This window comes from Gorilla gorilla, chromosome 2 (assembly GCF_029281585.2).
Source record: "Gorilla gorilla gorilla isolate KB3781 chromosome 2, NHGRI_mGorGor1-v2.1_pri, whole genome shotgun sequence".
Taxonomy (NCBI): Eukaryota; Metazoa; Chordata; class Mammalia; order Primates; family Hominidae; genus Gorilla; species Gorilla gorilla.
Window position 1 is genome coordinate 152844289 of NC_086017.1, and position 144179 is coordinate 152988467.

The window sequence follows — 144179 nt, forward strand, 5'->3', positions numbered from 1 at the left end:
CCTCCCCCGCATCTCTTCTCTGCTGAGAGCTGTTCTGTGGCTCAATAAAATTCTTCTCCACCCTCCTCACCCTTTGAATTGTCAGTGTATCCTCATTCTTCTTGGATATGGGACAAGAGCTCAGAAACCACCTAACGCAGGTACAAGCCATAACACAGGTGGGCCAAGTGGGGAGGGTGCCTCCAGCAGCAGGCTGTGGGCAAGTGAGACCTGGGAGGCAGGTGAGGCATTGTTGGCTAAGGAGGTCCCCAGTTGGCAAAGTGGCTGAGAAAAATCCTGTGTCAGTACTGATAAACTGGCAACTATCTCACCACTGCACCTGTCATTGCTGTGGCTCTGGCAGCTACCAGCTGCGGTGGCTCAGGGTGCTAGTTATCTCCCAATATCTGTCTTTCCCTTCTTCTGTAAGTAACAAAAGCTCCCATTTTCAGGTGGGCACATGGCTGCCTATAATAAAGATTACATTTCCCAGCCTCCTCTGCAGCTAGGTATGATCTTGTATGGTCATGTCCCTAATCTAGGGGGATGTAAGCCAAGTGTCATGTGCAGTTTCTGGAAGATATCCTTAAAGACAGAGAATGTGCCCTTCTTTTTCCAGCTTTCTTTCCTGAATTTGGGACAAAATGGCTGGAGTTCAACAACCATTCTGGGCCATGAGGTAGAAGTCACCCACTAAGGATGGAAGAGTAATAAAGTAAAAGTTGCTTCGGTTCTTTATAATCCTGGAGCTTCTGCAGCAGCTCTGGACTGCTCACTCCTGAACCTCATTTACATGAAAGGGAAGTGACTTTCTGTATTGTTTCAACTGTGTAACTGGGTTTCTGTCACTAGCAGCTGAACCAAATTCTAGTGACATGGTTCCTTTAAGAACTTGCCCACAGTGCATACGAAGGACCCTTCATCTCAGCTCTGATGGGCTGTCTAGCTTCTGCCCCTCACTGTCCCTGTCCTTGGGCTCTGGCCTTCCTGACCATTCCTCTGCTCCCTAAGCATCTGCCTTGAGTCCCAGAGGGTGCCCTGCAGGTGCCCTCTTGCCTACTCTGGAACTCTCCTCCCTCACTGCCCTCCTCTGCTTTTTGTCTTAGGAAGGCAGAAATAGTCATGCACAAAATAGGACCCTTTGAGAAAAGCTATAAGTTCCAGCAGAGAGAGGAAGAGAAGAGGCAAAAATAACAGAGGGGCACAGACTCCTAAGGGCACACTCACTGGAAAGTCATGTTGGACCAAATTCAGGATCCCTCCTGGCCCTTCTTGACCCTCCTCACTTCACTGTGAGCCCAGACTTCCTCCCATTAGAGCCAACTGGGTTTAAAACATACCCTTAGAAAACTACAGCCAGCCCTACAGGAATGAAGGGGTTACTTTCCATTTGCAGTTTACTGTGAATTTGTTTAATCCAACTGTTATTTTTATTCACCTTTTTCCATTAAACAAGTATGCATTAAGCACCTACTCTATATCCTAAGATAGATATAGATAACTTATGTGCCAGATTTGGAGGGCAGAAATCCCACACAACTCTCACTGGACTGAAATCAAGGAGTTGGCAGGGCTGTGTTTCCTTACGGAGGCTTTGGGGAGAATTCTTTCTCCACTTTTCCAGCTTCTAGAGGCTGCCCACCTTCCTTGGCTTAAGTCTCCTTACCTCCCGCATTAAAGGCTTCAACAGGACGCAAAATCCTGCTCATTGCATCTCTCTCTCTCTCTCTGATCTTCCTTATCTCTCTCTGACCTAACCTAAAAGGTTCTCAATGTCACGTTCTCAGACTCCTGTGATTAGACAGGGCCCACCTGGGTATTCAAGGATAACCATTCACTCCAACCTACACCCTGCTTCGAGGTCCATAACTTTAATCCTGTGGAAAGTCGCTTTTGCCATATAAGGTAACATATCCACAAGTTCCCAGGATTACAGCATGCATATCTTTGGGGGATTCTATTCTGCCTACCACATCCTCCCAATCCTTCCTTTCTACGCCCCCAGACTACTGCCTGAAGCAAGTGGCGCGATCTTGGCTCACTACAACCTCTGCCTCAGGTTCAAACGATTCTCCTACCTCATCCTTCCGAGCAGCTGGGATTACAGGTGCCCGCCACCGCGCCCAGCTAATTTTTGTATTTTTAGTAGAGACAGGGTTTCACTATGTTGGCCAGGCTAGTCTGGAACTCCTGACCTCAGGTGATCTGCCCTCCTCGGCCTCCCAAAGTGCTGGGATTACAAACGTGAGTCACCGCGCCCGGCCAGTAAAGCTTCTTAAAATCCTTTTTCCTCCCCATCCAGTCCTGAAAGCTTCAGCTGTTTTGCACCTTTCTCCTTAACATTCCCCAGAAAAACTCCTATATAGTCCCTGAGCCTCTGCCTTTATCCCTGCGCCCCTTTTCTCCTGGGATTGGGAGGTGGAAGCAGCCGCTCCATGAAGCCCTTCTAGTGGGCAGGAGAGGACTGGGCGGGACGGCGAGCGCGTCCCTGGCGCCTGCAGCTCCTGCTGGGTGATGCGGGGACGCGGCTCCCTGGGAAATCTTGTTAGCGGCTCCAGGGCTGGTCCACGGCGGCCCTGGGAGCGGCGGCAACAGGCTGGAGCGTCCACGCTTCGGAGGCCTCTGTCTCCCCAAGATTCCCCACTGAAGAACAGGGACGCCGGTCCGCCTTCCTCAACTTCCCCTGTTCCCTGCCAGGCAGCGTCCCTCGCAGCGACGTTGGCTGCGACAAGTTTGACCTGCAGCGAGGACACCAGGATTTCTCAGTTTCTCCAAATCCAAGCCCGAGCCAGAGCCCGAGCTCCGACCACTCCTGACACTGCTTCCCGCCGCCACCTGCCTCCTCCTCCAGCTCCCGCTGTCTCCCCCGCGCCGGCGCACTGGGTGGCCACAGTCCCTCCAGCCTCCGCCCCTCGCCGCCGTCTCCAGGGCGCGGGACGCCACGCGGGCAGCCGGCCCGGGACGCAGGGAGAGTGAGAGCGAGTGAGTGCGGGCGCCGGCGGGGCGGGCAGGGGCCGGAGGAGGTTGCCCCAGCTCCAGGAGAAATGCTTGATCCCAGGAGCGAGGCTCCCTGGAGACCATGGTGCCCGCAACCCCCTACTCTCTCCCCTATCCACCGGCACAGCCCCAGGGCGGGGGCGGGGAAGAGTGCACGCAGCTGGGCTTTTCCCGGCCTCAGGGTGAGCAGCTAGGATTCTCTAGGGAAGTATATTAAAAGCATGGGAGCCTTGGAGAGGGAGCGCAAAGCAGCCCCTCCTTGCAGGCCCTCTCCATGTCCCCTGGGACTCCGAGGTGGACCAGGAGCTGTCCAAGCTGGGCGGGCAAGGGACCCAGAGGGGGCCCCTCCGCATCCCCTCGGGACAGAGGGCAGGGTCCGGCCACCTCCACTCTCAGCCCCTCCTCCGGCACCCACGCTGTCCCCACACTGTCTCCAGGACACTGGGGAGGGAGAGTCACTTTCAGAAAAGACAAGTAAAACCTAGCACAGGGCGGGACACATATACCTTAGACCTTCAATAAATATTCATTAATGATTCAATCAATGCTGGCTTTGAAGTGCCTAGATATTTGCTAACCTGAGCATTTACTGTATATAAAAATGACATAAATTCTCGTGATAAAACATTAAGTGAAAAACTCAAGATTCAAAAGTGTCTTATTAGAGCATTTGCAGAATCTATGTGGGTAGTTTGTGCATCTGTAAATACTTTAAATGCTGGTGAGGAATAATCCATAATGTGAGCGGTAATACTGTATACTACCTGTCTTAGCTTGGGCTGCCATGACGAAATACCATAGACCGGGTGGTTTAAACCACAGAATTTTCTTACAGTTCTGGAGACTGGAAGTCTGAGATCAAGCTGCCGTTGAGGTGGGTTTCATTCAGAGGGCACTCCTCTTGGCCTGCAGTGGGGGAGTCACAATTTCTCTGGGTGCTTTTTTTTTTTTTTTTTTTGAGAAGGAGTCTTGCTCTGTCGCCCAGTCTGGAGTGCAGTGACGCCATCTCTGCTCACTGCAACCTCTGCCTCCCAGGTCCAAGCGATTCTCCTGCCTCAGGCTCCAGAGTAGCTGGGATTACAGGTGCGTGCCACCATGCCCAGCTAATTTTTTGTATTTTTAGTAGATACTGGGGCTACCGTGCCCGGCCATTCTCTGCGTGCTCTTATGGCCCATGTCTTTGTGCCTGAAACAGTCCTGGGAGTCAGGAGACCCAGTTCTGTTTTCAGCTGAAGTAAGTCGCTTCTTTTCCTTCCTTGAGCGCAGAAGATCAAGGTTACAGTGAGCTGTGATTGCACCACTGCACCAAAAAAAGTTGACCTTGCCCAAGAAACAGTTTTCTGTAGCTGCCAAGTCTGGTTGCTCTGTGGCAGCAGACTGAAGTACAGGCTTCTGAGACGACACCTGGGAGATGGCCGTGAGTGGAGGAGGACTGCTAGAGTTAACAGTGACCCCGGTTTGCCTAGTGCTTTTCTGTTTTTAGCATTCAACATCCTGGATTAGACAATCTGTAAAGTCCCAACCAGAACTATGATATTGTGATTTTCCCTTACCCTAGTTATCTGAATGTCTCTACATTCCACTGGGTTCATTCCCCTTTCCAGAATGCTTTTCACCCATGATGGGGTCATTTGCTATGTAAAAATAGGATACGAATACAAGTGTGATCTAATTTGAAACTGTAAAATACTTCCAGCTAATAATTCACATGACATCTAACAGATGTTGCTGGCTTTCTCTTGAAATTTTAAATTATCCTACAGTGCCCTGTAAATCTGTGGCAGTGCCCCGAAGCGCCTCAGTGTAGTATGGGAACCATGGCTTGAAAGTGCAAAGCATTACTAGAGATAAACAGGAATATTACATAATAACAAAAGAGTAGACTCCTCAGGAAGATTTATCAGTTCTAAATGTATAGACACCTAATAACATAGCTTTAAAATATATAAAACAAATGTTGGCAGAATTAATAGCAAAGATAGATGAATTCACATTCACTCTCTCAATAACCGATAGAATATGCATGTGATAAATTCAGTAAAGATAAATGTAGTGGGAAGCCATTGGAGAGATTTAAGTAGAAGAGTCATATGACCTGATTTACATTTCAAAAACATCACTCTGGCCCATAATCCATTTTACAGATGGGGAAATGAAAACTTGAAGAGGCTTCATAATTTATCTAAGGCTACCCAGTGGGTCAAGTGGTAGAGACAAGACTAAAGTCCAGACCCAGTCATCTCCAAATCCGCATTCTTAACCACTATGATATATTACTGTCTGGCAAGAATTGTGTCTGTAAAGGGAACTATGCCATTTAAAAATCAGTATGTTCTTGGTAATTTTTAGTAACCAGTATTAATGTTAATTGCATTCCTTTATAACTAAGTTCCAGTGGGCATTGCCCCTATTTTGAAGAATCTAAAAGAAGGATATGGACCCATGAATAGGGAAATTGGAAATTGAACAATTCCTTTCAATGGTCTCCATTTTGACTCCTTAGTCCCATTTTAAGATAAATGAAGCACTTCAAGATTTTCAGAGAAGGGTATGCAGCAATATTTTCCTATTATTTTTAGTGGAGGAAGTATGTTCTGCTCCTTAAAAAGACACCTGTATGTTGGGTTTCAGGGCAAGTTACTTTTTTCAGAATCCAAGTGAAATCTAACACTATAAAACAATGCCAAAAGCAAATGAAGGAAAACAAAAATCTAAAGGGGCACCCCTGCCCATCGTTTTGATTCTTCAAAAGTTTCTGAAAACATACGAGAAACACTGTGCGCAGTCTCAGACATCCGTGTGTCCAGCCATCAAAAGTGACCTGAAAAGCAGCATTGACAGTGACCAGGTGCTCAGGAAGGTGAGTGTATGGTCTTGTTTTCTTATTCTTCTCTGAAATGGACTGGCTAGGGTTTACTCCCAAGCCACATGGGTCCTCGGTCCTTGTGTAACCTCCCAAGGGGTTCTTTCTGCCCGCCGCACAAATAAAGACCACAGCATTGTAGTAAAAAAGAGTTTGATTGACACCAGGCCAGCCATGCCATGCAAAAGATGAAGTTATTACTCAAATCAAACTCTCCGAAAATTCAGGATTGAGGTTTTTAAGGGTAATTTGGTGGGTAGGGGGTCACAAGGTGGGGAATGCTGATTTGTCGGGTTGAAGATGAAATCATAGGGAGTTGAAGCTGTCCTCTTGCACTGAGTCAGTTCCTGGGTAGGGTCCACAAGACCAGATGAGCCATCTTATCCATCTGAGTGGCACCAGCTGGTGCTTTGGAACACAGGGTCTGCAAACTGTCTCAAGCACTGATCTCAGGTTTTACAACAGTGACTCCTAAACCATAATTTCTAATCTTGTGGCTAATTTGTTAGTCCTGCAAAGACAGTCTAGTCCCTAGTCAAGAAGGGGATTTGTTTTGGGAAAGGGTTGTTATTGTCTTTGTTTCAAAGTTAATCTATTAACATAAACTAAGTTCCTCCCCAAGTTAGTCTGGCCTGTGCCCAGGAATGCGCAAGGACAGTTTGAAGGTTAAGAAGGAGTTGGTTAGGTCAGATTTCTTTCACTGTCATAATTTTCTCAGTTATAATTTTTGCAAAGGTGGTTTCAGTTGCAAGCCCAGAGCTGGCTGTGTCATCCGCTCTGCATTCCTGACTGAGTGGAGTGCAAAGCCTGGCTTGCCTGCTCAGCCCTTCTCCTCCATTCCCCCTTTGACCTATATGGCTGCCCCTCCCATCCCTTCCAGAGGGCCTGTTCTCACACCACTTCCCTGGAAGGGCCACCGGCCCCTCCTCCACATCTGGAAGGCCCAGCTTGAAAGTCAGCACTTTGGTCATCACCGCAGGACGTCTGCTCCGGGCACTCCAGCCACCCCCACCGACCCCTCCAAGTGAGGGCCTCCTTCTCTTGGCTGCCAATGCATCCCTGCCGTGAGGTCAGACCTGGTCTCGCCCATGCCTCCCCTCCTGAGGCCGGCTCACTTGGAGTGAGACCAGCAATCAGAATTCTGACTCCAAAAGCACTGGGTTTCAGAAAATATTCTGATGTCCTATCTTTTCTAAGATTAAATCTAGGGCTTGGATGTGAGGGGGAAAGAGGAGAGGAGAGGTCAGCATTGAGATGAAATGGGTAACTTGGGAAGTGGGCACCTGACAGATCAGATGGGGGAGCCTGGCACCCCAAACACATCTGGGCCAGGCCCCAACTCTTCCCTTTGTACTCTGAACTTCCAGCTCCCCAACTGGGGCTCCCTCTCTCCTTTCCTTCCCCCAAGCCTCCTTCCACCCAGCACCTCTTCCACTCTGCCATCCCTCATCCGCCTTTCCCAGTCTCTAATCCTTACTTTCACAGTGCCTTTGCTGGGGTCCCTGCCATGTCTCCCTGCTCATCCCAATGGAGGACCTTCCCAGAACCAGCCCTTTTGTGGTAAAATTGTTCCTAAGTCATTTTTTTAAAACTCCAGTTCTTATAATCAGCCTCCACTACTTAATTATAAGGGCTAATTGTAACTTGTTCAAACCAGTCCCTTCAGCAATATTCAATTATTTTTTTCACTGCAATCACTGTCATAAATACAATTAACATCATGACCCCATGTGTAGGTATCAGCATGCATCAGTACCACCATAAAGGCTGTTTATATTGTGTGGGTTGCTTGGGTAGGGTCTCCATTATGATTCGGAATATCATTAAAATAAAAGTCTCATGAGATAATCATTATTATTTTTACTCCATAAGAGGCACTCAGACAATTTCCCTGCTTTTCTATTTTGTTAAAGAAGAAAAAAGAGGCTGGGTGTGGTGGCTCATGTCTATAGTCCCAGAACTTTGGGAGGCTGAGGTGGGAGGGTTGCTTGAGGCCAGGAGTTTGAGACCAGCCTGGGCAACATGGTGAGACTCGTCTCTACAAAAAATTAAAAAATTAGCCAAGTGTGGTGTCACCCACCTGTAGTTCCAGCTACTTGGGAGGCTGAGGTAGGAGCTTGAGTCTGGGAGCTGGAGGCTGCAGTGAGCTATGATCACCCCACTGTACTCCAGTCTGGGTGACAGAGTGAGACTCTGTAGGAAGAAAGGAAGGAAGGAAGGAGAGGGGAGAGGAGGGGGCAAGGAAGGAAGGAAGGAAAGAAGGAAGAAGGAAGGAAGGAAAGAAGGAAGAAGGAAGGAAGGAAAGGAGGGGAGGGAGGGAGGAAGGAAGGAAGGAAAGGAGAGGGAGGGAGGAAGGGAGGGAGGGAGGAAGAAAGGAAGGAAAGAAGGAAGAAGGAAAGAAGGAAGGAAAAGAGGGGGAGGGAAGAAGGAAGCAAGGAAGGAGGCAATGAAGGAAGGAGGCAATGAAGGAACGAGGCAAGGAAGGAAGGAAGGAAAGGAGAGGGAGGGAGGAAGGGAGGGAGGGAGGAAAGGAGGGAGGGAGGAAGGAAGGGAGGGAGGGAGGAAGGGAGGAAGGAAGGGAGGACGGAGAGTAGAAAGGAAGGAAGGGAGGGAGGGAGGAAGGAAGGAAGGAGGGAAGGAAGGGCTGGTTGCAACTAATTAGATTGATTTTCTGACCCAATAACACTGGGTAACCTGCTAGAAAAATCTCTGCCCTATAGGACTTTTCGTGGAGCTTTGTACATGGCTGGAACTTTATAAGTTTGTCTTTAATTACCACCTCAATGCACACTTGATCCAAAGTTAATACTACTTTTTTTTTTTTTTTTTTTTTGAGACAGAGTCTTGCTCTGTCACCCAGGCTGGAGTGCAGTTGCATGTCTTGGCTTACTGGAACCTCCTCCTCCCAGGTTCAAGCAATTCTCTTGCCTCAGCCTCCTGAGTAGCTGGGACTACAGGTGTACGCCACCATGCCAGGCTAATTTTTCATCATGTTGGTCAGGCTGGTCTCGAACTCCTGACCTCAGGTGATCCGCCCACCTGGGCCACCCAAAGTGCTGGGATTACAGGCATGAGCCACTGCGCCCAGCCCAAAGTTAATACTATTTTAAATATTCTTCTAATGTTGTTGTCTAATAAGAGTATTCCTTTTCCACATAGACTTCTCTTTATGATATCCACTGTGATGCTGTTTTTTTCTTACACTCCAGTTTATGCTTGTAAGACCCAATGACTCCCCACCAATAATCCTACCAGTTTCCTTGGAACCTTTGCTCATGACCATTCAAGATGAGCATTACACACTGGCGAAAGAGATCTGCATCTGGGGCCTTCAACTGAGCAACCCAGCGATTGCCAGACTTGTGAGTTATGGTTTTAAAAATATTTCTTCAAACCTTAAAATTGAATATAAGCATATTATATCATGTGTTCCAGCTGTAGTTCATGTGGTTACTGACTGATATGCTACAAGGTTTTCTCTAAAACAAAACAAAAACCAACACTATATTTTAAGTTAAATATTTCAAACATAAAAATGGAGAAAATATTAGAACTGACATCCATGGACCCATGACCCAAATGTAATATATTTTTTTAAAGGCACAAAATTTGCAGATATTGACAAATATATTATTACATATGCATGCATGTGTTTATTTGCAAAAATGGACACATTTGCAAAATGTGTGTATGATTTTGTGACTCACTCTTTTACTCTCATTATGTTGTCAAGATTTCTCCATGTTTATGAATTTCGACTGCTACCATATAATACATAACCTTCATTCTTGAAAGATAGTTTGGCTGGATATATAATTATAGATTAACTTTTTTTTTTTTTTTGAGACAGAGTCTCACTCTGTTGCCCAGGCCGAAGTGCAGTGGCATGATCTCAGCTCACTGCAACCTCCGCCTCCCAGGTTCAAGCAATTCTCCTGCCTCAGCCTCCCCAGTACCTGGGATTACAGGCACCTACCACCACACTTGGCTAATTTTGGTTGTGTTTTTTTTGTTGTTGTTTTGTTTTTTGAGATGGAGCCTTGCTCTGTCACCCAGGTTGGAGTGCAGTGGTGTGATCTCGGCTTACTGAAACCTCTGCCTCCCAGGTTCAAGCGATTGTCCTGCTGCAGCCTCCCAAGTAGCTGAGACTACAGGCGTGTGCCACCATGCCTGGCTAATTTTTGTGTTTTTAGTAGGGACGGGGTTTCACCATGTTGGCCAGGCTCTTCTCGAACTCCTGACCTCAGGTGATCTACCCGCCTCGGCCTCCCAAAGTGCTGGGATTACAGGCATGAGCCACCATGTCCAGCCAATTTTTGTATTTTTAGTAGAGACAGAGTTTCACTATGTTGGCCAGGCTGGTCTCAAACTCCCAACCTCAGGTGATCCACCAACCTCAGCACCCGGCAGATTAACTATTTAAAAAAAAAAAAACAAATTCTATTATTACTAGTGAGAAGTCATATATAGGACTTTACTTCTGAAAAGTGCAAATCAGATAATTCACACCAACCCTTTCACTGAAGACACACACACAAACACACGCACACACACATACATACATATGTACGTATATATTAGGCAAGGAATCCAAGAGAGGCTGGGAGGAGACCCAGGGAGGAGAACATCACAGAGGCAATTATCTCTACAAGCATTTGATTTGTTAGAAGGCAGCTGAGAAGCTGAGAAACTTAACAGAGCTTTTGACAATCTTTCCAGTGCTAGGAGACACTGACTTTCTGGAGAAGCCCTAATAAACTTTCTTGTGCTTTGATTTGAGACCATGAAGGGCCACAGCCTAAGAACAAAGCCAAACTGCAGGTAGACAGGTCCTCAAGGGACTATAGATTGATTTCTGATAATCTCAAGTCCCGAAATTAGATTGAAGGAGCCTGGATTGCTGGTGCCCTCATGGGTCCAGACGCATATGAAAATACCCCCTGAAAGACAATTATAATGTCTTATGCCTCAAATTACAAATTACACCTGTAAACAAGTTTGTGGAGTTTTGTTTGTTTGTTTGTTTGTTTTTGAGACAGAGTTTCACTCCATTGCCCAGGCTGGAGTGCAGTGGCATGATCTTGGCTCATTGCAGCCTCCACCTTCCTGGTTCAAGCGATTCCCCTGCCTCGGCCTCCCCAGTAGATGGGACCACAGGCATGTGCCACCAAGCCTGGCTAACTTTTGGATTTTTAGTAGAGACAGGGTTTTGCCATTTTGGCTAGGCTGGTCTCGAACTCCTGACCTCAGGTGATCCATCTGCCATGGACTCCCAAAGTGCTGGAGTTACAGTCATGAACCGCCACGCCCACCCTAAAATCTTAATAAATGGGTTTAACAGCATTTTTGATAGATGTAGAGAGATAATTAGTAAAATAAGGACAGATCAGAAGAAAATATGAAGAAAGAATGAAGCATGAAATAACAAAAGAAAGAAAAGTCAGAAGAAAAGGTAAGAGACAGAAGTAGATAAGCTGGTCACTGTGGCTTGTGCCTGTAATCCCAGCATTTTGGGAGGCCAAAGTGGGAGTAACACTTGAGGCCATGAGTTTGAGACCTGCCTGAGCAACATAACAGGACCTCCTCTCTAAAAAAAAAAAAAAAATTTAATGAGCCAGATGTGGTGGCACATACCTGTAGTCCCAGCTACTCAGGAAGCAGAGACAGGAAGATTGCTTAAGCTCAGGAGGTGGAGGCTACAGTGAGCCATGACCACACCGTTGCACTCCAACCTGGACAACAGAGCAAGACCTTGTCTCAAAAAAAAAAAAAAAAAAAAGAGAGACATAGTAGATAAGTGAGATAATCAACATATGTGTAATTGAAGTCCCAGAAGGAGAGGAGAATGAGAATGGGACAAAAGCAATACTTAACTAAACTGGCGAAAGACATAAACCACAAATTCAAATAGAGTTATTAATCCCAAGAAGGTTAAACACAAAGAAAATTTAGAAACATCATAATAACACTATTAAAGACCAAAGAGAAAGAGAAAATATTAAAGTTAGTCAGTGAAATCACACATTACCTTCAAAGGAGCTGCAATAAAACTGGTATCTGACTTTTCAACAGAAACAATGGAAGTCAGTTACCAATAGAATATCTTCAAAATGCTGGAGGGAAAATGCCAACTAAGAATTCTACGCCCAACAAAAATAGTTTTCAAAAATGGAAGTGAAACAAAGACATTGTCAGACCAACAGAAACTGGAAGAATTTGTCACAAGCAGATCTTCCCTAAAAGAAATACTAAAGCACATTCTTCCAAGAAAAATGATCCCAGGTAGAAGGTTGGAGGTGCAGGAAGAATCAAAGAGCCATGAAAATGGCTTTCTTAAAGAACTTAAGGGGGCTCCAAGATGGCCAAATAGGAACAGCTCCAGTCTACAGCTCCCAGGGTGAGCGACAAAGAAGACGGGTGATTTCTGCATTTCCAACTGAGGTACCGGGTTCATCTCACTGGGGCTTGTCAGACAGTGGGTGCAGGACAGTGGGTGCAGCCCACAGAGTGTGAGCTGAAGCAGGGTGAGGCATCGCCTCAACCAGGAAGCGCAAGGGGTCAGGGAATTCCCTTTCCTAGCCAAGGGAAGCCATGACAGACAGCACCTGGAAAATCAGGTCACTCCCACCCTAATACTGCGCTTTTCCAACGGTCTTAGCAAACAGCACACCAGGAGATTATATCCTGCACATGGCTCGGACGGTCCCATGCCCTCAGAGCCTTGCTCATTGCTAGCACAGCAGTCTGAGATCCAACTGCAAGGTGGCAGTGAGGCTGGGGGAGGGGCACCCATTGTTGCTGAGGCTTGAGTAGGTAAACAAAGCAACCGGGAAGCTCGAACTGGGTGGAGCCAACCGCAGCTCAAGGAGGTCTGCCTGCCTCTGTAGACTCCACCTCTGGGGGCAGGGCATAGCTGAACAAAAGGCAGCAGAAACTTCTGCAGACTTAAACGTCCCTGTCTGACAGCTTTGAAGAGAGTAGTGGTTCTCCTAGCACAGAGTTTGAGATCTGAGAACAGACAGACTGCCTCCTCAAGTGGGTCCCTGACCCCCGAGTAGCCTAACTGGGAGGCACCTCCCAGTAGGGACCGACTGACACCTCATACGGCCTGGTACCCCTCTGAGACAAAGCTTCCAGAGGAACAATCAGACAGCAACATTTGCTGTTCAGCAATATTTGCTGTTCTGCAGCCTCTGCTGCTGATACCCAGGCAAACAGGGTCTGTAGTGGACCTCCAGCAAACCTCAACAGACCTGCAGCTGAGGGTCCTGACTGTTAGAAGGAAAACCAACAAACAGAAAGGACATCCACACCAAAACCCCATCTGTATGTCACCATCATCAAAGACCAAAGGTAGATAAAACCACAAAGATGGGGAGAAACCAGAGCAGAAAAGCTGAAAATTCTGAAAATCAGAGCGCCTCTTCTCCTCCAAAGGAACACAGCTCCTCGCTAGCAACAGAACGAAGCTGGATGGAGAATGACTTTGACGAGTTGAGAGAAGAAGGCTTCAGATGATCGGTAATAACAAACTTCTCCGAGCTAAAGGGGGATGTTCAAACCCATCGCAAAGAAGCTAAAAACCTTCAAAAAAGATTAGACAAATGGCTAACTAGAATAAACGGTGTAGAGACCTTAAATGACCTGATGGAGCTGAAAACCATGGCACGAGAACTATGTGACACATGCACAAGCTTCAGTAGCCGATTCGATCAGCTGGAAGAAAGGGTATCAGTGATTGAAGATCAAATGAATGAAATGAAGCAAGAAGAGAAGTTCAGAGAAAAAAGAGTAAAAAGAAATGAACAAAGCCTCTAAGAAATATAGGACTATGTGAAAAGACCAAATCTACGTCTGATTGGTGTACCTGAAAGTGACAGGGAGAATGGAACCAAGTTGGAAAACACTCTTCAGGATATTACCCAGGAGAACGTCCTCAACCTAGCAAGGCAGGCCAACACTCAAATTCAGGAAATACAGAGAACGCCACAAAGATACTCCTCAAGAAGAGCAACTCCAAGACACGTAACTGTCAGATTCACCAAAGTTGAAATGAAGTAAAAAATGTTAAGGGCAGCCAGAGAGAAAGGTCAGGTTACCCACAAAGGGAAGCCCATCAGACTAACAGTGGATCTCTTGGCAGAAACTCTACAAGCCAGAAAAGAGTGGGGGCCAATACTCAACAGTCTTTTTTTTTTTTTTTTGTTCTTTAAGTTCTAGGGTACATGTGCACAATGGGCAGGTTTGTTACATATGTATACATGTACCATGTTGGTGTGCTGCACCCATTAACTCATCATTTACATTACATATGTATCCTAATGCTATTCTTCCCCGCTCCCTCAACCCCACGACAGGCCCCAGTGTGTGATGTTCCCCTTCCTGTGTCCAAGTGTTCTCATTGTTCAATTCCCACCTATGAGTGAGAACATGTGGTGTTTGGTTTTTTGTCCCTGCGATAAGGAAAGAATTTTCAACCCAAAATTTCATATCCAGCCAAACTAAGCTTCATAAGTGAAGGAGAAATAAAATCCTGTACAGACAAGCAAATGCTGAGAGATTTTGTCACCACCAGGCCTGCCTTACAAGAGCTCCTGAAGGAAGCACTAAACATGGAAAGGAACAACTGGTACCAGCCACTGCAAAAACATGCCAAATCATAAAGACCATCAATGCTAGGAAGAATCTGCATCAACTGATGAGCAAAATAACCAGCTAACATCATAATGACAGGATCAAATTCACACATAACAATATTAACCTTAAATGTAAATGGGCTAAATGCTCCAATTAAAAGACATAGACTGGCAAATTGGATAAAGAGTCAAGACCCATCAGTGTGCTATATTCAGGAGACCCATCTCACATGCAGAGACACACATAGCCTCAAAATAAAGGGATGGAGGAAGATCTACCAAGCAAATGGAAAAAAAAAAAAAAAAGCAGGGGTTGCAATCCTAGTCTCTGAAAAAACAGACTTTAAACCAACAAAGATCAGAAGAGACAAAGAAGGCCATTACATAATGGTAAAGGGATCAATTCAACAAGAAGAGCTAACTATCCTAAATATATATGCATCCAATACAGGAGCATGCAAATTCATAAAGCAAGTCCTTAGAGACCTACAAAGAGACTTAGACTCCCACACAATAATAATGGGACTTTAACACCCCACTGTCAACATTAGACAGATCAACGAGACAGAAAGTTAACAAGGATATCCAGGGATTGAACTCAGCTCTGCACCAAGCGGACCTAATAGACATCTACAGAACTCTCTACCCCAAATCAACAGAATATACGTTCTTCTCAGCACCACATTGCACTTATTCCAAAATTGACCACATAGTTGGAAGTAAAGCACTCCTCAGCAAATGTAAAAGAATAGAAATTATAACAAACTGTCTCTCAGACCACAGTGCAATCAAACGAGAACTCAGGATTAAGAAACTCACTCAAACCACACAACTACATGGAAACTGAACAACCTGCTCCTGAATGACTACTGGGTACATAACAAAATGAAGGCAGAAATAAAGATGTTCTTTGAAATCAATGAGAACAAAGACACAACATACCAGAATCTCTGGGACACATTTAAAGCAGTGTGTAGGGGGAAATTTATAGCACTAAATGCCCACAAGAGAAAGCAGGAAAGATCTAAAATTGACACCCTAACATCACAATTAAAAGAACTAGAGAAGCAAGAGCAAACACATTCAAAATCAGCAGAAGGCAAGAAATAACTAAGATCAGAGCAGAACTGAAGGAGATAGAGACACAAAAAACCCTTCAAAAAATCAATGAATCCAGGAGCTGGTTTTTTGAAAAGATCAACAAAATTGATAGACCGCTAGCAAGACTAATAAAGAAGAAAAGAGAGAAGAATCAAATAGATGCAATAAAAAATGATAAAAGGGATATAACTACCGATCCCAAAGAAATACAAACTACCATCAGAGAATACTATAAACACCTCTATGCAAATAAACTAGAAAATCTAGAAGAAATGGATAAATTCCTGGACACATACACCCTCCCAAGACTAAACCAGGAAGAAGTTGAATCTCTGAATGGACGAATAACAGGCTCTGAAATTGAGGCAATAATTAATAGCCTACCAACCAAAAAAATTCCAGGACCAGACAGATTCACAGCCAAATTCTACCAGAGGTACAAGGAGGAGCTGGCACCATTCCTTCTGAAACTATTCCAATCAATAGAAAAAGAGGGAATCCTCCCTAACTCATTTTATGAGGCCAGCATCATCCTGATACCAAAGCCTGGCAGAGACACTTCAAAAAAAAGAGAATTTTAGAGCAATATCCCTGATGAACATTGATGCAAAAATCCTCAATAAAATACTGGCAAACCAAATCCAGCAGCACCTCAGAAAGCTTTTCCACCATGATCAAGTGAGCTTCATCCCTGGGATGCCAGCCTGGTTCAACATACACAAATCAATAAATGTAATCCAGCATATAAACAGAACCAAAGACAAAAACCACATGATTATCTCAATAGATGCAGAAAAGGCCTTCGACAAAACTCAACAGCCCTTCATGCTAAAAACTCTCAATAAATTAGGTATTGATGGAACGTATCTCAAAATAATAAGAGCTATTTATGACAAACCCACAGCCAATATCATACTGAATGGGCAAAACTGGAAGCATTCCCTTTGAAAACTGGCACAAGACAGGGATGCCCTCTCTCACCACTCCTATTCAACATAGTGTTGGAAGTTCTGGCCAGGGCAATCAGGCAGGAGAAAAAAATAAAGGTATTCAATTAGGAAAAGAGGAAGTCAAATTGTCCCTGTTTGCAGATGATGTGATTGTATATTTAGAAAACCCCATCGTCTCAGCCCAAAATCTCCTTAAGCTGATCAAGCAACTTCAGCAAAGTCTCAGGATACAAAATCAGTGTGCAAAAATCACAAGCATTCTTATACACCAATAACAGACAAACAGAGAGCCAAATCATGAGTGAATTCCCATTCACAATTGCTTCAAAGAGAATAAAATACCTAGGAATCCATCTTACAAGGGATATGAAGGACCTCTTCAAGGAGAATTACAAACCACTGCTCAACGAAATAAAAGAGGATACAAACAAATGGAAGAACATTCCATGCTCATGGATAGGAAGAATCAATATCATGAAAATGGCCATACTGCCCAAGGTAATTTATAGATTCAATGCCATCCCCATCAAGCTACCAATGACTTTCTTCACAGAATTGGAAAAAACTACTTTAAAGTTCATAAACTACTTTAAAGTTCATATGGAACCAAAAAAGAGCCCGCATTGCCAAGACAATCCTAAGCCAAAAGAACAAAGCTGGAGGCATCACACTACCTGACTTCAAACTATATTACAAGGCTACAGTAACCAAAACAGCATGGTACTGGTACCAAAACAGAGATATAGACCAATGGAACAGAACAGAGCCCTCAGAAATAATACCACACATCTACAACCATCTGGTCTTTGACAAACCTGACAAAAACAAGAAATGGGGAAAGGATTCCCTATTTAATAAATGATGCTGGGAAAACTGGCTAGCTATATGTAGAAAGCTGAAACTGCATCCCTTCCTTACACCTTATACAAAAATTAATTCAAGATGGATTAAAGACTTAAATGTTAGACCTATAATCATAAAAACCCTAGAAGAAAACCTAGGCAATACCATTCAGGACATAGGCATGGGCAAGGACTTCATGTCTAAAACACCAAAAGCAATGGCAACAAAAGTCAAAATTGACAAATGGGATCTAATTAAACTAAAGAGCTTCTGCACAGCAAAAGAAACTACCATCAGAGTGAACAGGCAACCTATAGAATGGGAGAAAATTTTTGCAATCTACCCATCTGACAAAGGGCTAATATCCAGAATCTACAAAGAACTTAAACAAATTTACAAGAAAAAATCAAACAACCCCATCAAAAAGTGGGCAAAGGATATGAACAAACACTTCTCAAAAGAAGACATTTATGCAGCCAACAGACACAGGAAAAAATGCTCATCATCACTGGCCATCAGAGAAATGCAAATCAAAACCACAATGAGATACCATCTCACACCAGTTAGAATGGCGATCATTAAAAAGTCAGGAAACAACAGATGCTGGAGAGGATGTGGAGAAATAGGAACACTTTTACACTGTTGGTGGGATTGTAAACTAGTTCAACCATTGTGGAAGACAGCGTGGCGATTCCTCAAGGATCTAGAACTAGAAATATCATTTGACCCAGCCATCCCATTTCTGGGTATATACCCAAAGGATTATAAATCACGCTGCTATAAAGACACATGCACACGTATGTTTATTGTGGCACTATTCACAATAGCAAAGACTTGGAACCAACCCAAATGTCCATCGATGATAGACTGGATTAAGAAAAATGTGGCACATATACACCATGGAATACTATGTAGCCATAAAAAATGATGAGTTCATGTCCTTTGAAGGGACATAGATGAACCTGGAAACCATCATTCTGAGCAAACTATCACAAGGACAGAAAACCAAACACCGCATGTTCTCACTCATAGGTGGGAATTGAACAATGAGAACACTTGGACACAGGAAGGGGAACATCACACACTGGGGCCTGTCGTGGGGTTGGGGGAGGGGGGAGGGATAGCATTAGGAGATATACCTAATGTAAATGATGAGTTAATGGGTGCAGCACACCAACATAGCACATGTATACATATGTAACAAACCTGCACGTTGTGCACATGTACCCTAGAACTTAAAGTATATATATATATAAAAAAAGAACTGACTGTTAATTTTTTATGGAGATATAAGTGGTGAAGAATAAGCAAGACAATCTTGAACAGAAGAACACAGTTGGAGAATTTTCTCTAACAGACGTTAAACACTTCTTATAGAGCTACAGAAATTAAGACAGTGTAATATTGCTACAAGTATAGATAAGTAAACCAAGGAAAAGAATAGAAAGGCTGGAAACAGTCTTACCTATATGGACATTTAATTATTGACAAAGATGACAATGCATGGTATTGAGGAAAAGATGATCTTTTCAATCAATGATAGTGAGACCACTGGAGATAAGTGTGGGGGACAAAGTAGCTTGACCCCTACTTCACATCATACCCCCAATTCAATGCTGGTGGATTACCGAGTTGAAAGGCAAAACTATAAAGTTTCTAGAAAGTAATATAAGAAAATATCTTCGTGACTTTGGAGTGGAGAAACACTTTTTTTAAAGTACACAAAGAGCACTAATTGTAAAAGAAAAGATTGATTAAGTTAGACTCCATTAAAACTAACAACTTTTGTTCATCAAGTATCACCATTAACAGAGTGAAAATGCAAGCTACAGTACTGGAAAAGATATTTGCTACATATATAATCAAAAAGGATTCTTAGGCAGGATGTATATATAACTCCCACACATCATTAAGAAAAAGACAAATTATCCAATAGAAACATGGTCAAGAAACTTGAATAGGAACTTCACAAAAAAAGAAACCTATCAAAATAGCCAATAAGAATATTAAGAGGTGCTCAACCTCATTAGGAATGAGTGGAATTCAAATAAAAAACATTAAGAGATACCAATACACATCCACTGAAATAGTGAAAATAAAAGTACATCATCAAGTGTTGGTGAGGAATTGGAGCAACTGGAATTTTTATACACTGTGGTGGGAGTGTGTATTCGCACAGTCACCTTGGAAAACTGTGCTGTAGTATCTACTGATTCCAAAGTCTGTGATCCAGCAGTTCCACTCTAGGTATATATCCAACATGAATGTATGTACATGGGCACCAGGAGACTTAGAGAAAAATGTTCTTGGAAATCAAGAACTAGAAACAACCCAAATTTCCATCAACAATAGAATAAATAAATAAATTGTGGCATATTCGTATAGTGAGACACTATGTAGCAATGAAAATGAACTAACTGTAGCTATACAAACATAAAATATGATGACTCTCACCAACATAATGTCTACAAATGAAGAGAGGCACAAACGAATGAATACTGTATGTTTGCATTTATGTAAAGTTCAAAAAACAGGTACAACTATAATGTTTGATTATCACAAAATTATGTTTAGGGAGGAAGGAGGAAGTAGAGAATAGGAAAGGACACTAGTAGTCATTTTCTAGTCTCTTACTTTTAAAAAAATCCTTTATTTTATTTCTTTGAATGTGTTAAAGTTATTTTGTATTCTGTCTAATAGTTTCAATAATCTGAATTATTTGGGGCTGATATTGTGATCTCTTGCTTCTACTGGCTCTTACTCATGGTGACACCAATTTGTGTGTTTTGTGATTTCCTTTTTACTGTTAACTCATATTTCCTGGGAAAATGGTTGTGGCAATTTCCTGAGCTCTGGTTTGAAGAGAACTTCCTCTTCAGGGCTTGAATTTGTGTCTGCCATTCACTCTGGGTGCTACCATCCCAGGGTTATATTAAATTAAATTATTGACCTGTGATTTCTTTGAACCATCCAGATGGTTAATTAACGCAGGGTGCAAAACTGTATTAGAGCTAGTTTGTGAGTTCTCAGGAGATACATTTTTTCCTCATATTTATCAGTCTGAGATAGGCAATTTTCCCTAGGGTCCTTTGGGAAAAAAAAGAGAGTTAGGTATTTATTTCTAGTTATCCTTACTCTAAGAGAAAAAACCTATGGCCCACTTTGTATTTGGGGCCATAACTTCATGTAGCATTTTCTACTGGACTCCTTGTCTCCAGTGTCTATGACTTTATCTCCTATTCCCTGGACTCCACGATCCATGAAAACCAACTACTGTTTGAGTGATACTCTCAAAGGAAAGCTGGAGTCAGTGCTCTGCATACCCCACTGGGCTCCCACTTTCTCTCATTCATTGATCTTTGGGTATTCCTCACTAAACTGCCAGCCCATCGACACATTTTAAAAAGATATACATTTTTTTTTTAAATCCTTAGAAGAAAACATAGAGGAAAAGCTTCATCACCTTGGATTTGGCAATTATTTCTTGGAAATGACACCAAAGGCACAGGCAAAAAAAAAAAAGAAAAAGTAGATAAATTTGGCTACATCAAAATGTAAAACTTCCATGCACCAAAGGACGTAATCAATGAAGTGAAGAGGCAAACTTATGGAATGAGAAAAAATAATTGCAAGTTGTATATCTGATAAGGGGTTAACATCTAGAATATATATATATAAAACTATTACAACTTTGCCGGGTGTGGTGGCTCATGAGAGTTCGAGACCAGCCTGGCAACATGGTGAAACCCTATCTCTGCAAAAAATTAGCCAGGCATGCTGGCATGTACCTGTAGTCCCAGCTGCTCAGGAGATTGAGGCGGGAGGATAGCCTGAGCCCGGGAGGTGGAGGTTGCAGTGAGCCGAGATCACACCACTGTACTCCAGCCTGTCCTGTCATGGAAAAAAAAAAAAAAAGGAAAAAAGAAAAAAGAAAAAAAAAACTGCTACAGCTCAACAACAAAACAGCAAGCAACCTGATTTTTTTTTTTTTTTTTTTGATATGGTGTCTCGCTGTGTCACCCAGGCTAGAGTGCAATGGTGTGATCCATCTCAGCTGACTGCAACCTCCGCCTCTCAGGTTCAAGCGGTTCTCATGCCTCAATCTCTCGAGTAGCTGAGACTACAGGTGCACACCACCATGCCTGGCTAATTTTTTTTTTTTTTTGGTATTTTTAGTAGAGACATGGTTTTACCATGTTGGGCAGGCTGGCCTCAAACTCTTGACCTCAAGCGATCCACCTGCTTTGGCCTCCCAAAGTGCTGGGATTACAGGTGTGAGCCATCATGCCTGGCCATAACCTGATTTAAAATAGTCAAGGAATTTAAATAGACATTCATCAAAGAAGATATACAAATAGCCAATACATGCATGAAAAGATGTTCAACATCACTAATCACTAAGGAAATGCAAATCAAAACCACAATGACATGCCAACCTCACCATCAAAAATAAAAAAATAAAAAAGATAAAAAACACCCAGAAAATAACAAGTGTTGACAAGGATGTGGAAAAGTTGGAACCTTGGGCACTGTTGGTGGCAATGTAAAATGGTGCAGCCAGTAGGGAAAACAGTATGACGGTTCCTCAAAAAATTAAAAATAGAATGATCATATAATCCAGCAATACCACTTGTGAATATATACCCCAAATAATTAAAAACAGGATCTCAAAGAGAGACTTCTATACCCATGTTGACAGCAGCATTATTCATGATAGCCAAAAGGTGGGAGCAACCCAAGTGTCCATCAACAGATGAATGAATAAACAAAATGTGTTGTATACAGACAATGGAATATTATTCAGCCTTAAAAAGGAAGGAAATTCTGACACGTGTTGCAGCATGAGATGAACCTTGAGGACATTGTGCTAAGTGAATAAGCCAGTCACAAAATGATAAATACTGTAGAATTCCATTTACGTGATGGACCTAGAGTAGTCAGATTTATATAGAGAGAAAACAGAATGGTGGTTACCAGGGTCTGCGGAAAGAGGAGAATAGGGAGTTATTGTTTAATAAGTAGAGTTTCAGTTTTGTAAGATGAAAAGAGTTCTGGAGATGGATGGTGGTTAGGATTGCACAACAATGTGAATGCTTCATGCCACTGAACTGTATACTAAAAATGGCTAAGGTGGTAAATGTTATGTGCATTTTGCCACAGTTAAGAAATACATTTTTTGGCCAGGCTCAGTGGCTCACGCCTGTAATCCCAGCACTTTGGGAGGCCGAGGTGGGTGGATCACGAGGTCAGGAGATCAAGACCATCCTGGCCAACATGGTGAAACCCTGTCTCTACTAAAAATACAAAAATTAGCTGGGTGTAGTGGTGCGCAACTGTAATCCCAGCTACTCGGGAGGCTGAGGCAGGAGAATCACTTGGACCAGGGAGTTGGAGGTTGCAGTGAGCTGAGATGGTGCCACTGCACCCCAGCTTGACAACAGAGCGAGACTCTGTCTCAAAAAAAAAAAAAAAAGAAAGAAAGAAATACATGTATAAGTTACTTTAAATATGTATCCTGCAATTTTAGTTGCTTTTATTCAGAGTGTCAGTCAGGGTACCCAGTCCACTCAAGCTGGAAATAAGATGCTGTCCATGCTTGTTAAAAGTGATCCTTAATAGTTCCTTAAATGTAGCCCTCTTGCTAATCTGGAGGCTGCTGAGGAATTCTATCTTGGATAGCATGGTCCTTGCCCATGGCAGTACTGGTGCTGAAGGAGTGATGTGTAAACCTCTGATTAGGAGCTTTAGGACCCAGTCAAGAGCCCATTTAGCACAGACTGATGTTAACATAGGCACTGACATGCCACATCGATTGGCTCCTCTGTCAGAAACACAGCTTGCGGAATCCAGTCCAGCACTCAAATGAGGCACCTGTCATTAAAGAGGCCTTGGGCACCAGCTCTGTAGTTAAGGTCACAAGTGCCTTTTTAATCTCTGCCAAGGTATAATTTGGAATCCTATATCTGACCATGTCATTGCCTCAAAAAACTCTGAATTCTCCAAACTCCACCAAAGCTTCTTCTAGGCTTAAATTCTGAAATGAAGGATCCTCAGGTTGTGATGGCTCTAATTGCTAAAAGGTGGCCTGTTCACGACATTCTCGTGATTTACATTTTTAAACACCCTCTCCTTTCATTAGGTGGGGATTTATCTGTCATTGGTATCCATTGTTACCACAGGAAATGACCTGGCCTTGGGCCCTCCACACAGGAAACTGTGGGAACCTGGGCTGGCTCCAGTGCTCATGTGTTGGCTCCAATCCAACACTCCAATCCAATTCAGTGACTCTTTGTTTTAAAGGGAAAGTATTTTATTTTCATGCCACCTTTTCCTTAGATAATTAGAAAGTTATCTTGGGGCAAAAATGTTGAGGTAATTAACATCATGGACTTGAAAGCAACATTTTAAAGCACAGAGCATAGTTGTCATCATTATGTAAGCATTTTTTATATCTTGCATTCTTAGGCTTTGCTTCTGGAATTGAAGGGGCACACCACCTGCCCGTTTACCACCCTAGAAATCATTGATTGCAAGATGGATCTGTGGTCTCTAGAGCGACTTGGGAAGGCTCTGCAGTTCAGTAGTTTGCATTCTCTTGTCCTCGATTACTGCAAGTAAGGCTGGAATTCCTGCAGGGCTCTTACAGCTGTCAGCTGGGGGAAGCAAAGGTGGGGAGGGCTGGGGGGGTTGCATGTCCAGTTTCCTTGCACCTTATCAAGGCATGGCTGAAGAGGACCCTCTAAAACCTTCGAGTTAATGTTTCTGAGTAAATATTAGAGTTCTCAAGAAGAGTCACTTTCATTTATTTATTCTTTCAACAGATATTTGTTGAAGGCTAGTTTATGCAAGATATTGTGCTCAGTGCTAAGAAAGATACAAATATAGAAGGCAATGCTGCTGTTCCAGGGTGTCCTTGGTACAGTAGAGAAGAGATGCTCTTAATGCAAGGTAGAAAATCTGAAGACCACAAAAGATGTCCGTGTATATTATTTTGGTAGTTTGGACAAGGGAAACCACAATTCCCTAGGTGACGGGTCAATATTCACCAGACGAGGAGGTAGAAAGAAAGGTGTGGTGGGCTGGTCACAGTGGCCCTCACCTGTAATCCCAGCATTCTGAGAGGCTGAGATGGGGGGATCACTTGAGCTGAGGTGGGGGGTGAAAGCTGCGGTGAGCCGAGATCATATCACTGCATTCCAGCCTGAGTGACAGAGCAAGACTCTGTCTCAAAAAGAAAACAGAAGAGAGAAAGAAAGAGGAAGGAAGGAGGGGAGGAAGGAAGGAGGGAAGGAAGGAAGGAAGAAGGAAAGAAGGAAGGAAGGGAGGGAGGGAGGGAAAGAGGGAGGGAAAGGTGTGGTGTTGGGGAGGAGTGGAGCAAGTCCTTCAGAGCTGGGGTATCAAGCATGTTAAGGGAATGTCCACAAGATGAGAATAATAATAATATTTCCAGCTAATGGTTAATGAGTGTTTATTGTGTGCCAAACACAATGCAGGAATGAGCTCATTTATCCTCCCAACAACCTCATGAGCTATGCACCATTTCTATCCCTAGACTGTGGATGAGGTCCACAGACTTGTTCAAGGCTATTCAGTCCCCCGGGGATGGAACCTTGATATGGATTCAGGTTGTCTGAATCAGAGCCCACCTCCGATCCATGACACTAGATTGCCCGGGGTCTATAAGTTGCCGTCCACAAACAACTTCAAACTGTGTGTACCATCTGGAGTAAGTCACAGAACCTTTCTGGTCTGTAATGAAATGATCTCCCCCACTCCAGGAGTCTGTGATTCTGTGACTCTTCCCGTGCAATTGGGTGGGGACTTAGACTCAAAAGGCCAGTGGGCTGTGAGGAGACAGAGGAGATTCGAGCCTGAGAAGTGGTAGCCCAGAGACACAGAACTGGGATCCGGTCAGGGCCCTGGTGGTAAAAGCTGGGGAGAGGGCGTTCTCTGTGGAGGTTCTCAGGGTTTCTGAAATGCTGGGAGGAACGTCAGGCAGGGTCTTGTAACAGGGGGCAGCAGGAGCCCAATGCACACAGGACACCATGCAGTGACTGTAGGATCTGCTTGCGAGTCCCCCAGTTTCCCACACTATTGGGCAGCACCAGCCCCACTGCTAAGAGACCCCTCCAGGCCCCAGCTCCTGGGAGGGGCACCCAGAGACCTGCACTGGTGGGAAGAGAGAAGGAAGAAAGAAGGAATTATCTTCTTCAGGAGACAACTTGTTGTAATAGTCAGATGACATACTGCCACTGATGCCAGGACACCTAGTGTTGTCAGGGTTGCCTAGCTGGGAATCACCACCCGAGACCTTAACACTGGTAACACTGCAGGATACTGGCCTCTGGGGGTTGCAGTTCTCTCCTCACTGTCTCCACTGAGGCTGTGAGGTCCATCAGACAGTCCTTCTTTCTCACACAAGCTGCATCCCCATGCCCACCTTGGTAGGTGGCTCAGGAAAGGCCCTCAGTCATTACTTGTTCATGAATTGATACATGTTAAAAGTTATTTCTGTTCATCTTACCCACCTCATTTTAAGGTTCAAGCTTTGACATTCCAAATTCCTTAAAGATGTTGCTTTCCTTCACCAAGCCTCGGTTTCCTGACCCATGGGTTTTACCATTACCTCCCCGCAGAGGCTGTGGTTGAGGCACAAGATTTCACCTTGCAAAGTAAAGCCTGCAATGCAAGAGGAGGGAACAGCCCTGCTGGGAGTCTCTAGGACTCCACCTGTCTCTGCCCTTCTCTGTAGCTCTTCTCTCTGGGGTTTAGAATTTGTTCTCCATCCGCTGCCTGGATTGGGTAGTTCCAACCATCTTCTGCTCCCTTTACCCAGGAGGCAGACTTCCGGCCCTTTCCCTCATGCCCAGGCTACCCACTATGGCCAACCCAGCCCACCCGCATAGCCAGCCCTGGCCCTGGAAGCTTAAATTAGGGATCAGCAGAAATGCCGCTAATTATCCTGGAAAGGGCTTTACAATTAGTAATCCAGTGAGTGGCACAGGTTTGTTTGTTTGTTTTTGTTTTTGAAATGGAGTCTCACTCTGTCGCCCAGGCTGGAGTGCAGTGGCACGATCTCGGCTCACTGCATGCTCTGCCTACCGGGTTCACACCATTCTCCTGCCTCAGCCTCCTGAGTAGCTGGGACTACAGGCACCCGCCACCACGCCCAGCTAATTTTTTTTGTATTTTTAGTAGAGATGGGGTTTCACCGTGTTAGCCAGGATGGTCTCGATCTCCTGACCTCGTGATCCGCCCGCCTCGGCCTCCCAAAGTGTTGGGATTACAGGCATGAGCCACTGCGCCCAGCCCCACAGGTTTTAAAAGCCACTAATTTGGCCGGGCATGGTGGCTCATGCCTGTAATCCCAACACTTTGGAAGGCCAAGGCGGGCAGATCACCTGAGGTCAGGAGTTCGAGACCAGCCTGACCAACATGGTGAAACCCTGTCTCTACTTAATATACAAAAATTAGCCAAGTGTGGTGGCATGTGCCTGTAATCCTTGGTGAATTTCAGAGCAAGACTCTCTCAAAAAAAAAAAAAAAAGAAAAAGAAAAAAAGTCACTAATTTGTTTCTATTGTGAAAATTGTCAGATTAAAATGGAGTCATTTGTGTTGAACAACAACAACAAGAAAACCTGACAAACAGAGCCAGGGAAGGCCATGAAAGAAGGGCTCTCATGCGTAAATGCCTGGTAACAAGAACTATCACAAGAGACCCTGCAGCAACCACAGCCTTGCACAAGGCCATCATAACCTTACACAAAAAAATACTTCTACAAGGACATCTACCCAGCAACTGTCCAACCTTAGTCTGGTGCCACGCTTGTTATTGATCCTTGTAGTCAAGGATAATTATCTGAAAACAATGATGTAATCCTCCTCACTTTTCATTGAAAGACCTTTGTCTTCCTCTGCCTCCCTGAATATGCGCATAGTTTACCATGGCCTGTGTATTCCCATTCCCATGGCAATTCTGGTTCTGAATAAACAGGCTCCTTTTAGAGAGCTTCTCTGTTATTTAAGTTGACACTGTCATTTCTTTTTAGATTTGGAAATGAAGAACTTGAGAGCATTTTCTCAGGCCTGGAGAACAACCAAAGGCTTCAAGGCCTCAGTCTGTGTTACTGTGGTCTGGGACCTCAGAGCGGGCTAAGGCTGGGTTCGGTCATCAGCCAGAGTGCCATTTGGTGAGACGTGTCCCCCACTGCCCCCTTCTAATCTTGGCTCTATTCTGTCTTGAGTTATACAATCTATTATAATTCTAATAATATTTTCTCCACTCTTGTTATTTTTGCTTGCCTTTTCTTAACCGTAAGAGAAGGTCCTTTAGTTGAGTTTGAAAATCAGTGGTGTCATACTGAATGCAGGTGTTTGACCAGCTGACATGGTCAATAGGTCTATTTTTTATGACATGGCCTATTATTAATTAATTATGATTATTCCTTATTATTTTATGACTAGGTATATTATTTCATCAGATGAAAACCTTAAATCCAATTTTTTTTTTTTTGAGACGGAGTCTTGCTCTGTCACCCAGGCTGGAGTGCAGTAGCACAATCTCAGCTCACTGCAAGCTCTGCCTCCTGGGTTCACGGCATTCTGATGCCTCAGCCTCCCCAGCAGCTGGGACTACAGGTGCCCACCACCACGTCCGGCTAATTTTTTTGTATTTTTAGTAGAGATGGGGTTTCACCATGTTAGCCAGGATGGTCTCTATCTCCTGACCTTGTGATCCGCCCACCTTGGCCTCCCAAAGTGCTGGGATTACAGGCGTGAGCCACCGTGCCCAGCCCTTAAATCCAAATTTGAGGAAGTAGAACTAACATAAAATAAACAGTGTATTCTGCTCCCTTCCCCAGCGAGCTGTTCCTTGATGGCAATTACTTGGAATGTTCCGGAGCACTGGCTCTTCTCAGGCCCATAGCAGGCTTTGCGGAGACACAGGGGAAAGACCAGCCAGCCCCAGGCTCACCAGACGCTGGAAATCCCCCTCAGCGGCTCCAAGGTAAGTGGTGAGGAATTTGGCACTAAAATCCTGTTGGTGCCACCTAAAAGGAGGACGCTTTGCTCTGTGATTAAAAGTGACCTTCTCAGTGGTCAAGTGTGATTCTTCTTCTTGAATATGTGTGGGAGACAAAATAATGGCTCCCAAAGATGTCTTTGCCCTAATCTTCAGAACCTGTGAATATGTCGCTTCACATGGCAAAAGGGACTCTGCCTGTGTGAGTTAAGGATGAGAGAGGGAGATCATCTTGGATCATCCTCGTGGGTCCAGTGTAATCACGAGGATCATGATAGGAGGGAGGCAGGAGAGTCAGAGAAGATGTGACCATGGAAGCAGAGGTTAGAGTGATGTGAGGAAGAGGCCAGGAGCTGGGGTACGTAGGTGGCCTCTACAAGGTGGAAAAGGCAAGTAAACTAATTTTCCCCAGGGCCTTTAAAGGAATACAGCTCTGCTGACACCTTGACTTTCGCCTTTAAGACCTATTTCAGAGTTCAGACCTCCAGAACTATAGGATCAGAAACTTGTATTGTTTTAAGGCGCTAAGTGTGTGGTCATTTGCAACAGCAGCAATAGAAAACTACTATAGTGTGTTAATCAGATTCTTTAGGTTAAAAGTGAAAGCAACTAAACAGGATTAAAGACCAGTATGGGTTTATAGGCTGACATAACTGGGACATCCATGGGTACAGCTGTCTTCAGAGATGATCGAATTCAGGGGCTCAAAACACCCCATCAGGAGACCCAGAATTTGCTGCTCTTGACTCTACTTCCCTTCCAAGGGTTGGCCTTTCTCCCTCCGGCTGCAGCCAGGCTTTCTCCAAGCAGGAAAAGACAGCTGATGTGCCTGCCAACAGTCCCAGGGCTACATCATCATGACTGTAATCAAACAGAAAGTGAAAGTTTCTTTCTTCCAATGACTATGTGTCACATCCCATACGGAGATTCTGATTGACCCTCCTTGGGTCACAAACTGACCTCTTGGCCCAATCTCAGGTCAGAGCAAAATGTGATTGGCCAGGACGCATCCCACACCCATCCTGAAGGGTAGAGCACTGTGACGGGCAGCCCTGCCAGCACCACTGGATTTGCATTGGGGAATTGGCAGTCCCCCAAAGAGTAGGCAGATGGGAGGACAAATGCAGGACAGACAAGAACAACAGCTGCTTACTCCCCTGTAAATGGCTTTCCATAGCTGACATTTAACTTCAGCCGACAGCCACATATTAGACAGTAGGGTGAGGAGTAGATGGGAAAGAGAGGCTAAATCTGGCAACCCTATTCCATTCCCATCACGTGTGAACAAGGTTTCTCAGCATTTCAACTATAACAATGAAAAATGGAAATAGAATTGATGCTGAACTCTGCCTCATGCTAGCAGTAATATTCAATGAATACATGAATTCATTATAAAAACAAATAAATAAAACTGCACTATCCATCTCACCGAGCAGTGCATTCAAAAAATTTATTTTTCTATGTAATTAGAATCAATTACATACTTCTAAAAATTGATGAAAAACTGGAGAAGAAACTTTTTTTTTTTTTTTGAGACAGGGTTTCACTCCGTCACCCAAGCTGGTGTGCCGTGGTATGATCTTGGCTCACCACAACCTCCGCCTCCCAGGTTCAAGCAATTCTCCTGCCTCAGCCTCCGGAGGAGCTGAGATTATAGGTGCAGGCCACCATCATACCCAGCTAATTTTTGTATTTTTAGCAGAGACAGGGTTTCTCTACGCTGGCTGGGCTGGTCTCAAACTCCTGGACAGCAGTGATCCACCCATCTCAGCCTCCCAAAGTTGGGATTACAGGTGTGAGCCACTGCGCCCAGCCTGATCCCAAGAAATTTTGAAATTTGAGTATTTGTACATGTAACATTTTTATTACAAAGAAGTATAACAGGATTAGCTATAAAATCTTTTTTTTTTTTTTTTTTGAGATGGAGTCTTGCTCTGTCGCCCAGGCTGGAATGCAGTGGCATGATCTCGGCTCACTGCAAGCTCCACCTTCTGGGTTCACACCATTCTCCTGCCTCAGCCTCCCGAGTAGCTGGGACTACAGGCACCCGCCACCACGCCAGGCTAATTTTTTGTATTTTTAGTAGAGATGGGGTTTCACTGTGTTAGCCAGGATGGTCTCGAGCTCCTGACCTCGTGATCCACCCACCTCGGCCTCCCAAAGTGCTGGGATTTCAGGCATGAGCCACCACACCTGGCCTATAAAATACTTTTTAATACAAGATTTTACAGAATAAATAGAATGGAAATATATGTAAAACACAAGAAGAAAAGGGAATAATGTAAAAATGTCAATTGCTAAAGAAGAGTTTGCTCATGTTTTCTGTTGTTGCGATATTCTGGTAAGTGATGGCGAATATCAGATGGTTTGGTTTATATTCCATTTGATACACTTAAGGGAATGATATAACAGATTTTATTTTTAAATGTCACTATTTGCCATAATCTAAAAATCTCTTTTGAAAATTTAAAAGTGATGATGAACTGGGCCCGGTGGTTCATGCCTGTAATCCCTGCACTTTGGGAGGCTGAGGCAAGCGGATCACCTGAGGCCGGGAGTTCAAGACCAGCCTGATCAACGTGGAGAAACCCCATCTCTACTAAAAGTATAAAATTAGCTGGGTGTGGTGGCTCATGCCTGTAATCCCAGCTACTTGGGAGGCTGAGGCAGGAGAATCACTTGAACCTGGGAGGCAGAGTTTGCGGTGAGCCAAGATCGTGCCATTGCACTCCAGCCTGGGCAACAAGAGCGAAACTCCGTCTCAAAAAAGAAAAAAAAAAAAGTGACGATGAAAATCTTAGATACTAACCTAAAAATGTGCAAGATGGTCCATACACTTTTTAGTATTCCTCTATGTTGTTATGCGAGCAAAAATGTTTGAGACCACTGCTTTTTGAGGACCAAATGTTTAATCTCCTGTTCTGTGAGCTACTCCCAGGCCTCTCGGTAACTCTTCCTTCTGGCCAGAGTCAGCCACAGGGGCTTTCAGTTGATGACAACCAAAGGGGCCCAAATGCCTTAGGACCCAATGACAAGTTTGTTTTCTTAATCATAATTACTTGTTACAGTGTAGAAATACAATTTTATTTGCTGTTTTTTGTTTTGTTTTGTTTTGGTTTGGTTTGAGATGGAGTCTCACTTTGTCACCCAAGCTGGAGTGCAGTCGGGCGATCTCGGCTCACGGCAATCTCCACCTCCTGGGTTCAAGCTATTCTCCGGCCTCAGCTTCCCAAGTAGCTGGGATTATAGGCATGAGCCACCATGCCCGGCTAATTTTTATATTTTTTTTAGTAGAGATGGGCTTTCGCCATGTTGGCCAGGCTGATCTCGAACTCCTGACCTCAAATGATCCACCTGTTTTGGCCTCCCAAAGTGCTGGGATCACAGGCTTGAGCTACTGTGCCTGGCCTAAAATACTTTTTAATACAAGATTTTGCAGAATTAGTAGAATTGAAACATAAGTAATATGTCAATTTTTACATTATTCCCTTTTCTTCTTGTGGGCAGGAAAGGGTGCGGGTGGGCAGAGAGGCCTGTTGGGTGGCTGTTGACCTCTAGGAGAGAGCTGTCTACCCAGGTGAGACAAGGGCAATAGCGGGGAAGGCAGCGAGAAGCAGTCAGACTCTGCATTATCCCACTTCCTAACTGATTGGATGTAGGGTACAAGAGAAAGGAAGAGTCCAGAATGACTCCAGAGTGATATGTTCTAATATGTTGCTTTAAACATGCCAAAAAAGAGTTCCTCCCTGCTACATTCTTACTAATTCCAGGGCTTTGGAGTCACTTTTATAGACGGCAGCTTTGAAATGTAAAGAAGAAGCGACACGAGGCTGGCAGGATGGTTCTTGGGGCTCTACTTGGTTGCATGTTCACCCTGAGACTTTAAGGAAAGAAACACAAAAACCACAGGACCCAGCTGGGTGCAGTGGCTCACACCAGTAATCCCAGCACTTTGGGAGGCCAAGGCAGGCAGATCACTTGAGGTCAGGAGTTTGAGACCAGCCCGGCCAACACGATGAAACCCTGTCTCTACTAAAAATACAAAAAATTAGCCGAGTGGGGTGGTGCACACCTGTAATTCCAGCTACTCTGGAGGTTAAGGTGGGAGGATCACTTGAACCCAGGAGGCGAGGGTGCAGTGAGCCGAGATGGTGCCATTGCACTCCAGCCTGGGCGACAGGGCAAGACTCCATCTCAAAAAAAAAAAAAAAAAAAAAAAAACACAGGACTGAACTGAAGTGAATGTGATCTTGACAAGAGGCCAGATCATTCTCTTTTGTGAGAAATATCTCTGCCTAAAGTGAACATAAAATAAAGGCCATAACCAACATCAAGGTGTGCCAGAAACCCATTCATTTGACTTTGAACAGGCTACTTTTTAAAAAGTCTTTTTTTTTCAACCAGCCAAACAGAGAGGAAGTTCAACTATGAACCAGATTACAAAATTGTCTGAAGCTGTAACAGTGAAAACTACTTCAGGGAAGAAAAAGAGAAAAAAAGGTATTTTTTCTGTTGTCGTTTCAACTGTTCCTTCCACTTCCCTCATCTTCTAAATCACTTCCTTCTTTCATGAGCTGTGTGTTCCACTACTAAGTAGTTGCACCAAACAGAGAAAAACTCAAGTGGAGAAAAAAGAACACTCAATGTCTTGTGACTTCATGTAAACCAAACACCAAATGGCTTTGCCACGGCCATCAGAGGAATTCATCTTTGACATATTCAACACTCCAAAAAAAAAAGAGTAATGGGGCCTCACCTGGTTTGGGAATATCTCTGGAATGAACAGCCTGTGGAATCTGATCAATTCAGCTCACAGACTTCCATCCTATGATTTTTACTTAGAATCAGCAACTGTGTAATCTAGAAGGAATTTTAAGAAATCAACAACTCCGTAACCTCTGGGTTAGACTATATGAGAAGCTATCTAAGTATTAAAGATGGGCAGCTAAGCATTAGGGACCCGGATTCTATCCCTGACACTTCCACTAATGTCTGGCTCTCAGAATCTTCTTCTGCAAAATGAGAACTTTTCACTCACAGGATCCTAAATTCCACCCCAGCTTTACCATTTTGAAATTCTAAAGAGACAACGCAAGATTATCACTGCGTGGTCACGAACACAGTCTTTGGGAAGCTCCTTGTGGAGGCTAATCTAAATTTGTGTTGTTCTGTTTTAGTCCGTTTCATGTTTTTCTCTACCATGAGTCTGGGGGAGGGCAACTGGCCCTTATAATGAAGCTTGTCACCTTTTGGCTTTCTCTTCTTCAATATTCATCTGTTTTTCTGCAGTCTTTTTCTGTCCTGGAAATTATCCTTATAACTCCTCTGTGAAATCTCATTGAATTAGAAAATTACATATTCTTATGATCCAAAATGTCAAATGAAAATGTAAAGTAAGAAAATTCATCAGACTGGCCAGGTGTGGTGGCTCAAGCCTATAATCCCAGCACTTTGGGAGGCTGAAGCAGGCAGATAACCTGAGGTCAGGAGTTCGAGACCAGCTTGGCCAACATGGTGAAACCCCTTCTCTACTAAAAAAAATACAAAAAAAAATTAGCTGGGCATAGTGGCAGGTGCCTGTAATCCCAGTGACTCAGGAGGCTGAGGCAGGAGAATCGCTTGAACCCAGGAGGCAGAGGTTACAGTGAGCCAAGATTGCACCATTGCACTCCAGCCTGGGTGACAAGAGCAAAACTCTGTCTCAAAAAAAAAAAAAAAAGAAAATTCATCAGACTGTCTCTGTTATCTGATATTGGCTAATAAAGGCTATTAATATAGCTTTTCCACTGGGCAGAGCTAGTTTTGGAAAGTCTATTAAAGGAAGGAAAAAAAAGAATCAAGTGAGGTTATCATTTGTTTTTGACAGTGTCTTAGTCAGTTTGGGCTGCTAGAATAGAATACAATAAAGTGAGTGGCTCAAATAGCAAACATTTATTCCCCACAGTTCTGTAGGCTGAGAAGTCCAAGATGAAGGCACTAGAGGATTCAGTGTCTGGAGAGGGCTGCTTCATAGATGGCCATTTTTTTCCAGTGTTCTCTCATGGTGGGAAGAAGGCTAGAGAGCTTCCTGGGATCTCTTTCCTAAAAGTACTGTGAACCCAGGAAATCTGAGACAGGTCTCAGTTAATTTAGAAAGTTTATTTTGCCAACACTGGGGACTCCAAGAGACACAGCCTCAGAAAGTCCAGACCACATGTGCCCAAGGCGATCAGGGCACAGCTTGGTTGTATACATTTAAGGAGACATGAGACATCAATCAATGTATGTAAGAAGTGCATTGGTTCGGTCTGAAAAGGCGGGACAAGTTAACTTGAGGCAAAGGCAGGAAGCGGGGAGGGAGCTTCCAGGTCACAGATAGGCAATACACAAACTGTTACATTCTTTTGAGTTTCTGCTTAGCCTTTCCAAAGGAGGCAAATCAGATATGCATCTATCTCAGTGAGCAGAGGAGTGACTTTGAATAGAATGGGAGGCACATTTGCCCTAAGCAGTTTCCAGCTTGAGTTTTCCTTAGCGATTTCGGGGGGGCCCAAGATACTTCCCTTTCATAATACAAATCCCCTTCAATGGGGGTTCTACCCTTATGACCTAATTATCTCCCAGAGGCCTACACTTCCTGATTCCATCACATCAGCATTTAGGGTTTCAGCATATGAATTTTAGGGTGACACAAACATTCAGTCCATAACAGAGTTACCATTTGGGAATACGTTCAGCCAAAAATTCTTCCACAGGAGTTGGGATCCCTGTAAAGATGAGAATAATCAGCATCTCCAGGACAAGTGGCCCTGCACTGGGCTGGATGTCCTCAGACGGGAGAGGAACTCTGGGTGGCCAATCCTAACTTGGAATCTAGGCTCAGTATCTTTTACCAGAAAGTGGTAAAAGAACAAAGGAGCGTCTAACGGCATCACACTGTGCAGCTAACTCGGCACTGCAGGAAAACCAACGGGTCAAGATCTGTTTGGGAGTTTCAAGCCCTCTGAAGGCTGGGGTCAGGCCCTGACCACTCATATTTCTTGAGCCTTCCTGATTTTAAAAACAAAAATTAATTAATGGCAAAGAAGGTTAAAATAAATGGCATAATATTTGAAGACTTTATGTTTGATGCAATGACTCTCCTAACACACATGAAATCCCAGCGAATGCCTGCATAACCTCATTAGGCAACAGTACCAGAAGGTGACTGTGGCCCTTTGTAAATGTGACTCTTCCTATGTGCCACACCCCCAGGGTAGCCCTTGCAGGTGTTAAACCCCCTTAGAAGGTGGATAGTTTGAGAGAAAAGTTAAAAAAAAAAAGAGCAATACAACTACTCATCCTTCAGCTTTTAAATAACAGCATTGTTGAGGCCTGTCCCTGTGAAGAGACCACCAACAGGCTTTGTGTGAGCAATAAAGCTTTTTAATCACCTGGATGCAGGTGGGCTGAGTCTGAAAAGAGAGTCAGCAAAGGGAGATAGGGGCGGGGCAGTTTTATAGGATTTGGGTAGGTAGTGGAAAATTACAGTCAAAAGGGGTTGTTCTCTTGTGGGCAAGGGCGAGGGTCACAAGGTGCTCAGTTGGGGAGCTTCTGAGCCAGGAGAAGGAATTTCACAAGGTAATGTCATCAGTTACAGCAGGAACCGGCCATTTTCACTTCTTTTGTGGTTCTTCAATTGCCTCAGGCCATCTGGATGTATACGGGCAGGCTTGGGCTCAGAGGCCTGACATTCCCATCTTCTTATATTAATAAGAAAAACAAAAGAAGATAGTGGTGAACTGTTGGGGCGGCCAACATTTTGGGGGGTGATATGGAGAGATAATGGGCAATGTTTTTCAGGGCTGCTTCAGGCGGGATTAGGGGTGGCATGGGAACTTAGAGTGGGAGAGATTAAGCTGAAGGAAGATTTTGTGGTAAGGGGTGATATTGTGGGGTTGTTAGAAGGAGCATTTGTCATATAGAATGATTGGTGATGGCCTGGATACAGTTTTGTATGAATTGAGAAACTAAACGGAAGACACAAGGTCCAAATAAGAGAGGGAGAAAAACAGATATTAAAGGATTAAGAATTAGGAGGACCCAGGACATTCAATTAGAGAGTGCCCAAGGGGGTTCAGCATAATTACTTGCTTGGTTGGCGAGTTTTTGGGCTCTATCCTTCAGTTTTTTATGTTGTCATATATCAGGCCAGATTGATTTAGGTAAAAACAACACTCTTCATTTACAAATATGCAGCGTCCTCCTTTTTCAGCAGTGAGTAAGTCGAGGCCTATTCCTGTCTTCTTATATTCATAATAAGAAAAAGAAAACAAAACAGTATTGAAGTGTTGGTGTCATGAGGGGAACAGGAAGCTGTTCGGTCCTATTTGCAAATTGAATTTTGTGAGTAAGGAAAACTAGTGTGCATGTGCCTGTCCAATTAGCAGGTAAACACATGCAGGTGGAGGAGCCACAGAGGAAGAAGAGACCTTTTGTAAGGCAAAACTGGAAATGTAAAGTGAAAAGATGAGGAGAAAAATTGATCTTGAGGGACAGAAGTTGGAAGGCTAGCTGCTTCTTTAGTTACCTTATTAGCATAAGCGTTGCCTTGAGCAGTGGGATCTGATGCTTTTTGATGGCCCTTGTGGTGAATGACCCTAGCTTCCTTGCAAGTAGAGCAGCTTTAAGAAGAGTTTTTATTAAGGAGGCAATAATGATGAAGGACCCTTCTGTAGTGAGGAAATTTCTTTCTGCCCCTATAACAGCATGGTGGTGCAGGATATGGAAGGCATATTTAGAGTCAGTGTAAATATTGACACATAGTCCCTTTGCAAGAGTGAGGGCCTGAGTTAAGGCAATGAGTTCGGCTTGCTGAGAGGTAGTGGAGCGGGGCAGAGCAGTAGCCTCAAGGATAGATGTGGAAGATACTATAGCATAGCCTGCCTTTGCTGGTGAGTGGCGAATGGGCCTGGAAGAACTATCATCAATAAACCAAGTGTGGTCTGGGTGGGGAACAGGAAAGAGGGAAATATGGGGAAATGGGGAGAATGAATCATTTAGTTAGGAAGGCAAAACCAGGTATCCAAAGGTGAAAGTACCTAACCATGTGTAGGAAGGAAAGGAGTTGTTTTGTAGAAGGAGTTGGGGTTTGGAAGATTAGCCAGACACGATCAGCAGGGAGAGAACGTGTGTTTTTATGAAGAATTATGCCGAGATAAGTAATGGATGAGGAAGAAATTTGGGCTTGACTGAAGTAATGGGGGCTGTCCCTGAAACCTTGCGGCAGTACAGCCCAGGTAAGTTGCTGAGGCTGATGGGTGTCAGGGTCAGTCCAAGTGAAAGTGAAGAGAGGCTGGGATGAAGGGTGCAAAGGAACAGTAAAGAAAGCATGTTTGAGATTCAGAACAAAATAATGGGTTATGGAGGGGAGGTATTGAGGATAGGAGAGTATACGGGTTTGGCACCATGGAGTGGATAGGCAAGACAATTTGGTTGATAAGGTGCAGATCCCGAACTAACCTGTAAGACTTGTCCAGTTTTTGGACAGGTAAAATGGGGGAATTGTAAGGAGAGTTTATAGGCTTTAGAAACCCATGCTGTAGCAGGCAAGTGATAACAGGCTTTAACCTTTTTAAAGCCTGCTGTGGGATGGGATATTGGTGTTGAGTGGGGTAAGGGTGATTAGGTTTTAATGGGATGATAAGGGGTGCATGATTGGTCATCAAGGTAGGTGTAGAGGTATCTTATATTTGTGGATTAAGCTAGGGAGACACAAGGGGAGGCTGTGAAGGAGGCTTTGAACTGGGGAAAAGGGGAGCAATGAGGTGTGGCTGTAGCCCAGGAATAGTGAGGGAAGCAGATAATTTAGGTAAAATGTCTCAACCTAATAAGGGAGCTGGGCAGGTGGGGATAATTAAAAAGAAGTGCATGAAAGAGTGCTGTCCAAGTTGGCATCAGAGTTGGGGAGTTTTAAGAGGTTTAGAAGCCTGGCCATCAATACCCACAACAGTTATGGAGGCAAGGGAAACAGGCCCTTGAAAAGAAGGTAATGTGGAGTGGGTAGCCTCTGTATTAATTAAGAAGGGGACGGACTTACCCTCCACTGTAAGAGCTATCCATGATGGTCCAGGAGGATTTTTAGGTAATCAGGCAGCGTCAGTCTTCAGCCACTAAGCCTAGAAGATCTGGGAAGGAGTTAGTCAGAGAGCTTTGGGCCAGAGTTCCAGGGGCTCTGGGAGTGGCTGCCGAGTAAGTTGGACAGTCTGATTTCCAGTGGGGTCCCACACAGATGGGACATGGCTTAGGAGGAATCCCAGGCGGTGGGCATTCCTTGGCCCAGTGGCCGGATTTCCAGCACTTGAAGCAAGATCCTGGGGGAGGAGGTCCTGGAGGAATGCCTGGCCACTGCAGTTCAGGCATTTTGAAGTTCTTCTGTGCTGGAGATGTGGCTGGGGTTTCTCTCACAGCGGAGGCAAGTAATTGCAACTCTTCTCTATTATTGTACACCTTGAAAGCGAGGTTAATTAAGTCCTGTTATGGGGTTTGAGGGCCGGAATCTAATTTTTAGAGCTTTTTCTAATGTCAAAAGCAGATTGGGTAATAAAATGTATATTGAGAATAAGACGACCTTTTGGCCCTTCTGGGTCTAGGGCGGTAAAGGGTCCAAGGGCTGTTGCCAAATGGGCCATGAACTGGGCTGGGTTTTTATATTTGATGAAAAAGAGCCTAAACGTTAACTGATTTGGGAGAGGTCAGATAAAGAAAAAGGAGCATTAACCTTGACTATGCCTTCAGCTCCAGCTACCTCTTTAAGAGGAAATTGTTGGGCAGGTCAGGGAGGGCTAGTCATGGAATGAAACTGTAAGCCAGACAGGGTGTGAGGAGGGGTGGTGATAAAAGGATTACAGGGTCAGGGAGTGGAGGCTGAGGAAGAATTGGGACCTGGCTCGGCCTGGCAAGGAGCAGTCTGGGGAGGAGGGAAGAGGTCAGATGGGTCCGTAGAAAAGGAAAATTGAAAAGACTCAGCAATGCTTGGGGTTGGGACTGAAGGGACAGGAGGGAGGGAAAGAAGGAAGATTTAGGATGAGTCGCATTGGCAACAGAGACTAGGGAGGAGCCGATGTATAAAAGAATGCCTGGACACCAGGCACCTCAGACCATTTGCCCATTTTATGACAAGAATTATCTAGACCTTGTAGGATGGAGAAATTAAAAGTGCCATTTTCTAGCTATTTGGAGTCATTGTCAAGTTTGTATTGGGGTCAAGTGGTATTGTAGAAGAAAATAAGGCATTTAGGTTTTAGGTCAGGTGTGAGTTGAAGAGGTTTTAAGTTCTTGAGAACACAGGCTAAGGGAGAAGAAGGAGGAATGGAGGATGGAAGGTTGCCCATAGTGAAGGAGGCAAGCCCAGAGAAAAGAGAGGGTAGAGACACGGAGGGTGGGGGTACTTGCCCCCAGGGGAGGTGGTGCTTTCCACCAAGGTGAAGGATAAAGGCAGGCATCCCCACAGTGATCAGACACCTCTGAAATGTGGGTGAATAATCAAGCAGGCATCCCCGCAGTGATTAAACACCAAGGGAAGACTGTCTTCCAGAGTCGGTGACTGATGCCAGAGTTCATAGCTAAAATGTGTCTCCTCTGTCTCTACCAGAAATGGAAAGGAACTGAAATTAAGGGAAGGGAGAGATGGAAGGGTGGTGCCAAAATTGAAAGGAGAAAGAGGTTGAGGGATAGTGAGACAGGTTGGAGAAGAGAATAAAAAGAGGCTGCTTACCCGATTTAAAATTGGTGAGATGCTCCTTGGGCTGGTTAGTCTGAGGACCCGAGGTCATAGGTGGATCTTTCTCAGGGAGCAAAGAGCAGGAGGACAGGGGATTGATCTCCCAAGGGAGGTCCCCTGATCCGAGTCACCAAATGTCATGTGCATTTGTGTGAGGAGACCACCAACAGGCTTTGTGTGAGCAATAAAGCTTTTTAATCATCTGGGTGCAGGTGGGTTGAGTCTGAAAAGAGAGTCAGTAAAGGGAGTTAGAGGTGGGACAGTTTTATAGGATTTGGGTAGCTTGGGCTCAGAGGCCTCACAAGGCCCAAGTTACAACAGTCCTTTCAGCTACTAATACTCCATTACAGACAGAGGAGGCAGCCCTGAGCTTACAAAATGATGGGTTTATATGGGGGAGAGAAACCCTGGGGTTGTTTGTTGGTCAACTCTGCCACATATCACCTTGTGATGTTTATGGTACTGGAGGGTGTAGGTAAAGTTTGTTTATGCTTTCCATGACCTCCCGCTATATGGTCCGGATGGTTTGTAATTGGGGTTTGCTTTATAGCAGTAAGACCTGATAGGTAAAGTCTGCTGGCTTCACCGTAGTGCCTAGATAAGGGCTTAGAAATGTAAAAAGGTTTGCGGGGAGGGGAGTGGTGTTGGCAATACCAAGAAGCTTTTTTTGGGGCAGTTTGTCTCTAACATTCCAGCCTTTTAATAGGTAATAGAAGAGGGACGCCATTGTCGTTTGGCTACTTCCTGCTGGGAAGGGGTGACGGTTATGGGGAAAGTCTGGACGGTAGGGACTGCTGTTCTTGGAGCTGTTGGTATTCCTGGAGCAGCATCATATTTTGTATTGTTCAGCGGGTGAAGGCTCTGATACGGTCCTGTAAAAACTGGGTTAGAAGTCATAGGAGACTTGAGCCGAATGCTGGAAAGAGAAGAATGGTTATGGCTGGGCCTAGGAGGGGCGTTAGCCATGGAAACCAGGTGCTAAAGGACCAGGAGGGCCACGCTGGCCATAGGGGGACATTTTTCTTAATTTTTTGTGTTCAGTCCTTTAGTCTTTTTACAGCATCTTGTACTAAGCCAGATTGATTAAGATAAAAGCAACACTGTTTATCTAGAAAAAGGTAGAATCCTCCTTTTTTGGCTGTGAGTAGGTTTAAGCCTCTGTGGTTTTGAAGAACTACCACTGCTAAAGAATCTATTTGTGATTGGAGAGTTGTAATGGATTTGGCTATGTCTGCCAAGTTATTTGTGAGGTCTTTGGAGAGGGATTGGTAATAGAAAACAGAGGTGGCTAATCTCGCAATCACAGTTCCAACTTCTGTAGTTATTCTGAGGTCTACTAACAGAGGTATGAGTTATACAGCATGGCGGTGTCAGATAGGGGTATTAACTGGGATTGGTAGGGGCTGGTCTCCTGGGGCAGTGTTGATTTTTGAACTGAGGAAAACCAGGGTGCAGGTGCCTCTCCAGTTAGAGGGGAGGCAAATATAAGTTGAGGTACCACAGAGGAAAAGTCTGCCTTGGCTTGGTAGACAGAACTTGTTGCATATGCTGAAAAGATGTACTGTTTTGTTATTTTCATGCATCCATACTTCTAGGGTCCCGGCTAGGGCTGCTGCTGTAAGTGGTTGTAAAGGGGTGTTTGGTTTGGGCTAGGAGGCTTTTGGGCTGTTTTTTCCCAGTGTGAGAGGAAGCGTTTTGTGTTTACTAAGATTCATGTGGGAGTGTGGCTGGATGTTGGGATAAGGAGACAGTTGCGGGTGGTGGGTGCAGGGATGGTGCATGGAGAGGGGAGCCAAGGGAAGAGGGATAAACAGGGGAGACGTTGGCCGTTGTAGTACTCTGAATTTTTGTTAATGAGGTGGGAGGTGTTAAGGGCTGGGGGGCTGGAGAAAGGAAGCCTGTCTTTATTGTTGGCAGCTTTGAGAGTAGTATGTTTGGTGGAAGGTTTGAGTTGTAAGGTATAGTTTCACAGTTTGGAATTTAGGTGACTGAGGGGACTGCCAGAGGGTAGATGTCGTTGGACGCACAGTGATGCTGGATAAGATAAGATTGTGTGGGTTGTTATGGCTCCTAATAAGGGTTTTATTACAGCTGTGGCAGGGGGATAGGTTGGGGATAGGTTGCGTAAGTAGGGATGTAAAGTTGTAACCGCTGGACCAAACTCGCTAGCTAACTGGAGGGAGATTTTTGTTAATGCCTGTATGTTGAGTTTGAGGGGGCTGTTAATGAGGATTTTAGGATGGTAGGTTACTTGGGTGGAAGTTCAGTTATAGGCTGAGGCAGGGATTATATTGTATGTTGTGGAGTGGAGGGATACGCAGAACCAGAAGTCTCTTGCCAGGGAGGAATTGGAGTTTTTTAGTTTCTGTATAGGTGTTTAGGGGTTGTAGGTATTGGTTGGGCTGAAAGAAGGGTTGGAGTATTAATTATGGGACAGGTTAGAAAGGCAGAAAAGTGAGCAGAAAAGTAAATAGTTTGATTTTGCCCGGAGTGAAGCCATAGAGAGAGCCTTGGAGGAAAATTTCGGTTATCCACTCGAAAAAGGCTTCCAGAGTGTTGTTCCATGGGTGGAACCAGGAAATATTCTGTGAGAGGCGTGAAGGAAGAGAGTGAAGTGGCAGGACAGACAAAAGCAGGGCATCTAGGGAGGATGTGGGAATGCTTGTTTGTTAGCAATTGTGATTTTTGCTATAAGGATAACGATTAGGCAGAAGGCTAAAGTGAGGGAGACTTTTTGGCTGGTATTCCAACTGGAAGAAGTTACACTATATAATTTTACTGTAAACAATAGGGTAAGTAGTATAATAGATGGGGAATGGAGACCTCCTTGAGAAGAGGCGGCAGAGCATATATGTCAGTTTGAAGTTACGTTTTTAAGTGAGGTGAATAGGTGAGGGGAGAAGAAATACGGGTGGAGGAGGAGATATGGGGGACGTGCATTAATATGGAAGGATTGGTGGAGAGATGTCAGGATTCTGTCGGTTTGGCACTGGGGTAGGACTAGCTTCTGGTCCTTAACTCTCCAGCCTCCCTGGAGGAAGGCTCCTTGTTGTAGTAATGAGACGATTTCAGTGGGGGCGTATTGAGGTTGGATTGCAGGGGTAATGAGGAGGAGGGAGGCAGGAGCGGAAAAAAGGGAGGCTTCTTTTGCTGCTTTATCAGCCTTTCTGTTCCCTCTTGAGATTTTATCTGTTCCTGTTTGATGTCCCCGACAGTGCATAACTCCCACTTCAGTTAGGAGGTGTGCGGCCTGAAGGAGTTGGTAAATAAGGGGGCCGTTAGTGATGGGGGTCCCTTTGGCAGTAAGAAATCCTCTCTCATGCCAGATGGCGGTGTGGGAATGAAGAATGTGATATGCATATTTGGAGTCTGTGTAAATGTTGACTCGTTTGCCTTTGGAGAGGGTTAGGGCTCTGGTGAGAGCTATGAGTTCTGTTTTCTGAGAGGAGGTTCCTGGAGGTAGGGGCTTAGCTTCGATTACTCAGTTAAGGGAAACGACCACATACCCAACAATTTTCGGAGGGCCAGTGGGCCCAGAAGAGGAGCCATCTATAAATAGCTGGTCATCGGGGTTGGTGAGAGGCTCGGAGGAAATGTTTGGAAAGTGTGGCTGCAGGTGATCTAGGATGTCAGGGTAAGAATGAGTAGGAGGGGAAGAAGACACAGGGAGTAAGGATGCTGCGTTGAGGGGAGCACTGTTGGCAAGACTGAATTTAGGATTTTTGATAAAGAGAGCATGGACTAATTGTATTTGGGAAGGAGGAAGGGAGCCTAACGCTCAGGGGGAGAGGAGATCCTGTATATTATGAGGACTGTAAACGGTGATATTTTGACCGCATGTTAGTTTTTTGCTTTTTAGAGTTAAAGTGGCCGCTGCCGCTAGCCTTTTAAGACAGGTTGGCCATCCTCCAACTGTGTTGTTTGATCGTTTAGAGAGGTAGGCTACAGGGAGCGAAGAAAGGGGGATTTCTTTTCTGTTGTCCTAAGACACCGAGGGCTGTTCCTCAGCTTTTGGCAGTACAGATAGTGAAAGGTTAGGAGATATCAGGTAAGGACAGAGCTGGTGTAGTGACAAGAGCGGTTTGGAGTTTGTGGAAGCTGGGGAGTATGTTATGTGAGGGATTTAGGGGTTTATTGAGAGGGCCTTTGGCCGCTTTATAGAGGGGGCGAACTAGGAAGCACAGTTGGGAATCCATATTTTAAAGAAGGCTGCTAACCCTAAGAAGGAAAGGATTTTGCTTTTGGAGGAGGGAGCGGGTAGATGGTCTATTAATGCTGCTTGGGCTGGCCTCATAGCCCAGGCCTCAGGGGAAAGTTGAATTTCTAAGTAGGTCACCATGGAGGTGGAGAGTAGCGTGGAGTTTTGAAAGGATGTCTCTGCCTAGGAATGGAGTTGGGCATGAGGGCAGGACTAAGAAAGAGTGAGTGAAGGAAAAGGTGTGCAGGGAGCAGAAGGGTGGTGGGGGGCTCGGGGTTTGGAGACTTGTCCATCAATTCCTGTAACAGAGAGCTGGGAGGACTCGGTGGGTCCTGAAAAATTAGGTAAAGCAGAGTAGGTTGTCCCGGTATTAATTAGAAAAAACATACTAGCCTACCTGCCACCATCAGGGTTACCCTTGACTCAGATGAAGTGATGGTAGTTGCCAGGGTGTCTGTTCCAGGACACCGTCAGTCTTCAGCGGCAAGGCCGATGAGATCCAAGTAGCAGGTTTTGGCCAGCTCAGGAAGGGATGGGTGCGGTCCTTGTGGGGGTTGCTCACAGTCCAACTTCCAGTGGGGTCCTTCACAGAGGGGGCACAGCCTGGTGGGCTTACCTGGGTTGGGGCATTGTCTGGACTAGCGGCCTTCACTGCCACACTTGAAACAGGTGCCAGGTGGAGGTGGATTGCTAGGAGGTTTCCGTGTGGAGCTGCGGCCCCATGGGCCTGCAGGGCCCCAGATGACAGAGGTAAGCATTTGAAACTCTGCCTGTTTTTGCCTTTTTTTCCTCATCATGATTGTTAAAGACTTTGAAGGCTAAATTAAGAAGGTGGGGTTTGAGGGCCATTGTCAACCTTCTGAATCTTGCGCTGAATATTGGTGGTTTTGGCTGGGGACTGCCTTTGCACCAGTAGGCTGGGCAGGAGCCTGGTGATATGGTATCAGCATGTGCCTGAGCTAGGGTCCAGATACAGTCCAGGTCTTCTGGGGTGAGGGTGGAAGAGAGGATAACATAGAGGTCATGCCAGGTTAGTTCATAAGACTGGGTAAGGTACTGAAACTCCCTAATATAAGAGGCAGGGTCCTCTGGAAATGAACTCTTTTGTTAATTAGAGAGAGATCAGTGAGGGAAAAGGGAGCACGAATTTTATCAATACCTTCAGCTCTTGCTACTTCCCAGAGAGGAAGCAAGGGAGCTAGTTGCCGAGCATGTTGGGCCTGAGAACGGGTGAGGGGCGGAGACAGAGAGGACTCAGAGTCAGAAGCGGGGTGGTTAGAGAGAGGCGGAGAGAGGGGTAGAGCTGGAGCGGGGACATACGGTGGAGGATTATGATGCTGTTGGGGAGGGGGAATATCGGCGGGGTCAAAGGAAGAGGAATCATCGGCTGGGGCTGTGGGAGTGGGGGCAGGAGGCGAGTCAGGTTTGGAGAGGGCGAGGAGAATTTGGAAAGCAGAACAGGACTGACAGAGGGAAGGGCGGCTATGGAGGGTGAAGAAATCCTGAACATAAGGAATTTCAGACCATTTCCCATTGCAATGGCAAAAGTTGTCTAAGTTTTTGAGCACATCGGAATAGAAAGTGCCATTTTCGGGACATTAGGAGCCACGGTCCAATTTGTATTGAGGCCATGCAGTATTACGGTAAAAAATAAGCCTTTTAGGGCGGATTTCTGAACAGAGGCCAAGAGCTTTGAGACTGCGGAGGAGACACCTAAGGAGGGTAGTCTTGGAAGGGGTAGACTGAGAGGCTCTCATGGTGAATGGAAGGGGGCTGGGGTAGAGGAAAAAGAGACTGCTGGTGACAAGGATGGCAGGAGAGGGCGTCCCCTTTCCCATGGAACTTGTCTGGAATAGAGGAGGTAATCGCCAAGTCAGGCGTCCCTGAAACGGAGGAACCAGAGGCCCGGAGGCCAGAGGAAACCCTTGGCCCAGTGCTGGGTCTTTTGGAAACGGAGAGACGGATGGTCAAGGGTTCCGGGGAATGGTAACAGTCTCTTTTTCACTCACCCTGGCGGAGGCTTTGATGGTGGATGAGATTGCCAGCAATGGGAGATTCTAGGAGAGTCTCTGGGTCTTCGGCAGGTTCAGGAAAGGGGAAGTTGGCTTGGAGAGGGGTGATAGGGGAGAGAGAGAGAGAAAGGGAGAGAGTCCCAGCCAGCATCTATCCCCTTCCTGGGTTTTGGCACCAGAATGTAAGGTCAGCTGAGAGAAAGGACAAGAGAGAGAGACCCAAGTTCAGGCGAGTAAGTTTACTGAACCTGCTGGCTGCTCCATTACAGACAGAGGAGACAGCCCTGAGCTTCCAAAATGAAGGGTTTATATGGGGGAGAGAGACCCTGGGGTTGTTTGTTGGTCAACTCTGCCACATATCACCTTGTGACGTTTATGGTACCAAGGGTGTAGGTAAAGTTTGTTTGTGCTTTCCATGACCTCCCCTTGTGCAGTCTGGATGGTTCGTAATTGGGGTTTGCTTTATAGCAGTAAGGCCTGATAGGTAAAGTCTGCTGGCTTCACCGTGCTGCCTAGATAAGGGCTTAGAAATATAAAAAGGTTTGGGGGAAGGGGAGGGATGTTGGCGATACCAAGAAGCTTTTTTGGGGCGGTTTGTCTCTAACACCTCCCTAAATCATTTTATGAAGCCAGTATCACCCAAATACCAAAACCAGGAAAGGACATAACCAAAATAGAAAACTACAGACCAATATTCCTGATGAACATAGGTGCTAAAATCCTTAACAAAATACTAGCTAACTGAATCCAATAACATATCAAAAAGATAATCCACCATGATCAAGTGAGTTTCATACCAGGGATGCAGGGATGGTTTAACATATGCAAGTCAATAAATGTGATACATCACATAAACAGAATTAAAAACAAAAATCACATGATCATCTCAATAGAGGCAGAAAAAGCATTTGACAAAATCCAGCATCGCTTTATGATTAAAACTCTCAGCAAGGTCAGCATACAAGGGACATACGTCAACATAATAAAAGCCATCTATGACAGACCCACAGCCGACCTAATGCTGAATGGGAAAAAGTTGAAAGCATTCCCTCTGAGAACTGGCACAAGAAAAGGATGCCCACTCTCACCATTCCTTTTCAATATAGTACTGGAAGTCCTAGCCAGAGCAATCAGACAAGAGAAAGAAATAAAGGGCATCCAAATTGGTAAAGAGGAAGTTAAACTATCGCTGTTTGCTGATGATATCATTGTTTACCTAGAAAACCCTACAGACTCCTCCAGAAAGCTCCTAGAACTGATAAAAGAATTCAGCAAAGTTTCCAGATACAAAATTAATGTACGCAAATCAGTAGCTCTTCTGTACACCAACAGCTACCAAGCTGAGAATCAAATCAAGAACCCAACCCCTTTTACAATAGCTGTAAAAAAAAAATTAAATGCTTAGGAATATACCTAACCAAGGAGGCAAAAGACCTCTACAAGGAAAACTACAAAACACTGCTGAAAGAGATCACAGATGACACAAACAAATGGAAACACATCCCATGCTCATGGATGGGTAGAATCAATATTGTGAAAATGACTACTGCCAAAAGCAATCTACAAATTCAACGCAATTCCCATCAAAATACCATCACAGAATTCGAAAAATCAAGTACAAAATTCATATGGAACCAAAAAAGAGCCTGCATAGCCAAAGCAAGGCTAAGCAAAAAGAACAAATCTGGAGGCATCACATTATCTGATTTCTTTTTTCTTTTTTTTTTTGTGACGGCATCTTGCTCTGTCACCCAGGCTGGAGTGCAGTGGCGTGATCTCGGCTCACCGCAACCTCTGCCTCCTGGGTTCAAGTGATTCTCCTGCCTCAGTCTCCCAAGTAGCTGGGACTACTTGGCGCCCGCCACCATGCCCGGCTAATTTTTGTATTTTAGTAAAGATGGAGTTTCACCATGTTTGTCAGGCTGGTCTCAAACTCCTGATCTCAGGTGATCTGCCCACCTTGGCTTCCCAAAGTGCTGGGATTACAGGCGTGAGCCACAGCACCCGGCCTGATTTCAAACTATACTATAAGGCCATAGCTACCAAAACAGCCCTGACTGGTATAAAATAGACACATAGACCAATGGAACAGAATAGAGAGCCCAGAAATAAACCCAAATACTTACAGCCAACTGATCTTCAAGAAAGCAAACAAAAACATAAAGTGGGGAAAGGACACCCTTTTCAACAAATGGTGCTGGGATAATTGGCTAGCCACATGTGGCAGAACGAAACTGCATCCTCAACTCTCACCTTCTACAAAAATCAACTCAAGGTGGATTAAGGACTGAAATCTAAGACCTGAAACTATAAAAATTCTAGAAGATAACATTGGGAAAACCTTCTAGACATTGGCTTAGGCAAGGATTTCATAACCAAGAACCCAAAAGCAAAGCAATGAAAATAAAGAGAAATAGCTGGGACTTAATTAAGCTAAAGAGCTTTTGCACGGCAAAAGGGACAGTCAGCAGAGTAAACAAGCAACCCATAGAGTGGGAAAAAATCTTCACAATCTATACATCTGACAAAGAACTAATATCCAGAATCTACAATGAACTCAAACAAATCAACAAGAAAAAAATAAACAATCCCATCAAAAAGTGGGCTAAGAACATGAATAGACATTATCAAAAGAAGATATACAAATGGCCAACAGACATATGAAAAAATGCTCAACATCAGTAATGATCAGGGAAATGCAGATCAAAACCACAGTGCAATACCACCTTACTCCAGCAAGAATGGTCATAATAAAAAAGTAATAGATGTTGGTGTGGATGCAGTGAACAGGGAACACTCCTACACTGCTGGTAGGAATGTAAATGAGTACAATCACTATGGAAAACAGTGTGGAGATTCCTTAAAGAACTAAAAATAGAACTACCATTTGATCCAGTAATCCCACTACTGGGTATCTACCCAGAGGAAAAGAAGTCATTATACGAAAAAGATGCTTGCACATGCATGTTTATAGCAGCACAATTCGCAATTGCAAAAACGTGGAACCAACCCGAATGCTCATCAATTAATGAAGGGATAAAGAAACTGTGGTGTATATATATGATGGAATACTACTCAGCTATAAAAAGGAATGAATTAATGGCATTCACAGCAACCTGGATGAGATTGGAGACTATTATTCTGAGCGAAGTAACTCAGGAATGGAAAACCAAACATCGTATGTTCTCAATCATAAGTGGGAGCTAAGTATGAGGATGCAAAGGCATAAGAATGACACAATGGGCCGGGCGCGGTGGCTCACACCTGTAATCCCAGCACTTTGGGAGCCTGAGGGGGACGGATCACCTGAGGTTGGGAGTTCAAGACCAGCCTGACCAACATGGAGAAACCCTGTCTCTACTAAAAATACAAAAAATTAACTGGGCATGGTGGTGCATGCCTGTAATCCCAGCTACTCAGGAGCCTGAGGCAGGAGAATCACTTGAACCCAGGAGGTAGAGGTTTCAGTGAGCCAAGATGGCACCATTGCACTCCAGCCTGGGCAACAAAAGCAAAACTCCATCTCAAAAAAAAAAAAAAAAAAAAAGAATGACACAATGGACTTTGGAGACTTGGGGGAAAGGCTGGGAAGAGGGTGAGGGATAAAAGACTACAAATAGGGTTCAGTGTATACTGCTCAGGTGATGGGTGCAGTAAAATCTCACACATCAGCACTAAATAACTTACTCATGTAACCAAACACCACCTATTCCCCAATAATCTATGGAAATAAAAAAATTTTTTTTTTCAAAGGAAAGACTTAGGTGAGGAAGGACTTAAGTGAGGAAGAAGGGCCTTAATGCACGCCATGAGCCTACAGGTTTAGGTAGAACAAGAGGATGAGAGGAGGGCAGCCCTTGGCAAGAGGGGAGGGTCATAGTAAGGAAGAATTTGCACGTCAGGTGGAAAGTTTGTACTTAACCTAGTAGACATTGGGAGCCATTAAAGTCTTTTGTTTCCCAAGGAATTCTTTGCCTCAAATCCTTTTGTATCTAATATTATACTTATTTTACAGCTTCCTTTCAGGGCAGACTAGTGTCGTGCTTTCCAGAGTTTACAAAGCAAATTCAACAACAGCTTTCCACATTTGACAACTGTTTTTGCTATCATAAAGTGTTTGGGGGTTGAGTTTGATCTTTGGCAGAAGAGTTCTACTTGTTTCAAAGTAAAGATTCAGATTGATCTACATCAGCCTCCTGGGTGACAAGTCCAGATGGTTTCCATTTGGCTCTAACAGGAAACAGTCAAATGATTTCCATGCCGGCCTCTTTGTGGACAAGAGGCTTTTGGCCTGCTGCTTGGAAAGTTGTCCCCACAATGCCATTGAGGCAAAACCTGCATTAGTAAACCTGTGCCTATTATTATTCCTCTCATTTGGAGTGATAAGAACATTTAGAGCAATACAAGAACTTGACAGCTTTACATTGAGCAACCATTTATAAGTTAATAAAGGAAGCAAAATACCTTCTTTCTATGTTTGCAGGAGTTAAAGATTTTTGTCCAAATCAGTCTTGCCTCAGTGCACCCCTGAAGATGAAGAGTTATTAAAACAAGGGTCCTCAAATTTGAGCAGCCTCAGAGGTACCCAGAGGGCTTGTTAAAACAGATTGCTGGGCGCCACCCCTCAGGTTCTGAGTAAGTAGGTCTGAGTGAAGCTGGACAGTGTGCATTTCTATCCAGTTACCAGGGTGCTGACGCTGCTGGTCTGAGGATCACACTTTGAGAATCACTGTTTTGGACTTGAAAAAATCAGACTGTCTGCTCCTGATTTATTTTGCACAATGAAGAAAATCAGAGAGCAGACCGAGGCTCTGAGATGCCTCTTCTCTGCCCTGAAAACCGCAGAACAGACAAGACTCAGTCCCATTTCCATTCTGGCTTCTCTGTCTTCTTCTATACTGTCTTCTATACTTTCTTCTTCTATACTCAGGGAAGCCACCTCTGAGCCCCATGGCTCTCTGTACCATGGGGATACAGGAACTAGGAATCGTGGGCCTGGAAGTTGATCGGTGCTCAAGTGGATGATGTCTGGCTTGGTCTATGCCTAGTCACAAACCTGCGAGGTCCACAAAGAGCCAAAAGATAGCTGAAGACTGGAAGTCACTGTAAGGTTGTCAGGAATAGCCACCCTCAGTTTAGATGGTTTCTCCGAGCCCTATTCAGCCAGTGCTGCCTTGTTGCCTCAAGGCCCCCAAAGTTCTTGAAAGACCCAGTGAGGAGTTGGGGTATCCTGTGCCTGTTCATTCCCAGCCCAAGACCCACAGACAACCTCCAGGGCTGTTTCAATTTTGGAGGATTTAGGACAGGGAGAGCCAGTAAGTGACTTAGGCATGTACATGGGGCAAAAATCCAACCATAAAATAGTATGTCCACAAACTTGGGATTGATCAGAACTTTACTACACTACCATGCCACCCAAGTGGCAAATAAACTTCCCCAAATAAGGCATTGTTGCTTATATCATAGCCACAGTCCACAGAAATACCAGTGGCATTAAGGAATGCAAAGACCAAGTTCAAAAGTCAAGATGTAATCTTCAAAACAGCTTTATTAGTTCCAAAACAGGAAGTTACCAGTTATAATCCTGCAATTATTTTATTTGGGGCTTCATCCTGGGGTGACAGCTAAACAATGGAAACCTTTATAGAAAGGTCCCAAGGCCCAAGGTGTGAATCATCAAACACTACATTTTGCCTTCTTAAGTCCTATAATCAAGCAAACAGTTTATGTTCTGGTTTATAAAACTAGGACTTACACAGGAAATTACATACGTTCCTTTTCGATGGAAAGAAGCTATTTTTAACAAGTTGAAAAAATAATTCAACCACTAGGAGAAGGTCTACCAGGGCCTGGCATCCACAGATTAACATTTGAGTAGTGGTTAATCTGATGCCCCCCAGAATGTAGGATGCCCACCTGTTCTGGCGGTCCCAGAAGAGGCCAGCAAGTGAAGGATATGGAGAGCCTCTCTGGGGGATGCTGGTTCCATGAAAATTTACACTTGACCTTTGAGTACTGGCCCATTTAGGAAACAGGGCTCTCCTTGGAAGAAACGAGAAGAGGTTTGTCAGCTGTGTTAAGAGAGGAGGTTCCACGCAGTCAGACCACATGAAAAAAGGCTCACAGGAGGAAGGTCCCTGGCGTATTAGGCATCTGGAGGGGTGACTTTCGCCATAGAGCAGTCATTGGGAAAGAGGCTGGAAATGTGACTGAAGAGGCCAGTGGACCCACGTGACTGAAAGCCATGAATGCTGAGTTCAGGAGTTAGATTTTCTCCTGTGTGCAAAGGGGGAGACATGATGGTTTTGAAGCAGGACAGTAGCATAGTGAGAACAGGGTTTTTGAAAAGCATCTTTGGCAGTTTTGCAGAATGTGCTTTAGAGAGAGGAATAGTTAGAGCATAGGAGACTAGTTATGGGCTTTTTTTTTTTTTAAGTTTAAATATATTTTATTTTTAGACAACCTATGTGACATTTTTTTTTTCTTAAAAAAACAAGGCCTTCACTCCACATAAATCACAGTCAAAATAAATGAAGGGTCCATTTATCTTAAGACCTGGTGTTTTGTGGATGGCAAGCAGCAGCCATTTATGATGATAGGTGATATATTCAAAGTAATTGCCAAATCTGTTAATATTTACCCATTTCTAAACCATTGTTAAAGAAAATCATATACGGGGTCACACCATCCTCACGGTAGTTCAGTAGAGCAACCATGCCATCAGGATTCATATTTTCATCAAAAAAGAACTGGTAGTTTTTGAAATTAGCAAGGATGTGCTTGATGTATTCTGCAGTCCTACCATAAAAGTTTTTACTCTTTCTGATCTCTCTTCTTCAAGTTCGCCTTTCATTGATTTCGTGTCGTCTTTAATGTACTTCTTTTTTTTGTTTTCTTCTTGAGATAGGATCTCACTCTGTGGCCCAGGCTGGAGTGCAGTGGTGTGATCATGACTCACTGCAGCCTTGACCTCCTGGCCTCAAGCAATCCACCCACCTCAGCCTCCCAAGTAGTTGGGACCACAGATGTGACCACCATGGCCAGCTAATTTTTTTTTTTGTACAGACCGGGTCTCTTCACATTGCTCACGCTGGTCTCAAACTGGTAGGCTTAAATGATCCTCTCACCTCAGCCTCCCAAAGTGCTGGAATTACAGGCGTGAACCACCTTGCCCCGCTGATGTACTTGTAGGCATCCTTTGTGAAGCTGGTTTCCTGCAAGTGATGGTTCATGACAATATCAGCACCAATAGATGACTTTGGGTGCTTTGGATACCTTTGCCCTTGGGGCCTTCAGAGGAGGCATTTCCACCAATGAGCAAGTCATCAGTGTTACCCTCTGTCCTGGTGATTATCTTCTCCTCCACTGTCAGGCACAGTCTATCCACAATCTCCCAGTTCTCATCAATGTCAGAGGGCTTCTCATCGCGTCTGACGAGGTCCACTGAAGGAAGAGGACAACTGCACTAGCTTAGCAGGATTCTGGAGCGGTGTCGGGAGTCAGGGATGAAAGGGGAGTGGTAGGAAAAGCAGGAAGCTTTTACACTGGTTCAGGCAAGAGAAGATAAAGTGAGGCTGCAGTGATAGAAAGATGGAGTCTCGATATATTTAGAAGGAAGAGAATTGACAGGACCTAGTAGCCAGTTCAAAGAGGGTAGTGAGAAAGATTCTCAAGTCCAGGACACCTGGGGAAGCTTGGCAATTGACCAAAGAGAAAATGAGAGGAAGCACAAGGCTGGGTGGGTCCATACTAGATCTGTGGAGTAGCTGCCAGGGAAAGCATGCCATTGTCCTCCTGATCCTCAGGGAGACAGTGGTAGAAGGAAGGACCCTTGCACATGAAGTTTCTTCACCAGGTTGCTCCCATTTCAGTGTTTCAGTGACGTATGAAATCCAGAGATAATGCTGGCAAGCGAGGCACTAAAACTGTGTCCTACGTGCCTCTACCACCACTATTTCACAATGCTTCCCAGCCGTCCTCACAATGCTTCTAAGAGATGGGTATTATGATCTCTATTTTGCCAGAGGAAATTTAGAATCAGAGAAGTCAAGTGACTTTCCAAGGAGTTTCATAGCATTTTCCCGAGAGGTTTTAAACCTGGAGATTCCGCACATCTCACTACACCACCCTGCCTCTTGGGCACAACCAGGCATAGCTATGCCACTGCTAAATTCTCCCAGACAGAGGGGGTAAATTAAAATGGACATTGTTGGTGAGCCTGTTTTTGTTTCAAAGTAAAGAAATGTAAGATTAGGTAAAAATGGGTTACGGTGAATACAGCTGGGGTGTATCAAGTATTACCAAGGCCTGAGCACATACCCACCCTTACTCCAAGGAATTTGTTTTCAACCTAGGGAAAAGAATCCAGTTTTGCTTGAACTTTGGTTAAAGCCCTGGAGCAGGAAGTTCCTGTACTGAGCAATGCCAGCCTTCCTATTATCTAACAGGGCCACTGTAACTCATTAGAGGTCTACATTCTGGAGAGTGGTTTTGACTAGCATTTTCCAAACTGGTTATTTTTCATGGGCAGAGATGACATTGTGACCCCTCTTATCATCAGCTGGAGGGAGACTTTGATTGTTTTTCCCATGGGAGTACACATTGGACCAGGCCAATCACAGGCCTGGAAGTCCCTTCCTCTCCAAGGGCACACGTTTGTGCCACACTGGCTAAGTTAGGGATGTAGACTGGCTAAGATGACGTATTTCCTTGCAAAGCTGAGCAGCTGTAAAGGAATTTAGCTTTTGGCTTTCAGCCTTGGCCCTATTGGTCACCACTGCTTTCTATCATGCCAGAAGGGGACAAAAAGAAATGGATGCCACGTGTGATCAGTATCCACATCATTCATCATTCTGGGCAGTCAACTTACGTTTTCAAATGCATTTTTCTTTGTGAAGAGATTTTACAAATAGAAAAATCATATTTCATCTTGTTCACGAGTGGTCTCAAGGCATTATTAGAAACACTGTACTTGGAAAAGCACTGAACAGTGAGATAAAGTTTCCATAACACAATTGCAGTTTACACTCTTATTAGTCATTGATTCATTGATTCATTGAACAAACATTTATTAAATACCTACCATGTGCCAGATACTATTCTAGTGTGAATAATGTAGCACTGTTATATCATTCATGACAGCTGTCATTTGCTATCATTCCCATGCCTTACTTAGATGTAAGGATGAATGAGATTTAGACAAGGTAGGCTTACCCCTAATAAAACCAAAAGATGGGCCAGTGTTCATCCCTCCAACTGTGTTCTAAAGGAAAATAAATCCTTCCTATTTCCTTTTTTTTTTTTCAAGACAGAGTCTTGCTCTGTCATCCAGGATATGCAGTGGTGCAATCTCAGCTCACTGCAATGTTTGCCTCCCGGGTTCAAGCAATTCTCCTGCCTCAGCCTCCCAGGTAGCTGGAACTACAGGCACATGCCCCAGCACCCGGCTAATTTTTGCATTTTTAGTAGAGATGGGTTTCACCATGTTGGCCAGGCTGGTCTCAAACTCCTGACCTCAAGTGATCTGCCCTTCTTGGCCTCCCAAAGTGCTGGGATTACAGGCGTGAGCCACCACGCCCAGCCAATCCTGTCTGTTTCATCCAACAACCCAGCAGATTAGATTCATGTCCAAAGAAACCAATCAAATCCTTTTTTTAAAAGCATATTTTCTACTCTTTTTCCCCAACCGGCAACCTAGGAAGGCCTGATGTCCAAATTTATCTCCTTTTCCTGAAAAGCAAGTTTTCCCTCCAGGCTTGAAAACTTATGCTTGATTATCCTTAACTCTGTTCTCTTCCTTGCTCTAACCACACTAGTTAACATTCACTTAATGTCGGCTTCATAAGGGCAGGGATTTTTGTCTCTTTTGTTCTCTGTTGGGTCCCTGGCACCTACACCACTGCCTGACACATAATAGGAGCTCGAAAATATTTGTTAAATGCTGAAGGAATTCAAGTCTTGTCTAGCTCCAGGGTTAGGCTCTCCATGGTGGACATTGTGGACAAAATTAGTGTATAGTTAAATGATCCTTTAAAATTCCGTAATTTGCCCACACATTACAATATCTAGGCATATTATCTCTAAGTCCCACACAGTTTCTTCCCCAGTTTTGGAACAGATCACTTGGTCTTTCTTCAACTGGGTCCAGATGAAGTAGTTGGTTGTGTTTAGGGAGCACATATAACTCTAAACACTTGTAGGCCCCCAGAAAAAGGTTTGAACTTGGGACTGCCAATTCCTATTTCCCATCTCATACTTACTGAGTGGATGAGCCCTCATTATGCCTGTCATTATTTCTTTTCCTCCATTCCCTTCCTGTATTTTTCTTTGCCAAACTCCTAAACTTGAACTGACATAAATTAAATGTGGACCTGATGCTGTTTCCCAGCACTGACGATAGACTCTACAAAAGCTGTGTCGACTGTCAAGTGTGAACCAACCCCAGGAACCCTGAGCCCAGTCATGAATTCTACAAAGGCAGGATGGTTCTTTCTCCTTCAGATTTTCTCTTTTAAAGCTCAAAAAGGTAACAGCTTTTCAGGCTCCTTTAAAGGGCTGAATTCCTTCATAAGAACTATCACTTCCCCTAGATCAGTGGGCAACTCATTCATCTTCTTCCAGGAAATTTCTAGATACATCATTTTCCTCTTCAAAGTAAAGGCAACAATCTAAATCTTAGATGGAATTTCCTTTCATGCAGAGTAATTTTGGGCTTCTTGTTCTAAAGAAGGAAGGATGTACTGAGTATAAAATGAGGACTTTAAAAATTATATATACAGTATTTCCTTGACTATACTGCAAATGCATCTACTCACACAAGTCCAGTAAAGTACAAGCTAAAAGAATAAAGTCAGCTTAGCTGGTGACAAACAGGGGAACTATTGTCTAAAAATAATGAAATACTTTGATTTTCTTGTAGGAATCAAGAAGAAAATTGAAGGTCTGATAGAAACTGGTCCTTGGTTAGTGAAGTTGCATTTGGCAGATAATGGCATAGATGGAAAAGGAAGAGAAGGAGAAAATGGTTTATTGGAATTCATTCAAACTTTAACATGGTAAGTAGCAAGTTAAGAGGCTTTATTTGTTCACCTTTTAAAACTAAGTGCTTGAATTAAATCATGGGGATAATTATTTGACTGCACCTTTTTAGCAGTTTCCAATGAGGTTTTTCAGCTCTGAGAGCCAAGCAGTGACCCATCTTGGTCTTGGTACCTAACGTGGCAAACAGTTGTGTGTGGACCATAAAGCAGTCTCAAAGACCTCACTAGAAGCCCCATTTTAAGAAGTTGGCAACTGAGGAAAAACAGGAAGTATGACCTCCCAATTTTTCTTTCTTAAAGTCAGGATATAATGTAAAATGTAATCAATGTGACCTGAGGAAGAAGGGCGGCCTACTCAGGAGTGAACACTCTTTTGTGTTTGATTACAAAGTTGTCCCAGCCTCCTCAGGCAGAAGGACACAGCTATTCTCAAAAGCTTCTCAAAAACAGGATATTTCCTTGCCTTGTTTGTCTTGAGAATCTTAGGCATTTCCCTGTCCAGGCCTACTGAGTCCACATCCCCAGTGGGCCAAGTAGGATTTGCAGCTACTGTAGAAAAAGCTTGCTGGGTGGAAACAACTCCAAGATATATAGTTTCAGGTAGTCGATAGTGACAGCACCATGGGGACAGTCAAGGGCAACAGAACACAGCCAAGGCTTGAGGCTTGAGAGCTTAATGGATGGCTACTTAGTATTATTATTACTACTTTTATTTTTATTTTTGAGACACGGTCTTACTCTGTCGCCCAGGCTGAAGTGCAGTAGTGCGATCTCTGCTCACTGCAACCTCCACCTCCCTAGTTCAAGCAATTCTCCTGCGTCAGCCTCCTGAGTAGCTGGGACTACAGGCGTGCGCCACCACACCCAGCTAATTTTTGTATTTTTAGTAGAGACGGAGTTTCACCATGTTGGCCAGGCTGGTCTCAAACTCCTGACCTCAAGTGATCTGCCCACCTCGGCCTCCCAAAGTGTTGAGATTACAGGCGTGAGCCACTGTACCCAGTCTACTTATTATTTTAGAAGAAAAATATTCCTTCTCTGTCTGGGCATGGTGGCTCACACCTGTAATCCCAGCACTTTGGGAGGCCGAGGTGGACAAATTACTTGAGGTCAGGAGTTTGAGACCAGCCTGCCCAACATGGTGAAACCGCATCTCTGCTAAAATACAAAACAATTAGCTGGGCATGGTGGCAGACACCTGTAATCCCAGCTACTCAGGAGGCTGAGACAGGAGAATCACTTGAACCCAGGAGGCAGAGGTTGCAGTGAGCCAAGATCGTGTGCACTCCAGCCTGGGCAACAGAATGAGACTTCGTCATGAAAGAAAGAAAGGGAAGGGAAGGGGAGGGGAGGGGAGGGGAGGGGAGGGGAGGGGAGAGGAAGGGAATCTTCTCTAATATACTTATTCAGGAAGGCTGGGAAGATTTTCAATTTTAATAGCTTCTCTGCTTTTCTATAATAACCCTATTAATAAGCTTCATTTCATTGCCCTTTTAATACAATGCTGATTTAATATACTGCTGATATATTATGCTTTTAGTATATTGCTAAAATTTTGTTAAGGATTTTTGCATCTATGCTCATGAAGCATATTAGTCTGTACTTTTCTTTTTTTTTTTTTTTGAGATGGAGTCTCGCTCTGTTGCCTGGGCTGGAGTGCAATGGCATGATCTCGCCTCACTGCAACCTCTGTCTCCGGGTTCAAGGGATTCTCCCACCTCTGCCTCCCAAGTAACTGAGACTACAGGTGCGGATCACCATGCTTGGCTAATTTTTTGTATTTTTAGTAGAGGTGGGGTTTCACCATGTTGGCCAGGCTGGTCTTGAACTCATGATCTCAAGTCATCTGCCCAGCTAGGCGTGAGCTACCACACACAGCTGTACTTTTCTTGTAATATCTTTGTCTGGCATTAAGATCAGGGTAATTCTGGCTTTACAGAATGAGCTAATAAGTGTGCCCCTCTCTTCTATTTTATGAAATAATTTGTGTAGCATTGGCATTATCTCACCCTTAAATATTCAGTAGAATTATCAGTGAAAACATCTGGACCTGGAGCTTTCTTTATGGGAAGGTTTTTAACAACGAATTCAATTTTTTTTTTTTTTTTTTTTGAGATGGAGTCTCTCTCAGTCACCAGGCTGGAATGCAGCGGTGCAATCTTGGCTCACTGCAACCTCTGCCTCCCGGGTTCAAGTAATTCTCCTGCCTCAGGCGTGAGCCACCATACCTGGTCTAAATTCAATTTCCTTAATAGTTATAAGGCTATTCTGGATATTTTATCTTGAGTAAAGCTTTAGTAGTTTGTGTCTTTCAAGAAATTTATTTCATCTAATTTGTCAGATTTATTGGCATAAAGTTCTTCATAATATGTTCTTACGATCCTTTTAATGTCTGTAGCATCTATAGTGATGTCTCCTTTTTCGTTCTTGATATTGATTACTTGTGTTTTCTCTTTTTCTGATTGATCTGGTTAGAAATTTATTAATTTTATTGATCTTCTCAAGGAACCACTCTTGATTTTCACTACTGTTTTTCTGTTTTTAACTTTATTGATTTCATCTCTTGTCTTTATTATTTCCTTTATTCTGCTTACCTTGGGTTTAATATGCTCTTCTCTTTCTCGATTATTAAAGTGAAAGCTTAAGTTATTGATTTTAAATCTTTTAATTTTTCTAATATAAATGTTTATATTAGCACTAAGCACTGCTTTTATTGTATCCTACAAATTTTGATATGTTATATTTTCATTTCATTCAGTTCAAAATATTTTCTAATGTTCCTTTTCATTTCTTCTCTAACCTATGGGTTATTTAGAACAGCTCTGTTTAGTTTCCACATATGTGTATATTTTTTCAGATATCATTCTGTTTTAATCAAGAGATTAAGAATCTCTTGATTCTTAATTAAGTTCTGCTGTGGTTGGAAAACATACCTGGTGCAATGGCATGATCTCGGCTCACTGCAACCTCCATCTCCCGGGTTCAAGCGATCCTCTCACCTCCGCCTCCCAAGTAACTGGGACTACAGGTCCCATGCCTGGTGTGGTCATGTAGTCCCAGCTACTTGAGAGGCTGAGGTGGGAGGATTGCTTGAGCTCAAGAGTTTGAGATCAGCCTGGGCAACATAGCAAGATCTAATCTCTAGCGGAAAAAAGGAACACACTTGTTTTATTTCTTTTATGGCCCAGATCTGATCTATCTTGGTAAATGTTCCATGTGCATGAGAAAAGAATGTGTATTCTGCTGTTACTGGATTGAATGTCCCATAAATGTCAATTAGGTCAAGTTGGTTGGCAGTGTTATTGAAGTCTTCTATATATGTACAAATTTTTACATGTTCTATCAATTATTGAGAGAGGGGAAAATTGTGATTTTGTTTATATCTCCTTGTAGTTTAATCAATTTTTGCCTCATGTATTTTGAAGCTCTGTTTTTAGGTACATAAACATTTTTGATTGTTGTGCCTCTTGATGAATTGACACTCGTCATTATGAAATGGTCTTCTTTATCCTTGGTAATGCTCCCTACTTTGATTGATATTAATATAGCCACTACAGGTTTTTTTAAATGAATATTTACATAATTTGTCTGTTTTCATCCTTTGGTTTTAACCTCTCTGTGTTTTTATATTGAAATTGGGTTTCTTACAGACAGCATACAGATGAGAGCTTCTTTTTTTATCCATTTGACAATCTTTGTCTTTTAATTGTTTAGACCATTATATTTAATGTGATTATCTTTATGGTTTGTTTGGTTTTTAATCTATCATCTTGCCATTTGTTTTCTATTTGTCTCATCTGTTCCTTGTTCCTTTTAAACTAGTTTTCTGTTGCTTTTTGGATTAAGTAACATTTATAAGTCCATTTTTATATCTTTTATTGGCTCGTGAGCTATACCTCTTAGTCTTTTTTTTTCTAGTGGATGCTCTAGTGTTTACAGCCTTCACCTTTAACTTATTACAGTCTACCTTCAAATAACTTTATACTACTTCACTTATAGTATAAGAATCTTACAACAGTATACTTCCATTCTCTTCCTATCCTTTGTGTTTTTGTAGTCATATATTTTACCTTTACCAGTGTTATAAATCCAAGGATACCTCATTATTATGTCTAGTTTAAGCAGTTTTTTTTAATAAGGGGGGAGTTTTTTATGTTTATTCACATATTTACCATTCTGGCATTCTTTAGTCCTTTGGCTATATTCACATTTCTATGTGATATCATATTCTTCTGTCTAAAAGACTTACTTTATACATTTCTTATAATCCTGGTCTGCTGGTGATGAATTCTCTAAGCCTTTGTATATCTAACAAGTCTATGCTGCCTTCATTTATAAAGTTGTTTTTTTTTTTTGGCCGGGTACAAAATATTTGATTGATAGTTAATACTTTTTTTTTTTTGGAGATGGAGTCTCGCTCCTGTCGCACAGGCTGGAGTGCAGTAGCGCAATCTCGGCTCACTACAACCTCCACCCCCTGGGTTCAAGTGATTCTCCTTCCTCAGCCTCCCGAGTAGCTGGGATTACAGGCGCCTGCCACCATACCTGGCCAATTTTTGTATTTTTGGTAGAGGCAGGGTTTCACCATGTTGGCCAGGCTGGTCTCAAACTCCTGACCTCAGGTGATCCACCTGTCTTGGCCTCCCAAAGTGCTAGGATTACAGGTGTGAGCCACCACTCCCAGCAGACAGTTAATACTTTCAAGATGTTGCTCCACTATCTTCTGCTCATATTGTTTCTGAAGAGACATCATTTTTATCTCTATTGTTTTGTATATAATTTGTTTTTATTCCTCTGTATGCTTTTTTTTCTTCTTCTTCTTCTTTTTTCAGACAGAGTCTCACTGTCACCCAGGCTGGAGTGCAGTGACGTGATCTTGGCTCACTGTAACCTCTGCCTCCCCGGTTCAAACAATTTTCGTGCCTCAGCATCCCAAATACCTGGGACTACAGGCGTGCAACCAATATGCCCAGCTAAATTTTTTTCATATTTTTAGTAGAGACGGAGTTTCGCCATGTTGCCCAAGCTAGTCTCAAGCCCCTGGCCTCAAGTGATCCGCCCACCTTAGCCTCCCAAAGTGCTAGGATTACAGGTGTGAGCCACCGTGCCCAGCCTCTGGCTGCTTTTAAGACTTTCTTTTTATCACTGGTTTTCAGCAGCTGAAGTATGACGTGCTTAGTGTGACTTTCTTCTTGTTTTTTCAGATTGGAGTTTGTTGAACTTCTTAGATCTATGTGTTTGCAGTTTTCATCAAATTTAGAAAATTTTAGACCACTCCTTTTCAAGTATTTTTTTTTCTATCACTCCTGTCTTTTATTCTTCTGAAACTCTAATTATATATAGGTTAGGCTACTTGATTTTGTCCCACAGCTAAATGATGTTGTGTTCTTTTTTTTTTTTTTTTTTTCGGGCTTTTTGTCCTCTGCATTTCACTTTGGGTAGTTTCTGTTGTTATGTCTTCACATATTGTCTACAATGTCTACTATGCTGCAAAGTCCATCCAATGTGTTTTACTTATCTCAGACATTGTACTTTTTAATTTCTGAAAGTTCAATTTAAGTCTTTTTTTTTTTTTTTGAGACAGAGTATCGCCGTGTCACCCAGGCTGTAGTGCAGTGGTGTGATCTCAGCTCACTGCAATCTCCACCACCCAGGTTCAAGCAATTCTCCTGCCTCAGCCTTCCAAATAGCTGGGATTACACGCACTCGCCACCATGCCTGGCTAATTTTTGTATTTTTAGAGATGGGTTTTCACCATGTTGGCCAGGCTGGTCTTGAACTTGAAATATTTTGCACAGATGAATTACAAAGTCACCACCTCTGGCAAATGAATCAGAGGAAGTTCCCCTTCCAGGTCCACGCTTTGGAGCCCAGCATTTGGCAAGCAGATCTCTGTTGGATTTCAGCCCCACTTAGCCTCTTGGAAGGCACCTTGTGCAGGGCACAAGCACTTAACCATGTGGGTGGCCCTGGTCACAGCTGGCGTGTAGTGAATGCTCCATCAAATCTTAGCTCATGTGAGGCTGCATGGTGTAATGGTGAGATCCAAAGCCTCTGGAGTCGACCTAGATGTAGAATCGTTGAGTTATGAAGTTTGTCCTCCTCACTTCCTGCCCTCCTTCTGTGGACCCTCTGTTCCGCCTCACATCCCTGCTGTCCACTCATTTTGTCTGAAGACAGTGCACACAACCAGGCAGTTCAGGAAGCCAAGGCTGGTCAAATCCTGACTAGGCCAACTGTTTCCTCAAGAGCAAGACCTTTGAGAGAGTCTGGCAGGACCATTCAGCTCTGGCCTTGCATTCCAGCTGCTGAATCAGTGGAAAATATATACAATGAGCGAGAAAGTAGACTCATATTCAATGTGGACCCTAACTGAAATTTCATACCTGCAGCCCATGGTAAGGGCTTGAAATTGTTTTATTGATAGTCATATAACTTCTTTCAGAGCAAAGGCCATGTGTCAAACCTCTCTTAATCCCTGCAGTGCTAGGTACATAATATGCATGTAATAAGTACGCACTCAATATACCATCAGCAGCATTGCATTTGCAAAATGCTTTCACAGAAATGACTTCATTCTGTTTTCACTACAACCTTACGAAATAGGCAGAACAGGCTTTTTCAGGCCAGTTTTATAGATGAAGGAGGTGAGGGCACATAGCCTGCCGTCATCACATGATCTGACACGTGATTTGACAAGGGGTTGAAGCTGACCAGGAGTCCAGGCCTTTGCCCAGATTTCTTATTCACTCATGATGCCAGAGAGTCCCAAAGACCAGTCAGCAGTCCAGTGCAAGGCCTGCACTTTAAGAAATTTCCCGTGGTGGCACATGCCTGAATTCTAGCTACTTGGGAGGCTGAGGCACAAGAATTGCTTAAATTGGAAGATGGAGGTTGCAGTGAGCCAAGATTATGCCACTTCTCCCCAGCCTGGGTGACACAGCGAGACTCTGTCTCAAAAAAAATTTTTTTTCAATAGTCCTCAAAGAAATTACAAACGTAATGACAGTACAGTTTACTTTTCATAAAACTAAAGTTATTTGATTTAAAGAGCTATCCTTTGTTTTCAGACTATGCCCTTACTAATTTGATGTAAAAATGTTTGCTCATTTACAGTGTGGATAGTTGTTATTTCTTGACATACTAAAAGTTGCCAAACCTTTGTCTGTCCCTCTAAACTTTTGGACATTTGCTGGTGTGTAAAATCTAAACCAAGAAGTCCCGCATTACATTATATCATACCATATCTTTTGAGTAAATAAACGAATTAAGGATTTAAAGCAACCAAAAATCCTTATTCTACCAACTTACCTAGGAGAAGTATCCAAACTAGAGAGAGTAGATTGGTAAAAATTGGTTTCGGGGTGTCTTTGGTCTCACATTGGGCCAATGCATCATCTTGGGTTTGGGGTTGGGGGAGGGGTTTAAAAAGAGAGATCATTCTCCAAAATAACTGGATTGAGGTTCTTTGAGTAACAATGCTTGACACGATGCCTGTGTGTGTGTGTGTGTGTGTGTGTGTGTGTGTGTGTGTGTGTGTGATTTTCTTTTGACAGCCTGATCAAATACTCTGCCTGCTTAAGGGAAATTGACCTTGGAAACAATGTTCTGGGAGAAATGGCTGCTGCTAACGTACTTGAAGCGCTGAGAGCCAGAAAGACAGGTAGAGTGTTTTCAGATTATGTGTTTCCCCTCCACCTGCCCACAGCCACTCACTCCTAAACGCTGTACTACTCACAACTTGCTCCACTTTTTTCATTTAAGTAACTGGCCCGAGCTATGCAATGACCAGGAACACTGTCACAGGCCAGCCATCACTGTGTCAATTTTCCCGGTGATTTGCACAGAGTTCAAGAATTTCTAGGTTGTCATATGTAGCCTTCAATATAAGTAATGCATGTTTTTAAAGGGAAATTTTCTCTATTGCTTTTTTTCTCTCTTGATCCCCTCATCCTTGCCTGTTCTCGAAGAAATGCTTCTCCCACTCTCCATTCTCCTCTCAGCCCAACCTGCAAAGAGGTCTCCAGATATCAATTGGAAAACTCAAGTAACACCCCCCCGTAAGATATTGATGTGCTTTCTGGATCATCAAACGATGATTAAATTGTGATTGGCATAGGGAGAGCAGTAAGTCTTTTATGATCCTGCAATCCTTTGAAAAGGAGAGAATCACATGTGGAAGGAGTTGGTTCCTTCCTATGGCCACTCCTGCCCTCTCCATCGCCAGCATGCATGACTGGAATTAATGATGGCTGCTTGCCCTGCTAATGCAGAGGAGGTGAAGAAATGTCATTTTAAATGAAGCTCAATGGAAGACTTCATAAACAGATTTGAAAATGCAAATTCAACCTTAAGAAAAGTAGAAAGAACTCTTGGTATGTTACTGGGCAGGTCAAGCGGAGAGAATTAAGCAGTCCAAGCATCTGTCTCTACCATTTCCTCAGAATGGTCTTAGAGGCATAGTGTAATCATAGATTGCATTTTTCTTTTAATGCTCTAGAGTTTTAGATAGAAGAATTATAATGATATTACTGTGTATTGTATTGACATTTTTAAAACTAAAACTCCTACATTTTTAACAGCCAATCAAGTGATTCCATGATGTTTAAGTTATCCCTTTATTTTAGAGAAACAGAATATCTACTTTCTATTCCATTAGAGTTGAATTCAATTTCAGCAGAATTACTCTGTTAAATTTAGTTCAAATATAGCTTTAAGCTTGATAAACTGAAGGCAGGTTAATGCTTTCATTTTGTTTTTCCTGGCACCATAGTAACTTTTTCATTATACATTGAGGGAGAAGACGTTACAAGTCTGCAGGCAGTCTCGTGACCATGACTAGAGTGAATGCTAATGACAATCAGTCTCAGATGACTTGATGGAAAGTGATTATCTCTGAGTATGTATTTGGAGCTGGAAAACATCATGCTTTGCTTAGTAAATGTTTTAATTTGCATAAATGAGAAGATAATTATGAAATATCCACCTGAAAATACAAATACGCATTTAGAAGGCATTAAAAAGTAATTTATAGTTCAAGAAATCTTTTTTTCAAATATAGTAATATGTATCATGAGTAGCCTTAATGCATCCCTCTCTTGAGCTGAAATAATTATGGTGTTTCTGATGGAACACTTCAATTGGATTGTTAGTTTGAACACCAAGGAGATTCCTCAAAACAGGGTTAACTGGTTGGGTTTTATAGGAAAAGTCTCTTCCCATTCAGCCCTAATGGCATCATTTTAAACATTAAAAGCAATTAGTAGTATTACTAATTATAGAACTAATGTTCTTCAATTGATTGTTTCTTAACATTTGCAAGTTAACAAGCTAATTTCTAATTCTAATTCTAATTCGTTCATGAAATCCAAATTAACAGCCTGAGGTCACTTACTTGGCTATTAAGGAGATCTTAATGACCTGCCTTTAATGATGGACGAGGCCCAGTGAAATCTTCATCAGAAACATTAGCAAGCTCATTTCATTAAAAAAAAAAAATAGCTAGTGAAACAATAAGCTGTTATCCTGTCTTACTGCTTTTTCACTAATAAGAAAACAGAGTACTGAGGGAACATTTCATTTATTCATTCTTATTTCTTTCAATATATATTTGTTAAATGCCTATCATGTACCAGGCCCCGTTCTGGGCCTCGTAGGAGGAGAGTCATGAATTCCTGCCTTCATGAGGCATATATATGATTGTATATCTGATGGGGATCATACTTAGAGGAAAAATGAAGCAAATGAGGGGGTAAAGGGTGTGTCAGGGCATGGGGGTTGCCATCTTAGGGTAGCTAGGGAAGGCTTTGCTGAGAAGGGACACTTGAGTAAAGACCTAAAGTAGTGACGGAGCAGGCCATGTGAATATCTGAGAGATGAGCATTCTGGCTAGAAGGAACAGCAAGTGCCAAGGCCTTAAGGTAGGAGCCTCCTGGTGTGTTCAGTAAAGCAGCCAGCATGGCTGAATGGAGTGAGCTAGAATGGGAGAGTCAGAGGACAAACAATTTGAGATGCAAGTATGCAGAGCAGAAAGCCTTCTAGACCCTTGTGAGGACTTTTGGGTGTAACTGTTGACATGGAAAGGCTTTTGAGAATGATAAACCTAGAAGTAACCTGATGTAACCCACATTTTAACAGGATTGCTTCAGCTCTATGTTAAAAATAGACTATAGGGGAGGCAAGGGCAGAACAAGGATTCTAGTTAGGGAGTTTTCTCTGGGAAAACTACACAGAGCCTTTCAGCAGACCCAGAACACCCAGCAAGGTGGAAAATGTGGGTTGGGGAGAAGCTACAAAGATGAGAATTAAGGAAAATTGTACACATTGAGCAGTTGAAACTCAGTCCTTACTACCACCCCAGGCTTGTCTGCCCTGCTTCCAGAAGGCTGACAGCCATGTAGAAGATTGGGGTATTACTTGAGAAATTGAATAGCCCTAGAAAAAGAAATTCTAGATGCTGACAGCTGGCCATCTCCTCACCATTCAAAGAAGCCTTCAGGTCAGCAAGCCCTGAACATACATGACAGCTGCCCATCAGCCCTTGTACGTCTTATGCTTCATTGTGAACAGATACCTGAGAACCTCCAGACACTTGAGGCAAGTCTCCAACACGAGAGACCAACCCTGAAACAGAGGGAATGAAGGAACCCTGAAGATACAGAAACAATGCAGAAAACTAAAGAAAAACCAGAAAAAGCTGTAACATTATAGCATTCTGAATGGAAGAAAAGATAAGGCATCCATAAAAAGGGAATGGGGTACTATGAAAGAAGAACAATTAGAAAATAAGAAAAAGTTTTTGGACAGTAAAAAAGATAGACAAAATAAAATATTCTGGGGGGAAAAAAAAGGTAGACAGATAAAATCAAGAAAGTCAGCCCTCTGCTCCTCCAGTTTGAGAGACAGCTGCATTTTCTCATGCAGCGCCAGCTGCGCCCCTCAGACACCAGGGTGAAGGTGAAGGCCAGAATAAACAGATGTATCCACAGTGGGCCTTGGTCACCAGGGCTGCTTTTAACTCTGGCAAAGTGGATGTTGTCACCATCAATGACCCCTTCATTGACCACAACTACATGGCCTACATGTTCTAGTATGAGCATGTTCCAGTATGAACAAGGCCAAGTTCCACATGACCTCCAAGAGAGTAAGACCCCTGAACCACCAGTCCGAGCAAAGAGGACGAGAGAGGCCCTCAGCTGCTGGGGAGTCCCTGCTGCACTCAGTCCCCCACCACACTGAGATTCCCCCCTGAAGAGGGAAGGTCTGGGGAACTCTGCTTTGTTGTGTACCATCAACAAAGTCACCTGTACTCAGCCCCCACCCCACCCCCCAAAAAAGAAAGAAAGCTTCAGAAGTGAAACAAAAGATAAGGAGATGAAAAATTGGTGAGAAAGTATAAGAGACAGAGGATCAACCTACGAACATCAGTGTCTAACTAAGAGTTTTCAGAAAGAGAAAGCAGAGAAAAGTGAAGACAGGGAATTATCAAAGGAATAAATAAAGAACTTTCCCAGAACCAAGGAACATAAATCTGCACGTTGAAAGAGCCCATTGGGTGTCCAGCACAGGGAAATATAAAAAGTATATCATGATGGCATTCAGAACACTAGGAATAAAAAGGGGATCCTAACAGCTAACTAAAAGAAAACAATTTGCATCCAAAGGACTGGGAATTAGAATGACATCAGACTTCGTAACTAGAAGCTAGGGGCAACAAAGTGCTACTGTGACAATTCTATGAGAAGTCTATACATTCCCAACTTCTAACCATGTATGAGGCCAAAATAAAGATGTTTTCAACATGCAAGCATTCCAAACATGTGCCTCCTCTGAGTCTATTCCTAGGAAACTTCCAAAGAACATGCTTGAGCAAAATGAGAAAATAAACCAGGAAGACAAGCCAGGCGCAGTGGCTCATGCCTGTAATCCTTGCACTTTGGGAGGCTGAGGCAGGCGGATCACTTGAGGTCAGGAGTTCGAGACCAGCCTGGCCAACTTGGCGAAACCCCCGTCTCTACTAAAAATACAAAATTAGCCAGGCATGGTGGTAAACACCTGTAAGCCCAGCTACTAAGGAGGCTGAGGCAGGAGAATCACTTGAACCGAGGAGGCGGAGGTTGCAATGGGCCGAGATCGCACCGCTGCACTCCAGCCTGGGCAATAGAATGAGACTGTCTCAAAAAATAAAAAAATAAAAATAAAATAAAATAAACCACAAAAACAAAGAACGCCAAGTTCAGAAATCGGAAGGCCCAATACAGGACAGTAAAAAAGGGAGTCCCAGATGATGGTTGAGGTAAATTCAAATTGGAGCAGAAAAGTAGAAGACTTTGTAAAGGAGAAAGACTTGGTTAAAAACTGAACTTATAGAGCATGTGAAATACTTAAGTATTTTGTAAACTGAGGTCAGGAGTTCAAGACCAGCCTGGCCAACATGATGAAACCCCCATCTCTACTAAAAATACAAAAATAAAAAATAAATACTTAGGTATTTTGAAAGAAATATTGATAAGTATATTTGAAATGACAGAAACCTGTGGGAAAATATTTAGAATAGGTACACAGAAAACTCTGCAAATGAAAAAACAGGCAATTATTAACTTAGACAAAAGATAGATATACAATGAAATATGTACAAAAATATACCAATGAATACACCAAGTGTTGATTTAACTAAAAATTGTGATATATCTTTATTGGGAGGCTTGGTGAGAGGAAGTTACAAAAGTCAATATGTAAAATTTTAAATGGAAATATCAAGAAATAATATAATAAGCACTTTGTTTAAACTCAGGGAGTAAATATCATGAAAAACTGCTGAATAAGTTGAAAGTGGCTGCCTCTGCAGAAGAGAACTTAGGGCCACGTGCAGTGGCCTACACCTGTAATCCCAGCACTTTGGGAGGATCACTTGAGCCCAGGAGTTCGATACCAGCCTGGGCAACCTAGGGAGACCCCATCTCTACAAGAAGAAGAACAAGAGGAAGAGGAAGAAGAAGAAGAAGAAGAAGAAGAAGAAGAAAGAGAGGGAGGGGGAGGGGAGGAGGAGGGGGAAAGAAAGAAGGAAGGAAAGAAAGAAAGAGAAGAAAGAATGAGAGAGAGAAAGAAAGGAAGGAAGGAGGGAAGGAAGGAAGGAGGGAAGGAAGGAAGGAGGGAAGGAAGGAAGGAAGAAGAAAGAAAGAAAAAAAGAAAGAAAAGAAAAGAGAAAAGAAAAAAGAAAAGAAAAGAAAGAAAATAAATTGGTCTGTTGCCCAGGCTGGAGTCCAGTGGCATGATCTTAGCTCACTGTATCCTTGAACTTCTGGGCTCAAATGATCGTCCTACCTCAGCCTCCCAAGTAGTTAGGACTACAGGCATGTGCCACCATGCCTGGCTAATTTTAAATTTTTTGTAGAGGTTAGGTCTTGCCATTTTTCCCAGGCTGGTCTTGAACTCCTGAAACCCAAAGTGCTAGGATTGCAGGCATAAGCCACTAGCCACTTCACCCAGCCAAAAATATTTTTAAAGAGAGAATTGAAAAGTGCCTAGCTTTCTCACCATGTAATTTGTTGTTATATAACTCCAGGTCAATACCTAATGCTGGCTTAAATCATCTTAGTTTCCACAAAAGAAGAGGAAGTCTCAAACACTTGGGATATGCTTCATTGAAGAATGAGTAGAATTTTATAAGTGGAAAATAAGTAGAAAGGATGACCGAAAGTGTGGCATCCAGGAAACATAACAGTCTTTTGTGAGCTTAGGTGACGCATGAATCCTCTGAGGTCTCAGCTGGCCTCCATTCCACACTCCTGGCCCCATTTCAAATGGTCTGTAGCATATGAAACACCTCACAGCCTGCACCGTGCATCCCACACTCCCTCCTTGCCTCAGTGGTCAAGACTTTGACCTTTGTTTTCCTGCTGAAGACTTTGCCTTCCCCTGCTTTGGACCTGTCCTCTTTATATTTCTAACTCCGAGCTTTGTTTTTCTCCTTGACCAGGATTTATACCTGTTTCTGATTAAATACTGCCTCATATAGAGATAGTGTTTGGCTACAGGTAACAGAACCAGCTACAGTGCCCTACACAGGTGGAAGACGACTGGGCAGGTACAGCTACTGCACCACATCATCAACGTCCCAGATTCCTTCTCTCCTTCTCCACCATCACCTCAGCAAGTGGCCCTTATCCTCATGGCTGCAAGGTGGCTCCCACGCCTGTGACCTCTCCTCTCCATTCCAGACCAGAAGAAGGAGAAGAAAGGACAAGGAGGAAGTGCTAGTATCTGATTTCTGGCCCATTCTTTTTTTTTTTTTTTTTTTTTTGAGACAGTTTCGTTCTTGTTGCCCAAGCTGGAGTGCAATGGTGTGATCTTGGCTCACTGCAACCTCCACCTCCTGGGTTCAAGCAATTCTCCTGCCTCCCAAATAGCTGGGATCACAGGCATGCACCACCATGCCTGGCTAATTTTGTATTTTTAGTAGAGACGGGGTTTCTCCACATTGGTGAGGCTGGTCTCAAACTCCCAACCACAGGTGATCCGCCCACCTCGGCCTCCCAAAGTGCTGGGATTACTGCGCCCGGCCTCAAGTTGTGACATTCTAAACCACATTGTCTTACACCTCCAGGTTCCTTTCCATATTCATCCACCTTGCCTTCCACTGCTCTTTCCTGTGCCCAGCCTGATTTGACCTCATACTTGTACAAGCATTTTCATACTTCAACCTCAACTTACCCTCTGGAGCTGAAATTCAGTACTATTTTCTAAAGTTCTTGTTTTTCCTCTCAACTGTATTTCTTGTTTTCCCTTCTGCTTTTGGCCTCTCCCTGGAGAAGCCTGGCCTCCAGAAACTGTAGTGTTAGGCACCTCCGGCCTTATAAGCAGGACCTAGCCGTATGGCTAAATGAGAAGCAGGAAGGAGGAGAAGGGAGAGTTCCATGGGAAAGAATATGGAGGAGGGGTTGACACAGGCTCTCTAATAACACATTAGGGATTTGAGTCTTTATTTTATAGGAAAATCAGTGAGAACTCTGGGTTTCAAGTGATACAAAACCAATTCAAACTGACTTAAGTACAAAAGCAAATCTGTTGACTCCTGTAAGTCCAGGGTGGTTCTAGCTAAAAGTCCAGCTGAAATCAAGGGTTCACATAACGCCGCCCACCTCCATCTCCTGGGAGTTCTGCTGCTGTGTTGACTTTACTCTCAGGCAGGCTCTTTCCCACATGGGGGCAAGTTGAGCAGCATTAGCCAGAGGGTTACATTCTGCCTGGTTAATAATTTCAAGAAGGAGCTCTTCTTTGGACTTTCACTGGAGGACCATGAGTCACATGCACACCTGTTAACCAATCACTGTGCCAGGGAGATGAAATACACTAGACATCCCTGGGCTATGTGCATACCCTGGAGGGCAGGGGAGTGGAACCCTAAAACAAACTCAAGGTGCTGTTGCAGAAAGAAGCTGAAATAGAAGCTGGGTAGGCGGAAACAAGAGATGTCTACTAAAGAAAGAGGGCCAGTAATGGTATTAGAGCTGGTAATGAGAAGATCAGAATGTTGCTTTCAGATGATTAATCAGGAAGCAGGGTCCAGGAGGGGTTTGGGGTTGGGGAAGTTTGGGATTAGGAAAACCGGTTAGGAGGGTACTCTATCATCCAGGTAAAAGACGTGACAGTGAGAATGGGAAAGACAGGACAAGTGTAAGAAGTTACTTCAGAGGTGAATTAATTGTCAGCATCACTCGCACCAAGAAGGTATAAGGAAGAGGTATGAGGTCAGAGGAAAGTCACTCGGCTAATAAGAATGTGGGAAAACGCCTCTCTCAGAAGCCTAAGACCCACTCCCTCTAATGTAGTTGTGAGATATCCTACCTATTTATGATTATGTTCTTTCCCCGTGCAGGTAAACTACCGGTCTTAAAAATTACAGTCACTCCCCAGATCTCTTCAGATACCTTCAGATCGATTTGGAAAAATAGCAAGAAGTCTAACACTATGCGTAAAAGAAGAAAAAGGTAAGTTCTTGGACGTCTGTGTCAGTGAGGAGCAGCCACCAGGGAGTGCTGTGTGGAGCCTGGGCCCTTGGGGCAGACGGCACCATCAGCCGCAGGTTTTGCATTTGATTATATGAGAATTTAGGTTCTAGGTCATGCTCCCCTAAACCATCATTCCAATCTGATGGATGATGATTGAACCAAGAGACAAGTAAGTAAGAGAACAACAGTTTCCTCAAAGATTGGCACAGACTGGGCCTCCCCTCTTTAATTCCCACCCCTACCCAAATCCTAGTTGCTGCTAGCCTATTGTGGATCTGAAAAGATAAATTTACTTTTAAATTTACCTAAACTCTTTATGAAGGCTGTGCTACCTCTTAGGAGGTAATGCTTTATATATGTTTATTCTCTACTGTAAGAAGTTGAACTCCCTTTTTTCTATAATTTATGATTTCCTGTTTATTATTTCACAGACTAAAAACTGAATATAGGTGCTATATTTCCATATGGATGTCATCTATTTCCATGGCCAAGCAGATATGCCTGGATAGATATTGCTTATTCTATAGTAATATTTTTCACTGTAACCAAGTCCTTTTGAAGTTCTCAAATTTGATGATTATTGTATGAAAGTTTAAAGTCATGTGATAATCCTGTCTTGTGATGATCCCATCACACTTGTCATTTTCTAAAATGTGGGTTTCACAAGTAGGCCTTAGTAAAAAAAGACTCAATTCTCTGAGGCTTCATCTCTCCTGCATATGAAATTTATAAGTTGAAGGAAGTCATACTTTTATCTAAAAAAGAAAGAATCCTCTTTCATAAATATACCTATAGTTGGGAACAATAAGAATGCTTGGAAATAATAACCACTTCCTAAAAGACACCATCCCTAAAAATGAGGATCCTCCCGAAATGAGGAAACTTTTTTTTTTTAAGACAGGGTCTTGCTCTGTTGCCCAGGCTGGAGTGCAATGGCACCATCTTGGCTCACTGCAACCTCTGCCTCCTGGGTTCAAGTGATTCTCCTGCCTCAGCCTCCTGAGTAGCTGGGATTATAGGCGCGCACCACCATGCCCAGCTGATTTTTTGTATTATTAGTAGAGACAGGGTTTCACCATGTTGGCCAGGCTGGTGTCGAACTCCTGACCTCAGGTGATCCACCTGCCTTGGCCTCCCAAAGTTCTGGGATTACAGGCGTGATCCACAGCGCCCAGCCAAATGAGGAAACTTTTAATTCCTCTGCCCCACCCTGAAGATGCCACATAGCCCCGTGAGAAATGGAAGAGGTGTGGTTGATTGATATACAGAAGACAGTGGGTGAGTTGAGTTTTATATGCCACAACAATTATGGTGCAGGATGAAGAGCATGGCCTAGGCAGTTAGATGAACCAGAAGTCTCTATGGAGGAACTGCCGCTTTCCAAGTACTGAGCCTGGGCAAGTCAGTTCACCTCATGCTCCTCAGTTTCCTCTTATGTAAGACATAGTTAAGAGTAGCAGGGCTGGGTGCAATGGCTCATGCCTGTAATCCCAGCAATTTGGGAGGCTGAGACAAAAGGATAGCTTGAGGCCAGGACTTCAAGACCAGCCTGAGCAACATAGTGAGACCCCCTATCTCTACAAAAAATTTAAAAATTAGCCAGCTGTGGTGGCATGTGCCTGTAGGCCTCGCTATTTGAGAGGCTGAGGCAGGAGGATTGCTTAAGCCCAGGAGTATAACGCTTCAGTGAGCTGTAATTGCACCACTGCACTCCAGTCTGGGTGAGGAAGTGAGACCCTATCTCAAAAAAAAAAAAAAGAGTAGCGCCTATCTCAATTGGTGAGCATTGAATGAGACCACACATGTCAAGCATTTTAGAACAATGCCTTGTTCATATTATACACTCAAAAATAAATATGAATGGCTCTTATTATTGCTGCTGTTATTGTGGATGTTAGAATTGAGTGGTGCCAGTTATTTCACCTATGACAACCACACAAGAAACATAGGAAAGAAATGAAAAAAAGAAGACTGAAGACCTCTTCACTTTGAAGTAAAAATAAAAAACGAAAACTTCATTCATTCTATCTACAAATTTAACAAGTGCTAGCAAGTTTGTGGAATCAAACTAACTGTAGGGTAAGAATGGTACAGTAAATTAGCTCCACTCTCCAGGGTCTTAGGATCTAGCTAAGAAGACAAGATCTTCGGCCAGGCACGGTAGCTCACGCCTGTAATCCCAGCATTTTGGGAGGCCGAGGCGGGTGGATCACCTGAGGTCAAGAGTTCAACACCATCCTGGCCAACATGGTGAATCCCTGTCCCTACTAATAATACAAAAATTAGCCAGGCGTGGTGGCACATGCCTGTAATACCAGCTACTCGGGAGGCTTAGGCAGGAGAATCACTTGAACCCGGGAGGCGGAAGTTGCAGTGAGCTGAGATCACGCCATTGCACTCCAGCCTGGGTGACTAGAGCAAAACTCGGTCTCCAAAAAAAAAAAAAGACAAGATTTTCTTGCATTAAAAGTGAACAACAATAAAGTATATGACTTGGAAAAATATGTGTCATTAAGCAGGATAAGAAAGGCCATAGAGTAACAAGATCAATGTAACAAATTTACCAGAACTGATGTATCCAATATGTGAGAGCTCCTGAGAACTGTTCCTGCTTAAAAGAAATGAAAATAGACTGGGTGGGCACCGTGGCTCACGCCTGTAATCCCAGCACTTTGGGAGGCCGAGGTGGGCCGATCACGACGTCAGGAGATCGAGACCATCTTGGCCAACATGGTGAAACCCCATCTCTACTAAAAATACAAAAACTAGCTGGTCGTGGTGGCCCATGCCTGTAATCTCAGCTACTCAGGAGGCTGAGGCAGGAGAATCGCTTGAACCAGGTAGTTGGAAGTTGCAGTGAGCTGAGATCATGCCACTGCACTCCAGCCTGGCAAAAGAGTGAGACTCCGTCAAAAAAAAAAAAAAAAGAAAAGAAAAGTCAAAAAGACCTTTTTTGAAATTTGCCACACATATCCACTGGGTAGGAGTGTAAAATCAGAATACCCCTTTAGCGGGTCTTTTGGCAGTGTTTATTAAAATGAAAAATACATAGCTTTTGACTCGGCCATTCTACTTTTAGAAATTTGTTTACTGTCACATGTGTGCAAGGAAATATGTATGAGGATGTTCACTGCAGCACTCTTTATTTTACATGGGAAATAACTAAATTTTTCTCAAAGAGTTTCAGGGGAATAAATCACAGTAAATGTGTGTGGTAGAATACTATGCAGTCATTGAAAGAGTAATGTGGATATGTAAGTGCTTATATGGAAAAGTATCCAAGTAACACCATTTTTAAAAACAGGTGAGAGAATAGTATATGTGAAAAATTCATACAAAGATGAATTGACATAGTATAATCCAGCAATTTCACTTGTGTGTATACATCTAAAAGAATTGAATGTAACGTCATTAAGAGATATTTGAACACCATGTTCAAAGCAGCATCATTTACAATAAATCAAAGGTGGAAGTAGCCCAAATGTCCATGGAGAGATGACTGGATAAATTAAATGTGATATATACATAAAATGGAATATTACTCGGCCTTAAAAACAAAGGAAATTCTGACACATGCTACGACATGGATAAACCTTTAAGGATATTATGCTAAGTGAATAAGTCAGTCACAAAAAGACAAATACTGCATGCCTCCACTTAGATACTTACAGTAGTCAAAATCAGAGACAGAAAGTAGAATGGTGGTTGGGCGGACGGGTGAGGAGGGAGTTATTGTTTAATAGGTACAGAGTTTCAGTTTTGCAAGATGAAAAAGTTCTGGAGATTGTTTGCACAACACTGTGAACACACTAAACACTACTGAACTGTACACTTAAAATGGTTAAGATGGTAAGTGTGACGCAAATTTTACCACAATTTAAAAAAATTTTTTAATTGATGCATTGTGTGTCTGCTTGTACGTATACAGGAATTTCTGGAGAGTCTATTAATGGTACTTGGGTTTTTATTGTATTCCTGTTTCACTGTTTTTATCATTTGTGAGCTGTCAATTTTTAAAAACTTAAAATTGTTCAATAAATTATGATGAGCTTGTTAAACATCTGTAACAGCGCTCTTTGCTTGCTGTATGACCTGGTGCCAAAAGTGTCGAAGCACAGTAAATGCTGTGATTTCCTGGGAGGACATGAATATGTGGTGGCAAAGAGTGGCCAGTGAGAACAGAAAGATGAGTACATTTTTTCTAAGCACAGAGGGCAGTCCAGCTGAAGAAGGTAGGGGAAGTTCTATCCAATTTCAGAGATGTTAACATGTGAGGAAAATACCATCCATGGTACACATGGATGACTGTGCAGACCAGTCTCACGAGGATCCTGCAGAGGGGTGCCGGGGATGGCTTTGACAGGTAGGTTGGGGCCATATTGTGGCGGGACTTAAATGAACAATCAGGACATTTAGATTTTGTTCTGATGATAATGTGGAGCTTTGGAACATTTTGAGCAGGAGAGTGTCAGGAGGTAGGAAAATTAACCAGGCATGTTAGATTGAATGGCAGTTAGACTGGGGAGGAAAGGCAGGGAAGAAGCCATTACACTGTAATCCAGAAGCAGGGTGATGAGGTTAAGCTCCACAATAGGAAATGGAAAGTTTGGTTGATTCTAGAAATTTCTAAAGAAAGAATGAACAGATAATTACGTATGAAGGGCGAGGAAGGGAAAGAGTCAACAGTGACCGTGGTTTCAGACCAGGACAATTATACCTACGAGAGAATTACATCTCAGGCAGAGAAAGGGAATTGTTGAAAGAAAGCTAAATTTTTCAAGAAAGGAAATGAACTCCCTTTCACCTGTCAAGTTTGAAGCAACAATGAGCCATTCAAGCCGATGTCACCAATATCTAATAGAAAAAACTCAGCAAATTTCAAAAAAGAGACAAAAGCATACACACAGTGCTATACTCATCCGCACCTGCAGCTCAAGAAGATTCAATGTGGAGCAATTTTAGACAAATGGATTAAAATCAATCCCCAAAACTCTACCTTCTCAGGAAAGTCACCAGGTTTCTAAAGAAGGCATCATGAGATTTAGGCATGGGTTTTTCTATTTCATTTTTCATCTATTCTGAAATATTCTACATCACTTCTTTTTTTACATCCGAAATTGATTTACGTCACACAATTGATGATTGATGTCTACAATTAATGAAATATAATGTTGGGAGGATTTAAGGAATTCTCCAACAAAGGCTGATTGCCTTGGTCACATGTACGCTTTCAGTATGGGGTGTGTGTGTATGTGTGTGTGTGTGTTGGGGGAGTGGGGTGGCAGGACTAATGATTTCCGGCCATAGCACCTTCACCTAAGACCAAGAAAGGCAAATGAACTGGAGGGTTCCATGTGACCAAAGAAGACCAGAAAATGCTCAGGGACCTATGGACATAAACACAATTATTTCCAAGAAAAAAGGTGAGCCATAACTCTTGTCTAACAAGTGTGATGGAGAGCAGACTTGCTTAGAAGGACATTCCCAGGAGGAGGCAGCATATACATTTCGGGCTAGCTTTGATCTCTAGCCTCTAGGAACAATTTTCTTGCTTTGTCATTATGGTTCCAAACATTGGTCCCTTTGGGGAAACTACTCCAGCTCAACAAGCAAACGTCATCAGGTTTGTTTTTGTTTTTATTTCTTTCCCTAGTACAGGAAAGAAGTCCAGAATATGCCACTATAGCATAAGGATTATTTTGAGCTAAAGGCGTTTGAGAATCAGTGGATGCAGGAAGAGTTGTTTTATTTTATTTTAATTTTTTCCCTGAACTTACCTGCCTCTCAAAAGAATTCAACTGTCTTAAATTCCTTCCCAGCAATTTCAAAACCAGGGAAGATTGACCCTATCTTTAGAAACAGGAAGTTGGTACTGGGATAATAAATCACCTAATAGACTTTGTCACAAAACTATCATATCTCCCATCTATTCTCCCAAAGGCCTGTTTATCTTTTCTGAAAGTTTTTTCCCAGAAGTGCCCTTTCTCCTTCTCCCTTTCCTTTATTTAGACAGTATATAAGCCCCAAATTCTAATTGCTCCTTGAGTCATAATTTTCTGTGAACTCCGACTGCTTCAGTGAATAAAAATCTGTCCTTTCTCCTGCTAAGCTGTGTTTTGTTGGTTTAATTTGCAATCCCCCGAATACTGAACCTAAGAGGGTAGAGTGAAAGTTTTACCTCCCTGGCAACAGGAAAACTTATTTTGTTAAAGATGAATGGCATAGAAGGGGGAAATGATGGTTGGAGTGAGGGCCAAAGAAATAACAAAAATGTCCACTTGTACTGAGACAAGTTTTTCCTAAATATTTATTAGTTAGTCCTTAAATATTTTGCTTAAGAGAAGTCCTCAAAATGAAAGAAACTACGTCTTCAATGTACTGAGCAGAAGGAAAGGAGACTGTGCAGCTGAGGAAGCCAGGCCTGAAAAATAAGTGTGAGTTGTGTCGCCACACACCAAGGACTGGTGAGAGGAACAACGCACAGTGATGGAGCAGGAACTGAGCAGGCCATGAGGAGGACAGATATTTGTTTTGCTGCATTCAAGGCCACCTATAGTTCCTGCCCTTTGGGTGCTCATGATGGCAGACAAGCCCTCATGAAGGTGAACCAAAGGAGGGTAATCACAGGGGACCCGTTGGCCCCACCACGCCTGAACAGCTGCTGCAGCCTGAACTTTCTGCCTCACTCCTGCTTTCCTTTCTCCCCATGCATGCTTGCTTGTTGCACTGAACTCTGGCGCATCACTCATTCCTGTTCTTTTTGTCAGGAGAAAAAGTTCTCCTGACATGCAGTGTGTCAAAACCGTACTCATCTCCTCCACCTGCCTTCCCACTTCCTGCCCCTGTGCTCCCTCCTGGCTTCTATTTTAAATTTCATTGCAGCAGACACCTCTCTCCAGATTTCATGCCTCAGCAAGGGCACATACCATTCCTCCAGCGAAACCATTCTTTTCCTTTTCACCATTTCATCCTTTTGACTTTCAAACTTCTCACCAACTGGGTGCGTTTTATCCTCCTCTGGTGCCAGCCTTCCTTCTTTGTTAGATACCTAGCATTTACAGCCATCTCTAGGCAGATGTGTGGTCGTTCAGTAAGAAGAGAACACATGTTTTGTGTGCTCACTCCAATGGGTGTCTGGCTTATAAAGTAGGTGTGGTCCAATTCCTGTCTGCTGCCACCATTGTGCCCTGCTCTGGCCAACAGCTCAGAGAGGTTTGCTCTCTCCACTGGCCCTGAAGGCCTCCCATGTTCCCCCAGTTCAAACTTCACCTCTCTCATGAGGCTTTCCCTCACTGCATCCTCTACCTCTCTCATGAGGCTTTCCCTCACTGTATCCTCTACCTCTCTCATGAGGCTTTCCCTCACTGCATCCTGTACCCTCACAGCCCTTAACACACCACTCAACAAATACGCATTTGCATCTAACCAAATGTGACCCTGCGTCCATATTTATGTTTCTATATATTAACGCATTCTTGTTTCCCCTGCCAGGCTCCATTAGTCTGGTTAGCTTTTGCCCAGGTATCAGGAGATGAGGGGATGGGGAGAGGCTCAGAATCCAAACTTGACAGAGTAGGTGTCCACCACTAGGTGATGGTGGGGTCAGGCATCTCCTTAGGCTGGCTGTGCTTCTGTTTTCTTTTCAATGGAGATACCGGCTTTCTTGGAAACACATGTGATGGTGGGCTAGCCGTAGAAGCACTACTACAATAACGATGTGATCTTTGTCATTTCACTTCTTCAGACCTCATTAGTCCTACATATAAAAAGAGGAAGTTAAACTAGCTCAAATGTACTGAGCAGAAGGAATGGAGACTGTGCAGCTGAGGGAGCGGGGCCTGAAAAATAAGTGTGGGTTGTGTCGCCACACACCGGGACTCCTGGGATCCTGACCTCTTTTAGGGGTCAAAAGAGGGCAAACTAGTTGCCTAACAATATTTAGAGCTATTTCTCTCTTTTCACTCTCATTCTACGAGTGTACACCGGAGTTTCTAGCAACTACATGGTATGTGAAGTCATCCCTCTAATGATAACCTGTAATGAGGTTATTACTGTGATTTTTAATGAAAACATTTTAAAATGTTTTAATTTCTTCAAAAGCAAACATTAATCTCTATATATGTGTGTATACATATACAGGAAATGTATGAATATATATTCATTGTATATATGAATATACATATATTCATTGTATATGTGTATATTCATACATAATATGTGTGTGTGTGTATATATATATACATTTCCTACATAAATAAAAGTTCTTTAAGGTCCTAATAATTTTTAAGTGAAAAGGAGTCCTGAGACCAAAAAGTTTTGAGAATCACTGAACCAGATTTCTAGATCTTTAAGATCATTAATTCACTCAACAAATAATTGTGCCTCCTGTGGCCAGGCATTTTGCAGATACCGAGGATAACGTGGTGATAACAACATGTTTCCTGCTCTGATAGAGTTTTACATTTGGGAGGGAAGAGACAAACGAATAAATTAACAAGATAATTTCTGAGAGCAGTAGGTTTAATGAAGCTGTAAAGCAAGACACATATTCCTGCACAATCTGTGCGCCTGCTCAGACGTAAGACCCCGCAGCGCAGCAGGCAGATTCAGCAGCGTCTCCCCAAAAGGGCCCGAGCCCTCTCAGTTGCCCTAGGACGGCGAGTGCGGGGCCTGCCCGCCCCCCGGCGCTGGCGTCAGGTGACGTCACTGGGCCGCGCCAGCCAATCGTGGGCGGCCGGGGCCTAGGCACCACGGTGGCTGGCGGCCTGCGGGCGGCGCTGTGGCCCGTCGGGCGGCTCCACAGAGTCGCCCTAGCCTTTCGCCTTCCCCAAGCCGACGTCGCCGTCGGCTCCGCGGCGCCGCCATGGCCGACGTGGAAGACGGAGAGGAGACCTGCGCCCTGGCCTCTCACTCCGGGAGCTCAGGCTCCAAGTCGGGAGGCGACAAGATGTTCTCCCTCAAGAAGTGGAACGCGGTGGCCATGTGGAGCTGGGACGTGGAGTGCGATACGTGCGCCATCTGCAGGGTCCAGGTGATGGGTAAGCGCTGCACGCGAGGCCAGGGCCGCGCTGCGGCCTCCGGGAGCCGACTTCGGGGTTGGGAAGGGACGGGCGTCCGTCAGAAGCCTCGGAAAGTGCCCTGCCTGGGAGAGTGGGTGGAGGTCGCCCTGCCCCGGCGCCGGAGGAACGCGGAGCCACGCTCCTGCTGCGGTTCCTGAGGGCTGCGGCCGCCGCCTGGGGCTGCGGGGTTGTGCAACAGGCACCCGGCGCCGGGTGGTTGGTGTTCTAGGGAAAGAGACGGGCAATAAACGGAGGTAAACAAGGTAATTTCAGGTAGTGGTGGGTGTGACCAAGAAAGTAAAACCGGGTGATTGTTGGGAACTAGCAGGAAACACTTCGGTTTGTGTGGCCAGCCCCAGCCCCAGCTCTAAAAGCTCATCACAAGGTGGTCAGGGTAAAGGCCGTGATTCAGCAGTGAAGTTTAATAGTCTTGGTCACCACCAAAGTGATGCTCCAGAGTCATCTTCCACAAAACGACACCCTTAGTTCTCCTCGAGGGACGCAGGAAAGTGTTCATAGCCATTGCATTTCCGGATTAGCTTACCGCCGCTCTTCGAATGGCTTTTAAATCTGGATTGATCTAAGACGGGTCAGATAGCACTAGCGTGGCTTGAAGGGGACAGTGTGGTTCAAGAATATCTAAGTTTCATGGGAGCTGAAGAATCGTAAGCCCTTTTTTCAGAAACGTAAAACTTCACCTCCATCACACCCCCCTCTCCATATTGGATGCCATTTCCTGGAGAAGATACTGTGCTGCTCTGAATCATGCCTTTGTGGAGAACCCTCTTACAAATATGTCTTCTTTCTGTGGTATTTTGAGTTAAAATATTAGACCAAGTGAAACTTTTCAGAACAGCTTAATCTTGTTATATTTTATATGGTTCTAAGAACTCAGACCACTTTGAAAAGCAGGTGCTATTTAAATGCAAGTTGTATTTTCAGATAGGGCATTTAAAATTACTATGAGAGCATCTTCAGTGGAGTTCTTTATTGAGGGTAGTTAAAGAAAACGGACATTTCTATCGTTTGGAAACTGTGACTTGTCTTGAAAAATGAGAGAATTGGAGAACATACAGAGAATTGCTCACCTTAAGGGGGGTGAGACTTTAAACATACCAGAATCAAGAGATTTCGCAGTTTATGCTCTTTTGTCTTTTATTCCTAAGGGCTTGTTTCAAAAAGGATTTACAACAATTGGATTCAGATATTTTTATCTTTCTCTTTTGAAAGACCTTGATATTAGACATGACCCACTTATTTTACATGGATCACTTGAGCCCAGGAGTTTGAGACCAGCCTAGGCAACATCGCAAGACCCTGTCTGTACAATTAAAAATTAAAATAAAAAGCTGACCAGGCATGGTGGCCTCCAGCTACTCTGGAGGCTGAGGTGGGAGGATCCCTTGAGCCCAGGAGGTCGAGGCTACAGTGAGCCTTGTTCCTGCCACTGCCACTATACTCCAGCTTGGGTGACAGAATGAGACCCTGTCTCAGCAACAAACAAACAAAACATATGAGGCTTTAAAAGTATCTAGTTTATTTGTCAGCAATACAGCTGCCCCTACCCCCACTTAGGAATCATAATTTCCAGTTTGGGAAGCATTTTTAACTGATCCAGGAGACTCTTTTTTTTTTTTTTTTTTTAAGACAAGTTTCGCTAAACATTTTATCTCCTAAATAAATTTCCTTTAGTTTAAAGGAAACTAAGCTTTCACTTAGTTCCTTTCCAGTTTAAAAATAATGTTCCCAAAGGGTATTTTCAAAAGATTTGTCTCCCAAAAAGCTATTTCCTCCCCAAAGGAAAAACATTTAAAGAGTAAGTGGAAATGTATAACCTGAAATAATGATTGAAACTTTGCAACAAATAAACTTTACTGAGAGATTTTAATGTAGGTCAAAGTATAGGCTATAAATGACACATTTCATCATAAACTTTCTAATTATAGCAAGTATTCTGCTACTACAGGATCAGTCTTGCATATTGACAACAGCTGTACTTTGGGTTCAGGAAATTATTCTAGGCTAGACCTTTGTATTTTGTTTATGAGGTGTTAAAACCCACTTAGAGGTCAGGTGACAGCAGAAGGAAATTTTTTTTCCAGACTTCCTAGTCCTTACCCTAGCATCATTCTAAAAGGTGTTATTGTACTCCTTAGAAATGTGCTGTTTTAGATTCTAGGAAGATCATTAAAGCAATTTTTTATCTTTTATCTGAAACTTTAGGAATTTGTGTAGATTTGGGTCAGTTTTGATAATCTACATCAGAGCTATAAGTGTAATTTAGAGATTCCTAGATTCAGCAACAAGAACCCACTTAGTTCCCTTTCCTTAGTATTTGGAATTTGTCTCACACACTTGTGATTTATTATACTTTCTGCTCCCAAGACTTGCCTGTCATCCCATTCTGATATGGATAACACTCTCTTCGTTTCCACTCTCCTCCCTTCATTCAGAAAGGAGTGATGATTACACAGTGAGCAAGTGCTGATGAAAAGGGGAATAGGTTTGCTAGTACAGCCAGTTATAATAGCCAGAGTAACCCTTCATGACTGTATCACCTTGGATATTTCACATCACTTTTTGGAGCCTTATTTTCCTGATTTGTAAAGAGGCAGTTGGGATCACCAACCTTAATATTAAAATTCTGTGATTGCACAGAACTAGCGCCAGATTCAGGTAGGATGTCTTCACTGTTATATCACAACCCTCATGATATTTAGGTGTTTGTCTACGTCCCCATTTGCTGGTGAGCCCCTTGAGACCCAGCCTTGGTCATTTTGGTGTCCCCAGTGCATAACTCCTTGCACAGAGGAGATAGTAATTGTGGGATTGAAGAAAACCTCAGGAGGCAGTGGTTGTTTTTAAGCCACACTGAAGAGACTAGGGCAGTGGTGTTTTTTTAAGGGTAAGAGCATGTGGAGAGGAGCAAACAAATGCCTGAGCAGAATCCAGTGTAAGAAGAGAAGCAGGCTTCAACTTAACCGTGTTTCTATTTTTACAGAATTATTTTTCTCCTATTTATGTTAAAAACTATTTTCTGTTGGTTCAAACTTCCTTTTACCCAACTCTGACTCCTCTTCCAGCTAGTGAATGAGTCCATTTTTGGTCCCTAAAATATTCTATATTACTTTTTTCATTAAGCTGATAGTATTCCAGATTGAATTTTGAAAACTTCTAGTACAGCCTTTAGGATCTCATTTTTAGTATTTACACCTACTCCACTATATTAGAAGTTACTATAAGCTCACTGGGCATGCTCATGGGCAGTTATTTTCAAGGCACCCTTTTAAATAACCCATACATACAACGTTAGTATTTGTTTATATATACATCAAGAAATTCTAGAAGGATACCCAGGAAACCAGTAATAAAGTAATTTATTAAAATACTTTACCATTGTTGGGTAAATACTTTGGGCTCAGACTTATCTGTATTTTCTTTCTTTCTTTTTTTTTAAAAAAAAACTTTTAGGTTCAGGGGTACAAGTACAGGGTTGTTACGTAGATAAACTTGTGTCACAAGGGTTTGTTGCACAGATTATTTCATCACCCAGGTGTTAAGCCTAGTACCCATTAGTTATTTTTCCTGATCTTCTCCACCCTCCATCCTCCAAAAGGCCCCAGTGTGTGTTGTTCCCTGCTATGTGTCCATGTGTTCTCATCATTTAGCTCCCAAGCATTTTCTTTTTTTTTTTTTTTTTTGAGACGGAGTCTCGCTCTTTCGCCCAGGCTGGAGTGCAGTGGTGCTATCTCGGCTCACTGCAAGCTCTGCCTCCCGGGTTCACGCCATTCTCCTGCCTCAGCCTCCTGAGTAGCTGGGACTACAGGCGCCCGCCACCACGCCCAGCTAATTTTTTGTATTTTTAGTAGAGACGGGGTTTCACCGTGTTAGCCAGGATGGTCTCCATCTCCTGACCTCGTGATCCGCCCGCCTCAGCCTCCCAAAGTGCTGGGATTACAGGCGAGCATTTTCTTACAAAGAAAAAACCTTAGTGTTTAGGGATATCTAGTATTTACTTATTTTATCTGTAAAATTCTCACCAGTTTGTATCATCCCCACTTAATATATAAATACCTCACAGTATTGTCCGTTTTTTACAGATGAGGGAATTGGAGTTCGTACTTGGTCCGAGGCCCTGAACCTAATAAATGCCAGTGAAGTGGGATTTGACCGTAGATCTGGCTCCACAGCCCTCGCTTTCCCCTCTGTCTCACTGGCTTCTCACCAGCCTTGTCTGGATGACCGTCAGTAGCAACCTGTTGGAAGCATACAAAGCAGTTTATTTTAGAGGAACTCTCAAGTGTCTTAGGGTAGAAAGTAAAAAGTTGCTTCTTATGAGTTGCTAAAGGAAAGCTTCTGTGTCATTAAGTATGGATGACTTTAAAAAGCTTGTTTATGAAAGAAGCAATTTTTTAATTTAATTTTTTATGTTATATATTCATATAGTTCAGAAATTGAGGAAGGTATGTATATTACCTGGAAGAGGAGTGAAAACTCTCCTTCCCATTCCAAACCCTCCCAGTAAACTTTATTATTGGTTCCTTGGGTATCCTAGTGTTTCTTGATGTATGTATAAACAAATGCTAACATATATATATATATATATATGTATGGTTTATTTAAAGGGTGTCTTGAAAATAAACTGTCCATGAGCATGCCCAGTAAGCGTATGGTAACTTCGAATATAGTGGAGTGTGGCATATTTTTCTCTAGTAGTTTTCTCTATTGGCACCGTCAGGACATCTTTTCATCAGAGCTTATAAAAATAGAGGATTTGTTAACCCTTGTGAAATTGCTCCTGGTTATAATTAGTAGAATGCCTTGTACTTTATTCCTCTTTAAGTAGTTATGTTCAGATGAGAAATTAATAGTATGAGTCTTTATTGCCATCTCTAACCCTTAGGGCTTTTGACTTTGAAGAGTCTGGTTTTTAAAAATTGCATTCTGAGCATCAGAATGAGAATTGCTATTTGTTTACTTTTAGATGCCTGTCTTAGATGTCAAGCTGAAAACAAACAAGAGGACTGTGTTGGTATGTTGTAATTTTGTTCTCTTGCTTTTTCAACTGAAGGTTTTCTCTCAGTAGGGATGTTTGAATTTGAAATTAAGATTGACTTTATCAATACACAAAAATAAACTGTAAAGCAGTGATCCATTGTTAATATAAAATATGTTGGTTCTCAGAAGAGTTTAATGGAATGAACCTGCAAATCCTTTTATTGCCATAATTAAGAAGAATTGGTTATATATTCCAGACATGGTCATAATAAACATTTTGGTAATCAAAAATTAAATATTTTCTATTAAGAAAATTATAAAATCAGAAATTTGTCAAAACATTATTTGAATTTTGGCTATGTTATAGGTCACTTTTGGTTCTAATAAGGCATTTCACTTTTCAATACTCTTATAATACAGTATTTAACTTTAAAACCAGAGTAGAAAAATTCTAAGTCTCAAGTATATTTTTGGAATGTGGTTTGTGTATCAAATTTTCTTTAGAGTCTTAGACTACAAAAGTTGTCATAGGCTAAATATTTTAGGCAGTTCAAAGATTTTTATGCCCTAGTTCTTGAGGTGATCAAGTCTAGATTGCTATATAAACATGTTTATAGATTTTCTTAGAATAAAAGATTGGCTTTGTATTTTGTGTTTGCATGGTGTACATAGAACTTCTTAATATTGATTCTTGCAGTTTTGATCCAGTTCTTCCTCCTGAAACGCTTAGAATGTTTCACCCTTGCTTCCTACCCCCTGTAGCCAATTTTCATAGGCATTTTTTTCTTTTTTTCTGCCTTATTTCTTTCATTTAATCTTTTTCTCTTGTCATATAGCTCAGTTGATCAAGCAAGGGACAGATGAATCCCAAATTCGAGATTGCATTCTAGATTGTGGATGATTTCCCTTGTTTTAAAGTTTTTCTTTCATGCTGCTTGTTTAAAAAGTATTAATTTGGGAATTGTGAGGGGCAGGCCACTTTCTTTGATCACAGAGAGACCTCTCTCTCCAGCCAGCCACTTTGAAAATTTCATCGTCACATGAGGAATTGCACTGCTTATGGGTGACTTAACACAATTCATCACTTCTAGAAAACAGCTCAGCTCAGATGCACAACTGAGTGTTTAGAAGCATGTTATTTATAATAGCCTACTGCAGACTAAAAACATTTACAACTCATTCTGTCTTGGTAAATAAAAATTGGAAGGACATTCTTCCATAAAATAAAGCCCAGAAGATCTCTAAGGTCAGTGCATTATGGAGAAGGTCAGATCTAAGGAAGGTTCAAGTCCGTTCATCTAACTTCAAGAAGACAGCATGTGGAGCTGTGTAGGAATTAGGGGTCATCACATCACCCATAGATTCTAGAACAGGGATGGAAAGGCTCTCAAACAGTGACTTACGTCTCTGTGTAACTTACACATTTAAGTTTCTGTTTCTTTATAGATGGAAAAACATTATTTTGGCCAATTAACTATCTTTTTTCAAGATTATTATTTGTAATATAAAATAAGCTATAATTTTGAGTTCAGTGTTTAAATTGAAATATGTAATGTCAACTCTTCTTTTTCTTTCTTTCAGTGGTCTGGGGAGAATGTAATCATTCCTTCCACAACTGCTGCATGTCCCTGTGGGTGAAACAGAACAATCGCTGCCCTCTCTGCCAGCAGGACTGGGTGGTCCAAAGAATCGGCAAATGAGAGTGGTTAGAAGGCTTCTTAGCGCAGTTGTTCAGAGCCCTGGTGGATCTTGTAATCCAGTGCCCTACAAAGGCTAGAACACTACAGGGGATGAATTCTTCAAATAGGAGCCGATGGATCTGTAGTCCTTTGGGACTCATCAAAGCCTTGGTTTAGCATTTTGTCAGTTTTATCTTCAGAAATTCTCTGCGATTAAGAAGATAATTTATTAAAGGTGGTCCTTCCTACCTCTGTGGTGTGTGTCGCGCACACAGCTTAGAAGTGCTATAAAAAAGGAAAGAGCTCCAAATTGAATCACCTTTATAATTTACCCATTTCTATACAACAGGCAGTGGAAGCAGTTTCAGAGAACTTTTTGCATGCTTATGGTTGATCAGTTAAAAAAGAATGTTACAGTAACAAATAAAGTGCAGTTTAAAACCCAGCTCTTACTCTTAATTTGTTCCTAATATGTATTCTTGGCAGGGAGAGGGAACAGTCCATGAAATCTTTATGTGATATGAGGATTTTAAGTTTGGGCCAGTGAACAGGGTAAATAAAATTTAACTTTTGGGCATATGGAATTTTGATTGCCTTTAAAGTTACTATTCTGTATCATTGATTCATCAAAAAAACCTAGATCTGCACTCACCTCACTGTTCAATCATTGAGTGGTAAAGGACAGAAGTATTTTCTAGTTCTGGTCAGATGATATAATTTTTTTTTTTTTTTTTGTGGGGATGAAGTCTTGCTCTGCCACCCAGGCTGGAGTGCAGTGGCATGATGTCAGCTCACTGCAACCTCCACCTCCCGGGTTCAAGTGATTCTCCTGCCTCAGCCTCCCGAGTAGCTGGGATTACAGGCGTTTGCCACCACACCCGGCTAATTTTTGTATTTTTAGTAGAGACGGGATTTCCCCATGTTGGCCAGGCTGGTCTCAAACTCCTGACTTCAGGTGATTCGCCCGCCTCAGCCTCCCAAAGTGCTGGGATTACAGGTGTGGGCCACTGCACCCGGCCCAGATGATATAATTTAGCTGTGTTTTAGGTAACATGTTAATAAGGGAAAATGTTTACCAGTGTAGCATTGGATCAAAAAGTTTATCACACAGTGTTTTAATAAATGGTTTATTCTGCTTACCTTATTTGAATTGTCATTATAATTTTATGTGCAACCTTAAACTTAATTTGTCAAGTAAATACTTTCATTTAATTTGAAAAAATTCATATTCATTTGCTCTTTCATTTGATAATAATAAAATCTAAGGTTGATTACCTGGAAACAGTGCAAGAAAATACTAAACTTTATCAAACTGATTCACACTGAGGGGAGGTTATTTTGTAACAAATAATGGACCACAAGTTCATTTTGGATTCTTCTGTAGTAGAGGCTACTGATATGAATTTAAGAAAAAACCTTAGAATCTTAACTTTTCACATCTGCAGATGCAGTGTGCCATTCTGAATTTTTCAATCTAAGGGATGTGGATACATAGAATGTTTAAAAAGATAACAATTAGAATGAAAAATTAAAATTATGTATGCTTTTATATGGGTTACTTTTTATTGATCACATTTCTCTGGAAATTTTTGCTTTATATTTTTTCACAGTTGTCTTTCTAGCTACTGAAAAAATTATACAAATATCTTTGGCCATTTAAATGTTTATCATTGTGCAGTGAACTGTTTTAGTAACTTTCTGTTTGACGTTTTTAGAAGGTTGCATCCTTAAAATGTGAACCAGATAGATGGCTTTGCATTGAAGAGGAAAGCAGTAGAATGTCAGGTTACTTTAGGCAGTGTGACAGTATATAAATGAAATGTGGAGGATGGTGGTAACAATTTGATTTTCCACACAGCAAAACCACGATGCCACCTAACAAAGCCCTGTTTATGCTACACACCAGCATCTGAGGGAAGAGGAGGCACTGTGACAAAGCAGCACTGATGCTGCTCAGCCTGCGATGATTACAGCTCATGTGCACAGCCGTCTGAAAGTTTAATACATACTCATCAGAGGGAACATGCTGGGACAATTTTGGGTTCCAACACAAAAGTTAAGCATCAAACAGGTTTTTCTTTCCATTTGATTAAATGTGCTGATTTTATTTTACTCTTGCATTAGAAACAAACATAAGTTATCTTTCGCTATTTAATTTTCCATCTATGCAAACTGTGTTATTACAGCTGACCGCTATCAGTAAATCTTAATTCTGTCAGTCCCATTGCTTCCTTTTTTATAAAAATACTGTGTCCCCCTTTACTGTCATGAAGTGAAATTCATAAATATATTTCCTACACATATAATTTAAATGTATATAATTGTTATATGACAACTAAAAAGAACTTGTAATTCAGTTGTATTTCAATATAGAAATGCTTGGACATGGACGGGCATGTTGGCTCACGCTGTAATCCAAGCACTTTGGGAGGCCAAGGTGGGCGGATTGCCTGAGGTCAGGTGTTCGAGACCAGCCTAGCCAACACGGTGAAGTCCTGTCGCTAACAAAAATTGGCCAGGCGTGGTAGCAGGTGCCTGTAATCCCAGCTACTCGGGAGGCTGAGGCAGTAGAATCGCTTGAACCCAGGAGGCAGAGATTGCAGTGAGCTGAGATCGCACCACTGCACTCCAGCCTGGGCAATGAGCGAAACTCTGTCTCAAAAAAAAAAAAAGAAATACGAAAGTAACTGTAAGAAGCACTTTGCTGCTTTTTAAGTTATTGCCATGGAGCCAGGCATGGTGGTGCACACACTAGTCTCAGCTACTCTGAAGGCTGAGGCGGGAGGATTGCTTGAGCCTAGAAGTTGGAGGCTGCAGTATACAGATCATGCCTGTAAATAGCCACCACACTTCAAACTGGGCAACATGGCAAGACCTTGTCTCCAAAATAAATAAATAAATAAATAAATAAATAAAAGTTATTGCCACGGGGTAGTTTGGAGTAATGAACGTTTTATGCTCTGCAATGAAAAGGAGAAAATTTCAGTGTTTAGTAAGCCCTTGTTTGTACTTATTGTTTTTTCGAGACAGAGTTTCACTCTTGTTGCCCAGGCTGGAATGCAATGGCGCACTCTTGGCTCACTGCAACCTCCACCTCCCAGGTTCAAGAGATTCTCCTGCCTCAGCCTCCTGAGTAGCTGGGATTACAGGCATGCACCACCATGCCCAGCTAATTTTTTGTATTTAGTAGAGACAGGGTTTCACCCTATTGGTCAGGCTGGTTTTGAACTCCTGACCTCAGGTAATCCACCTGCCTCAGCCTCCCAAAGTGCTAGAATTACAGGTGTGAGCCATCACACTGGGCCAGCCCTTGTTTTTTAAAAAAGTATTTAAAGAATAAAATATTACTGATTTGGCTATAAGGAAAATTAGAATTAAAGTACAAATATATTTTAAATTTTAATCTGTTTTGTATTGAACATTTGAATAGTATAACAAAATACTGAAAAATGTTTGCATGGAAGTTCCTGCTTTCCATCTTTAAGTCATTCCATTTCTGCCATCATTAGGTTTTGTTCAGCAAAATATGTCTTACAGGGAAAGTATTTTCTTTGCATTTTAATACTCTCACATAGTGGCAGTACAGCCAGGATACCTGGATTTGAATCCTAGCTCCACCATTTATTTGTGTGATTTTAGGCAAGTTACTTCACCTCTCCATACCTCAATTTCTTCATGTGCAAGGTAGATAATAATAACAATATAATAATTCTTGGCCGGGCGTGGTGGCTCATGCCTGTAATCCCAGCACTTTGGGAGGCCAAGGCAGGAGGATTGCTTGAGCCCAGGAGTTTGAGACCAGCCTGGGCAACATAGTGAGACCTCGTCTGTACAGAAAATAAAAACAAAATTAGTGGACGTGGTGGTGTGCACCTGTAATTCTAGCTACTCAGAAGGCTGAGGTGGGAGGATCGCTTAAGCCCAGGAGGTCAAGGCTGCAGTGAGCCGTGATCACACCACTGTACTCCATCCTGGGTGACAGAGCAAGATCCTGTCTCAGATAATAATAATACTTACTTCTTTAGTTTTTTGGGGGGATTGAGGACTAACTATATAAATTTAGAACAGTATCTAGCACATGGTTAAGTGCAACTGTTATTGTTTCATTGTAGTCATTTTTAGAAGCACTTTTAATAGAAGTGTTACTTTAAAAATAATGTTTTCATTTATGAAATAAAACACTCCTATTCTCAATAAAAATTTTACAAGAAAAAGTCAATTGTGAACGTGATTAGATTACTTGTAGCACTGTGAGTTTTTGTGAATAATGGTAGTAAGGCCTCAATAACTTGCCTGTTATGTTTTTCTAATCAGTCAACATTTTCAGATTTTATTTTTAAATTTTTATTTTATATTTTTTATGACAGGGTCTCTCTCTGTCTCCAAAGTTGGGGTGCAATGGCATGATCACAGCTCACTGCAGCCTCAACTTCCCAGGCTTAAGCAATCCTCCCACCTCAGCCTCCCCAGTAGCTGGGACCACAGTTGCACACTACTACACCCAGCTAATTTTTTATTTTTTTGTAGAGATGGGGTGTCCCTGTGTTGCCCAGGCTGGAGTTGAACTCCCGAGTTCTCAAGCGATTTTCCCGCCTCGGCCTCCTAAAGTGCTGGGATTACAGGCATGAGCCACCACACCCAGCCAAGATTTTATATTAAGAAAAGGTTTTGGTGAGGTCTCATTTTAATTTTAGGTTTTCCATCTTGGTAGAAATATCTTGCAGTAAGCCGAGATCGCGCCACTGCACTCCAGTCTGGGCGACAGAGCAAGACTCCGTCTCAAAAAAAAGAAAAGAAATATGAATATAAAAATAAATTTTTTGCCTAGTTGATTTTGGGAATCTTCATATGCTTAGAAAATTAACCTTTTTCTGTTAGGCTGGTGCAAAAGTAATTGTGGTTTTTTTGCCATTAAAAGTAATGGCATAAACCATTACTTCTATTAATAAAACCCTCAATTTTCATTTTCATAGCCTTTCAGAATGAGAGTAAGCTTTGCAATCAACCTGCTGCTTCCTCTTATCTGTACACTTGGTAAATCTGATTCAGTGGTTGGAACGGAATCTGCTTTTCCTGTATTGGTTACAAGCAAGCACTTTGCCTGGGTGAGTGTAGCTGCAGTATAGCATAGAATTAAGACTACAGTTTCATAGTCAGCCCAGCTTGAAATGTTGGCTCTATCATTTACTAGCTGTGTGATCTTGCACAAAATCCTTAACTTCTCTGTGCCTGTTTCCTCAACTAAAATGGGATAACATTGTTATCTACCTCATGGAGTTGTTACGAAGATTAAATAAATGCATTTTAACTGCAAGAACAGTGCTTGACACAGTAAGCACTCAACAAATGTCAGCCATTATTATCAATGACTACTGATGCTGGTAATCTCTTTGCCTTAATTATAGAATTGCCTTTAAGAAAGGAATATTGTTTGCAGAGATACTTCTTGTAAGAATTATGATGTGTGTGTGCAGCTACAACCTGTAAAAAAATTGCCAGCATGAGTTTTCAGGAGAGTGGTTTATAACTTTTTTTTTTTTTTTTAACTACCCCAACACATTCCCGTCAGCAACAATAGGTTCTCCCACAGTGGTTCCCAAAGAAGTGTGTGTGTACCAAGCAGGGCAGGGAATAGAGTTAGAGAAAACTGCTCAAGGGAGTGCAGTGGCACACACCTGCAGTCTCAGCTATTTGGGAGGCTGAGGCAGGAGGATTGCTTGAGGCCAGGAGTTTAAGGCTGTAGTGTGTGATGGCCATGCCTGTGAATAGCTACTGCACTCCAGGCTGGGCAACACAGCGAGACTCCATCTCAAAACAAAACAAAAAGAAAAAAAAAACTGCCCAGATGAAAATCTTGCTCAAAAACTCTTTAAACTATTTCAGCACAGGTGAAATGTTCTATGCCATTTGCATTTTATCTGAGCCTCTAAGGAGATGCCTACCAACTGTGTAAATTTATTGGGACTTAAACTCTATAGTAGTCATTCTTATACCTTCATTGTAAATTAACCTCTGCCATACTAACTCTAGCTCTGCTTTTTCTACTTTTACAGAAATTATACATTTTTAATATTATATATTTATAATAAAAGTTTATTGCATGCCTGCTATATATGGGGCTTCACCATGACAAAGAATTTTAATAAAAATAAGTCTTCTCTCTTCAGAGACTACAGGGTCTGTTAGGGAATATTAGCTTTACAACAGAATTGTAAAGTATAAAGTGTTGAACCTTCTAAGAGAAGTAGAAGAGAGAAACCATATTCTACTACAGCATTACACCATATGTGACTACAAGAACCATTTCTCGTGTGGATTATAAAAATCTGTTTCTATTGTATTTAACAACATGTGGTAAGTGGTATGTGTGGGGTATGGGGGGTCTGCCCGCTGACAAAAAGACCCTATTAAGGAAGAAAATAACATAATCATTTCTTTATGTGTATAGATCTGTGTTGTCTAATAGTATAGCTACTAGCCACATGTAGCTATGTAAAATTTAATTAATTACAATGAAATTAAAAATTCAGTCCCATGGTTATACTAGCCACATTTCAAAGGCTCAGTAGTCACATATGGATAGTGGCTTCCATATTGGATATTACAGAACAGAATATTCCCTTCAGTGAAGAAAATTCTATTGGACAGCACAATGTCGATGATCCATTCTATTTTCTCAGAATTTCAGAATCATGGACACCTCAGTGATATATCAAAATCTGTTTTAAGTGACCTTCTGCATACCTTCAAAAGATTATCTTAAAACTAGGATGTTGAACATGTACCTTACTTTACTAACTACATCTTATCCTTAACAAAAAGGAAAGAAGTATATGTTTTTAAATCTTTAGCTGCCAAATTCACTGGACCTGGAGAAAAAAAATACAAAGATTCCAAATTATATGAAAAACTTCAGTGTTTACTATAAAAAGGGATTGTTGACATAGTTTCCCATTCTTTAGGTTTTGTAAGAATTTCTTAAGTTTGCAAAACGACAGTACTTTAAGCTATAAATTCATGTAGCTGCTTTTGTGTCTTTAATAGATGTATAGCATTGGTTCTCAACCAGGGGTGATTTTACCTCACAGAGGACATTTGGCGATGTCTGGAGACATTTGTGGATGTCCACAACGTAGTGGAGGTGCTACCAGGATCTAGTGGGTGGAGGCCAGGGATGCTGCTAAACGTCCACAAGGCATAGGACAGCCCCACAACAAAGAACTGTCAGGCCCCAAAATGTCATCAGCAGTGAGGTTGAGAAGTCCTGATTAATAATAACTTACATACATTTTGATTGATAATATTTTTGGGAAGTTAGAATTCCCTACTAGAAATTTGGTAAAATATGGCCATTGATAATAAACTTGTATAGCCCTTATTATGCATCAAACTCTTTTCTAAGAGCTTTATATATATTAACTCAATCTTTGCAAAAACCCTTCCTATTATTATCAACTCTTTCTACAGGTAAAGCAATGTAGGCACCGAGAGGTTACATAACCTGCTGCCATGGACCAAATTGTGTCTTCCCAAAATTCAGATGTCAAAGTCCTAACCCCCAATGTGATTATATTTTGAGGCAGTTGGTGGCTTTATAAGAAGAGGATAAGAGGGATATCTCTCTTTTCATGAACGTACCCAAGAAAACTATGTAGGGACACAGTGAGAAGGCAGCTATCTGCCATCCCAGGAGAGAGCACTCCCCAGCCATCAACCTTGCTGGCACCTTGATGTTAGACTTGCCAGCCTCCCAAATTGTGAGAAAATACATTTCTGTTGTTTCAGCCACAAAACCCAGTCTATGGCATTTTGTTTGGCAGCCCAAGCTGACTAATACCTGCCTAAGATGACACTGGTGGAAGGAAAATGGTCCGAATGCAGGCAGTCTGGCTCTGGAATCTACATTCTTCACTACTTGCTTAACACTGTCTCAGTAAAATACCTTCTCTGAACCTATTTTCCTCCAAAATTGCTTTTTTAAAGTTTGTTCACATATTTTGGTTTTTAGTTCTGTAAAGCTACAAACAAACTTCATTTATAGAGATATTTTAGAGCTGTATATTCTGTTTTCAACTATTGGCCAAACCATTTCGTGGTGTTCTATACAATTTTACGGTGTTTTAGTACAGTGGTTCCCCAGTTTTTTTGGCACCAGGGACAGATTTCATGGAAGACAATTTTTCCACAGTGGGGTGGAAGATGGTTTTGGGATGAAACTGTTCCACCTCAGATCCTCAGGCATTAGTTAGATTCTCATAAGGAGCGCCCAACCTAGATCCCTCACATGCACAGTTCACAATAGGGTTGGTGCTCCCATGAGAATCTCATGCTGCTGCTGACCTGACAGGAGGCAGAGCTCAGGCAGTACTGCTTGCTCGCTTCTCCCCTCCTGCTGTGCAGCCCAGTTCCTAACAGGGCAGGAACTGGTACTAGTCCATGGCCCAGGCATTGGGGACCCCTGTTTTATTATACTGCTGTCATATCTCATCTAAATGCAAATGCTCATATGCTAAAAAGGGAATTTATGTTTGTTTTGAAACACTAAGAGCATATGAAGATATCATTGGTAAAAAATAGTATATTAACATAATTGGTACAGTTTTCATAAATGCTAAAACAATATTGGAGCAGATTATTACTAACATTTATCAATAGTTTCAAATTTGGTTCCAAGAGCAGATAATGTGGTGAAAGTGTTAAGCCCTTCTGCTCATGCAGAAGTATAATGATGTCTCAATACTGGGGTTCCTTGAAAAATCAATTATGTCTTTGATAAAGCCAGGTTTAATAAAGAGATAATGGTGTATAATATAAGCAGTTAATTTTGTGTTTAGTATGGTATCTTCTTTCAAACACTAGTGAATCAGCTGGCAATACACTTGGCAACAAATATCAGAAAACTGCTGCTGCTTAAACAGATAGGGGTGTCACTGTCCCGCACAATAAGAAGTCCAGGGCTGGTACAGCAGGTCAGTGGTGCCATCAGAAACTAGGCTTTCTGCTGTCTGCTCTTGACCATGTCAGAGTGATGGCTCATTCTCCTGCCCTCTCTCTCATGTTCCCAAGATGAATGCTGTATTTTCAGACAGGCCTCATATTTATGTTCTTGGGAAAAAGGATTTTTTTTTTTTCTTTAGCAAGACATTGACTTGTACTCGGTGAAGGGCTCCCCTCAACAGTGTCTTTTTTTTTTTTTTTTTTTGAGACAGGGTCTCACTCTGTCACCCAGGCAGGAGTGCAGTGGTGCGATCTCTGCTCACTGCAACCTCCACCTCTACCTCCTGGGTTTGAGCGATTCTTGTGCCTCAGCCTCCTGAATAACTGGGATTACAGGTGCATGCCTCCCCGGTGTCTTTAGTCTGTAGTTCACTGGCCAGAACTATGTCACATGGGAAAAATCAGAGATGAAGCTTTTGGTTTTCCAGCTTTCACAGTAAAGGAAGAAAAGGAAAAGAACAATTGGGAATGGATGTTGAATGACTCAACATAGATTATCAGCCACAATTCATATTAACAATTAACAATTGCTGATACTTGGGTAGTTGCTGCTACATATACTTTCTTTTCAGAGCTTCTTAGAATTGGAATCTTAGAGATTATTTTATCTCTGATATGACATCTTCATGTTTATATTTTTTAATATGCCAACTTGTAAAGCAGAGTTTTTTTTAATGGGCTTTTAAATGGACATATCCTTTATGACACAAATTTGGATAGTCCTTAAATAAAAGTATACATCTCAAAATATAACTATGTATGGAAAAAATATGATGTTACATAAGCTGTAACACCACTTTCAGGTATTTTCCAAACTCGAATTTTATGCCGAGGTTCTAGAGAGTACCTGTTCTCTGTATTTTGAAACTCTGAATAGAAATAGCATGTGGTGGCTTTTACAAATAAAATGGTTGCTTCTATACTTGTCCTGACAAATTTAAACTGTTTGGAAAGCTCTAAATCCAATGTTCTTAGCCAGGTGTGGTGGCTTACACCTATAATCCTAGCTACTCAGGAGGCTCTGGTGGAAGGATCACTTGAGGCCAGGAGTTTGAGACAAGCCTGGGCAACATAGGGAGACCCTGTCCCCATCTCTAAAAATGAATGAATGAATGAATGAATCTAATGCTCTTACCCAGCAATTTTATTTCTATGACTGCTGCCTCAATGTCTCTACAACATTTAGCTTCTCTATTAAAGAATGTGGTCGGTCAACAGAATACTGCCTGAGAGGGCCATATCCTCAACAATATTTATTAAAGAGCTGGATATTGGGCAAAAGAATTGAAAAGATGTTTCACAAAAGAAGAAATCTAAATAGTCAGTCGGCACCTGAAAATGTGCCCATTATGCCTCATCAGAAAATCAAATTAAAATCACAATGAAACACCACTATATACCACCCTAGAATAGCTCAAATTAAAAAGACAGATAACACTAAGTCTTGATGAAGATGTAGAGGAATTGGAACTCTTTCATTCATTGCTGGCAGGAATGAAATATGGAATAACCACTTTGGAAAACAGGCAGTTATTTTTAAAAGTTAAATATATACTTACCCTATGATCTCTTCTACCCTATCATCTAAGGTATTTGCTCAAGAAAAATGAAAATGTGCATCCGCAAAAAGACTTACAAAACAATATTCAAAGCTGCTTTTTAAAATGTTCATATTTATAATAATATCCCCAACCTGGAAACAACCTAAATGTTCAACAGAATAATGATATATTCATAGAATGGAACACTACTCAGCAGTTTAAAAAAAAAAAAAAAAGATGGCAAGCACAGTGGCTCACACCTGTAATCCCAAGCACTTTGCGAGGCCGAGGTGAGCAGATAACTTGAGGTCAGGAGTTCAAGACCAGCCCAGCTAACATGGTAAAACCTCGTCTGTACTAAAAATACAAAAATTAGCCAGGTGTGGTGGTGCATGCCTGTGATCCTAGCTACTCAAGAGGCTAAGGCAAGAGAATCGCTTGAACCCAGGAGGTGGAGGTTGCAGTGAGCTGAGATCGTGCTACTGCACTCCAGCCTGGGCGACAAGAGTAAGACTCCATCTCAAAAAGAAAAAAAAGGGGGGGGGGGTGGTGGAGGGGGGGTGGGAACAACTGATGCAGGCGACAGCATGGCTGAATCTTTATAATCTTTAGATTATGTTGAGCAAAAGAATCCAGGCACAAAAGACTACTTAACTGTATGATTCTGCTGTCATGAAGTTTGAGAACAGGTAAAATCTATAGGGATCAAAATCAGAATGATTGTCTCTCAGCGAGGGGTATTGACTGGAAAAGCACATGGGAAACTTTCAGCAGTGAGGGAAATGTTCCCTCTCTTGATCTGAGTGATGATTACCTGAAAGTATACATTTTACAAAACTCATTAACTGCACATGTAGGATGTATACATTTTACTCTATGTAAAACCTGAATTTTTTTAAAAAAAGAAAGAGATGGCTATTATTATTGAAGACCATAACCAACACCCTTTTACATTTGCTACTAAATGGAAAATAAAATGCATTAATGGTGTTCCATTTGTCTTATTGTTCAACTCTTCAAGAAATCATTCAAATCAAAATAATTGTTTTTCTCATCCTGTTCTGGTCCCCTGTGGAGGTAACCTGAGAAAGCTCCTTGGAGTTCATTAGAAGGGCCACACTTTCAAGAAGTTTCTCAAAACTCAGAAGAAAAAAGTAATGGAAGAAGTGATTTTTTTAAGGGAAAATGTTTTATTAATTCCATCTCTCTTCTAGAATATTTTTCAGGGTTTTAAATGTGCCAAATCTTGGAGCTACCCCCAATTATAAGATGAAAATTTTAGTGTAGCCTGAAATTCCTCACTGAACTCTGAACTCCCACTTTTCTGACAATACGCTTAGATCTTCTTAAGGATGAAAAATATGGGCTTGGATTCTTCCCATACCTCATGCTTCAAATAGCCGTTGATGACTCTGAAGCCACAGTACTGTGTTTCGGTCAAACAACAGCCCAGAACTGAAGTTTTGTGAGGGCATAAGGCACCGTAATAAAGCATAGGAGCTCTGGAGTCCTCCCAACTTCACCATTCCCTGCTGTTAGGTCCTTAAGGTGAACGCAAAGTGAAAGGAGCAACTTTCAAAGTTCTTGCTGTAGCTTCCACCCTTAGCTCTCAAACCCACTAACTAACCCAGCAAAGTCGGGGGGGCCTCAGATCAGCCCAACCCTCTGCCAGCTCCACCTTCACAGACGAGGGACCAGGGCCCCAGTGCTGTGCCTAAGACCTCCTTCAACTTAGCAGTAGCCCAGTGGAAGCTGCAGGATCCCGGATCCAGATCCACTGTGCGTGGCAAGGCCAGCACCCCTCCCTGCCCCCAACACTGTCCACCACGATCTGCTTTGAGTCCAGCAATCTCATCCTGCCCTTTATCCTAGTTAGATACCTCAACACAAGAAACCCGGTTTTCCAGCTCAACTCACATTCTCCTAACTCTAATTCCAAGTAGTTCTTTACATTCCCTTTTATTCCTGCAACTCCCACCCCTTCCTGACTCTAATTCCAAGTAGTTCTTTACATTCCCTTTTATTCCTGCAACTCCCACCCCTTCCTGACTTCTGAAACTTGTCCTCTGTGCCCTCCAATATTTACACCAACAAAATTTCCTCCGTCCTCTTCCCTTCCCTACAAATTCCCTCCATTTTGTTTTCCCTAAAACCTGGTTCTCCCCCAAGGACACTGTTTCTTCTGCAACACTTCTGCTCCCCTCATCCAACTGGACCTGGCAACATGCAAGACGTCTTCATTTCTCTTCATTGCTACTCTCCTTCCTTCCCTAAAAACACCCAGCTTTGAATCTCATGTGACTGGACTCCAGCAGTCACTGTGTCTTCTTGCAGCCCCACAAATCACTCCCTGAGTTGCTAGCTCCCAGCTCTCCATCACTAGTCTTGATAATTCTTGGTGATTTCAATACCCACATGGCTGATGCTTCTCATACCCTGGCCTCTCCATCCCCTGATCTCATCTCCTCCAGTGATGTGCTCTCCACCCCTGCCTTGACTGCCACTCACTCCAGTGGTCACACCCTTAAGCAAGACTCCTCAAGAGTAGCTTACACTAGCTGCCTCCAATTCATTGATTCTCTGTTGAACTGACTCTCATAAGGTTTTCATCCCACTACTTCGTAGAAACTGCTCTTGTCAAGCATCTGCGTGACCTCCAAGTTGTTAAATTCACTAACCAATTCTCAGTCCTTATCCCACTGACCTCTCAGCAGCATTTGCCATAGTAATCACTGTTTTCTCCTTGACACTCTTTCTCCCCTTGATATCCAGGATCCACATTCTGTCTCTCCTAATACCCCACTGCCCTCACCTCCTCAAACTCTAGGGCTCAGTCCTTAGATTTCTCTGCCCTCACCCCAGAGTGATCACACCCAGTCCTGTGGCTCTAAAGGCCATTTATATCTGGGGTGACTCCCAGTGAGTATCTCCAGCCCAGCCCTCTCCTGTAGGTTCCAGACCCATAGATCTTGTAGACTACTCAAGACCTCCATTTGGCTGTCTCCCCGGCAGGTCAAATTTAACAGGTAGAAGACTGAGCTCTTGATCTTCCCCACACCCTGCTCCTCCAGAGGATTTCCCACCCTGTTTACGAGAAATTCATCCTTCCAGTTACTCAGGCCCAAAACCTTGGAATCACCCTTGCTCCTTTTCTGTCACACCTACAATCCATCCATAAGCAAACTATCTTCCCCCTCCCCTGATTTCTCACCAGGGTTACTGCAGCAGCCTCCAGACTGGTTTTTCTGTTTTAACCCTTGCCCCCTTCTGTCTGTGATCCTGTTAAAATGTCCATCTGATTGTTGAAAACTTCCAGTGGCTTTCCATCTCACTCAGAAGGAAAACCTAAGTTCTTGCAGTGATCAGTACTGCCTCACTGGTCTGCTCTGTTTCCTCTCTGAGGACATCTCCTGCTGCGGGCCTCTCACTCTGGGCCACCCACACTGACCTTCTTGCTGTTTCTCAAGCTCACCAGGCTTTGAGCCAGCTGTTCCTTCTCCCTGAAGTGCTCTACCCTCAGGCAGTCACATGGCTCACGCCCTTACCTTCAGGAGGTCTTGACTCTCATCATTTTCTCAATTCAGTCTTGCCTGACCACCCTATTTAAAAGTGAAGGCTTCTCCCTGGTGTATCTCAGCACTTCCCTTCTTCCCTGCTTGATTTTTCTTCACAGCACTTACCACTATCTGTGGTGGGTTGGAAAACATGGCCACAGTATTTTACAGCTACTCCTATCAACCTGGGCTAGGCTTGTGACCAGTAGAATGTGGCAGAAGTTAACGGTGTATCAGCTCCAGAGCCTGGAACTGAAGAGATCTTGCAGCTTCTGCCTTCACCCTTTTGGAAAACTGCTCTGAGGCCATCATGCTTTGAGGAAGCCCAGGAGGAAACACTGCAGAGAGGCTCAACCACCCCAGCTCTCCCAGCTGAGCTCAGCCGCCCACCGATCCCCCAGCTGAATGCAACCATAAGAGTGAGCCCAGGTGAGACCAGCAAAGAGCTGCCCAATCAAAGCAAATCTGTATATTTGTGGGATAAGTGCATAGAATGAATAGACAAATGAAACATAGGCCAGAGCTTTGTGTGGATTTTAGTTAATATGACTTAGTACTCAGTACTACTTACGAATTCTCTTTTATACATCGAAGTCTTTACTTGCAATGTGCTATCAGGTAAGAGGTGTTTAAGTGTCACCAGCTGAATCTGGTGTTCCATTTTCTTTACCATAGCGTATATCAAGGGTCAGGCCCACACTGTATATGGAAATAAGACTTTCATCTCAGTTGCGAATGACTCTAATGTTACTATTGTTTATCAAAGTTGGGGTGTTTAAATATTTTAAAGTATTCTTTAACATAACTCCCTCTACCCCACCAGTGGACATTTAACTGGGGTCTACACGCTTAACTTAATTTTTTCTTTTTTTTTTTTTGAGATGGAGTCTCACTCTGTCGCCCAGGCTGGAGTGCAGTGGTGCGATCTCAGCTCACAGCAAGCTCTGCCTCACGGGTTCACGCCATTCTCCTGCCTCAGCCTCCCGAGTAGCTGGGACTACAGGCACCCGCCACCACGCCCAGCTAGTTTTTTGTATTTTTAGTAGAGATAGGGTTTCACCGTGTTAGCCAGGATGGTCTCGATCTCCTGACCTCGTGATCCACCCGCCTCGGCCTCCCAAAGTGTTGGGATTACAGGCGTGAGCCAACGCACCTAGCCAGTTTTTTCTTATAACTTCCTTATTCTCTCCACTCTCGATTACTTTTATTCGCCACCAAATGTGAAAAAAAAAAGTCTTTAAAGCAGACTCACCGAAATTTCTAATAAATACTTAGTACTTCTTCATTCCAGAATACAAAGTCTTTTATGTCCTACTAAAAATAACTTTGACTTTTATCCCCTTGTTTCATTCATTATTATAACCGTAACACTTTTTTTCAAATAATTCCCACATATTCCCCACATATCAAATCTATGTTTTGTGGAATTTCTTTTGCTTTTTGTTTGCTAACATTGTATTGTTTGGTCTTCTCTAATAATCTATGTCTTCTAATAAAATCTCGTACTTTCCAGAGAGTTGCTTAGCGGATTTTTAAAATCTTATTGTGTGAACACATACAGTTCATTTGCATATCCGCCATAATTCATTTCCAAATGGAATCTCTATCAGGAAGTATTTTCTATTTCCTTCAGATATACCAATTACTTCATTTTCTCTCTTAGCTACTGTGACTCCTTGTTTAAGAAGAATATCCTCTGTTATGAGAATGCAGTCATTATTAAAACAATTAGAGTCTTGTTTAGAGAGGAAGATGTTTATATTATGCCAGATTATAGCCTAAGATTCAATATTTATGAACTTAATTTATTATAGAAATGAGGAGTTTTAAGCAAGCATACAGATTCTTTCACCCCTATTAAAGCATGTGCAACTTCTCCTATCTTAAGTAGCCTCAAAAGCAAAAATTTTCACCATCTATTCTTGGTATGACATGTAAGGAAGGTCAGGCTTCCTGTTGATAAAAAGATTTCTCTTTCAGATGCACAATGATTGTTTCATTATCAGTTGGAACAGAGCTGAACTGAATGCTTGGTTTTATACTATGATACCATGCAAGCCTTATAACTAAAAATCTGTTGGTTTTGTGTTTCGTTTTTTGTTTTTTTTTTTTGAGACAGGGTCTCCTTCGCACTGTCACCCAGGCTGGAGTGCAGTAGCGTGATCTCAGCTCACTCCAGCCTCCAGCCCCCAGCTCAACCAATCCTCCTACCTCAGCCTCCTGATTAGCTGGGACTATAGGCATGTGCCACCATGCCCAGATTTTTTTTGTATTTTTAGTAGAGACGGGGTTTTGCTGTGTTGCCCAAACTAGTCTCAAACTCCTGACCTCAAGCGATCCATCCACCTTGGCCTCCCAAAGTACTGGGATTACAGGCATGAGTCACCATGCCCAGCAGAAAAGTCTGCTATTTTAAAGGGAAACAGAGGACAAGAATCATTTGTAAATATCTCAGCTTTCTCCTTTGTGTGTCACACTAGATTCTTTTACCCCCAAGCTTCTCTATGCCACAGGGACAATGCTAAGTGAAAAGTACCCTGGAATGGACTATGAGACCCTAAGTTCCTAGTCTAAACCCAGCATTTAAGTTTTTTCTGGTCTGTTTTCTTCATGTACAGGAAGAGCTTAGACTAGGTACACACTATGATAACATGCATTCTATTTAACTCTGTGATTATTGGATAATTGGAGTTGATAGGAAAGTGAGTGGTTTTCAACTGACATTTCCTGAAAGTTAGAAAATGAATTGTTCCTTCCTCTATGTTCCCCTTGGATTTGGTGCCTACCTGTGGAGCGGCCTCTAACCACACTGTGTCACGGTTATCATGGTAAATGGGGCCACCACACATAGACCCCTTGCAACAGACCCACACTCCTGTGCTGTCTGGAGAGCTGCCCTTCGTCCTAAGGCCAATCCTTCCCCTTATATTTTAACCTCGCCCTCTAACCTGGATCCTTCCTGTCAGCCTTTTTTTTTTTTGAGACGGAGTCTCGCTCTGTTCCCCAGGAGTGCAGTGGTGCAATCTTGGCTCACTGCAGACTCCACCTCAGCCTCCGCCTCCCAGGTTCCAGTGATTCTCCAGCCTCAGCCTCCCAGGTAGCTGGGATTACAGGCACCCGCCACCACACCTGGCTAATTTTTTTGTATTTTTAGTAGAGATGGGGTTTCACCATGTTGGCCGGGCTGGTCTCGAACTCCTGACCTCAGGTGATCCACCCGCCTTGGCCTCCCAAAATGCTAGGATTACAGGCATGAGCCACTGCCCCTGGTCCTTGTCAGCTTTTAACAAGCACAAGACACTACCATTAATTTTTTCTCCCATCTCTCGCAACCCCTCCAGCTCCCCATCGTATGTCTCTCCCTTTTCATGGCCAAAGTTCTGTGGCTGCAACCTTCACTTCTCCATCTTCCTTCCCTCCTCAATCCTCTCCAGTCAGGCTGAGAGTCCTACTCCAGAAGCCAGTGGTTTCCATCCATCCTCCTTTCTTTCTCCTCATCATCTCAGCCTCTCAGCAGCATTCGATGCAGTTGGCCACTCTCTACTTGGATTTTGTGGCACCACACTTTCCTGCTTCCCTCCAGCTTTCCTTCTCATTCCTTCTCAGCCTCCCTTACAGGCTCATCCTCTGAATGATAAATGTTGAATGACCTCAAGGCTCAGTCCTTGTTCGTCTTCCAGTCTCACTCCCTTCTCTCTCCCCAGGTGGGTTCTTCAATGCCTACATCAATTATCACCTACTCCCCTATGGCTCCCAAACATGCCTTTCCCTCCAGACCTCTCCTCTGAACTCCAGACCCTTCTATCCCACTGCCCACCTAACATCACCACTGGGACATCTCCCAGGCACCCCAAATTCTGCATGTTCCAAACTGAACACCTTCTTCCAGGTTTTCCCTGTCTTGGTGAATGACATAACCATCCTCCAGCTCTCCTAAGCCTGGATTCACCCCTTCATCTCCTTCTACCTCAGCCTCCATAATCATCAACTCCTGACCATTTTGCCTTCTGAATAGCTTAAGATTCCTTCTGCTTTGTTCCATCTTGACAGCCAGCATCATGACTCACCGGGCTGCTGCAGTAACCTCTCATCTGGGCTTCCTGCACCCACTCTATTCATAAAGCAGCAGCCAGCGGTGTCTTTAAAACACAAATATATCCACATCGTATGGCTAAACACTCTAGTGGTCTCCCATTGTTCCTAAGAGAGAGGTCAAATCCTTAAAAGGACGGCTTAACTGATAATGGTACAGGAGTTGGTCATCATCCTGTTTGTTCTCAGACACTTTCTCTGACTTAGGCCTTCTCTGATCTGTATCTCCAGGGACTCACCCCATGCAAGCTCTGCAAGTGACATTTCCCAGCCTCCCTTGCCCTCTGGCTTCTGGCCAGGCTCTGCTAATGAGGAAAGACATGAGGGCATCTCTCCCCATCTCGCTTAGCCTCGTGTGTGACCTCTGGGAGTGGCTGCATCTCCGACCTTTCAGCTCCCATGTGACAGCCTCTCCTGCAGTCCCAGCTCCTACCAGACAGCCCCTGTATTACTCTCCTGTGGCTGCCATAATGAATTATCACAAAGTATTTTTGAAAAACCAACAAGGTTTTGTTTGTTTGTTTGTTTTGAGACAGAGCCTTGCCCTGTCGCCCAGGCTGGAGTGCAGTGGCGCAATCTCGGCCCACTGCAACCTCTGCCTCCTGAGTTCAAGCCATTCTCCTGCCTCAGCCTCCCAAGTAGCTGGGATTACAACCGCTCGCTACCATGCCCAGCTAATTTTTGTATTTTTAGTAAAGACGGGGTTTCACCACGTTGGCCAGGCTGATCTCAAGTGATCTGCCTGCCTTGGCCTCCCAAAGTGCTGGAATTACAGCGTGGTTAAAGGCTGTTCTGGAGGTAGGTATCAAATCCAAGGGGCACATAGAGGAGGGAACAATTCATTTTCCAGCTTTCAGGAAATATCAGTTGAAAACCACTCACTTTCCTATTAACTCCAATTATCCAATAATCACAGAGTTTATAAAATGTGTGTTACCTTGGTGTTTACCTAATCTCAACTATTACTGTACATGAAGAAAACAGACCAGAAAAAAAGTAAGTGCTAGATTTCAACTAGGAGCCACCTAGTGAGCCACTACACCTGGCCAACAAGGTATTTTTGATTACTTCAAATTATTAAAAGTGGGGCCAGCTGTTGCTGGGAGGGTAAAGACCCTTTTGCTATACTTTCCAGTAGAGGGCTTTTACTGAAAGAAAAAAGAAAAAAAAAGACACCTTTGCTGTGGAAGGATTCAAATCAGACGTTGCCAAAAGAAGACATATAAATGGCCAACAAGCATATAAAAAATACTCATCACCACTAATGATCAGAGAAATGCAGATTACAGAATGAGATACCACCTCACACCAGTCAGAACAGCTACTGTTAAAAAGTCAAAAAACAACAAACGTTAGTGAGGATGTTGAGAAAGGGAATGCTTATACACTTTTGAGGAGAATGTAAATTAGTACAAACTATATGGAAAACAGTATGGAGACCAGGCATGGTGCTCACACCTGTAATCTCAGCACTTTGGGAGGCTGAGGTGGGAGGATCACTTGAAACCAAAGGGGTCAAGGCTGGCTGCACTAAGCCGTGATCACACCACTACACTCCAGCCTGGGTGACTGAGTGAGACCCAGTCTCAAAAAAAAAAAAGTCAAAACCAGTATGGAGAACTGCCATTTGGTCCAGCAATCCCACTATTGGGTATCTCCTCAAAGGAAAAGAAATCATTATATTAAAAAGATAACTGCACACATATGTTTATCACAGCACTATTCACAATAGCAAAGATATGGAATCAACCTAAGTATTCACCAATGGGTGACTGGGTAAAGAAAATGTGTGTGTGTGTGTGCACGTGTGTGTGTGTGTGTACACATATCCATACATGGAATACTACTCAGCCATAAAAAAGAATGGAATCATGTCTTTTTCATCAATGTGGATGGAACTGGAGGCCATTATTATCTAAGTGAAACATCTCAGAAAGAGAAAGTCAAATACAGCATGTACTCTCTCAATAATCAGTAACTAAATAATGTGTACATATGTACTTAGAGAGTGGAATAATAAACACTAAAGTCTCGGAAGGATGGGAGGGTAAGAAGGTGGGAGCAGGGGTAAGGGATAAGAAATTACTTAGAGAGTAGAATAATAAACACTAAAGTCTAGGAAGGATGGGAGGGTAAGAAGCTGGGAGCAGGGGTAAGGGATAACAAATTACTTAATGTGTACAATGTACATTATTCAAGTGATGGCTACACTAAATGCCTAGACTTCATCATTATGTAATATAGCCATATAACAAAACTGTGCTTGTACCCCCCAAATCTATTTTTTTTTTTTGAGACTGAGTGTTGCTTTGTCACCCAGGCTGGAGAGCAGTGGCACAATCTAGGCTCACTGTAACCTCTGCCTCCTGGGTTCAAGCAATTCTTCTGTCTCAGCCTCCCAAGTAGCTGGGATTACAGGCACCCACCACCATGCCCGGCTAATTTTTGTATTTTTAGTAGACACAGGGTTTCACCATATTGGTCAGGCTGGTCTCAAACTCCTGACCTCAGGTGATCCACCCATCTCAGCCTCCCAAAAGTGCTGGGATTACAGGTGTGAGCCACTGCACCCAACCCGTAAATCTATTTTTAAACAACAACAACAATAAAAGTTGTTGAACAATCAACAACTTGAAGCTAAAGAACAACCTGGGCTCTTTGGGTATTTTGTTTTATTTTATTTAATTAATTAATTAATTTTTCCTGAGACAGAATCTTGCTGTCACCCAGGGTAGAGTGCAGTGGGACTATCTCAGCTCACTGCAACCTCCACCTCCCAGGTTCAAGCAATTCTCCTGCCTCAGCCTCCCAAGTATCTGGGATTACAGATTGCGCCACCATGTGCAGCTAATTTTTGTATTTTTAGTAGAGATGAGGTTTCACCATATTGGCCAGGCTGGTCTCAAACTCCTGACCTCATGATCCGCCCACCTTAGCCTCCCAAAGTGCTGGGATTACAGGCGTGAGCCACTGTGTCTGGCCTCTTTGGGTATTTTAATGCTAATGTATTAGCATTAAACTTACTTCAGAACTTACACTGCTCAAAATAGCTTCTCTGTGTTTCTAAGACCATATAGCACTGCACTATATTACTTCCTAATTCTTGATCTTCAAATAGATATGCTATTGGACCATGCAGAGAATTGGACGTTTTAAAGGATGGTGAGTTTCTTATTAGAAACTTAGCTTTACTATTTTCCTTAAACAGTTAAACTTAGGATGTATTTTCAGAGAGAAAACTTTAAAATTGAGAACATGTACACCATTAATAATGCTTTAAATGATGCAAAGGGTAATGAAAGACCTGGGCAAGAGCATTTTTTTCTTTTCTCTAGGTTACAAAATGGGTCCTAAAAATACTAAAATATTTAAATTGCTTTCTACTATCATAAAAGTTATGATTTTTCATTCAAAATGAAACATCCCTTAATCTAAAATGAAAGTTGAGGCCGGGCGCAGTGGCTCACGCCTGTAATCCCAGCACTTTGGGAGGCTGAGGCGGGCAGATCACTTGAGGTTAGGTGGAGTTCAAGACCAGCCTAGCCAACAAGGTGAGACCCCATCTCTACTAAAAATACAAAAATTAGCTGGGTGCGTTGGCATATGCCTGTAATCCCAGCTACTTGGGAGGCTGATGTACGAGAATTGCTTGAACCTGGGAGGCGGAGGTTGCAGTGAACTGAGATCATGCCACTGCACTCCAGCCTGGCCAACAGAGCGAGACTTTGTCTCAAAAAAAAAAAAAAAAAAAAAAAAAGTTGAAAAAATAAAATAAAAATAAAGAAATATATCCTCTTTTCATATGACAGAGGTTAGTCTTTTTGTGGTGGAATATAGTAAATTGTTGAGTTACGATAGTGTGTTAGAAATCTTGCATGATATTTAATAAATCTGACCTCCCTGTCTTCTAGCTGCATGGGGCATCACAGCTTTCCGAGGTCATGTGCAAATGCTGAATTGGCTGCTCTATACTAGGTGTGCATGGGACACAGGAACCCATCTTCTTCTGCATCGCTTAGGCCTTTCTCCCCTCGAATCTGCATATTAGAAAAGCAGAATTTTGGACTAAATTTTGATGATTGATGGTCATGATTTATTATGATTATTATTATTTATTGTTATTATTTTTTTGAGACGGAGTCTTGCTCTGTCGCCCAGGCTGGAGTACAGTGGCACTATCTTGGTTCACTGCAAGCTCCACCTCCTGGGGTTTCACTGTGTTAGCCAGGATGGTCTTGATCTCCTGACCTCATGATCTGCCCACCTTGGCCTCCCAAAGTGCTGGGATTACAGGCACGAGCCACCGCGCCCGGCCTGATGGTCGTGATTTAAAAACTAATAATTTTTGATCACTTCTTTGTGCCAGGCATTTGGCATTTAATTCTCTCAAAGCTTACCCAAGAATCAACATTTATTACCTGTTTTATAAATGATGAAACTAAGGCTCAGAGAAGTTAACTAACTTGCTGAAAGTCACACAGCTAGGACTTGCTAAAGCCAGGATTCAGATTTCCCAAGCAGTGCCGGACTTAGTGCCCATAACTGTTGGGCCACATCTCCAACCCCAGGTTTCTGGTACGTTTCCCCACTTGGTGCAAGGGATGCTGACTGTGCCCAGCACTTTTGGCAAAGTGTGTGCTCTGCTTCTAATATAAGAATTCAATGCTGTTCTTTAATTGAACCTATAATTACTGTTTCATTAAGTTGGGAAAATCTCTGGATCCTATTGTTAGCAATCACAGAAAGTGTTCCAGCCGGGTGTGGTAGCTCATACCTGTAATCTGAGCACTTTCAGAAGCCGAAGCAGATGGATTACATGAGGCCAGGAGTTCGAGACCAGCCTGGGCAACATGTCTCCACTAAAAATACAAAAATTAGCCAGGTGTGGTGGTGCACACCTGTAGTCCCAGCAAATCGGGAGGCTGAGGTAGGAGGATCCCTTGAGCCCAGGAGGTCGAGGCTGCAGTGAGCTGAGACTGAGCCACTGCACACTAGCCTGGGCAACAGAGTGAGACCCTGTCTCAAAAAAGAAAAAAAGGAAAAAAGAAAAAGAAAATGTTTCATTTTAAATAGACCTTCAAGAAGTTCATAGCATACATGTTCACCAGTGAAAGCATGTTTTTCCCTAGTGATAAGCTTAAATATCTCTGTGATATCAATGCTACCATTTTCTCAAGGTTCTACCCTGCTAGGCTGCCACCACATTCCTAAGAACCACGGGAAAAGGCATTTGCTCCTCCGAAGAAATTCTCAGACTGATTTTTCACTGTATTGTCAGGTAAGCAAAACTTTAAAAATAATGGTAGGTACCATATTATCATTTTATAACTTCTATATTTTGTGTCAAATATTATTTAAACTTGTTGTCACCAGTCAGATTATTATTATTATTATTATTATTATTATTATTATTATTATTATTATATGTTTTGAGACAGAGTCTCACTCTGTCGATCTCGGTTCATGGCAGCTTCCGCCTCCTGGGTTCAGGCTATTCTCCTGCCTCAGCCTCTCAAGTAGCTGGGGCTACAGGAGTCCGCCACCATGCCCAGCTTATTTTTGTGTTTTTAGCAGAGACGGGGTTTTGCCATGTTGCCAGGCTGATCTCAAACTCCTGGCTTCCAGTGATCCACCCGCCTCAGCCTCCCACAGTGCTGGGATTACAGGCAGGAGCCACTGCACCCAGCCAGATTATTTTTAATTAATAAAAAAGTGAACCAGGCACAGTGGCTCACGCCTGTAATTTAGCACTTTGGGAGGCCATGGAGGGCGGATCACTTGAGGTCAGGAGTTCAGAACCAGCCTGGGCAACATGGTGAAACCCCATGTCTACTAAAAATATGAAGATTAGCCGGGCCTGGTGGCAGGTGCCTGTAGTCTCAGCTACTTGGGAGACTCGCTTGAGCCCAGGAGGCAGAGGTTGCAGTGAGCTAAGATCACGCCACTGCACCCTAGCCTGGGCGACAGAGTGACAGAGTGAGACCCTGTCTAAAAAAAAAGAAAAGAAAAGAAAGTGAGTTATTTATTGAGATCTATTTTTATTGATTAGAAAACAGATGATAAGAAAAACTCCCTCTTTTTAAGAATGACAAAGTTACATAAATAAAGGTAAGTCTGTGCTCTCCAATAAGTAGCCACATGTGGCTACTTATTTCAAATACTAAGTAGAACATGTGGCTACTTAGCATTTGAAATTTGCCTGGTTTGAATTGAAATGCATTGTAAGTGTAATGTACAAACCAGATTCTGCGAACTCAGGACACATACACAAAAAAGAATGTAAAATATCCCATTGGCAACTTTTACATCAATTACATGTTGAAATGATAATATTTTGGATATATTGAGCTAACTAAAATATAACTATTAAAGTTAATTTCGCCTGTTTTTTAAATCATATTAATGTGGTTGCTAGAAAATTTTTAATTACATATGTGGCTTCATATTTTCTACTGGACAGTATTGGGTTAAGTGATTACTTAGGGATAAAAGAAAGTATTAGCATGAGTGGAATCAAGCAGTTCATAGCATACATGTTCACCAGTGAAAGCATTTTTTTCCCCAGTGATAAGCTTAAATATCTCTGTGATATCGGCCGGGCACGGTGGCTCACACCTGTAATCCCAGCACTTTGGGAGGCTGAGACGGGCGGATCACGAGGTCAGGAGATCGAGACCATCCTGGCTATCACAGTGAAACCCCATCTCTACTAAACAAAATACAAAAAATTAGCCAGGCGTGGTGGCAGGCACCTGTAGTCCCAGCTACTCGGGAGGCTGAGGCAGGAGAATCGCTTGAACCCAGGAGGCAGAGGTTGCAGTGAGCCGAGATCACGCCACTGCACTCCAGCCTGGGTGATAGAGCGAGATTCCGTCTCAAAAAATAAAAATTAAAAAAAATAAAAAAATAAAATATATATATATATATCTGTGATATCAATGCTACCGTTTTCTCAAGGTTCTACCTTGCTAGGCTGCCACTACATTCCTAAGAACCACGGGAAAAGGCATTTACTCCTCCGAAGAAAATCTCAGACCAATTTCTCACTACTGAACAATGTGGACCGGGGTAACATATAAAGAACAGAAAAGTATCCAACATTTCCCGTGCTGGTTTCAAAGCAGACAGCATGGTTCAGAGCAGCGGGCACCGGTGCAGATCGCCCATCTCCACGGCAGAGGTGATCGTTTCCAGCGCAGCGGTGCAAAGCCAAAGGGCACCCACGAGTTCATTACATAATTCCTGGTAGCATGAGGCCAAGTGTGTATCTGCTCTAAGGGAACAGTCGGAGGCTCTGACAGGCAGAGCAAGGCGATCATGACTATGTTTTCACAAAGTGTATGCTAGCTGTTGTTTGTTTGGAAAAAGACTGACCAGCTTTTTTTCCCTCCTTCTCCCTCTCTCTTTTTTTTGCTTGTAAACACTTTGGCATAATACTGAATGACTTTGTTTTTAAGCTGCCTTAGCCTTGCTTTGTGAAGAAAAAGCCTGAGTATCCTTTCCCTGTGGGACACAGGTTGTTATTTTTGGAGCAGAAGTTCTTAGCCTGATCTCTGTCTAGATCAATTTCTGTCTTGATGAGGCCGAGGTCTGTGACAGCTCCGAGCGTCCTCCGTGGAAGGAAGCTTCCTCGCTTGGTGGGGCGCATGGGCAAAGATGTTGAGGGGCCACGTCTGAAACTTCACTGCTCTTGGCTCCACGCGAAGGCTCCTTGGCATTCAGAGTCTGCTCGTTAGATTGTGCCCTTGGAACAGTCGCGACCGCATGCCGTGAGTGGCGTGCTTTCTGTCTTTGGGATCACGGAAAATTCTTGTTTCATTCAGAGCCCAGACACTCCAGGCCAAGTCCCTTCATTTCAGGAATATGGCTTTTTCTGCTTATACTGCTTCATGGTATGTTTTGGGTGGAGATGGCCCCTCTTAAAAGAGGGTTAAAACCCAAGGTACTCCAGGTCACAGACTCCTCAGAGCTAAGACAGCTGCAGGATTTCTGCAAGCTATTCAGGGTGCATCTGCCCTGGCCAACACTGGAGTCCTTAGGGCCTCTGGGAACACATCTCGGGACTCAAAGCTCACAACATCCCCTCTGTAACCTGCTCTTCGTGTCAGGCTGCTAGAACCTGGGAGGAAACTGCTCTGACTTCTCACAGTTCCTCTGCCTGACCTGCTATTCCTAGGAGTTTACATAGCTTGAGGCTGGTAGGAAACAAGTAAAATTAGAAACAGATTAAACTACCGCATCAGCAACAAATTAGATGACAACGGTATGATCACTTCCTTGGAACACAGTTCTAGCTAGATATTCAGGGTACAGGGCTATGTGGAGAAAGACCCTAAGATGAAGGGACCAGTGGGGGAGGTGGCCCCGGCAGGTGTCCCAGCAGCTTTCGCCTTGGCAGGTGGGAGCATGACCTGTCGTGTGCAGTTCCTGGCGGGCTATACATAGCCAGTCAAAGCTTCTTACAAGAGAAACCTCTTTCACACCCTCCACGGGTCCCACCCACAGGCCACAGGACTCACTGTAAATCCCTTGGACGTTGTCTCACCCGGGAAGGGAAAGCAGCCAGCAGCCTTCCAGCCCTCTTGTGCTTTCCCTGGGAGTGCGCCCCGTGCTCAGCCATGGTGGACATGGGGGCCCTGGACAACCTGATCGCCAACACCGCCTACCTGCAGGCCCGGAAGCCCTCGGACTGCGACAGCAAAGAGCTGCAGCGGCGGCGGCGTAGCCTGGCCCTGCCCGGGCTGCAGGGCTGCGCGGAGCTCCGCCAGAAGCTGTCCCTGAACTTCCACAGCCTGTGTGAGCAGCAGCCCATCGGTCGCCGCCTCTTCCGTGACTTCCTAGCCACAGTGCCCACGTTCCGCAAGGCGGCAACCTTCCTAGAGGACGTGCAGAACTGGGAGCTGGCCGAGGAGGGACCCACCAAAGACAGCGCGCTGCAGGGGCTGGTGGCCACTTGTGCGAGTGCCCCTGCCCTGGGGAACCCGCAACCCTTCCTCAGCCAGGCTGTGGCCACCAAGTGCCAAGCAGCCACCACTGAGGAAGAGCGAGCGGCCGCAGTGACGCTGGCCAAGGCTGAGGCCATGGCTTTCTTGCAAGAGCAGCCCTTTAAGGATTTCCTGACCAGCGCCTTCTACGACAAGTTTCTGCAGTGGAAACTCTTTGAGATGCAACCAGTGTCAGACAAGTACTTCACTGAGTTCAGAGTGCTGGGGAAAGGTGGTTTTGGGGAGGTAAGTGTCTCCCAGTAGCCAGGCTAGAAGGTGAAGCATGGAGCATGAAAGGGGGTAATGTTGCCTTTCTTTTTTTAAATCTCAGTTACTTAGAACTAATTTCAGCACCATATGTGGAGGATTTCTAGCCCCGTCTCCCCAGCCCCCTTCTTTGTGTGTGCCATGGTGTGAAATAAAACACAAATGGCATGAGAGAGACAAGCAAAATTTGTACTTGGCTTGTACAAATTTGACCCATGACTCTGTCATGGGTCTCCATTAGGAACGTGCTGAGATGCCTGGACACTTCAGAGAATGACAGCAATGTGTGACAGAAGATCTCCATTTCCCCTAAATTGTGATAATGAAGGCACTTCAAGAAAAATGGATATTTAAGAAAATACTCTAACTAGCTGGGTGTGGTGACATGCCTGTAATCCCAGCTACTCGGGAGGCTGAAGCAGGAGAATCACTTGAGCCCGGGAGGTGGAGGTTGCAGTGAGCCAAGATCGTGCCACTGCACTCCAGCCTGGGCGACAGAGCGAGATTCAAAAAAAAAAAAAAAGAAAGAAAGAAAAAAGAAAGAAAAGAAAGAAAGAAAACACTTATCTTGAAGTAAGGTTGAGAACCTGTTTTGTACCACTGTTGTGCCCAGCTTTCTGTTTTTAAGTAATAAAAAATATTTCAGGTAAAATTTGCTTGATATAAAACTAACCATTAACCGTTTTAAAATGTACAATGCAGTGGCACTTCGCACAAATGCGATGTTGGGTAAGCAACACCTCAATCTGGATCCAAGACACTCTTATCACCCCTGTGCCCATTAATAGTGCCTCCCCATCCCTCTCCTCCTCCAGCCCTGACAACCACTAGTCCGCTTTCTGTCTCTAGGGATTTGCCTATTCTGGATGTTTCACACAATATGTGACCTTTTGTGTCTGGCTTCTTTCACTCATTAGAATGTTTTTGGGGTTCATTCACACTGTAGCATGTGTCAATACTCCATTCCTTTTTATGGCTGTATAATATTCCATCGTATGGATATACTACATTTCATGTAGCCATTCATCTGTTGATGGACACTTGGGTTGGTTTCACCTTTTGGCTATTGTGTCTGGTGCTGCTATTCATGCACAAGTATTTGTTTGAATACTTGTTTTCATTTCTCTTGGATTTATGCCCAGGAGTGGAATTGCTAGGTCATATGGTGATACTATGTTTAACTTTTTAAGGAGCCACCAAACTTTCCACATTTTTTATTCCCACCAGCAATGCTTAAAGGTTTCGATTTCTCCACATCCTTGCCAACATTTGATATTTTCCTGTATTTTTTTTATGAAGGCCTGCCTAGTGAGGTGAAGGAGTATCTCACTGTAGTCCCCACTTTTTCTTGAGAACACTTCTTCTTTACAGCTTCTCCTTTCTCCAATGCCTAACATCTTTCTCCTTTATCATCTCCACCTCTCTGCAGTACCATCTACTTCTACCTCTTTCTCTTCTTTTCTTTCTCCTTTAAGGTATGTGCCGTCCAGGTGAAAAACACTGGGAAGATGTATGCCTGTAAGAAACTGGACAAGAAGCGGCTGAAGAAGAAAGGTGGTGAGAAGATGGCTCTCTTGGAAAAGGAAATCTTGGAGAAGGTCAGCAGCCCTTTCATTGTCTCTCTGGCCTATGCCTTTGAGAGCAAGACCCATCTCTGCCTTGTCATGAGCCTGATGAATGGGGGAGACCTCAAGTTCCACATCTACAACGTGGGCACGCGTGGCCTGGACATGAGCCGGGTGATCTTTTACTCAGCCCAGATAGCCTGTGGGATGCTGCACCTCCATGAACTCGGCATCGTCTACCGGGACATGAAGCCTGAGAATGTGCTTCTGGATGACCTCGGCAACTGCAGGTTATCTGACCTGGGGCTGGCCGTGGAGATGAAGGGTGGCAAGCCCATCACCCAGAGGGTGAGTGACTCTCCACCTGCCCCAAGTGCGGGGCACAGAGTTGGAAAGGAGGAGAGAGGGCTTTTCTATTCCCAGGGCAAATAGAGCCTTGGACTTAATTCTTTTGGGTTTTTTTCCTAAAGCGCTTACGTTGTCATCTTGCCTTAAGAGGAGTGGTGTAAGAGGATTAGCTTCATTGGCTATTTGAGGGCTACTTTGCTCTCCTCTCACAGGGGATGGGGGAGCCTCCTTTGAGAGTTGGGGATGGCCTGTGATTTCATGATGAGATGGAAAAAGCTGAATCCATAGTCATGGTCCGGGTGTGTCAATAACCACCTCTATGGTGCTCTGTTCCTGAGCCAATAGAGCCTTGGGTTCCTTTTCTGGAAAATGAAGGGGCTGGACCCTAAAATTCCATGATCCTAGGAGGTAAACTTTAATCAGATAAGAAAAAGAATGATCCGGCTGGGTGTGATGGCTCACGCCTGTAATCCCAGCACTTTGGGGAGGCCGAGGCGGGTGGATCTGCTGAGGTCAGGAGTTTGAGACCAGCCTGGCCAACATGGTGAAACCCCATCTCTAGTAAAAATACAAAAATTAGCCAGGCATGGTGACAGGCGCCTGTAATCCCAGCTGCTCAGGAGGTTGAGGCAGGAGAATCGCTTGAACCCGGGAGGCGGAGGTTGCAGTGAGCCGAGATCATGCCACTGCACTCCAGCCTGCTCGACAGAGCGAGACTCTGTCTCAAAAAAAAAAAAAAAAAGAAAAGAAAAAGAGAAAGAAAAAAGAAAAAAAAGAAAGAAGGAAGGAAAAAGAATGATCCTCTCACACCTAGAACATTAAAAGTAAAATATCTCCTTTCCTGTTTAGTGTGGAATGGGCGAATGTTTTGCATTGGATGAAGATGATATTTTAAATGAAAATATATAGAAGAAAACAAAGGCAACTGATGTTTATTTTAATCAGTTTGGTTCAAAGTGACTTGCTTAAAATTCTTTGGTTAAAAAGAGAATTATAATTAAGTGATTATGTTAGGTGAACAACGGAAAATCTCTGGAATTCTAACATCTTTACCTCTGAGTCTCTGTGCACAAAGGTGGGAGATTCCACAGCAAGACAAGGGCTCAAACCTGGCTCTTAAATGGTTACTTAAAACCTCATTTTTGTACAGTTTTCAGCCTACAGGGCCCAAAGGAAATGAGAAAAATCATGGCAAGTTTGGGAAACTGCTGTGATTTTATGTGGCTGTAATGGAAGGGATGTTGACAAGACTGAAGGGCTGGGCTTTCACAGGTGCTGGAATGCATTCTTGTAGGGGAAGAGGGGTTCTTGAAGGGTTTTAAGAAGGGAAATGACATGATTTAGATTTCTGTCTTAAAAAGACCAATGCAGCAACAATTTGGAAGTTAGACGGTAGGTGGGGACATCAGTTAGGAGGCTAAGGTAGTGAGTGGCCCAGGCAAGAGATAATGGGGGTCTGTACAGGACAGTGGGATTGAAGAAGTGGGAGCAAATTGGAGCTTTTGGAAAGAGATCTGATGGGACTTCAGGACCAGCTGGGTATGGGGGTGAGGGGAAAGTGAGGGTCTCTAGCTCCAGTGGCCAGAAGGAAGAGCAGATTTGTAGGCAAGCTGGCAAGTTTAATTGTGATTATGCTGTCTATGAGGTTCCTGTAGAAGGGACAGGCAGAGATGTTCACTAGGCATTTAGATCTATAGGCCTAGTGCTGTGGAGGAAGACCTGGGATAGACGTGGGGATTTGGAGTCATCATGGTTTGGGAAGCAGAGGGCACTGCTGAGTCACTGGGAAAGAGTAGGGGAAGAAGACCAGGAACAGAAGCTGAAAAACCGCCAACATGTAGGGGGTATAGAAGAAAAGGAGCCCTGAAGAGGTTTACGAAGTAGGAGGCTACTTGGGAGGCTGAGGCAGGAGAATGACGTCAACCCAGGAGGCGGAGCTTGCAGTGAGCTGAGATCACACTACTGCACTCTAGCCTGGGCTACAAAGCGAGACTCCATCTCAAAAAAAAAAAAAAAAAAAAAAAAAAAGAAGTAGGAGGAAAGGCAAGAGTGATATAGTCATGGGAGCTGTATCAGTTAGAGATGGGTTTCAGGGGCATATCCTAGAAAACCCAAATAACAATAGATTAAACAAGACAGAGGTTTATTTTTCTTATGTAACAGGGTGTGGAAATAAGCACTTGCCAGCATTAGTTCAGCAGCTGCAGAATAACGGGATCTGCATCTTTATAATTCTAGCCTTTTCCATGTGCTGCAAGATGGCTGCTGTAGCCCCAGCCATCAGGGCCACGTTCCAGGCAGGAGAAAGGAGGAAGGGTCAGGAGTAAATAGGCATGCATGCAGCAGTTGAGTGTGGCCCCCTTTAGGAGCTTTCCCTGAAGTTCCATCCAACAGCTTTCACTTAGATGTCACTAGCTAGGACTGTGATCTGGCCACCCCCTAGCTGCAGAGGAAGCTGACAAATGACATTCTTGAAAATTCTTTGGTTAAAAAGGGAATTATAATTAAGCGATTATAATTACTGAATTATATCTGGGCTGAGGAGAAGATCACCCGGCTCATGTCCAGGCCGTGTGTGCCCACGTTGTAGATGTGGAACTTGAGGCAGGGGTGAAGGAGCGGGTTCTAGTTAGTAAGGATGAAGAACAGCTGGATATTGAGCAGGTAACTAGCAGCCTCTGCCACAGGAGCCAAAGAAGAGGATTTCAGGGAGGAAAGTGTGGTCAAAGTGTCAAGTGCTGCAAAGAGGTAACGTCGCCTGTGGGATTTGGCAATTAGGAAATCAGTGTAAGGGAATGGTGAGGTCTCAATTCAGACTCTGGAGGTTGGATTCATCTGGAAGTAGGGAATGAGACTCTGGAAGGGGGAGACTGGTCCCTAGAAGGGGATACAGTGGGGAAATGGAGTTTTGAGATTGGGAGGGCAGAGCGGGTTTAGATGCTGAGGCAAAAGCCAGCAGAGAAGGTGTTGATCCTGTGGGAAGGAAAGACAGTAGATGATGGCAGAGAATGTGGGGAGGAGATGAAGTAACACCGTCTCCTCTGTGGGTGGGAAGGAGGAGCAGGCCAGGGGGTGACAGAGTGTTTGCCTCCTTGGGACATTCCTATGAACACAGGAACACTGTGAATCGTGGATCCATGTCTGCCTAGGCTGGAGAAAACTGAAGTGCAGCACTTCACAGTTTGGCATTTGTATTGTCCATTGTGCTGAGCAGGAACGTTCCTTCTGAGTCGCCCATGGACATGTATCACACTAATTGTTGCTACATCTCGACCTTGCTGGAGGCTTAGGGGACACATAGAGCTTTGGCTCACTCCAGTCTCCCTTCTCAGTCTCCTCAGGCTCTGTTCATGGGCCATGGCCATTTGGAAGGACAGCTCCTTCCTTGGCTCCCGGGTGCAGCTCTCTGGCTCATCTGGAACCTGCAGGAAGGTTTCTGTGCCTCCCCAGTGCTGTCCGCTACCAGGAACGTACTTAGTAGAGAGGTTCACTGCCTACAGACCTTTGGCCCTTTTACCTCTGTGTCCCTCTCCGTCCCGTGAGACCACACTTCAGGGTTTAGGCCATTTGCCTCATCCAAGAAGTTTTATGCCCCAGTTTCCGGGCCTGCCACGGAAGCCCAGGGGACCATCAGGAAGGGTGAGGGGAGAGAGATGGAGAGCAAGATTGAAAGCCATAAAAAACAAAGAGAGGAGAAAGGAAGGCCTCCTTTCTTCACTGTTTACCCTTCTACACAGCTAAGTAAACCCCCTTAGTTTCCTATTCATTGCAGCTCCCACACATATAATTGGGCTCACAAGTAGATTGTAAGGTCATTATATTCACAACATTTCACAGAAAAAAAAGACAGATCATAGTTACAGGGCTTCTGTAACCACTAACGTTCAGTTGTGATGTCAAGATACTGTGTTAGAGAATTACTGTGAACATTAATTCTGTGGTTTGAATGAGTCCTCAAAATTTGATGTGTTGGAAACTTAATCTCCAATGTGGCAGTGTTGGAGAGGTGGGGCCTTTAAGAGGTGAGTGGACCATGAGGGCTCTGCCGTTGTGAATAGATGAGTGGATTAATGGGTTATCACAGGAGTGGAAATGGTAGCTTTATAAGAAGAGAAAGAAAGACCTGAGCTAGCACATCAGCACACTCAGCCCCACGCAATGCCCTGAGCCATCTCAGTACTCCTCAGAGAGTTCCCACCAGCAATAAGGCTCTCATCCTCTCACCAGACATTTCCCTCAACCTTCCTTTCCTTATAAAATACTTTCCTTATAAAATACTCAGTCTTAGATACTGTGTCATAAGCAACAGAAAACAAGTTAAGACAGAAGAGGTAACAAGGAAAAATCACCCTGATGATGGAGGTTGAACTCTGCATTGAGTCTGAGCGGTTCTTCCAGAAAAGTTAAGGCATCATGGCTTTGGAAATTTGGCTAGTTTTTTCTCATTCAGAGAGTTATTTAGTCTTGTATAAGTTGGGATTTCTTTCTGCTAAATATAACAGAATACCAGATTTTGGTATAGATTTGGCTGTTCAGCAATTTCACGGACAAGACCTCTGTTAAAAATCTCCTGGCTTGGGCTGGGTGTGGTGGCTCAGGCCTGTAATCCCAGCACTTTGGGCCCAGGAGGACAAGACCAGTCAATAGTGAGAAACCCATCCCTTAAAAAAATTTTTTTTGTTTTGTTTTAGGCTGGCCGTGGTGGCTCACGCCTGTAATCCCACACTTTGGGAGGCCAAGGCAGGTGGATCCCCTGAGGTCAGGAGTTCGAGACCAGCCTGGCCAACATGTTGAAACCCCGTCTCTACTAAAAATACAAAAATTAGCCAGGCGTGGTGGTGGGTGCCTGTAATCCCAGCTACTTGGGAGGCTGATGTGGGAGAATCATTTGAACCCGGGAGGTGGAGGTTGCAGTGAGCCAAGATCATACCACTGCACTCCAGCCTGGATGAAAGAGAAAGAGTCTGTCTCAAAAAAAAAAAAAAAAATTGTTTTAAACTTAGCCAGATGCATGCCTGTGGTCCCAGCTACTTGGGAGGCTGAGGTGGGAGGATTGCTTGAGCTCAGGAGTTCAAGGCTTCAGTGAGCTATGATAATGCCACTGCACTCCAGCCTGGGTGACAGAACAATACCCTGTCTCAAAAAAAAAAAAAAAATCTCTTGGCCTTTTCCTCTTTGTCACAAGTGGCTGTTACAACTCCAAACATTGAGTCTGCATTCTAGGAGAAGAAAAAAGAGGAGAAAAGAACAACATCCACAGATACCTGCTTATAGCCCATTAGCCAGGACCATGTCATATGTTCACTTCTAGCAGCAAAGGAGGCTGAAAAATAGAGTATTTCATTTTCCAGCCTCTGTTTTGGGGGATGTTAAAGGAGAGGAGGAATGAGATTAGGTGTTGGGTGAGCTGACAGCATCTGCCACACCAGGCCCCAGGAAAAAAATATTGATGAGGATTAGGAAATCAAATTCAGATTCATTACTTTTACAGACATTGGAACTAGAGAATGATTGTGACAATGGTATGGTAGACAAAATTCTAAGATGGCCCCCCATCAATGACCCTTGCTTGCCCTTGTATAATCCCCTCCCCCTGAGTGTAGACAAGACCCGTGAGTATGATGAGATATCACTGCCATGGTTGTGTTATGTTACAGGGCAAAAGGGACTTCAGAGTTTTAATTACAGTTACTAGTGGCAGGGTGCTGTGGCTCACGCCAGTAATCCCAGCACTTTGGGAGGCTGAGGCAGGCAGATCATGATGTCAGGAGATCAAGACCATGCTGGCTAACACAGTGAAACCTGGTCTCTACTAAAAATACAAAAAAATTAGCTGGGCGTGGTGGCACGTGCCTGTAGTCCCAGCTACTTGGGAGGCTGAGGCAGGAGAATCGCTTGAACCCAGGAGGCAGAGGTTGCAGTGAGCCAAGATCATGCCACTGCACTCCAGCCAGGGCGACAGAGTAAGACTCTCGGGAAAAAAAAAAAAAAAAAGTTACTAGTTAGTTGACTTTGAATTCATCAAAAGAGAAATTATCCAGGTGGGCCTGACCTCATCACACCCATCCTTTCAATATGGGTATAGAGGCTAGAGACAGCAGAATTCAGAAATGTAAAGCACAGAGGGCCTCTGTGCACCCTGCTGGCTTTGAAGATGGAGGAGCAAGGTGTGTAGGTGGACTCCAGGCACTCAGAGCTGACTCTCCCTGACAGCCAGCAAGGAAACAGGGGCCTCCTTTCTACAGCCAGAGTGAACTGAATTCTGCCATCACCACATACACTTGGAAGAGGACCTTGGGCTCCAGATCAGAATGTAGCCTGACCAACATCTCCATTTTATTAGCCTTGTGAGTCCCTGACCAAAGAGCCCTGCCATGCTGTGCCAGAACTTCTGACCTACGGAACAGCAAGCTAATAAATGAACTGTTTTAAGTTACTACGTTTGTGGTAATTTGTTACACATCAGTAGAAAACTCATACAAATAGTTAATAAAGGAAGGTAGCCAGAGAAATATTGTAGGGTAGCATCAAAATTAGTGGAGAAGGGCTGGGTGCTATGGCTGATGCCTATAATCCCAGCAGTTTGGGAGGCTGAGGCGGGTGGATCACCTGAGGTCAGGACCTTGAGACCAGCCTGGCCAACATGGTGAAACCTCATCTCTACTAAAAATACAAAAATTAGCCAGATATGATGGCAGGCACCTGTAATCCCAGCTACTCAAGTGGCTGAGGAGAATTGCTTGAACCTGGGAGGCAGGAGTTGCAGTGAGCCGAGATTGTGCCACTGCACTCCAGCCTGGGCAACAAAGTGAGACTCTGCCTCAAAAAAAAAAAAAAAAAATTAATAGAGAAGATACCAAGGTGCTGGACACTGTTAGAGGGATAATATTTTCCTTTCTCACAGGAATCAGAATACTTACCACCAGTCAGGTGCTGTGACTCACGCCTGTAATCCCAACACTTTGGGAAGCCAAGGTGGGAGAATCCCTTGAGGCCAGGAATTTGAGACCAGTCTAGGCAACATAGCAAGGCTTTGTCTCTTTAAAAAAAAAAAAAAAATTACCTGGGCATGATGGTATGCACCTGTAATCCCAGCTACTCAGGAGGCTGAGGCAGGAGGATTGCTTGAGCCTGGGAGTTTGAGGCTGCAGGTAGCCGTGATCACACCACTGCACTCCAGCCTGAGTGACAGAGCAAAGCCTTGTCTCTAAACAAACAAACAAACAAAAAACGAGAACAAAAACAAATAATACCTACTGCCTGTTTCAATAGAACTGGAGGCTGTAATTGAATTTAGAACTTTGGACATGAGTCTTCCAAGTGGGTAACTCTTCCCTGGGTATGAGCTGTGCCTCCCTGTGGGGGCACAGGCCCTTTCTCGCCACTGAAGGACACTGGGTAAAGTACTTTGGATGTTGTTCTACAGGCAGTAGGGAGCCATTGAAGGTTTTTGAACAAGAAAGTGCCATGACCAGAGTGATTCCTTAGGAAGATGATTCTGACACTATCTAAAATGAGAGAGAAAGAGACTAGAGCTGGGGAGAAACGGGAACCCGCCAAGAGCTACTGTAATAATCCGCATATGAGGTAATGCGGGCCTGAGGCTGGGTCCTGGGCTCTAAACAGAGCTCAGCCCCCTGGCCTCTTACCTGGGCTCCATCAAGATCCAGACCTTTACATGCTTCTCTTAAAATGGGGCTGTCCTCAGTGGAGGGCTAGGGGACAGAGAACCGCTCCTAGAACACGGTGACTTCTGCCCCGTGGGGTCTCCTGTCAGCTGGTAGCTGGGTAGTGACTCCGGGAGGTGCTTCAAGGATGGAAAGGAGCAGGTCTGCCCAGGTTTCAGAGACTGAGGCAGACACGCAAGGAGAGGCCGGGGCTGAAGAGCATTGGCCTGGGAGGCTGAAACCTGAGTTCTTGTCCCAGCTTCATCACTCATTCACCATGTCTGCCCTCTCAAGTGGGCCTTAAGACGTCTCTGCAGTTGCTACCACTTTTGAGTCTATGAGATAATCTTTGAATTATCTGGAGGAAAGAAGTTTGCTGGTTTGAAACAAAGTCTCATTCTGTCGCTCAGGCTGGAGTGCAGTGGCGTGATCTCAGCTCACTGAAACCTCCACCTCTCAGGTTCAAGCACTACTACGCCTGGCTAAGGTTCAAGCGCCACCACGCCTGGCTAATTTTTGTATTTTTAGTAGAGATGGGATTTCACCATGTTGGCCAAGCTAGTCTTGAACTCCTGGCCTCATGTGATCAACTTGCCTCAGCCTCCTAAAGTACTAGGATTGCAGGTGTGAGCCACTGCACCTGGCCTAGGAGGAAAGAAGTTTTAAACTCAAAAGATGAACAGATAGAGTAGGTTACTGTGATTTACTGGACTATCAATCAGAGTTATTATGGGACAGAACTATGTTACTTCAGAAAAATGAAATTAACGGTTTACATAACTAGGAAGCCCTGGCCTGATCCAGGTGTCTGAGCAGTGTCCCTGGGACTCTCTGTCTCTGTTTCCCAGCTTCGCTCTTCTCTGTGTTGCCCTCACTCTCAGGCAGGTACTCCCTGCAAGGGAGCCACCAGTCGCCCCATACACTTCCTACCAACTGAACCACTCCCACAGAGAGAAAACATTTTCTTTATGAATAGTTTCTCCACAGCTCCCAGAGAGGGCGCTCACTGGACAACTCAGGTCACATGTCCAACCACAACCGATCCCATTGGCCGAGACTAGATCACTGCCTGTCCCAGGAGCCAGAGGAAGGTCTGTCGCACGTAAATCTCATGGATCGAGAGCAGAAGAATGTGTTCCCCACAGGAAAATCACAATGCAAAAGATGGGGACTGGATGCCAAATGGGAAAAAAAAAAACAAAAAACCACAAAACAGTGGAGGCCCCTAATAACTGCTGTTACCTCAGTGGTTTGAAAAGTTTAAAACCTTTCTGACCCCTTAATCACGGGATGATGAGACCTAAGAGTTCCAAGTAGGTAACTCTTTTCTACATATGAGCTGAGCCTCTTGGGACCCTTTACAAAAAGATTCTGAGTTAGGTACTGTTCTGAGCTCCATTGTACAGGTAGGGAAATTGAGACCCAAAGTCACAGTACTAGTATGTGATATGATTCCAGGCACATCAGATTTAAAAGCGCTCACAGTTTTGACTCCACCTTATTGAGTTCATGCACATGGCAACATATAGCCTTATTTTTGTTTGTTTGTTTGTTTGAGACAGAGTCTCACTCTGTAGCCCAGGCAGGAGCGCAGTGGCACGATCTCAGCTCACTGCAGCCTCCGTCTCCCAGGTTCAAGTGATTCTCCCACCTCAGCCTGCCGTGCAGCTGGGATTACAAGCGCATGCTACCACGCCCAGCTAATTTTTTGTATTTCTAGTAGAGACGGGGTTTCACCGAGTTAACCAGGGTGGTCTTGATCTCCTGACATGATCTGCATGCCTCGGCCTCCCAAAGTGCTGGGATTACAGGCCTGAGCCACCGCACCCAGCCAGCATTATGGTTTTTAATGCTATCAAAGGCTTTTCACTTAGTAAGACTCAGACAGAATAAGTGCATGTGATGACATTAGCATATCTTCCCAGTCTGGTCTGTTATGGACACCAACCACAAGCCTAGCTGAACCTCTGAGAAAGGAAGACTTCAGAAAAGGATCAGCCCCACCTACACGGGGAATGATGGCCATTAATATTTCAGAGCCAGCTTCTTACCCATAGGTGCAGCACAATTAAACATGTTCCAGCCACTGTCTACATGCACTTTTTTTTTTTTTTTTTTTTAGATGGAGTCTTGCTCTGTTGCCCAGGCTGGAGTGCAATGGCACAATCTTGGCTCACTGCGACCTCTGCCTCCGGGGTTCAAGCAATTCTCATGCCTCAGCCTCCTGAGTAGCTGTCATTATAGGCAGCCACCACCACACTCGGCTAATTTGTGTATTTTTAGTAGAGTCGGGGTTTCACCATGTTGGCCAGGCTGGTCTGAAACTCCTGACCTCAGATGATCCGCCCACCTCGGCCTCTCAAAGTGCTGGGATTACAGGCGTGAGCCACCGCGCCTGGTCAACATGCACTTTTAATAAATGTGATAAGCACTTCTGCCTGTGCTCAGTTGACATCTACATGCACACAGTGAAACTAGTTTGTATCATTGTAAAAGATTCCAAGTAAATATAATAGGAATATTGGGGATTGAGGATCATGCTTGTACTTTTTAAATTCAGAATTCTATTTGGTGAGCAGTGACCTTCAGGTATTATGCAATATGAGTCTTTAAAATTTGCTATTTTGTTAGGAATGGGAATGAGGTTAGAATAGTGACCCAGAAGCTTGTTACATGTTTAGATACCTGGTCCTGCCTTGAAGTCTCTGACCAACTCCTCACATTCAGAGGGATAATGGGAGACAGAGGTTTGGTATTATATTTATTTCAAAGCATCTATTGTACCAAATACAATGCTAGAGACATACTGGAAAGGTGATTTTTAAAAGACCTCTGAACATGTTTTCTTGGGAGTTAATGCCTCCATATGTCACAACCATCATGACCATGCCCCCCAGTTTTTTTTCTTTAAGTGCTCACTTCTGAGATCTAGCTTAAGAAAGACATACAGGAGAGGCATTCTGGTCACATGAGGCATGAAGTCATGGTCACACTTTGGCCTGACCAAAAGGATTACCACCAGCATTGACCAAATTTAATTCCTACTAACTTTTGACCCCTACAGAAATTTGAAATCTATTCTTAAATTATTTACCACTACCAAGGGCATTCAAAAATATTCATTACAGTCTGTAATTACTTTTAACATTCCTTCATCCAAAAGGCATGCCTTTATTCATTCACTCACTCACTCACTTGTTTATTCAACTTACATGTATCAAGTGTTTCCCACATGCCAGGACTGTTCTAAATATGAGGGATAGCCAGGTGCCGTGGCTCATGCCTGTAATCCCAGCACTTTGGGAGGCCAAGGTGGGCAGATCACTTGAGGTCAGGAGTTTCAGACCAGCCTGGCCAACATGGTGAAAACCTGTATCTACTAAAAATACAAAAATTAGCTGGGTGTGGTGGTGGGCGCCTGTAATCCCAGGTACTTGGGAGGCTGAGGTAGGAGAATCGCTTGAACCCAGGAAGTGGAGATCGTAGTGAGCCGAAATCATGCCACTGCACTCCAGCCTGGGAGACACAGTGAGACTCCATCTAAAAAAAAAAAAAAAATTGAGGGATAGAAGGAAGAGCAGAAAATGGACATGATTCTTGCCTTCATGAAGCTTACAGTCTAGTGGGGGAGATAGAACTTAATAAACATTCAGACCGGGCATGGTGGCTCACGCCTGTAATCCCAGCACTTTGGGAGGCCGAGGCGGACAGATCACTTGAGGTCAGGAGTTTGAGACCAGCCTGGCCAACCTGGTGAAACCCTGTCCGTACTAAAAATACAAAAAATTAGCCAGGCATTGTAGCACATGCCTGTAGTCCCAGCTACTCAGGAGGCTGAGGCGGGAGAATCGCTTGAACCCAAGAGACGGAGGCTGCGGTGAGTGGAGATCATGCCACTGCACTCCAACCTGGGCAACAGAGCAAGATTTTGTCTCAAAAAAAAAAAAGGCAACTTAATAATCATTCAAATAAGTATTAAATATCACTTATGATAAATGCTGGGAAGACATGGTACATTGGGCTCTCCAAGGAGGATTTGACTTAATATGTGAAAATCAAAAAGTAAACCATATGGGAAATTCAACTTACATGATACTAGAAGGAAAGGAATCCACTCAGCAAAGAGGTTCCGGTGGTGTCTCAGATTGGGCTCCCTGGAAACAGACTCTGAGACAGATTTACACATGGAAGATATTGGGGAGCTATGATATTGTGAAATATGTGTTTGGTCTTCATCCCATTTTCTGGCATACAACTCCTAAAGTCCTTGGAATCTTCAAAGTGAAAGCATCTTTTTGTATATTAATGAGTTGACTGATGGCTGGCAGCCCCTGGGAAGCTGCAGGATGGAGACTGGTCACCAGAAAAGCCAAGGTAGGATTAAAGGGTTAGGACTTTCAGCCTATCCCCCAATGGCCAATGATTTTATCAATCATGCCTGTGTAATGAAGCCTCCATAAAAACCCAAAAGGGCAGGGTTCAGAGAGCTTCCTGATAGCCAAACACGTGGAGGCTTCCAGGAAGATGAACAAGAACACATCCACGTGCTGCGAGTGTGGCTCACCCCAGCTCCATGGGGACAGAAGCTTCTGAACTTGGGACCCTTCCAGACTTGGTCCTGTATGACTCTTCATTTGGCTGCTTATTTGTGTCATTTAAAATATCCCTTATAACAAACCAGAAAACGTAAGTGTTTCCCTGCATTCTGTGAGCTGCTGTGGCAAATTAATTGAACCCGAAGAGAGGTTTGTGGGAACCTCAATTTATAGCTGGTGGGTCAGAAGTTTTGAAGGCCTGGACTTGCACTGGCATTCAAAGTCTGGAGGCAGCCTTGGGGACTGAGCCCTCACCCTGTGGGACCTGGCACTGTCTCCAGGAGATAGTGTCATAATGGATTTGAATTAGAGGACATCCAGCTCTCATCTGCTGCAGAATGGATTGCTGGCTGGTTTGTGTTCTGAGAGTATTGTGGGAGAAACTGAGTTTGTTTCTTCTACTCAGGAGTGCTCTCCTGAGATGCAGCCATGAGGAAGGCAGGACTGGGCAGAGAGAACCTCACCCCTAGTGCGACAGGCGGTGGGGACTAAGACCTCAGCCATCCTTCAGGGAGATCTGGAGTTGGGATGACTCTTCTGAGTTGTCCCAAATTGAGGTGGGGTCCAGACTTGTGTATCCCTAAGGATGCAGTCAGTGACTGTGAGTAGCTGCCGGAAGGGGACGGAAGCCTGGGATGCCATCCCTGCTGCAGAGGGCAGTTCCCAGGGAGGGGTGCAGCTGTGAGCCATCAGCAAGCAGTGGCCCCAGCCAGGCATGGCTACATAAATTTGGGGGCTCACTGTGAAATAAAAATATAGGGCCTCTTCTTCAAATACCAGGAAAAAGCCTCCTTTCATGCTCTATTTTTCAACCAGCCATGGGGTTTGGATTTGCTATTTAATGTCATACTTCCCCAGGCTCTGGGATACTCAACGAGTGAGTAGAGACCCTCACAGATACCCAGGGCTCCAACCCACGACTGGACCTGAGGAAGCATGTGCCTGACCCCAGCCCTCCCTGCACCTGAGTCCAGGCCCCTACCAGGCAGAAAGTGGCAATAGTCACTGGGTGGGGGAGGGGGTAGGAGTGGGAGGTGGGGAAGCAGACAGCCATGAACCCATCCCGGGGAGGCAAGCAGGTGGCAGGAGGGGGACTGTGTGAGCTGAGGCTCCAAGTACGGCTCCATCGGCTTATTGGACTTCACTTAAGAGACACAAATTCAAAGATAAATGATTACAAACAGCATTAAACCCCAGTAAAGATATGCCTCTGAGCACAGGGCCCTGTCCAAGGGCACTGGAAACTGGCCTGGCACCAGCAGCTGGAGGGTGGGGGCCAAGAACCTGAAGAGGGGATTGGAGCCAAGTAGCCCCCACAGGCGGGGAAGAGCATTTCAGGCCATGGGAACAGTCTGGGCAAGAATCTCTTGCTTTAGGGGAAATGAAAAGGAAGCCAGGAAATGAAAAGCACATCGTAAGAGGAAATGTGGTTCAAATGAAGATGGAGAGGTGGCAGGGGCCAGACGGAACCTGGCATTATGGGCCATGTTAAGGACTTTGGGTGATCGTCTCTGATCACTGGAAAAGCTGTGGCAGGGTTTCATGAAGGAGACAACATGTTTCAAGTTTTGTTTTGAAAAGATTACCCCAGGTGAAGTGAAACAGATTCGAGGAGATTCAGGTAGTTTGTGGTCTTTGTAATCCAGGTAAGAGGTGGGCTCAGACCACAGAGGGAGTAGTGGAGACAGAACGCAGTGGATGAATTGGGGCGATATAATATTTCAGAGTGAATAGGCCTCAGTGATGGTTTGGATACGAGGTTAAGGGAGATGGGGTGTCAAGAATGATTTGTTAGATACGGCTGTGTCACAAGCACAGACTTAGATCCTGAGTACTAAACAGGGAACCAGGCAAACAAATGCCTGCCTTCGTGAAGTTCCAGGAGAGGAAAGGGATGGACAAGGACATGGGCAGTGATGATACGGTGTGATCAGGGTTGTCTGAGCTGGGTACATAGGAAGGGCACCCAGCCCATCATGAGGACCTGGAGTCACAGGGTCAGGAAGGGCTTCCAAGAGGAAGGGACAACCAAGTTAAGACTTAAAAGACATGAAGCCAGACAGGTAAAGAGGAAGGAGCATGCGCTAGGTAAAGGGATCAGCAGAGCTCAATGTCCTCAATGGCGGGTGATTGTGCCAAACTTCCTGGGGATACTTGGCAATGTCTGGAGACAGTTTTGGTTGTCATGACTGGGGAACTGCTACCAGCATCCAGTGGGTAGAGGCCAGGGATACTGCCAAGCATCTTACAATGAATAGCACAGCCCCCAACACAAAGCATATTCAGCCCATAACATCCACAGTGCCACACTTGAAAACCCTGGCATAAAGTCCTCGCAGCACAAGGCCTGAGGCTCAGTCACAGAACAGAGTGGCTTTGCAGCTGGCTGCAGTGTGGAGTCATGAGGTGGGAGGGGTGACTAACGATACAACTAGAGAGTTTAGCAGACACCAGGCCCTAGGGGCTGGAGGAGTTGCACAAGGGGAGTTTGAACCTATTGGCAAGGGTGCTGGGGAACCGATGAAAGGTTTTTAGCAGGGAAGTGACAAAATCAATCTTGGGGCCAGGTGTGGTGGCTAATGCATGTAATCTCAGCATTTTGGGAAGCCAAGGCACAAGGATCACTTGAGCCCACCAGATGGAGACCAGCCTGGGCAACAAAGCGAGACTCTGCTCTATGTTAAAAAAAAAAAAATAGCCTTGGAATTACAGTCAAAGAGAAGGAGTTAGAATGAGCATAGAAAGGCTGGGAGGGAAGCAGAGGACTCAGGGAACTGTGGGCTTGTACACTGTCTAATGGAGTCACAGGAATAAGGAGAGGCTGGGCCAGGGGGTCTGCAGGATGCGGCAGCAGGGGGCTGTCATGTGAGATGATACAGTTCAGGGACCTAATGGTTGCCACGTCATCTAATCTAATATAGACACGTTAGAAGCTCAGAGCATTCATTTAGATCATGCGCAGCTGATGAAATATGGTCCTGCAGGTCAAGGAGATAGGAGTTTGAGCATTTAATCCTGGTTCTGCCACTTACTCTGGCTGCTGTGTACGGATGTGCAGGCTGACTCCCTGCATGGGAGAGTGGGGGCTGACGTCACATGGGAGGCTGGTTTGCTCCACGCACCAAGACATTTGGAGTGCCTTCTAATTGGCACAAATGTACTCATGGGTTGGCCACAGCCCTGCACATGACCTTAGGCAAGTCAGACTGCTTCTCTGAGCCTGCTTAATACTGCCTGCCTTTAGCGTTGATGAGAAGATTAAGAAACAAAGTAGATAAATGCCTAGCCGAGGGTCAGCCACTTGGTAGGCACTCAAGAAATGATTGTACAAGAAGCTCCAGACCTTCAGTCACAATCCCCGCTGTTGCAATTGTTTCTGCCTCACCTGACAGGCACTGTAGTTGCTCAGGTGACCTCTGCAGCTGTGCTTTGTTCTCTGCGAGGCACAGGGAGCCAGCAGGACCCCAAGGCTGCAGCAGTGGGCAGTGGGTGAGCAGCTTGCATCTGGGTTGAGCCAAGCAGACACTCACAGTTGTCTTGCTTCCTCACAGCTGTGTGGGGTTTCATTTGTGGTTTTCTTCTGAGCATCTTAGAGGCACCGTGGAAAGTATGCCTCAGCCTGCTGCCAGAGAGATTCATAGCACATGAAACCACTGAAGAACACGCTCAAGTGAAAGAATGGGCACTATTGATCTCTGACCATGTGCCAGGCCCTGCCTTTCAGTCTGATGGAGTCTTGTGTAGCTGTCCTGCCTGAGACAACCAGAACCCAGGCATGGTAACAACAGCAGCTAATACCTACTGTGGTAGCAGGCCTGCTGTGCGCCAGGTTTTGGGTCGACACCCAATCTGTTTTCTCGTTTTAATCTTCATCACAGTCCCATAAGGCAAGAACTGTTGAGGCTCAGAGGGGTTGAGTAAGCGGCTGTGGGTGACCAGCTTATAACTGATAGAGCTGGGATCTGAACTACAGCAAACCAACGCCAGTGTGGGAGCCATTTCACCCCAGACTCTATCCCTGCAAAAAGCGTTATTGCGAGGACCCCTTTTTTGGGCTACCTGTGTGGGCTCTCTGAAATGGGTGTCCTTCCAGGGGTGTCAGGGAGAGCAGGAAGCCGCCTCTGATGGGATGCGCCCTCCCCGCCCAGGAAGTAGCGGCAGAAAGCGAGCCCTGAGAAGCCAGGGGCAGGAGCGGCCTCCGCGCGACACTGCGGCGCTCCTGATTCTGCGGCCTGGGGCCGAGCACGCGGGGCGGGCGGAGCCTCGAGCTAAGTCCCCTGGGGTCCCAGGGCCGCATTCCTCCGAGGTCTGCAAAGGCCACTGCTTAAAGGCGCAGAGGAGCAGCTGGGAACGAGAACAAAGCGGCCAGGCCCCCCTCGGAGGAAGGAAGGAGAGAGCCCCAGGAAACAGCTGATAGCGCTAAGCTCAGCTTGTTTTTTTCCTCTGCTCAACAGTTCTCCTGCCACGGCAAACAAAAGATGTACATTCTGATTCCCTCTTCTGTTTGGATTGTGCTGTCGACTGGATCTGGTTTGTGATGAGCTGGGGGAAGAGGCATCCGCGGGCGATTTCTGGCTCGGCGTGCCAGTGTGCTTTTGCTGGGCCGCGCCGGGATCGCGGAGCTTCCTCTCCAGCTCCTTTCTCCCCGTCTGCGTCGCTAATCCAGCCTGGCCCGGCCACCCCAAGGGAAGACACGGCCGTTTCTTTTGATAGTGGAATTGGAGGTTGCCAAGTTTTCAGATTTAATGGGAGGTGGAGGGTTGCTCGTGTCCTTGACCTTGAAGGACCTGCGCACACTCATACTTTTTCATGGACTTGTAAAACTGTTAAGATGTGAACTGTGCCCTCTCAGCTCCACCAGAAGCCCCTCCCTGTTCTCTGCACTGCGAAGGTCACAGTCTGGTTCCTGGTTGTCCAGAGCCACACTGGGACTCTGTCCAGGGCCAGCCTGGGCCCTGCCAGTTCGGTTCAGAGTGACAGCTACAGGGTCAATGGAAGAAGCCAGCACCCAACAGCAAGAACAATGTAGGGGGTATCTGGACGGGCTTGGGATCTTAATCACACCTTAAGGTGTCTACCTTCCCCAATGTCTGGACACCTGTTGGTGACAGGTGGCCCTGATGGGACTAAGCTTGAGATTACTGTACTAGAAGGACTTCCCGCTGCCCCTGAGGGGATGGGGGAGGGGCACTGGCACTGCCGGGCGTCCTAAACCCCGTGAGGTCTGTTGTTCGATGTCGCCCAATGCTGGGTATACTTGGTTTTTGCCTGACCAGGTGTTGACTGTGTGGGTCTGGAAAGGGCACCATAAAACCCAAAGTAAAATAAGGTAAAACCCATAAAAGGATAAAACACATACACACACACACACCCCTCCACTAAGAGGTGCTGATACTCGGGCAATCCCTACAGCCCTGGGCATGGCGGTTCTGGTCACATGCACTGAAGGAGACGGTTCTGATGCTGCTGAGACAGAGGCGCAGGGCCCTGTGTAACTGCAGGAGTTAAACCCAGCTGTAAGAGGTCAGCGTGGTTGGACCTGCTCCACGCTGCTTGGCGCGTTCTCTCCTCCCACCCTACTCTGAGGAGGCAGTTCACATGCAGAAGACAAATGGCATAAAGGGCAGGCAATTAATTTTTTCAGCTGGAGGCTGCAATGGAATGTGGGTGCTTAAAGTCTGGCGTGCGCCTCTAATTCCATTCTCCTCAGTGAAATACCTCCGCTCTTCAAGGAGGTGGTGCCCTTCAAAGTTCCATGGCTGACATTTTCTCTCTTTAGGACCAAGAGGTGAATTGAGTCCTGAAAGTTATTTGGAATGAATCTAAGGCCTTCCTGCACGCTGTCTCATGCTCTTTCCACTACACCAGGGGGTCTACAGTGCTGTAAAGATGGCAGGCCAATTCTTTACTTATTTCCTTGGGGAGGTGGTTGCAGAGCATGGCCCAGGGTCTGGTCCCATCTCCCAGAACCCTCTGCTGTGTGGAGCAGCCGAAACAGGCAAAAAATGGAGAATTCACTGGGATAAGGGGAAGGGAAACATCTTTAGCAAGAATGCTAAAGATCAAGGACTTAGTACTGGGCAAATGGGGAGAGGGAAGAAGGGGACTCTACAAGGGAGAAAAGAAATCCTGAAGGGAACTTGGAGGGGTAAGAAAAAGTCACTTCACCTACTTCTATAGAGGCGGAATAATGTAGTAGTGAAAAGTGCAGGCCAGGGCAGGCATGGTGGGTCACGCCTGTAATCCCAGCCCTTTGGGAGGCTGCGGCGGGTGGATCACAGGAGGTCGGGAGTTCGAGACCAGCCTAGCTAATATGGTGAAACCCTGTCTCTACTAAAAATACAAAATTAGCCGGGCGTGGTGGTGGGCGCCTGTAATCCCAGCTACTCAGGAGGCTGAGGCAGGAGAATCACTTGAACCTGGGAGGTGGAGGTTGCAGTGAGCCAAGATCATGCCACTGCACTCCAGCCTGGGTGATAGAGTGAGGCTCGGTCTAAAAAAAAAAAAAAAAAAAAGTGCAGCCTGTGTGTGATTCTTAGGTTGGTGATCTTAGGCAAGATTTAACCTCCCTATAGTTCAGTTTCCTAATCTGCAAAATGGACGCTATCTCATAGGGTTACTATGGAGATCAAATGAGGAATTCACATAAAGCACTACAGAAAATATTTAGGATGGAATAAGCACTCAATAATGTTTTCCATTATTATTTCCAATTTTTCTCTCAGCATGTGTTTCACAATCCTTTGTTCATGGCAAGGTATGTTGTCCACTTTCACCCTACACCTTCTACTGAGCAACTTAGGTTTATCCAGTATCCTCATTAGTAACTTTAATCCTTAATGTCACTCACCTTTGAAATGTGCTCATTGGACGGGTGCCACACAGAGCAAGCTCACAATAAATGTTGCTGAATGGAACTTACTGACTGCCACTGACTTAACTTCGTTTGGATGTTGTTTATAGTCTCTTTATGCCTCTGCCACCCCAGCAGAGTCATAAAGAACCAGATAGAAGCAGGACCCAAGAACATGAGGCCCAAAGGAGAGCTGTGGGAAGTGAAATACTATATTCAGGGAGACCCTCAGCTCCTTCCCATCTCAGTTCCCCACATGAGAGCAAGCAGGCTGATACTTTTCAGGTGGGGTATGGAGATATCCCACTGATCCCTCTTGTCTGTTGATAAGCTGGACTCCACATAGCTTATAGTCAGCTTTTTGGTGCTTCACTCTTAAATATGAATGACTAGACAAAGATCAACTGTCATTTGTTAAAAAAAAAAAAAAAAACTCTTCAAAATGAAAGACAGAACCAAAACAATCAGAGGAAAAGAACTTGTAGAAAACAGGAACGATGCAGGGAATAGAAGAGACTATTTTTTAAAACTTGTAATTATTATCTTTTGAGATTAAAGAGAAGATAAGGCCTCCATGAAACAAGAACAAATGCTATAAATCAAGGAACATTCAGAGAACAACAAGGACATTTGGAAATAAAAAATATGTAAATACATTTGCAGAAAAACATGGACAAATCTTAAAGATATGTTAAATACAATAAGTCGGACATGAAAGAATACATACTATACAATTCCATTTATACAACATTCAAGGACAGACAAAACTAATCTATAGTAACAGAAATCAAAAAGTGTTTGCCTGAGAAGTGGGGAGGACTGACTGGCAAGGAGCACAAGGGAACTTTCTGGACAGACAGAAATGTTTTATATCTTGTTTGGGTGGTATTTATGAGGGCATATTTAATTATTAAAATTCATTGAGCTGAATATCTAAGAACTGTACACGTTATTGTATATTAATTATGTATCAATAAAATCATATTGGCAAAAATGAAAAGTTAAGTAGAAGAATTAAGCCTCTATGTCTAGCCATCAGTTTACAAGAAATGCATGGGCCGGGTGCAGTGGCTCACACCTGTAATCCCAGCACTTTGGGAGGCCGAGGCGGGCAGATCACAAGGTCAGGAGATCGAGACCATCCTGGCTAACACAGTGAAACCCCGTCTCTACTAAAAAATACAAAAAATTAGCCGGGTGTGGTGGCGGGCGCCTGTAGTCCCAGCTACTCGGGAGGCTGAGGCAGGAGAATGGCGTGAACCCGGGAGGCGGAGCTTGCAGTGAGCCGAGATTGCGCCACTGCACTCCAGCTTGGGCGACAGAGCGAGACTCCGTCTCAAAAAAAAAAAAAAAAAAAAAAATGCAAAGAACAGAGGAACATGTTAAATGACACCACAGGAATGCAGTCAGCAAAATCTGACTGTGGGAAACTACAGTTTGGCCCCTTTTTTTCAACAAAAACTTGCTAGGTGGGGAAAAAAGACAGAGCAGGAGCCTATAAAAGAGATTTAAGAGACAATCATTGTATGAACCACATTTGATCCAAATTTAAACAAAAGTTTAGTGATTGTTTAAATGATTGTATGATTTAAGTTTAAATTTTACTTTTAAAAGTTTATAGGACAGTTGGTATACAAATATGTCCAGATAATATTAAATAATTATTCTTATTTTTTAAATGAGATAATGTTATTGTAGTGCTTTGTTTTAGTGTGTTTTCTAAGTGACCTTATCTTTTAGAGATTCATAGTGAAATACAAATGATGCATGACTAGAATAGTCAGGAGAAGTGGGAAGGGACATAGATGAGACAATATTGGCCATGTGTGGGTAATTGTTGAAGCCAGGTGAAGACTACTTTGGGTTTATTATTCTACCTCTGTTTTGTATATATTTGAAGTTTCCCATAATAAAATACTTTTTTAAAAATAGAAGAATTGGGGAAAAAAATGGGGGAAGTCTCCCCCTATGCCACTCAAAAAGAAATAAGAGACAAGAGTGGACATTAGGAGCAAAAGGTAAGAAACATAAAGGATAAGTTCAATATTTCTGAAAAAAAAGAGACAAAATGCAAGGGAGAAAATGATCAAAGAAATACTATGAGAGGCTGGTTGTGGTGGCTCATGCCTGTAATCCCAGCACTTTGAGAGGCCAAGGCAGGAGGATCCCAGAACTAGCCTGGGAAACAGAGAGAGACCCCATCTGTACCAAAGAAAAAAAAAATTAACCAGGCATGGTGGCATGCACCTGTGGTTCCAGCTACTCAGGAGGCTGAAGTGGGAAGACTGCTTGAGCCTGGGAGGTGGAAGCTGCAGTGAGCCACGATTGAACCACTGCACTTCCAACCTGGGTGACAGACTGAAACTCTCTTTCTCTCTTTCTCTGTCACACACACACACACACACACACACACATAGTATGAGATAATTTCCCAGTGTAGACAGCCATTGGTTTCTGGATTGAGGGGCCAGCTGATAGCCATGATAGCCATGATAGCCAGCACCGTGGATGAAAAAAGCCCCATATCAAAGTATGTCCTTGAGAAATTTCATCATATTGGTGTACTGGACCACAAACCTCACGCACCTTCCTACATTCCCTCTACTGCCTCCTTTTCTCTCCCTCTTGGACAGTTCTCTGTCAGCAGCACATCCAGGCTGCGTTGCCCCTCCACTTTCAGAGCTGGATAAAACATCATCCTGTGGGGTATGGAGCCTTATTTCCTGGGCAGCTGCTAATCAACTGGATGACATGTCGGCAATATAGCTCTTCGGATAATCCCTGAGCAATGGAAACGGGAGATGGGAAGGACTGGGCAGCTGCATCCCCCTCATCCACTCTCTCCTGCGCTTCCTCCTTGTGCCTCTTCCAGAAGACTCCCTTGTGCCTGATGAACTAGCAGCCAGCTGGGCATCACCATCCCCCTTCCCTCACTCTCCTTTTCCCTTCTGCATATTCTATTATAAAATCTTCCAAGCATACAGCAAAGTTGAAAGAATTTCACACGAGCACCTTTGAAATACCCATTACCTAGAGTTTATCACAGACATTTTTAACAGCTTTACTGAGATATAATTTAACTACCATAAAAACCATGCATTTAAAGTATACTGGCTGGGCGCGGTGGCTTACGCCTGTAATCCCAGCACTTTGGAAGGCCAAAGAGGATGGATCACCTGAGGTCAGGAGTTTAAGACCAGCCTGGCCAACATGGTGAAACCCTGTCTCTACTGAAAAAAAAAAAAAAAAGCCAGGCATGGTGGTGCACGCCTGTAGTCCCAGCTATTCAGGAGCTGAGGCAGAAGAATCGCTTGAATCTCGGAGGTGGAGGCTACAGTGAGCCAAGATCACGCCACTGCACTCCAGACGGCGACAGATGTCTCAAAAAAAAAAAAAAAAGTACTGGTTTTTAGTATATTTACAGAGGTGTGCAAACATTACCACAATCAATTTTAGAACATTTTCTTCACCCCCAAAAGAAATCCCATATCCTTTAGCAGTCACTTCCATTAGGCTGCTCTTCCACCCCTAAGCAACCATTCATCTATTTTCTGTCTCTATGGAATTGCCTATATTAGACACCTCATATAAATGGAATCATGTAATACATGGTCATTTGTGACTAGCTTCTTCCATTTAGCATGTTTTCAAGATTCACCCACGTTGAAGCATGTATCAGTACTTCATTCATTTCTTCCCCACTCTCCCCTCCCCCAAGACGGAGTCTTGCTGTGTCATTCAGGCTGGGGTGCAATGGCACCATCTCGGCTCACTGCAACCTCTGCCTCCCAGGTTCAAGCGATTCTCCTGTCTCAGCCTCCCAAGTAGCTGGGATTACAGGCACGCCCAGCTATTTTTTGTATTTTTAGTAGAGACGGGTTTTCACCATGTTGACCAGGCTGGTTCTTAACTCCTGATCTCGTGATCCGCCCGCCTCAGCCTCACAAAGTGCTGGGATTACAGGCATGAGCCACCACTGCCGGCTAGTACTTCATTCCTTTCTATGGCCAAATAATACTCCTTGTATATCATTAACATTTTCCTAGATTTGCTTTATCAAATGTCCATCTATCCATCCTCTCTATCCATCCATGTAATCAATCTTACATCTTTTATTTATTTTCGAGTAAACTCACTTCTCTTTTCTCCAAGCCTTTGCACCTTCAGCTTGCACACCTCTCAAATAAAGCTCATATCACTATCCTGTGTGCAAAGGAGGCTGGGAGAGATGTTGTCTTTAGTCATCTGGGATTTCGTGATAGAGGGAGGCAAAGGAAAAGGGAGACTGGGAATAGATTCTGCTACCTTAGCATACAGTTTCTCAATCCCATCTCCCCTCCCTCCATGGCATGCCCCAAATCATGTATTCTAGAAACACCAAATTCCTTAAAGCTCCCTCAATACCTTACACTTTTTCTGACTCCATCTCTTGCACATGCTCATTACCTGGATAGCCTTCTAGGTGTTTCCCTCATATTCAGCCAGCTGTGGCTCTTCAGTGAAGTATTCTCAACACACACACACATACACACACTCACATAACACACACATACACACACATACACACATACCCATACAGACACTCACACATACATACACACGCTCATACATAAACACACTCACACACATGCACACATACACACACATACACATGCACAGATACACACATACACACATGCTCTCATACACACATGCACATTCACACATACACTCACCTTCACATACACATACATATGCACACTCACATGCACACATACACACATACACACATGCTCACATACACGCACACATACACACATGCCCATACAAACATGCTCACATACACTCACATGCACACATACACATACACGCTCTCATACACATATGCTCACATACACTCACATGCACATTAACACATACGCATGCTCACACACACATGCATACTCACATACACATACACTCACATACACACCCACTCGCACACACACATACACTCACACACATTCATACACCCACACACGCATACACCCACTCACATACACACACACTCATATGCCCACACACACACATACACACACATACGCACATACACTCACATACACAATCACATACACACACAATCAGATACACACACAATCACATACACAATCAGATACACACACATGCACACACTGACCCCATGGGCCCCCCTGCACGTGCTCCGCACTCTATTGAATCAACCTTCTGACCTGTCTGTCTCTACCAGTCTCTAAATCGTCGAGGGCAAGGGCCAGGCCTTGCAGGTCTCTGTATCCCTGGAACTCATTGCAGGGCATGACTCAACAAATGTTTTCTGCGTAGTGAATGGAAAACATCTAGTCACCGTCTTTGTCGTTATTTATTTAAAAACATGGCATGCACCAGGTGAGGCCCTGTGATAAGTGCCCGGATTTGGAGACAGAGATGAGTAAGACTGTATCCTGGGCCTCAGAGGCGCCTACAGGACCCTTTTGTCTGGACAAATGCAAAACTGGACAAGACGCCAGGGCAACAGATGTAAACCGGGACTGTCCCAAGCAAACCGGAACATATGGTCACCCAAATTATATACCAGCTTCTCTGAAAACAGCACTGCCATGCTGACTCATGCACAGCCCGTTAGATCCTAGTCACTTCCAGAACTTTCTTGTTCAGGCCAATCACTCTTCATTAGTACTTGGATTGTTTATGTTTTTTCTTGTTGTGATCCATGTAGAAATTATCCATGAAATTTCATATTTCTAAAGCATTACATTAAAAAATACTTAAGCAACTAGAAATAAAACACCTAATGCACAGCTCAACACTTTCTAATGTTTTCTTCGTAGAGACGGGGTCTCACAAAGTTACCCAGGCTAGAGTGCTGTGGCTCGTCTATCGCACTACAGCCTCGAACTCCTTGGCTGAAGGGATCCTCCCATTTCAGCCTTTTGAGTAGCTGGGACTACAGGCACACACCACTGCATCCAACTTTTCCAACCTTTCCTGAAGTACTGAAATGCATAGTTGTAATCAGTGGGTGACAATCATTACATATATAAATTCCTTGGTATTAACAATAGACTCTGGTTTATCATCTTATTGATGGGCCTTTGGGTGTTTCCAGCTCGTGACCATTCTGAGTTAATGAAGTTATGAACATCTCAATGTAGATTCCTTTTTCTTTCTTTTGAGTCTCTTCTTTGAGGTACATACTCTAAAGTTAAATAATCTGGTTGAAAGACAGGAACAATTTGTTACCTTTTGTTTCCCATTGCTCTCTGTCATATTGCTCTCCGAAAAGTCCGAGTCGGCCAGGCACGGTGGCTCACATCTGTAATCTCAGCACTTCGGGAGGCCGAGGCGGGAGGATCACTTGAGGTCAAGGGTTCAAGACCAGCCTGGCCAACATGGTAAAACCCCATCTCCAGGAAAAATACAAAAATTAGCCAGGCGTGGTGGCAGGTGCCTGTAATGCCAGCTACTTGGGAGGCTGAGGCAAGAGAACGGCTTGAACCTAGGAGGTAGAGGTTGCAGCAAGCTGAGATCAGGAGACTGCATTCCAGCCTGGGTGACACAACGAAACTCCATCTCAAAAAAAAAAAAAAAAAA

General features: G+C 43.7%; 3 protein-coding genes across 5 annotated transcripts in view; all 3 read left to right on the plus strand.

Annotated features, from left to right (window-relative positions):
• Positions 1-2798: 2798 nt before the first annotated feature.
• Positions 2799-77450, plus strand: LOC101139279 (uncharacterized). Of its 2 annotated transcripts, XM_055383108.2 has the most exons (11): positions 2799-2961; positions 5608-5836; positions 9049-9201; positions 23835-23983; positions 27420-27560; positions 28233-28378; positions 32798-32893; positions 57262-57397; positions 64939-65045; positions 73260-73371; positions 73824-77450. In XM_055383108.2, the coding sequence occupies exons 2-11, from the start codon at positions 5657-5659 to the stop codon at positions 73978-73980; spliced, it is 1377 nt and encodes a 458-aa protein (XP_055239083.2). In that variant the 5' UTR covers positions 2799-2961; positions 5608-5656; the 3' UTR covers positions 73981-77450. The 2 variants fall into 2 exon arrangements, with proteins under 2 accessions (XP_055239083.2, XP_063560337.1); XM_063704267.1 differs by lacking the exon at positions 27420-27560 and having other exon boundaries at positions 2801-2961.
• Positions 77451-82115: 4665 nt separating this feature from the next.
• On the plus strand, positions 82116-90350 carry RNF7 (ring finger protein 7). 2 transcript variants are annotated; one of them, XM_004037771.5, is made up of 3 exons: positions 82116-82430; positions 87436-87483; positions 89031-90350. In XM_004037771.5, exons 1-3 carry the CDS (start codon positions 82256-82258, stop codon positions 89147-89149), a joined length of 342 nt encoding a protein of 113 aa, XP_004037819.1. In that variant the 5' UTR covers positions 82116-82255; the 3' UTR covers positions 89150-90350. The 2 variants fall into 2 exon arrangements, with proteins under 2 accessions (XP_004037819.1, XP_018880261.1); XM_019024716.3 differs by having other exon boundaries at positions 82116-82423.
• A 10909-nt stretch (positions 90351-101259) lies between these two features.
• GRK7 (G protein-coupled receptor kinase 7) overlaps positions 101260-144179 on the plus strand; it is a 55784-nt gene continuing 12864 nt past the window's right edge. The window contains exons 1-5 of the mRNA XM_004037782.5: positions 101260-101617; positions 101679-103649; positions 112490-112590; positions 115818-116542; positions 118039-118476. Of these exons, the coding sequence (XP_004037830.3) occupies positions 115931-116542; positions 118039-118476 (1050 nt within the window). The 5' untranslated portion in view covers positions 101260-101617; positions 101679-103649; positions 112490-112590; positions 115818-115930. The remainder of the gene's footprint in view (positions 101618-101678; positions 103650-112489; positions 112591-115817; positions 116543-118038; positions 118477-144179) is intronic.

Coding starts and splice junctions, on each gene's coding strand:
- RNF7 (XM_004037771.5), top strand. CDS start 82,256: ATGGCCGACGTGGAAGACGGAGAGGAGACCTGCGCCCTGGCCTCTCAC. Junction 82,431..87,435: donor CTGCAGGGTCCAGGTGATGG/GTAAGCGCTGCA, acceptor GTTTACTTTTAG/ATGCCTGTCTTAGATGTCAA. Junction 87,484..89,030: donor CAAACAAGAGGACTGTGTTG/GTATGTTGTAAT, acceptor TCTTTCTTTCAG/TGGTCTGGGGAGAATGTAAT.
- LOC101139279 (XM_055383108.2), top strand. CDS start 5,657: ATGCCAAAAGCAAATGAAGGAAAACAAAAATCTAAAGGGGCACCCCTG. Junction 9,202..23,834: donor ACCCAGCGATTGCCAGACTT/GTGAGTTATGGT, acceptor TTGCATTCTTAG/GCTTTGCTTCTGGAATTGAA. Junction 73,372..73,823: donor ATGCGTAAAAGAAGAAAAAG/GTAAGTTCTTGG, acceptor ATTATTTCACAG/ACTAAAAACTGAATATAGGT.